The sequence below is a fragment of the Chenopodium quinoa genome, unplaced genomic scaffold (genome assembly GCF_001683475.1).
Source record: "Chenopodium quinoa cultivar QQ74 unplaced genomic scaffold, ASM168347v1, whole genome shotgun sequence".
Lineage (NCBI taxonomy): Eukaryota > Viridiplantae > Streptophyta > Magnoliopsida > Caryophyllales > Amaranthaceae > Chenopodium > Chenopodium quinoa.
Genome location: NW_018744066.1, coordinates 98,156 through 241,920, shown reverse-complemented (window position 1 = coordinate 241,920; position 143,765 = coordinate 98,156). Strand labels below are relative to the sequence as shown.

The 143,765-nt window shown below is 37.1% G+C and overlaps 10 protein-coding genes and 1 long non-coding RNA gene across 16 annotated transcripts; 6 read left to right on the top strand and 5 right to left on the bottom strand.

Moving 5' to 3' along the window:
* The first annotated feature begins 11,906 nt into the window (after window positions 1-11,906).
* LOC110690847 (formin-like protein 11) lies at window positions 11,907-15,982 on the top strand. Its single transcript, XM_021867732.1, has 4 exons — window positions 11,907-12,273; window positions 12,392-12,489; window positions 15,448-15,519; window positions 15,611-15,982. The coding sequence occupies exons 1-3, from the start codon at window positions 12,012-12,014 to the stop codon at window positions 15,499-15,501; spliced, it is 414 nt and encodes a 137-aa protein (XP_021723424.1). The 5' UTR covers window positions 11,907-12,011; the 3' UTR covers window positions 15,502-15,519; window positions 15,611-15,982.
* A 966-nt stretch (window positions 15,983-16,948) lies between these two features.
* LOC110690846 (zinc finger CCCH domain-containing protein 5-like) lies at window positions 16,949-26,144 on the bottom strand. Of its 2 annotated transcripts, XM_021867731.1 has the most exons (10): window positions 25,517-26,143; window positions 24,790-24,948; window positions 24,589-24,711; window positions 24,293-24,451; window positions 21,775-21,867; window positions 21,235-21,351; window positions 20,649-20,723; window positions 20,342-20,508; window positions 18,831-19,160; window positions 16,949-18,708 (listed from the first exon to the last, which is right to left on the bottom strand). In XM_021867731.1, the coding sequence occupies exons 1-10, from the start codon at window positions 25,919-25,921 to the stop codon at window positions 17,349-17,351; spliced, it is 2,988 nt and encodes a 995-aa protein (XP_021723423.1). In that variant the 5' UTR covers window positions 25,922-26,143; the 3' UTR covers window positions 16,949-17,348. The 2 variants fall into 2 exon arrangements, with proteins under 2 accessions (XP_021723423.1, XP_021723422.1); XM_021867730.1 differs by having other exon boundaries at window positions 24,589-24,948; window positions 25,517-26,144.
* Window positions 26,145-27,852: 1,708 nt separating this feature from the next.
* Window positions 27,853-36,325, bottom strand: LOC110690845 (DNA (cytosine-5)-methyltransferase 1A-like). The gene is made up of 11 exons (XM_021867729.1): window positions 35,901-36,325; window positions 32,918-34,418; window positions 30,797-32,465; window positions 30,466-30,652; window positions 30,214-30,325; window positions 29,932-30,079; window positions 29,644-29,841; window positions 29,171-29,449; window positions 28,917-29,078; window positions 28,507-28,725; window positions 27,853-28,282 (listed from the first exon to the last, which is right to left on the bottom strand). Exons 2-11 carry the CDS (start codon window positions 34,414-34,416, stop codon window positions 28,151-28,153), a joined length of 4,605 nt encoding a protein of 1,534 aa, XP_021723421.1. The 5' UTR covers window positions 34,417-34,418; window positions 35,901-36,325; the 3' UTR covers window positions 27,853-28,150.
* A 17,084-nt stretch (window positions 36,326-53,409) lies between these two features.
* On the top strand, window positions 53,410-56,621 carry LOC110690844. Of its 3 annotated transcripts, none has more exons than XR_002505174.1 (3): window positions 53,410-54,168; window positions 55,248-55,836; window positions 56,292-56,621. It is a non-coding gene; the product is annotated as an uncharacterized LOC110690844 (long non-coding RNA). The 3 variants fall into 3 exon arrangements; XR_002505173.1 differs by having other exon boundaries at window positions 53,421-55,690; window positions 55,791-55,836; XR_002505172.1 differs by having other exon boundaries at window positions 53,443-55,836.
* Window positions 56,622-64,353: 7,732 nt separating this feature from the next.
* On the bottom strand, window positions 64,354-68,540 carry LOC110690843 (probable receptor-like serine/threonine-protein kinase At5g57670). Its single transcript, XM_021867727.1, has 7 exons — window positions 67,850-68,540; window positions 67,489-67,743; window positions 67,055-67,212; window positions 66,864-66,943; window positions 66,529-66,664; window positions 66,140-66,289; window positions 64,354-64,936 (listed from the first exon to the last, which is right to left on the bottom strand). The coding sequence occupies exons 1-7, from the start codon at window positions 68,094-68,096 to the stop codon at window positions 64,760-64,762; spliced, it is 1,203 nt and encodes a 400-aa protein (XP_021723419.1). The 5' UTR covers window positions 68,097-68,540; the 3' UTR covers window positions 64,354-64,759.
* Window positions 68,541-73,970: 5,430 nt separating this feature from the next.
* On the top strand, window positions 73,971-82,575 carry LOC110690842 (U4/U6.U5 small nuclear ribonucleoprotein 27 kDa protein-like). 2 transcript variants are annotated; one of them, XR_002505171.1, is made up of 3 exons: window positions 73,971-74,697; window positions 81,171-81,289; window positions 82,021-82,575. XR_002505171.1 is itself a non-coding variant. In XM_021867726.1 (2 exons), the coding sequence occupies exon 1, from the start codon at window positions 74,061-74,063 to the stop codon at window positions 74,676-74,678; it is 618 nt and encodes a 205-aa protein (XP_021723418.1). In that variant the 5' UTR covers window positions 73,972-74,060; the 3' UTR covers window positions 74,679-74,697; window positions 82,021-82,575. The 2 variants fall into 2 exon arrangements, 1 of the variants encoding a protein (XP_021723418.1); XM_021867726.1 differs by lacking the exon at window positions 81,171-81,289 and having other exon boundaries at window positions 73,972-74,697.
* A 16,372-nt stretch (window positions 82,576-98,947) lies between these two features.
* LOC110690840 (VIN3-like protein 2) lies at window positions 98,948-105,038 on the top strand. Of its 2 annotated transcripts, none has more exons than XM_021867724.1 (4): window positions 98,948-99,551; window positions 100,534-101,209; window positions 103,207-103,505; window positions 103,687-105,038. In XM_021867724.1, the coding sequence occupies exons 1-4, from the start codon at window positions 99,530-99,532 to the stop codon at window positions 104,787-104,789; spliced, it is 2,100 nt and encodes a 699-aa protein (XP_021723416.1). In that variant the 5' UTR covers window positions 98,948-99,529; the 3' UTR covers window positions 104,790-105,038. The 2 variants fall into 2 exon arrangements, with proteins under 2 accessions (XP_021723416.1, XP_021723417.1); XM_021867725.1 differs by lacking the exon at window positions 98,948-99,551 and adding an exon at window positions 99,567-100,081.
* An 865-nt stretch (window positions 105,039-105,903) lies between these two features.
* On the bottom strand, window positions 105,904-112,625 carry LOC110690839 (AP2-like ethylene-responsive transcription factor AIL5). Its single transcript, XM_021867723.1, has 9 exons — window positions 111,526-112,625; window positions 110,942-111,284; window positions 110,363-110,445; window positions 108,831-108,839; window positions 107,981-108,069; window positions 107,641-107,714; window positions 107,502-107,552; window positions 106,994-107,070; window positions 105,904-106,805 (listed from the first exon to the last, which is right to left on the bottom strand). Exons 1-9 carry the CDS (start codon window positions 111,740-111,742, stop codon window positions 106,192-106,194), a joined length of 1,557 nt encoding a protein of 518 aa, XP_021723415.1. The 5' UTR covers window positions 111,743-112,625; the 3' UTR covers window positions 105,904-106,191.
* A 4,654-nt stretch (window positions 112,626-117,279) lies between these two features.
* On the bottom strand, window positions 117,280-126,156 carry LOC110690838 (replication protein A 32 kDa subunit B-like). Its single transcript, XM_021867722.1, has 10 exons — window positions 125,820-126,156; window positions 125,576-125,686; window positions 125,365-125,462; window positions 125,235-125,276; window positions 124,690-124,767; window positions 119,501-119,579; window positions 119,333-119,419; window positions 119,166-119,239; window positions 117,785-117,853; window positions 117,280-117,669 (listed from the first exon to the last, which is right to left on the bottom strand). The coding sequence occupies exons 1-10, from the start codon at window positions 125,919-125,921 to the stop codon at window positions 117,585-117,587; spliced, it is 825 nt and encodes a 274-aa protein (XP_021723414.1). The 5' UTR covers window positions 125,922-126,156; the 3' UTR covers window positions 117,280-117,584.
* A 2,478-nt stretch (window positions 126,157-128,634) lies between these two features.
* Window positions 128,635-131,387, top strand: LOC110691060. Its single transcript, XM_021867996.1, has 5 exons — window positions 128,635-128,959; window positions 129,058-129,360; window positions 129,448-130,280; window positions 130,425-130,610; window positions 130,725-131,387. The coding sequence occupies exons 1-5, from the start codon at window positions 128,635-128,637 to the stop codon at window positions 131,385-131,387; spliced, it is 2,310 nt and encodes a 769-aa protein (XP_021723688.1).
* Window positions 131,388-140,674: 9,287 nt separating this feature from the next.
* Window positions 140,675-141,841, top strand: LOC110691102. The gene has a single exon (XM_021868036.1). The coding sequence runs from the start codon at window positions 141,104-141,106 to the stop codon at window positions 141,716-141,718; it is 615 nt and encodes a 204-aa protein (XP_021723728.1). The 5' UTR covers window positions 140,675-141,103; the 3' UTR covers window positions 141,719-141,841.
* Window positions 141,842-143,765: the final 1,924 nt, after the last annotated feature.

Below are 143,765 nucleotides of genomic sequence, written 5' to 3'. Positions count from 1 at the left end.
TTGAATGTCTAATACGCGAGTAATCTCATTTCATGAGCTTTCAAGCCCCATAATTTTGAAAGAACTTCTCGTTGAATTGCCACGTGTAAGGCTCTAATTGGCCATGGGGGCCGAGTTGGATGTCATGTGGTAGTTCTCCTAAGGCCACTTGCTGGCATGTGATTAGTCCACATGGCAGGGTAATTTTACCCAAAACACCACACTTCATTCTTTATTTCCTCTATCTTTTTCCTATTTTTTACTTCCATTTCTTTTTTCTCCTTACATTTCCTTAAAATTAGATGTAGAAGGAAAAACACTTTTCAAATTATGCTTCCCATTAACGTAATAGGATCGAGTATCAAGGGTGAGTATAAGACGGGTACCCAAGCAAATTATTAACTTATTAGGATGGATGGGTATATTCGATCCCTACCTTGTTAAAAGTTTAACCAAACACTTATGAATAATTAAATAGTGTATGTGCGCGCATTAACCACCTTAGTAATAACCAAAAATAAAAATGACATACATGAATTGAATCAATGGTTTGGGTATATGTTTCTTCAAAAAAAAAAACACAAACTTATATATGTGGATGGCCACACCGTATGGCCAGACACATATTTTTTTGGGAAAGAATGGTCAAGGTTAGTTGATCGGAGCTTACTCGGTCGTTCAAGGGTTACTCACTTGGTCAGAGGTTATTCGGTCAGTCAGGGGTTACTAAGTCAGTCAAGGTTACTCAAACTTACGACATGATATAGACTAAACCAAAGTTAAAGTTCAATCAGTACTATAATATTCAACAATAGTTAGCAAAATTACGACATGATATAGACTAAATTAGTATTAATATAACTCTAAGCTATATTCAAATCATAGAGTAGTTTTGGAACAATTTGGGAGTTTAATTAGATTTTAGATAAACATAATAAGATGGACAAATAACGAAAATAGCTTATTGAATTTTATTAACTACTACCTTTTACTTTTAAAATGTTATCAGTGACCACATATACACCATAGCAAATCATTGGATCGAACATATATATAAGGGCTTGTTATAATTTACTGAACTGTTGAAATGAATTGTTTATGAGAGAAGGAAATTAGGAACTGAATTGAAGTAAATTGAACTTAACTGAATTGAACTTATTAGAGCTGAACTGAAATTAAGCTGAAGAGAATAGGCCCTTAGCTGTTATTGTTATCAAATTGGGTACTCTACTTTCAGATTAATTAGATGGACCGGTTTATAGGTTTTCAGGTAATGTCGACAAATTATAACATTTAAGAAAAATAGAGGGAGAATGATGTATGTCATATATCACACGCAAAATTGTCAAATCTTATCAATAACTATCATGATTTTGCCAAAGAAGTATCACTAATCCAATTTCACCGTCATAGCTAGATCTTATCTGATTCTAGTTCAGGATAAATTACCATCTCGATCTAGTCTATGCCCATGTACGTAAATTCCATGCAGCTCACCAATAACATTGCCTTTAAAATAAAAATAAAAATTTAAGCATCAATCCATTATGGGACTTTGCTGACAAAGCAATAGATTAGGGACTCCCAGCCATCAAATTAAATAAGTTCAGGGACATTGAGTAAGCATATGAGCAATTATTTCAGGGACGATGACTAAGAAAATAGTTTATGGACTTCAACCATTAATGTATCAGCAATTATACATCATTTGAGCAATCTTTTATGTTGAATAAAAAACTAACCATCAACAATTCAAAAACGGCTTATAAATGTTAGAATTTCATTTAAAAAAAAAAGTTGTTGATCATCCAAAAAAAATTTTGCTTCACAAGAGTGCTTCCATTGCATCAGGAACTCAACTTCAGATACCTAGAAACATTGAAATTCTGCAATTAGTAATCATTGTTATAGCTTTAAGTGCAGATTAACAATGTTTGTTTTTGTTTTGTTTTGCAGGATGTCTTTTTACAGCAGAGGTTCTAGTGGCAGTGGGGGGAGAAGGTGTCATTGTGGTTTACCACTGTAAAAAATAAGGTCATGGACAAGAGATAACCCCGGCATGAGATTCTTGGCATGCCCAGACTATGGTGATGAGACCAACATAAGGGGCTGCAAGTTTTTTAAGTGGATTGATGAAGAAGATCAGATTGAGTGGCAGAGGGATGTCATCTTAGGGCTACTTGAAGACAAAAAAATGTTGTCTAATGAAGTGAAAGAACTAAAGAAGAGGGTTAATGAGGCTAACACATATGCAAGAAAGATGACCTCATAGTGTGTTATGCTGAAAATGAAAAAACCTAGGGTTTATTTATGTTTTAAGTGAGAAGTGTGGATAGTTGTTTTCGCAGTTGCTACTTGTTTACTTGGTTGGTATGTTGTTAGGAAGCAGGGCAACTAAATGTAATTATATGACTTATGACCTATGATAGAATGTAATTGTATGACTTATTATTAATAATAATAGAAATTAGGTTACCTCAATTGCTCTTGTCTCTAATATGCACTTGCTTTGCCCTACCTAATTGTTGCAATGCCTGTGTTGTCATTGTTTGTGAAGATTGAGATGTTGCTCCTGGTTGTGTTTGTGATAGGGGATAGTCCTGAGAGAAGGAATATATGGTTTTCTCTCTTGCATAATCAGAGTAAAATGCAGCTCCTCTAGATGGTAGATCTTGGCATTGGTTGAGTAATTAGCTGAAAGTAATGGACCATAAAATTATAGCAATGTAAGGAAAGAATAAATACTTATAGCTGCTTGTCTTTGAAAGCCATTAGGGTAGGTGTATACACCTTTACACCTATGTTATGCATTGGGACTGCGGGAGTATGGTCATTTGGGGCTGCAGTAGTGGTGTTAGGACCAGTGTGGCTTTCCCTCGGTGCATTCCTACATGTCAACTTGTTGTGGTCAGGAACCCCACACAAGCTACATGTCATTTTGACTTCAGTCTTCCTTAGCTTGCCCTCTTTAGTAACCTTATCAGTTGAAGGCCTTCTCTTTGTTTTGGGTTTGTTATGCACCTTTTTCAACTCAAGAGAAATACCACTATACTCAGCCGTATGCCATTCCTTTGGACCATTTAGTGGGTCAAGTAGGTGATCATAAGCCTTATGTGTGTTTCCTAAAATAATCATTCACATATTGCTCTGGTTGGTCCACTTTATTCAAGATGGTCACCACAACATGTTTGCATGGTATGTCACTGACTTGTCATGCATTATAGGAGCAGGTTCTTTCTACCAAATTCACAACATATTTGGTCTGAGTTGCCCCATCCCTCATTCCATAGAAAAATCCACCATACCAATATGCATTCCAAACTCTGGCCTATAGTTTGTGTTTCTTTAGTTGCTATTGGATTCTAGGACATAAAGTGAGATCCCTCTCTTTGATCATGTCCCGTTTCTTGTGTAATATGTCCATTAGGCTCTCTCTAATGTATTCTAGCATACTGATAATAGGCTTGTGCCTCCATTTAAGTATATATGCATTAAAAATCTTCACTCATGTTGTTGTCTACACTGTCACAACATGACATAGGTGTGTAGAAAGTCTTGCACCATTTTTTTTAATTTCTCTTCAACAAATCCTCTACAGCATCATTAGAAAGCTCCCTCATGACTTGTAATTTTGCCAGAAAATCATTTTCAGTGGTGGACTTGGCAATTATCCAGAATTGCTTTCTAAATTCTAAGCTACCACCAAACACCCCCCTAAAGTTACAATATACATGTCTTGCACAAACCTTGCTCCAACCTATGGAAACACCTCTGCAATTGCAGCAACCAACCCCTTTTGCTGATCTGACATGAATGTATACCCTACTCCTTCATTTGTTCCCAAACCAGCAACAAGTAGGTAAAGGAACCAACTCCGAGTATCAATGCTCTCAACACCTACTATAGCCCATGCTAAGGGGAACAATTGGTTGTTCCCATCCCTACCAACTGCAACCAATAATTGCTCCCCGTAAGGACCCTTTAAAAATCACCCATCTAATGAGATAAAAGGCCTTCATCCACCTAAAAATCCTTTCCTCAAATGTCAAAACATATGTAAACCTGTAAAAAACAATCCAATTTAACTTAAGCTAGTCTGTATTTCCCCTGCTGCTTCTTAATATCTCTGTTGCATACCTAGGAAGCAATGCATATTGCTCCTTGTACTCATCAATAATAAGAGATTTCCCTCTTCTCCTAGCCCTATGAGCCAAGTACCTACTGATCCTAATGCCCCAGTCTAACCATATTGTCCCTATAAGGTCATGCAGCCTCATATAAGCGTTTAATTTGGGGATTCGTTAAACATCGCCCACAAATTACTACATAAAGCCCACAAAATTCACTTGGTTTGACAATATTGCCCTTGACCTAAAAAAAAAACACTCACACTCTCATCACTCACACTCTCATCGCTCATCTTCTTTCAACCTCTCTAAAAAAAAAAAAAATTCAAACAACGGCAATGTCGAGGCGGCAAGGCAAGGAATTGGCTGCGGCGGCGGAGGGAAGGAGGTCCCAAGGAGGCAAGGTACAATTTGTAAAAAAAAAAAAAAAAAAGGGAAAACCGCCGTGACGGAGGTGGGGCGCCCTGGCTGGACGCCCAGCCAGCGGTGGTGGCGCCAGCTGCAGACGCCGCCACCAGTAGGCTGGCGCCTGGGCTGGACGCCATAGCCACGGTTGTGGCGTTTATTCAAGGCGTCGCAGCCGTGGTTGTGGCGTCCAGCCCAGGCGCCAGCCCACTGGTGGCAGCGTCTGCAGCTGGCGCCACCACCGCTGGCTGGGCGTCCAGCCAAGGCGCCCCCCCCCCCCCTTTTTTTTTCTTTTTTTTTTTTATATTTGTTTTAAAATATTGTTTTGAATTTTTTTTTATTTTGTGTAATATCTTTTTGAATTGTTTTTATATTTTGTTGTTTATTTTTATAAATTTTTTCAATTTTGTTGTATTTTTTCTATGTTTATATTTTGTTTACAATTATTTGTTTGTTTTTTTTGTACATTTTTATTTTTATTCTCTATTTTGATTTGTTTTTATATTTTTTTTGTGACTTTGATATTGTTTTTGGTTAGTTAATTTATTTTAAATTTTATTATTGATATTGTTTTTGGTTAGTTAATTTATTTTAATTGGGAATGAATTATTTATGTTTATATATATTCTTCTGTGTTGGTTTTATTTCCTTTCTAAGTGTATTTTTTATTCTATTATTTTTATTTAAGTGTTTTGTTAATTTCTTTATTATGTTAATTTGTTAGTATGTTTTTAGTTTATTTGATTTGGGTAGTGGTAGCTATTTTTCGTATAAATTTTTGTATGTTTATATATTTTAAAATTTTGTTTAGAATTCACTGGGTCGTCATGGTGCGGGGAAGAATGTAGAGCTTCTTAGTAGAAGCTATTCAGTGGAGAGGTCGGGGCATAGACATGTCAGATCCCGTGGTATTTCGGCCTCAGCTCGTAGAGAACTGATCCACCGTCGGGATGAGGATGACGATGACGATGATGATGCTGAGGAGGGTGACCAGGAGGAGGAGCAGGAGGAGGGCGCAGATGAGGATGAGGATGAGGATGTGGACGATGGCAGTGGACCGTATGATGATTACGGTCCATTCAGTCAGAGGGTTGATGACATGTACGAGACACATATGGTGGAGGTGCGTAAGGGTAGGGGTGGTAGGTTTGTTAGTAGATCTGACACATCATCTGCGTCCACTGTATCTGGGGCAAGCAGGAAACGGTCGAGGGCCGGTAATGATTCTTGGGTTGTTAGGAGTGAGGTGCCCGGTGGGCCTGTTGACGGGAGTGTGATTCCTAGCTTTCTAGGACACATAGCTGCCCGTATTTGGGAGGACCAGGAGAGGCCTTCAGTTACGGGGTTGTTGAAATGTCATACCCGGGAAAAGACTTGTAGCTTTTTGCGTACATGGGCTGAGGCTTGGCCGGCGGAGAGCGAGATGTTCGAGCGACTGGAGGGCACTGGGGTGAATCACGTTCCTGCCACCATGCACGATAAGATTGACAGTACGCTGATCACGGCTTTCATTGAGCGATGGCAGCCGGATAAAAACTCTTTCCACCTTCCGTTCGGTGAGATGACGATCATGTTACATGACGTCGAGGCCATTCTGGGGATTCGTGTTGAGGGTAAACGACTTTGTGTTGTGGCTGATGCGGATCAGGCAGATTTGCTGGCGGAGTTGTTGGCGGTGGACAGGGCTGCACTATACACCGAGGCGCTAGGTGTTTGGGAACACGGAGGTGTGAAGATCGCATCCGTGTTGCAGCGGTGTTTGTACCCCAGTGCACGTAGGACGCACGACGCACAGCTGAGTGCTTATGTTTTTCTACTCCTTGGATGTACCTTGTTTCCGGATAAGAGCGGCAGAAACAAGCTCAGGCCACGCGACATAGTAGAGGCGTGTGACCCCGACAGTGTAGGCCAGTTTTCCTGGGGATCGGCTACGTTGGCGTATTTGTATCGCCAACTAGGATTTGCGAGTCGGGCTGACGCGACAGGTATCACTAGGTGTCTGACTCTATTGCAGACCTGGATATACGAGTACTTTCCTGCATTGCGACCACATCGTGACCCGGTTCCTATTGATGAGGGGATGCCGCGTGCTTGTGCGTGGAGTCCGCGCTCGGAGAAGAATTCTGTTGACCGCCTCCGATCGATACGGTTATTGCTGGACAGGCTGTCCCCCTTAGAGGTAACGTTTATAAATTGTTTCTACATTTTATTATTTGCACATATTATATTCATGTTATTAAATTTTAAAACTATGTGCAGGTGAACTGGATGCCTTTCGGCCCGAACCCTAGTGTTAGGGTACCCAGGACCCTGTACACGGGACTCATTCAGTATCGTGAGATCGTCGAGGCGTACATGCCCCAGCGTTGTCTTCACCAGCTTGGATTTGTCCAAGTTGTCCCTCCTCCCCCGGCATGCCCGATGAAGGCGGTCCGACCTGCATCGTCGAGGGACTACGTCGTGCAATGGCCGGATATCATGACCGGGACGTGGGACCAGTTTCCGATGGTGGCCCGCTTATGGACTGCGGAGTTGCAGCGGCCGCCCTCTGGGGTTCCTCCCATGTGTGACCATTACTACATGGAATGGTTCAACCGGTATTCGCACCTGAGGTTGATCGCAGATCTCGACCACAGCGATGATGATTATGTGCCACCGCCTACTGCCATGGAAGCGGTATGTCTCATATTATATTTATCGTTGTCTTTTAATTAAGTTTTATATGTTGTTATTGTATTTAATCTTTTGTTTTTTGTTGTATGCAGTGGATGGGAAAGATAATGCAGGATGTACAGAAACTCTCTCTTGAGAAGGACAGCATGAGTGCAACAGGGAGAGCTGTTGTTGATAGTCTGGAACAGACCCTTGCGCAGTGGGAGTCGTCGTCGAGGAGGGATTACTGATGGTTTTGTCATTTTATTTATAGAGCACTTTAAATATTATCGTTTTAATTTATTAAATTGGACATTATGTTGTAAGTTTGTAACATTTTAGATTGTTCTTTTAGCTTCCAACTTAAACATATTATCATTGTTGTTTTAAAATTTTGATATAACCGTTCGTGGATCCGCGCAACTTACCCATGCAACATATAGAATGCAGTAAGCAATACAATATAAAAGATTAATGTTCTCATTACAAGAGCAACGTACAAATAAGATTACATAGGAAGAATGTAAACATGAAAAACTAAAATGCAGCTAGGGTGTTCCATTCGTGGATCCGGTCATGATATAGCGCATCCCAACCCTCTACGCTCGCTGTGCGAATGTTGTACCACCGAGGTATAATCGGTGGCACTGGAAAATCGGATGACATGTCTAGTCGGATGAAATGTCTGTATGACGACCCAAGAAACGCAATAGCTAGCTCTCTGACCTGTGTGGTGACAGTCTCACGCGAACGCCAAGGGAGAACCGTGGTACAAGGATAATAAGCTTGACTATGCACTCCCAGGCCGAAATGCATGACTGCGCATTTGTAAATGTTTGCAACGGCAAACAGATCTAGGGGCGCGTCAAAATAATGATTTTGGCCGCAAGGTCCACCTCCCCACCGGAAAAACATTTCCAAGTCATCCTGGTACACATGACGATAAACATTTCGGTTAGAGGCAATTTCGCTGTACATCAACTGACGCACCAAACCGTAGTTGTCTTCGCCCATTTGAAAAACATCAGCCACGACCCGGAATCCGCAGTTACCATCTCCGACTACATCATTCCACCCTTCCAAGTACGGCATGATGATCGCAGGTATCCTTTCCTTGTACGGAAACTGATCAACATCGTTTCTTCCTATTCACCATATAATTATAGACAGTTAAGAAGGCAGGAGTAACACTTTAAAACTATGTGCAATGTAAACAACCAAAACGTACCAGTTCTCAGGGGCATATTCACAGACGATGAAGATTGACTACGACTAGATGACGATGTCCGACCACGACCACGACCACGACCAAGACCACGGATATACTCAAACGCACTCCTGTTCCGCCGTTGTCGACCTCGAGGACGGTCAACTTCTTCGGGTTCCTCATAATCTAAGGTAGACGTGTGGAACATGTCATGAAGTACATGAGTAGCGTCACGAATAATAGAAGGATGGCTGGAGGGCACTCGGTCGTACATCGAACGAAACTGCTCCAACTCCTCCTGTTCACGGTCGGCCGTTTGAGTGTCTGCATGCTCACCAATAACAAGCGTCCTCCAGAATGAATGGACCTGATCAACATGTAACGACGCCCTTTCTTCTGTAATAACGCGGTGAATGGTGCATGCGCAAGGTAATCCATGAGTTACTGAAATAGCACACCCACACCGAGCATACACTTCGTCAGCCAAGTCCCTCATCCTGTTCAGCTAAGTGAGAATCAACCCCAAGCAGTAGTGCGACACACGACCATGGAGAATCTTAAATATAAAATGGCTATACATCGTACCATGTCGTCGTCTGGAGTCCTCTAGAGAGTTCCTGATGCCGTTCTTCTGAGTTTCAATTGACTTGTTAAGTCTATCGAACAGTGTATCCAAAGCAGCGGTCGATGAATCAATCCAGTCCTTGGTAGCTCTATGAGCGCTCTCAACTCTACATGTTGTAGTGTTCCCAAAATGAAGTACCTGGTTTGTCCAATATTTGACCCATTGCTGCATCACATAGTCCACCAGTGCCGGACACCACTGGTACGAATCCCTGAAGTTAGCCAATGCTCGCTCATACGCTTCCTCTGTGGTAGCCTGTAGGATCTTCCGCCACTTACCATTCACCAATCTCTCTGCCATTTCCAAATTCTTGTAGAAAAGGTTGTAGGCTTTCACTTTCACGCAGTTGTTGATGTGCCATGTGCACAATAAGTGGTTCGATTTTGGAAACAGCTCTGCTATGGGGGCAAAGAGACCTCCCTCACAGTCGCTGACGATGGCTGCTGGATGAACATTAGGCCCGATGTAGTTTCTCAGCTTCTCCAACACCCAATAATAACTTGGAGCCGTCTCATCCTTGATGATTGCATGACCACTCAGAAAGTTCTGGTTCGTTGGAGTCATCCCCATGATCTCAACCAGTGGGAAATTGTACTTGTTTGTCTTGTACGTTGAGTCGATCAAAATCACAAATGGCCAAGACTTGATCATATCAGCACAATCAGGATGCACAAGGAAAAGATGAGTCACCTCCGCTGTATCTTCATCAGAATCAAACCAGAACATGTAACCACGTGATTGTGCCTGGTGTAGCAGCTGCTGTATAGGGTTCCTTCCCTCTGACCGTTCAAACTTGAGTTGCTGTCTGACGTTGTAGATGTGTCTTCGGTTTGGATGGTCTTCTGGAAATTTCTCTAACACAGATGCTAATATTTTAGCAGGCTTGACTTGAGCATCACTCATTTCTTTCACAACTAGTTTCGCAGCAGGACTTAAGCCGCTCAGCTGTCGATGAACCTCTTCATATACTATCATCTCATGGTTGTGATACCCCCATTTAGAGTAACCAATCACTTCCCAACCGTCACGACTCCGTAGTTGTCGAACCTTTACTCTGAACTCACACCCACAACCTTTCCGCTTTGTATCAAACCGAGTGGCTGTACGAAAATCTCTTTCTTCTCTTTTGCGATAACGGTCACATCTCAAAATGCGATCCATTCTACCATCCCGTTGAGATTTATGAGTTACTACTACCAAGCAAAATCCAGCTGCAATTGCAACCTGTTTTGCCCAATCAATCGCCTGTTGAGCTTCTTCGAATGGACCATCATGTCCAAATATCCCACTGTAATCATTTCCGTCTCCACCATAATCCTGCATCAATTATATATTACAATAAATACATTTAACGGATAATACATTTAATTTCTATATTTACACAGAATTAACACAAAAAAAAAAGCATAATTATGTATAATCAAACTTAATTTTTATAAAAACCCAATTCGAATTTTCAAACTAAATTTAAAAATATACCATTACGAATTTTCAAACTTAATTTTAAAGAAACCTATTTCGAATTTCAAAATTAATTTAAAAAAAACCCATTTCGAATTTTTTTAAAAAATCATTTTCGATTTTTTTTTTAAAAAATAAATAAATAAAAAACAACAACAAAATCAAAAAATAAAAAATAAAAAAATAATTTATAAGGGTGGCGTCTGCCAGGGCTGCCACAGCCACTGGCGCCTGGCAGGGCCGCCTCAGCCAGTAGAGTGGCGCCTGGCCAGGACGCCAGTCTGGTGGTCTGGGCGTCTGGGCTGGACGCCACTCTGGTGGTTCTGGCGTCTGGCTTGGACGTCCAGGCTACGGTTTGGGCGTCCATCCTAGGCGCCGGAGCCACTCCGACGGTAAACCGTGAATTTTAACGGTGACTTACCTCGTTTTCCGTCGACGACGACGTACCTCCGGCGTCCCCCGCATCTCCGGCCTGCCCTCCGGTCTCCCCCGGCGAGCCAGTACGGCTCCACATTTTTTAAATCGAGATTATTTCAATTTTAGAAAATGGGCATAATGGTCACACCAAGTCATATTTGTGGGCTTTATATGGTAATTTGCGGGCGATGTTTAGCGATTCACTTAATTTGAACTGGGTGTTGTACTGATTTGCAATCCAAGTTGCTGACATTTTTTAACCTTGCATGATATGCCACATGTATGCTCACTGAACTGTGATTTCACAGATTTTTTTTCCTGTTTATATCCTATGAAGCCCATATTCTCCATGGACACCCTTTTGTCCTAATGTTCACAAACTGCTCCCACCTTCATCTTATTATTCTAAAAAAAAAAGTGAAGTTTCTACCTTGTTCAATTGACATATTCCAAACAGCTTGTTTAAAAGTGGATTGCTTCTCAAAGTTCTGACCAGGATAAAAGAAGAGGGCTTTGTCATTATCGATGGTTTTCTTATGTCCCTTGTCATACCTATTGGTTGGTGGAGCAACTAAATACCCAAAGTCACTGTCATCATTATCTTTATCAGGGTTATTTAGCTCATTAAACCCCTTAATGTCACTCCCTATTTCACCCAACCCCTTGTTTGTAGCTACCCTCCTTAACATATATTACTCTCAATCCAAGCATGTCCTCGTAACGGGTTTCCTAATACTACTCCCTTTTGTTTATTTTTTTGGTACTTTCTACTTCATAGTTTTTTACCCTTTTCTTTACAAGTTACAACTAGTAGAGGTGTCAATTTAGATGTCTGAGTCGTGTTTGGTAAAATCGGGTTAGATTTGTTCTATCTATAAATTAGAATCATATTAAATTATTGTCTTCATACGAGTCAAAATCTAAATCAGAAATTTTTTAAATCGATTTCTAATTAGGTTGAGTTGGGTGTGGTCTAATGGTCTATAGTTAAAGTACAACCTTACAAAATCTACAATAACTTTCTTTTTTAAACTTGTTAAAAAGCCACCAAAAAAACCAAGTAAAGTTCATCTCTTACCCTCTTTCCTCTTCACACTACACCCTCACTCTCTCATTCTCTCTCCTCCCTCGCCGGAAAATGGCGAAATCAAACGACCCAACATCACCTCCGCCGCCAACTCCGCCTCCGGCAATCGGCAAGATCGGACCATACACCGTATTCCTGACTCCTCCTCCGACCCCTAAACCCACTTCCGAAGCTCCTCCCGCCGTTATTTCACAATCCCACCAAAAAATCGCCGTCAATTCTCCGCCGCCGGTTCAGCCGCCTCCGGCCAAGTTTGAACCTGCCGGTGACCGCTTCGCTTTCTTCTGGGAAGCCATTGCTAAAGCTCAAAACGGTACCCTTTTTACCCATTTTCCCCTTTTCTTGATTCTTTACTTGCTCACTTTATTGTTGCTTCTTTTGGGTATTTTTTTGTTCTTACTTTTTTTCTTTTTTTTTTTGTGAAAATTTAGTTCATGCGAGTGTAGATGAGTACGTGGCGAATTGGTTGGGGTTGGATCAATCGAGATATCAATGGGCATTGAATGATTATTATGAATCTAACGGAATGGTATGTTTTTTTTTTTTTTTCTTTGATTTATTTTTTTTTGAGATTTTATGTAATACACTGATGTTTTTATCTCAATGTTTGTAGAAATTTTCATGCATGCGTTACAAACTGTAGTGAATTTGAGGTGTTTTTGTGTTTTGAAGGAATGAACTTAGGTTGTAATCTATTGTCCCAGAATTGCCCAATTCTTAGCTTTACTTGTAGATTTAATCTTGTAGTATGAATGTGTGATTTGTTGTGGGTTTAGAATGTGTCACACAGAAGTAAAGTGATTCCTTTTTTGTTGGTTTTGAGTAAATTGGATATGTTTTCGATTGATAGTTGCTATTTCTTTGTGAGTGTTATGGAGATTGCCTGATTTCTAGTTCTTGACTGCTATTTTGTGTGGAATCAGACATGGACTCGGCCAGTATAGGTGTGATACGGACACATAAAAGAGTGAAATGTGAAATGAGATGACCATGTCCTGTCTCTATGCCTTTAAGAAATCGCACCCATTAATTAATACCAAGTCAAAGATCAAAGGTTTGTTATGCATATAAGACCTTGCATTTGATTGGATCGTGACAAGGTCATCTTTGTTTCTGCTAATTGTGAAAGGTTCTCTTCGTGACTTCATTGAGCTTTAGCAGGTTTGGCAGGGAAAGTAATCAAAGTATAGCATTCCTAGAAAATCATTAGAATGACGTGTGTTTGTACTTCAACCATAAGAAATTTGGAATTTGTATCTTGTACATAGTGTTTTTTTGGCCGTCAGTGAGAATTGATACTTATTTAAGCCCTATAGCTCAGCAATGTGGTATTATCTAAAGAGGCATATTTTTTGTGCATAGAGTACATCTAAGGATTTTCATAATTTCAGCCCCCTTGAAGCTAAGAAATGTTGACCTTTAAAGGGAATTAATATTTGAAATGTTGACTCTGAAAGGGAATTAATATCCTGTGTGCACAAATCTCTTTACTCAAATCCCGGATTCTTTAGTCAATGCCTTTTTTTGGCCTAATATAATTAGCCTTGAGAACTTCAATTTCTTTAGAAGCTGAAAGGATGACTAGTGATCAATATCCATGAGACTTGATGATTCCATCATTTCCATGTGTAAAACATTTCTTATGGAGTGACATTAGTGTTAAGGACTTCTCCTGCATTTTGCTCATATACTGTCCCTGCTACTAAAGTATGATAAGGATATTATTGTCTTGTGAATTAGCACTTCACTTCAATAAGTATTGGTGGCTTCAAGTGGACTGTAAAACATTAGGTGTAGGGCTAACTTTATAACGAGGAAGATATGTTGGACTTAAATTATATAGTTCATATCAATGCAATGCCCAACTTGACTTGCTTTTTTGACTGTTAATGTGGAACTCATTGCAACTGCTTCAAGCCTTGAAGGGTGGGCTCTAGATACAAGATGTTACGTTTGAGGCTCAGTTAAAGCTCGTTCTAGTCAATAATCCAGTTGTTTTGCCACCGTTATGTCATTGGCTTACAGAGTTTAATTTGGGAGGGAATGCACAGGGTGACTACGAGATGTAGATCTGAAATTGTGACACTTTTCTTGACTTTTGGTGTTAATTTTAAGCAATCATGTCGTAATTATAAAATATGATCACATTCTAATTGGATGAACATGAATCTTTCTAATTTCATTGTTAGCTTTTGTTAGTGAAGGTTTTTTAAAACGAAGTTCTGTATTTGTTTGTATTCTATTCCATTCATTATGCCACTGTTTATTTCTTTTTCTTTAATTACCCTCAATATATTTCAAATGAGCTATAAAAAGTAGTATAGTTAAAAACTTATATTTCAGTAAACAGTAATTTCTGTTTTTGCATTTGGTAAACTAGCAGTTCTCAAGTAGCTTCTAGCTTTTTGAATGTATCAAATGTCATATAGGCTAGATCTATGTTATTTGAATTGTAGCACATATTGGTGCTTGTATACTTGTTATTGAAATAAATTTGTTCTTGGATTTATTTCTCTAATTAGTTTACGGAAAAGAGTGGGCACACTCACACCTCATTCTACTCTATAGTCTATACCAACCACCACTTATTAGTAGATTGACTACTTACATCTACCATGGGTTAATTGTACTCTCTTTTTACTAATCTATTCTTTATCAAACACCTCATTGTATTTGACATGTTTTTTCCCCTTTAAAAAGATTTTTAGTTTTGGTTGCTGCAAATATTGATTTAGTGTTAGATACTTCTTTGGCCCCTTGTCACTTCCAGTGAAAGTTTTTCCCCTTAATCAATTGCGTTTCTTTTTTACACTTTTCATCATAAGCTTATTGAAGTGTGATTGTTGCATTTCTCAAATGCTGGTAGAGATTATCTCTGTGGTGCATTTCTCTACGGTTTGAAGATTTGAACTTGAAAGAAATTATCACATTACACAGTAGAATGTACCTAAATCTTGGTAAAGGCTTTTACATGTGGATTACAGAGAATGCATATTCTGAGAGAGAATGTTGTCTGATTTACTGGCTAGAAATATCTAAATTCTAAGATGCTGTGCTACATGGAAACGGTTATAGAATTATGTCCAAAGTATAGAGGTACCTGTTTTTGAAATGCGTGCAATTTTCTCATAGTTAAAATACCATGAACCATGACCCATAAGGTTACCTGGAGTAATATGTAATGTGAAGAGACCACGTAGCATAGTTAATATACTTGGGATTCAGTTGAAGAAAAACAAAGTTGTGCTTCACTGGTTTTCCGTCTATTTGACCACCAATCAACTTCAGTTAGTTGTATAATTAGCTTGTCAGAGGTATTAATTGCATTACTATGTCATGACTCATGAACTGTATTTTATGAATTGCTGCTACAGGGGTTAGCATCTAACTAATACAAAGTAGTAATTTGTGGTATCATTGGGCAGAACTTAACACTGTCACAAGCAACTGCTGTGTATAAACACTAAAATTTGGGAATTGTTTGTAGGAGAAGGGAGATGTTCTGACAAAAGAAGTTTCAAGCAAGAGACCAACTGTTTAAACTTGTGATGTATTGCAGGTATAAAATATTGATTATAAAAACCCCTTGTGTATTTCATTGCTCTGGTTTGTGAATCCCTGAGTCCCTCACTTGTTTACGGTTCTTGCAGGAATCATATATATACACCCTTTCAATTGTAATATATACTAAGTACAGATGGTATTGGTTGAATCTGACGGGAATTAGGGAGTCGTGTCTGATATGAAGGTTTACGGCTTTATCCTGCATAATATCTCATGTAAGCGCAGGGTGTGGTGATTCCTCAAGTGCCAAATCTGCCTGTTGATGTCTCTGGTCACCATGTATTCTTTTTGTATCATTTTGATTTGCTGTAACCATCATGTTCTCTCCAAGTTATTGCTTACATTCATATTATCATCTAAATATGTAACTGTTCCTTTAATATTCGAATGTTCTACTGATGCTTTTACATCCTGGTATTTAAAGCTCTTTCAATAATCTACTTATGCTTAGATGGAAATCAACGTGTACCAACTAACTTCAATTGGATTTCACAAATTGCAAGACATCTTACAAAACGCCCTATTTTCTGACCACAAAAAAATGTCCTATTTCCAATATAATAAATGTATATCGTTGGGAGAGGAAGCATACTGTTGACTTTGTGGAAATAAGTTGCTGCTTACAAATAAAGACGAGTATACTTATAATCTCTTTCGGAGTTATCCACATCATGAACGACTTGTTAATCAAGGAATGAGACTGCAATTAGTTTACACTTAGGTTGTGTTCTCTTCACCTTATATACTACATAAATTTATTGCAAGTACTAATTTACAATAGAATTAGACCAAATCAGATTCTCTAAGTTTTAAAAAGGAATACTACATAAATTTATTGCAAGGGTACTAATTTACAATAGAATTAGACCAAATCAGATTCTCTAAGTTTTAAAAAGGAAGAAGTGACTCGGATCTCGGGGTGATGTCAAAATCTGCTAAGGTTACAGTTGCTTTACCCAATCAATTGGGACTAATCTAGCAGTTAAGTAAGCCACAATATTCCCAGATCTTTTTACATGGTTGCATGGTTCAAAGTCATCTCCCATAAAGCAAAAACCTTCAAAGACTCCTTGTCACTGTGACACCAAGTCTAGCAGTAAGATCTTCCACCATATCATCAGAGCCCCCTTCTCTCTTCACATCGCCAGCACTAGCACCCTTCCAACATCATCCCTTATAATCATCTATAAACTTATATCTCCTAACCCTAGAAATATTCAATAATTTTTTCATGGACGTTTATGGTGATTTTTTTTTTTTAAAGCAGGACGTTTATGATGATATAAACATCTGATGCGCAAGGATTTGAATTTCAGTCTCACATCTCTTGCAACACCATATCAGGTCGTACAATTCAATTTCCTAGTAGGAGTAAGAAGCTGATCTTTGGCCGTTGCGACCAAAAACAAGTGGAATACCATATATGTGGGGAATGGGATGATGTAGGACAGACGCTCTCATTTAAGGTTTAATAAGAACCATTAACGAGACGCATTTTTTACCATATTGGAATGAACAAAATTTCTTCCATATTCTATCTCAAACAACCCTTAAAGTGTATGAAGTATATACAAGATAAACTTTAACTTTACACAAAAATGAAAACTTCACACAACCATCATCAATGGAGACATACACCTGAAGAATGCCGATACTTCGTTTCTGCAAAATACACGAGCATCTAGACATGCATCTGATGGCAATAGCATACCTTTCTTGCTCTACTTTACAGCATTATGTAGAATGTTTTACGATATTCAGATATTTGCCGGCAACAAAAGGGCGCAAATTATTAACCTGAAAATTTACTGACCTCATTGTAAACTAAATCCTTCTCCTCTTTATAGAAGTTTCACATAATTCCACTTTACTTGAATCAGCTTTCTCCAGGACTCTACCATGTGAATTTTCTTTTGTGCAAATTTTCAAACTTTCAATAGGCTCCATACTGTGTGAAGTCTGAGTATCTTTCTTCATTCTGATCTCTTCCAACTTCTTCAAAGCAGCAAGACGACAAGCCTTTTCAAGCTCAGCTTTCGCCTCATTATCAATGCCCTTAGAGCTGGTATGCCCCAAACTAGTTGCCACCATTCCAGGTGCAGTAGCTTCCTCATCACTTCTATAAACATGTAACATACGTTCTTCATCAGGCCTTTTGTGGTCTCTTTCAGGTGCTGACTCTTGTGACATATCTCTATTTGTATCTGCAAGATCCGACTCTTTCTTGGACTTGGACCTAGACCTTGTTCTCCGACTCTTGTAAGATCTTCTCTCATACCTGCCAAGCTTATCTCCATCTGATGATTCTACATCATTTATCACGTGTCTTGAATGTTGTCTACTATGTCTATAGTGTCTATCATCATCACCATCACTCTCTGTCTCTGTAGAGCCTGACTGTTTCTTTAGCCTTGAGCTTTTTCTTACATCCTTTTTGGCACATGTCTTATCCTTAAACCTCGAACTTTTCCTTCTTTTCTTTTGTTGCCTCTTTTCGACCTTTACAAGCCTACTATCATCAGAACATTGAGAAGCACTGCTGGATGATTCTGCTTCATCTTTCATTGTCCTTGATTTTTCCTTACTACGACTGTGTTCATCTTCCTCATTGTCCTGACTATCACCATGAGAGTTATAATTTAAGGAGGCTGCCTCATTTTTCGTTGCAGTGACATGTTTATCTTTATACCTATGAAATTCATCATGATTCTTTTCTCCATAAGGACTCTTTCCCACATCAGATTTGTCAACTTTATTGTGGCGACATTCACGAGCTGACTCTGCAACTCCGTTCTGCCTACTTGAGCTTCTACTCTTGTGTTTATGGTATCTGTCACTTACTCCTCCCTCTGCAGTCTCGCCTTTGGAAGAAGTAGCATCAACTTTTCTACTTTTGTTGTCTTGGTCTGTAAACAATCTCTCTCTTGCCCTCTTTTTTGAGCTTCTCTTTATGCTAGCAACATATCCCTGACCATCAGTGCTCCCCTCTGATTTATCAAAACGAGAATCTTGACAGGTTCTTCTTTCTTCTTGCATCTCCCTGTCAAGATTGTTGGTCTCTCTGTCATCTCCTCTGTGCGGACTGTACCTTCCGCGCCTTCTTTTGTAACCATCATCTTCATCAGAACAGCTTTTCCTATGAGGGCTGTCTAAACCCCTAGACCTTGGTCTCCTTGAATGGTACCTGACACAAAAGACTTAACATATATAACTTGCACTATTAAGCAGAAGCGTGGGTACATAAAGCATAAAAGTAGGTAAATAATCAAAATTAAAAGGATTGCTCATTGATGGTAAAACACAAACATTTTTATAGCTTCAATTTTTCTATTCTTGTTGTCTTGGTCTGCTGAGAGTCCTTCCCTTTCCCTCTTTTTCGAGCTTCTCTTCATGCCAACGACAGATCTATGACCATCAGTGCTCCCCTCTGATACATCAAAATTATCAGTACAACGATGATCTAGATAGGTTCTTCTTTCTTCTTGCATCTCCTTGTCAAGATTGCTGGTCTCTCTGCCATCTCTTCTGTGCGGACTGTGCCTTCTGCGCCTTCTCTTGTAACCATCATCTTCATCAGATAAGCTTTTCCTTTGAGGGCTGTCTAAACCTCTGGACCTTGAACTTCTTGAATGGTGCCTGATACAAAAGACAAAACATAAATAACATGAACTATTAGGCTAAGTGTGTGTACATAAAGGTGATAAAGCGTTATAACAGTATGAGAAATGAAACTTTTTATTAAAAAGGAATCCTCATTGATGGTAGAACGCAAACATTTACATACATGTGAAGGTGAGTGAGAAGGCTGAAGGGGAATTTTAAAAATAACAATAAAGCAAAGAACAAGACTCATCAAAACAACATAATACACTTGTACAAGTCAAAAGAACAGCAAAGGTAGAATCTAAAATTTGCTCCCTCACAGATCCTATCCAATTAATCTTATTCATTGTAGTGCAAATTAACAAAATACAAAATTTTCCCCACAAAAAATGGCTGTCAAAGGCCTGTTTGGGGATGGGGGGAGGGAAGGAGGGGAGGGGGGGTTGGGAATAAGCCACCTCAGACAATAGGGGCTTTTATTCCTCGTATAATAGATGTCAATTCATTTGATGTCAGAAAATTCATGCATTCCTCTTTCATGTTTCACAACAGTGACCACACTCAACCGTAGATTGCTCAGGGGCAATCCAGGGAAGTCAAGATTATAGAATATTCAAACTATTTTATACTACTGCAGACGCTATGGGCACTGTTACAGTCCAGAGGTATTATCTTAGTGAAGTTATTACAAGGCAGTTTATAGGAAAGAAAAAGAAATAAGTTTATACAAAATATATATAAACGGAAAGCTCAATCACTAGCAAATAGATGCCAACACAAAATTCTTCTGGTTTTTTAACCTAAAAACAGCATCACTATGTTTGCAAATCAAGCATAGACAGGAAAAGTTTAGGAAATAATAGAGCCGGGATAACCGTCTCAGCAACATCTATCAAGTAGGCTACTCTGTCATGATCCATATTAGTTGATCACTGCATCTGTAAAAGTCAATACATTTTCTGCTATATTTAGGTTCAATCATAATACTTTACTCACTATTTCACATAGCAATTTACCAGTTTGCCTCATACATTTGGTTCTTTATAAAAATTAAATAAATCCTCAATACATTTCCTAAGCAAAACAGTTGCTCACTTTTCAGAGAGAGAGAGCAATAAGCTAAAATTAAGGCAATATATACTTGAAAGAAAACATAGAAGATATGCAAATGGACATACATAGGCATATATTATCTTTTTAAACTTATCACACACCTCAGACCAACTTCATCCGTGAAATCGTCACCAGTGTATCCAAATAAAGCAGCCATCTTCTTAAGCCAGTACCTCGGGGCTGGTTTATCCCAGTCAGCCCATTCATAATCTCCACCAGGATTTTGGAAACAATGGATAAAGTTGCAAGCTGATCCCCGGGAACAACTCTGTTATAGAAAATGCAAACATTAAGATATAAAGATCACTGTTCATCATATTACTTGTCAAAACACTCTAAAAAGCATCCAAGGCGAAAGTAAATGGTGATCAAACCTGGGGAAATTCAATCCCAAGTTTGTGACCATACCTTGAACCTTGACTTCATATACTCCCCACAAATAGCAACCCTCCATCTTGTCACATTAATGAATTCACAGGTCAGCTGTCAAGAACAATTTGCAATTAGTAGTTTTAGTACATAAATCTTCACTTACACGTGCATCTGCTGCAGATATCAAACTAATTATTTGGGATTTCCCCTGCAATTTCATGCATACTAAATGTTTTACATGCAATTTTCTCATCCTATTTTTCAAGTTAATTCTAGAACATCACGTGAGAATTATAATACAACTAGGAATTTCAATTTACTGTCCTCTAATAATGAAATTGAATAAGGAACCTATCCATTGTGAGCCAATTCCACATGATATAGTTCTCAGAATGAAATGTATCCAACGCCTTAGTAAACTGTGTATTACTTAATGTGAAGTGGTACACTAACTGGTTATCTCTTCGACCAATGGTTTAATGTAGAAATTGAACGGGTAAGACAAAAAGAGCTCTGCGCAATTAATGTTGCCCTGACTTTCATATAAACACTAAAATCATATAAACACTACCAAAACTAGAATGTGAGTGCTAATATATACTTAAAAACATGACTACCTTACCAGTTTCCCAGCAAAATATCGACCATTGGTAGACTGGTATGCAAGCATAGCTGATTCCAATGACTTATAATGTACATATACATTACCCCGCAAATGGGAAGAACCATTTTTGCACACCTGTAAAAAGCAATTACCCATTGAACCAGGTCAGGCTTACAACAGTTCCTCAACAATGCATCATGGGGAAGTAGAAGTGAAAATACATAACTAGATATTCAATAGAACAACTGATACTAAAGCGCCAGGAAACTATTTACAGAGTACACAGCTTGTCTAAAGTTAGCTTACAATTATTTACTCTGTATGACATTAGCAAGTACAAGTGACATGCTTCATAGACAATGCCAAAAGGCAATAAGTCCTTCAACCCCCTAACAACAGGAGAAAATAGAGTGGGGCACCATGACAAACAACACAATAAAATTAGGCGCTCTTTTTGTGAACAAAGAACTGTCTTAAGTAACTGCGCCCAATTATGAATTGTGATTAAAGAGAGGTCAATAGAAGAAAACTGAGCACGTCCTTTAGCACTAAAATCACCTTGAAGTTCACAAGTTCTCCAAACTTCAAAAATTCTGTATGAACATCCTCGTAAAAGTCTTCAAAGCTCTGCTTTACCTCCTCATCCGTATGCTAACAAAGAAAGCAAAGCATTCAGCAATCACTTCTTAAAGTAAATGCGAGCAAGTAGATAAGATGTTTAAAATGAAAATAAATAAATAAATAAATAAAAACCTATAGAAATTTAGTGCGTTACTTTGATCATCATTCATCAGTCAAACATAACAGAATACATAAGGGATCAAATAAAAGGCCAAAGAAAAGGGAGAGCAATTTCATTTCCCTTTCGGACAAAAGAAAATGATACAAACAGCAACAGAAGACATGTAAAGTGAACAAGGAGGAAGAGTAATTCTATGATTTGTTTCATCTTCAAAACAATTTAATCTTGTCTGAAAGTTAAGCTGCATAGACATCAACAGACTTCGCCAGTATGAGCTTTCCCTTTACCACTTCATCATAAGCACATTCTGAAATAATACTTCCTACCAATTCATCTTAAGCACATTGTTAAATTGTACTTCCTCCGTTCCAAATTAGTTAACACGTATTCCTTTTTGACCCATTTCTATCTTGGGTAAGTTTTATATGTTAAAATATCAAATTTACCTCTCACTAATTTCACTAACTCTGTTTCAAAAAAAAAAAAAAACACACTAACTCCTCCTCTCTCCTACCATCACCATGATCAATTTTCCTTAGTGACCACAGCATCAATCTTCATCATATTTCCCTCTCTACCTCCACTTCCATCACCACTATTATCGAATCTCTGACAATGACACCACTCCAACAAATCACCTGCGAATCAGCCAACCCTATTCACCCTTTCTTTCTTTCTTTCCCTCTCCTTCAAAAACAAGAAGCCTTTTTTAATGGCTAAAATCTCAAAAGATACGAAGGCTCAAAGCAAAATTGTGTTACATAGTTTATCAACTTCATCACCGACAAAGCCTCCCACAAGTGTTATTGTGTGAGTCTCTGCCCTAACTCAATCCAATTTGAAACCCTAACTCGATTAGCCGCTCTCTATCTCCAATCTCTCTCCTTTGCTTCTATGGATATTTTTTGAAAGGGGATCCAGAAATCTCAACCACCCAAGATGATGATAAGGGAGTGGCTGGGCAGAAACAGGTACGGTCGTACGGGTTTTGTCTTGTGAGGTTGACGATAGTGACATTAAGATGGAAATAGTTGGGTTGTGACTCTTGTGATAGAAAAGGAAAAGGGATAAGTTTTATGGTGAAGAAGATGATGACAAAGATGGGGTTGGGATGGCAGAGAGTAGACGGATATTGGGGTGGTGGTGTGGTTCTATTAAATTGCCAAGCTGATAGGCCAAGCAGCCAGGGTGAAGGGTTGGTTAGTAAGGTTAGGGTAAACTGCACCTATATATGTATTCCAAAAAGAAAGGTGTCAACTAATTTCGAATGAATGAAATATAGTCTACCACAAATGATGTTCCTATCCACAATACGAAACTAGTTAAACATTACGCTGTTAAATTCATGACTTCTTAGAATGATAGTTTTTTTAAATAAGGCATAGCTTAACTTTCTTTCCTTTCTTGTACTAAACTTATCCGAAACATGCACCTGGTTTAATGTTGGGATATGCTATTTTTCCTAATTGTAAAGAATGACATAAAGATCAAATTAAAGATAAAAGAGTATTAATTGTTGCTTGTGCTGCCTTGTGTCTGCTTCCTTTAAAGTTCATTAGACAAAAATATGAGCACAAAAGGTATCAATACTCTCTTTCTAGCTTGTCACAAAATATAGTAATATTACATTATATACTAATATACCATTAGAACTAAAAGAACAGGCCAAAGGCAGAAGATTTCCAAGTCATTATAAAAAGCATGTGTTACCCAGAAATGTATATTGGATAATGTTGCCTATTAAATAAGTTGTCTTAGTTTATTTTTCTTCATAATAGAGGGTTAAGGTTCAAACCTTCAACTTCCTAAAAAACATTTTAAAGTTCCACCATTGCAGCATGTCAATTGAAAGCAATGAAAAGAAAACCGATCATGATAAAATGGGATGTAGCTCAGTTCTCCATCTCCAGCGCCTACAAAATTCCCCAGTAGACTATTGGCTGTTAAGGAAAGTACCACTCGTTTGAGCAGGACTCTGATGACATCAAAATAAGGACAGAATTCATTTGCTTAATGCAGTTATAAAGAAGCAGAATTATAACCCTAACATTCCATGAATAATGTTTCAGTGACCAAAAAAAGTTGAAAACAGGGAATAAACTTCCATTTTAATAATCTCCACCTCACACGTTTGAATTGTGAGCTTGATTAGAGATGTCTAGTCAGCAGAAAAAGGTTCAGCAAGAGTACATATTGTGCAAGTAAGCACACTCAACCACAAAAAACCGGCATCTAAAAACATGCAAAAGAATAAATATAAGGTGGGTGGGGGTTGAAAGCTAGATAAGACGACATTCAGGATACAAGGACCACCCAATGGCTTCAATAACAGACCTCAAGCCCTTCATCCTGCTCCCAAGCAAGACCAGGACCATTGTACATATTCTTAATAAGTATTGTACAAGCTTTATCTGGGTAGAAGTGAACTCTGCTACACCGTGCTCCAAAGCGACAAACCCCAGTTTTTAGATGGAAAGGGCAATGTGCTTTATCCTGCCATAAAGAAGTATCAAAAGGAGATCAGGTGAGGGAAACTGAAACATGTTTCTCCTTTCACATGGTTGAGAACATCACGCCTAGAAATAGAAAAAATAGAGATGATGTGTAACAGAACAAGTATTAACACAAACCTGCTCAGTTCCAAAGTTGGGAACTTGTTGTGCAACACTTTCTAGAACCTCTTTTGCACTCCTATAATCTTCAAAGGCTTCAGACTGGGGAGCAAGAGGGTTCGATATTGGTCTTTCACTTTCCTGAAAAGTTCTTAACACTTTAGGATTGATACTATTTGCCAAACCCAAAAGTGCCAACTTATTATCCACATCAATTACCTGATTTTCTTTTAGAATCTCAGGAGCTTTCTTGGGCACCCTGATTTTTTTCTTCTTAACAATTATCTCGTTTCCTTTCCATATTATTTCTGCTGGTCCTTCTTCTATATATTCCCAATCATCATCTTCATTCGCCTCACTAGCATTCTCATTATTAGCCTAGCAACAAACATTCCATAAAACATACATTTAGCAATACTGCAAAAGAACATGAATTATCTAGCACCTATGATAATATTACAAATTATATGTAACAATATAGAAGAGAGCAATTACACACAAGATGAAAATCAGTTGGTAATTTGGTATACATATGAAAACAAATATAATCAATCGCAATTAAATTGCTGAGAACATGGAAAATATTTTTAGCACACCAATTAAACCCCCACATTGTATATTGAACACATTTAGCTAATGCCTTAGACACGTTACATTCTTCGATTATTACAGTAATCAAAACACCGTTGATTAACAATCTCTCAAGTACTAGAAAAGGGATCAAAGCACCACCAACAGTACTGCTCACTCCAATAACAGAACTAAGATCATATATCATCAAACTACAGTCATAATACTAGTCATGCCGGCAATTCCAATCACTACAAAACACAGATTCTCGAAAACGAAATGCACATTCGAAAGCATTCGAATTTAACCTCTACACAATCTCAAATTCAAAGCAACTAAAACAATCAAACATAAGTAAAATTCAAAGAATACAAACCAGCTCTTTCTTTGAATCCTCATCGAGTTTACGCCGCTCCTCTTCTTCCTCCTCCTGCTTCTTCCTCTCCATCTCCAATGCTCGAAGAAACTGCCTCTCTCTCTCCTCAAACACCATGCGCTCCCTCGCCATTCTCTCCGCTTCCTCTTGCTCCAACCGCAGCAATCTCATCTGCTCTTCAGGATCATTCAATCGAGCTTCCTCCTCTTCTCTCTCCTTCTTCGCAATCTCCTTCCTCACTTGCTTCCTCTTCATCTTCTTCAATGCCTTCCTCTTCTCCTTCCGACTCATCGTCGCCATTGTTATACTGTTATCGTTGCCATTGTCGTTGTCGTCTTTGATCGTACTTTGATCGATTTCTCTCTCCTTCATCTCCTGCTGATTATCTTCCATAACTGCCATCATCTGAAGAGGAAATTGTTTCAGTGAATCGATTAAATTGGTCGTATCATTTCGTTGGAGATTGATTGAATTGTACACTGTCTGGATTGATTGCGAATCCCTAAATTTTGTAAATCCCCAAATTCTCGGAAGAACCCTAAACTGAAGTAGCACCTTTAATTCTACGTAGTATTTTTGTAGCTGATGGCCTTAAGCGGTTAAGCCCTTATTGATGCCAAAATTCGTCAGCCAGAATTTATATATATATTTTTTTTTTCTTTTTTTTCTTTTTTAGGAAAAAAGCGACCCAAACATACAAACTCCGAATTTACACCCGTATTCTACGAGTAAATTATAGGCCCATACCTGATATACCAAATACTTTAAGGGGTCGTTTGGTTGGGGGTTTTCATCAAAGGGAATGGGAATCAACTGAGCCGATTCCCTTTGTTGTTGTTTGTTAGACACTTTCTTTCATTCCATTTACCCCCTCCATTACCCCAAATCCTTCTAACTTCATTCCCCATCCCCCCTAGACTTTCCCTTTCCTTAGCCACCCATCCACCACCACACCCACACTAGCCACCACCCTTTTACCTTACCCTCACCACCCAACTGCCACCAGTCACACCTCCACCGCCATCGCTGCCCTTTCCCCGACCACCTCCACCCCTTCCCCGACCACCGCCGCCCACTGATAAGACCCAGATCTAACACCCTCACAATTTCACAAACCCAAATCCACCGGCTCACCATCGTCGACACCCCATATCGACTCACCATCCCCGAGACCCCCACAACCCAAACCCACCACTGCTAACACCCTCGCCGAGAGCAGCAGTGAGCAGCGGGGCGAGCAGCGGCGACAAGCAGCAGGGCAGCGTTTGGTGGGGGGCGAAGGGCGGTGAGTGGTGGTTGGGGATGTGCGGCGAGTTGGTGGGGGGCTGGGTGGTGGCTGGGAAATGTGGGAATTGAAGAAATAAGGTGGATGTGTGGTGGTTGTGTGGTGGTGAAGTTGGTGATAGTGTTTTCCTTTGTTTTTAAAACAAACAACTTACATAATTTTGGGTAATTTCATTCCATTCTCTTTCTTTCTCTTTGTTCATTCCATTCCGTTTACCCCGTGTAAACCAAACGACCCCTAAGTATTAAGAGTTTGGAGGCTTTTTTTTTTAATAATATTTTAGACGGGATTTAGGTTGTAAAATTGACTATGCAATTATATAAAAGATTTATTTAATTGTATAACTAAATAACTATTTCTTTAGCTCGTGTGACCTATAACGCTATTGATTTTAACGAAGAGTATGACATATGACAAATCGACAATATTGGTTTAATTATTATATATTCCTTACTACATAGTATGTATAGATTGTATACTGCATATTTCATGGACAATCCTTTGTGAAGTGTTGATTATTTAAACTGATCATAAAGATAATGTTGGATTTAAATTACTCTTAGCAAACGAGTTAAACTTGGACACTTAGGTGATAATGAGGTCTTATAGTTGATGCTTGGATTTTCATACTTGGTACGAACTAGACTATAATCCTTAAATTTGTTTTTGTAATTTTATTTTTCCCCTTCGAATATTAGCTACTACCTCCGTTTCATATTTTTGCAATTTTGGGGTATTATTTGACAGGTATAAAATATTTCAAAGATGCAAAAAATATAAAACGAAAGTAGTACATTAGTTACATAATCCTTACATAGTTACATTGAGATATTTAATATTTGTATAATTGTATTAAGTTTCTCATAAAACTATGAGCAATTTTCAATTCATTTTAATACTGCTTACAGAATTAGGCTATATAGATAATAGGCTAAACAAACATGACATGTCATTTTTTCCAGTTCACAATGTACCAGCTTTTTTTAAAAAAAAAAAAAGAAAGAAAAGTTTTTGGCATGCTAATAGAATGTAAGTTTAGAATACATGCAGCTATAATCACTCAAGGTTGAGTACGTCATGTTTAAGGATTGCGAAAATCGCCAACTTAAAATAATGCTGAGGACCTGAGGTTCATTTTTTCACTGCTCAATACTGTGCAGTTCATTATATCCTAGACAATGACAAGCTGAAGACAATCCATCTCATCAATTCATCACAAAGTTCTTAAATTGCTTCTACCTATACGGGTTACCCACACTAATTACAGTTTTTAGGGACTCTATCAATGGTGTAGATTAGATATTTATGCAGCCAGATCCAGTACTGGGTTTGACATTATATTGTCAGACTCAGCATTTCTTCTCCACAGCTTCTTTGAGTTTCCTACCCAATGCAAAGGCCAAGGGTGGTGGAACTGCATTACCGATTTGCCGGTGCCTATGTTGGATGTTGCCAGCAAATTTATAGCTGTCTGGAAAACCCTGCAGTTGTAAATTATAAATGTTAGAAAACTTTTTAACTCACCAATATTCGAAAAAAATGAACATTTTCATATTGATCAAAATCAAACGACTAGAAATGTGCTTTTAAGATGGTATAATGGTCTGTTCAAAGACATGGGACTCCCTCCTCTAAGAGACTTAAGAGGGTATTGGAATTATGGCCTATAAGCATCACGGATAATCAAAAGGCTGCAATGACTTACTTGAGATCGAGCACATTCACGAACTGTGACTATTCTATCTTGATCAGGATGAAAGCACATCCCAACCTTGCCCATAGGCTGTGGATCAGTAATAGAAGTCGGAAAGTTTCCTTCCCAATCCAATCTTCCAAATAGACCCTTCCACTGGTTGTGCCTTTCTGCAGTGTTTGGCAGGCACCAAGGAACTAAATCAACCATCTGTCCAGTAGACAGCTTGACCTGCAGACAGATGTGTTCGTCAGGACATATAGTTACACTAGTTGGGCCTTTTGGAGGCCAAAATCATAACTAACAATGACTACAACATTCAGTTACAAACAGTTCAATGAAAAACATTCAAAGAAAGACATCAGCTATGTAAATATTTAGCAATTAGCTCCCTGATCAGGAAGGTCTGATGGGAAAAGTACCTTCTCATCTGGCAGTTCTCGCCAGTCAGCACCAGGACGTTTGGGAATTCTTTGGCAGCGAATTACGTTTAACTCGTTCATTTCTTTTGATATATGATCAGTTAAAGCCCCCATATCACCTCGGATCATCTTTTGAAACCAAGATATAGGCTCATTTTTATACTGTGAAATAAAATAAATAAATTGTAAGGTGCAATTTCAAATTAGGGTAACTGATATGGGGCGGAAAATGAATGTCAAGCAAGGCATCTTACCTCCATAGTTGCTAGAGAAGCCCCATTTTCTACAGCAGGGAGATCTCCAATACTGTCTCTAACAGTAATCGAACGAAAGGGGGCACCAGTTGCTGTACTCCGCACTGCAGCATACTGGGTATTGCTATCTAGGGTGACCTTGAGCTCTGGACCAGCAAAAACATGCATTGGCTCAGGCCAATCAGGCAGTGTCTCCTCAGGAGATGCAGCCCAGATAAATGCACGTTTACGAGATTGGGAAACACCACAAGCTCCAGCTTCCAGAATACCAAATCTTACCTGAAATTGTTTTACCATAAATTCAGAACACCGGAAGAATATGGGCTATCAATTGACCTAAAAAAAAATTTACATATCCTGAGAAACACATTCTAATTTCTGCCAGTCATAAGTACGCTATTTCAGAGCAAATCTTCAAGGATGCAACCTAATACCAAAAAAAACAAATATAGAAAATTGACAAGATAGCCTACCTGGTAGCCCATCTCAAGAAGAGAAGCCAGGGTCAAACGAAATGTCTGGCCTTTGTTGAATGACACAAAATTCCTCACATTCTCCAAAAGAAAATATTTAGGACGGAAATAATCAGCAAACGATAGGAAAGCTAGGATCATTTCACATTGAACCTTACTCCAGGCACTTTTGTTAAACCTATTCATTCCAGAAAACCCCTGCAACATAGTTAAATTAAGATGATTAGTATTTCTCAATACATTGGAAACTGAAAGTAGGGTTGAGATAAATGAGAAATGTGCATATACCTGACATGGTGGCCCTCCATTTATAAAATCTACTTGCCCAGGTCTAGGTAAAGCATTTATTTCCTTCTCATCAAGCTTCTTTGCCTCCTCTGATGCTTCAGGAGTCGTTAAACAATCAGCTTCATCCCCACAAGCTGACATGATTGCACTGTACAAAACCATTGAGATGAGTACTGATAGAATATATTATATATATATATATATACACACACACACACACAAACACAGAATCCTAAAAAAAAAAAAAAAAAAAAAAAAAAAAAAAAAAAAAAAAAAGCATACCTAAGGATCACATTGCAATTGTTTATAAACACAGAAGCCTCTGGATGATTGAGCTTAAATGCTTCACCAGCAGGCTCTTCATACTCAATAGCCCATTTGGTTTGTGATACACCTGTGGGCAATAACCGGTGGAAATTATTAAGCAATAATAAACATACTCTAATCTTCTGTAAGAAAACATACAGTGAGATTCACATGTGCACTCAGGCAAGTAAGTATAAGCAATGACAGAAAACTGTGCAATCAAGCTACCTGATTTCTCTAAACCTTCAGACAGACCACCACAACCAGCAAAGATATCAAGAGTGGCCAACCGCTTCTTTGAAGATTCATCTTTTTGTTTGACAGGTTCATCATCCTCAGTTTCTATAGCCTTTCCCTTCTTCCTTCTTGACATGGATTCATCAACCATTGAGTTAAGCCTGACATTACTAGGCAGCTGCAATAGACAAATAAAAAGTTAGAAGGATGCTTGTTGCATAGCCTTATATAATATGTCGACACTAAGATTGATGAATTTATTATTATGTTCCAAAATTAATGCACTAAATAATTTTATCTATTTAAAATATGTAGATTGCACCTGTTTAATAGCTCCGCTAACAGGATCATAAAGATGTTCGCAGAAGAAGACATGCTCGTAAACAGCAGGGTAGTTAACTGATGACAGATCATTCTTTCTTCTGACTTGACACTTCCCATGGACAGCAGCTACTGCCAACGATTGTATTTGCTCACTGAAGTAAACCTCACGAATGTCAGAGCGATAGGCTTTCTCTGCTGAAATGTCTTCAGGTCTGAAATATCTCCTGACTTTAATTTTTACGGACTCAGGATCAACTTTTCGAGAAGCCTTAGGCATCACAATCTCTAAGAGCTGACAAATCACATAGGGTTTCAAGCCCACATTCCTGCTACTCTTAAATGTTTCGCTGTCTTTCTCATCTTCAGCAAAATATTGTGGGGCTACGTAGAAAAAGTCCTCAACATTGTACTCAGCTCCTTCGTAAACAAAGCAAGTTTTAGACGAATTAACCTTAAGGGATTTCTGCTCCTTCTCAGCCTCTTTAGTTTTGCAAGCAAAGCAGACACCAGTTCCACTTCCCATTGTGTCTTTTGGAAGACAAATAAATGCACCTTTATCCGGCTGATAATAGCTTTTGCAGTAATATTCCAATGGCAATCCTTTGCACTTTCTCTCCTCTGCATTTGTCTGGTCAATCTTGCCATTTACAGCATTATCCTTCCGGTGTTGATATCCCCATGGCACATGGCGAAACTCAATCTGCACACTTTGTTTAACATCCCCCAGCTCAAAGTCTAAGCAGTTATCAGTCAAGAACACCTCTCTCTCATTAGCAGCAATCCCAAGAACTGTTTGAGATCCTCTCAGCATCAGTCGTCCATGGACCATTTTCTTGCCACCTGATTTCTCAAACATATATTCAACAAAATACATAGGAGGCAGCTCTACTGATTCATCTGCTTCAATAAGGACACAACCCCCAACAACAACTAAATCTCCAAACACCTTAGCCTGTTTGTAGAAGGTCTCCCTGGCACTGGTTTTCAGAAGTGGCTCTCCTTCCCACTTAATGTCCTGAGATGAACAATTGAGCTTTCTATTCCCACTTGCTTTATGTGTTTTGTCAGGTTTCTCAACAGAGACACTCTCTTCTTGGTCCTCCTCAACAATTTCTTCCGATTCTTCTTCCTCCTCCAGAACTTCTTCCTCTTTCAGTTCAACAACTTCTTCCTTGGACTCTTCCGGTGAATAATTTGAATAGAATTGTCCCCATATTCTGTTGATCAATCTAGTGGTTGTGGCTGGCATTAATTTCCTTTTTGCAACAGGAACCATTTTAGCCACAGGATTCAAGTTTGCACCTCTCCTGGTCACAGCCTTTTTCTTCACAATCCATTTTGTGTGATGCCTTGTAACCATTTTATCATAAAGTCCAGTTACAAAAGGACAGTTCCGGATGGAATTATCAGGATACTCTACAAACTGTTGCAGTAATATCTGGCCATGGACCACCACATACCTTTCTACCATGCCTGGATTAGATGATATAAAGGCAGGGTGGTCCTTTCCAAATTCTGCCACTCTTTTGATAATTTCAGCAAAGGATAGACGTGCCACACGACTCTGCTCCTTTAACAGAGTAATGATGCTAACAGTAAGCCTTGCTGTTTTCATAACTGTTTCATACCATGGAGCATACAGCGGTGATGGCTTTCCAAGCCTATACCTGTAAAGACAAGTTACGAAACTCATAAGCACGATTATGACTCAACAGAAGTGAAGAGTTGCATAAAAACATCACCAAATAACTCTTTATGGCAGGGACAATAAGAACCAATTTTTTAACCATATTAGAAAATTTCATCCAAATAAATGCAACATTAAATTACCGGTGGTATTCAAGTAAATCTGACTTAGTAAGGTAACAAAAAGATAAGAGAAATTTGTTAAGACAAACAAGGATAGGTTTGTAGATGTGAAACTACAATAAACTGAAATTTATATTCAATGCCGGGTGAAGTTTTTCATCAAGCGATGACAGCATCCTAGTGAAAATGAAAATGTTAGCCTAAACTATTATAAAACTGGGCCCGGAAACATGATGCTAAGACAAATGAAAGGTAAAGCCTTAAGTCTCAACATTTAAAAAAATTTAAGCTTATAAGAAAAGAGGTATACCAGGCCATATCTGTTCTGATAGATATGAAGACCATGGAAGCTCCAATCTCGATCATCCATTCCTTTATCGAGCTCAAATAGATAGGAATTCCACCCACATCCTGAGCCTCAGAAGAAGCAGATGAAGATTGATCGTCAGCATCAAGACAAAAACCACTCCCATCATCATCTGTGACGATCCCTGACCCAAATATGGTAACATCAATATCGTCACATGGCTTCATTGGAAGAAGTTCCAAAGAAACTAATCTTGAGTCGGAGTTATAAAGTGACCAGTTATGAAGCATGCTTCTCGGTAGCTGATCTGGATCAGTGACATCCATGTCATTGTCAAAGATGATGTACTCATCAGTCTCTTCATTGTTAGGTTTGTAGTAAGCAGGGGGAGGATAGTCAATTGCAATCTCATCTTCATTAATCTTGATATAGTACTTGTTTGGACCAGTTTGGCGCCTTCCCTTCCTTTGATTCATAGACTTCCATTCCTCTTCTTCCTGTAACAATCTGGCCAATTTTGCATCCTCGTCCTCTTCAGAATCAGGCTTTTCAGACTCATTTTTCTTCTCTACATCCCCGATCTTCAAACTCCCACCAGAAGACAGGTTTACAGGAATCGCGGTTTCTTGTGCATATGCCATATTCTTTTTACACTCATCACGAAGGGTGAGAAGCACAGGTAGATCAGATAAATTCTGATCTTTCCTGTTGGATGTAATGTCTAATCCAATTAGCTGGTTGTAAATGAACTCACCCCGTGAAATAATGAATTCTTTGATGGAAGCACCTGGGGGAAAATTTTTACTGCCACTCATTGAGCGAACTAGAGAAGCAATCAATTCATCGAGTGCTATATCTGGGTTACCCCCTAGAGACTTGGACAGTTTCTTGTAGACTTCAATGCATGCACGTGCCTTCTCATAAAAGAGTCCATATATTTTCTTGTAGGAGGCAGCTGGCTTTCCACAATCATAATCACCTAACTCTGTGGATATCCAGATGGTTGGTTCACCATCTTCATAGCCAGAGATATCCCATGTTTCAATTCGACCAAAGCCTTCACATTTTACTCCCTTGTCTTTACTAGGGTCACCACTAGGCTCTAGTGGCAAGATTACACCAGTAATAAACAAGTCTGTAACTTCAAGAATCTCCACTGGTTGTGCTTTCCCATCCTCATCATGAAAAATGAAGTCTATGAGACGACGATTGGGTCTAGGATCATCATGGCCAGTGGTCAAGCCAACAGCAGCAATTTCATTTTCAACAATGGGCACCCTTTTTGTATCCACGAGGTGATCTTTCTCAGATAGACAAAGATTTTTTTCCTTAAAGTTTGAACATGCTGCAGCACGCTTTGGCATTCTCCGAGAAGCCAATGCATTGGTCTCATTTCTATCTCTTTTTTTCTGTTTTCCTTTTGAGGTTTTAATACTAGGCTCATTTTCTTTAGAATTATCAAAAGCCACATCTCCAGTACTTGCAGTCTCTTTCGCCCCCATTCCTGGATATGCAAAGAAAGTAAATCATTTGATGAGAAACTTGCTGAGATGATAACTTTACAGGCTACAATCTTTGACAAAAATGGGACCACACATTCTCAAAACTACTAATTAAATAAAGGTAACATTGAAAGCATGATAGTACAATCAACTTTTGAATCCATGTAGTTTTGCTGATGCATCCATTAGATATTAATGCATCATGCTTGAAAAATATGAATAAACAACTCTAATATAGCAAACCAATTGCATGATTAAAAAAAATAAAAAAAAATAAAAAAATAAAAAAAATTATACACATAAGTACATAACACATTTTCCTCAAAAAAAGTACATAACACATAGTTTAGGATGCTTCACTATTGGCGGTCTCTTTGTCTTACAATAGTTACATGCATGATTCATCACAACTCTTAACATTATACCAAATTCATTGACCGTTAGAGAATGGAAAAACACGCACGTACACGTACACAAGAATGACTGGCAAACAAGAAATTTAGAAATGAGTGTTAATACAAGATCATACATATCAAATAGAAAAAAATTAATGTTTAGCTAACAACTCAAATTACAAGCAATTTCTTCATTTCTACGTTCTAGCATTTCTCATATCACAATACTAAGTTAACAGCCATCATTTTCATAGAATCACCCTTTTTTTTTTGTATTTTAAGAATCCACCATTAAGAAAGGTGAATTCTTTTCATACCATGAAAACAAAATTCATAACAACCAAATAACCACATAGGTAAACCCCCCCTACACAATCATGAAGCCAATACTAGCATCACCCGTCGTGTCAAAACTCCGTACACTAAAAAAAAACCTTGGGTATGAAATTCCATTACTAAAAAAACTCAACCAAACAAAAAATTTGATGGAATGGATTCTAACTCCATTTCAACTCATTCCAAATTATCCAACCAAACAACCCTTAAGACAAAATCAAGTTACCACAATCATTGAATAAAAACTCATTAAACCCTTTATTTTGACCCAAAAACTCATCTCACTACCTCTTGAACAAAACAAAAAACTCAACTTTGAATAAATTAAGATAAATGGCTTATTAAAATTCATCTAAAAATCAATTAGAACAACCCCAATTCTCCATCTGTCTCCTCTCAAATTCCTTCCCGTTGTTCGAATGAAATACCCCAAATCAAAAGTAATACAACCACACAATTACAAAAACAAAACAACCCCACATTTTCATAACACAATCACAAAACAACCAATTCACCAAACACATTTTTACAAATTAGATCAAAATAAGAAAAACCCATAATCATAAAAACAATCCAAATGAAATAACGTAACAAAAAACCAAATCCAATCAATAAACAACAACAACAACAATCAAAGTCGGCTACACAAACCATGATTCTACCAAAAATTAAAATAAAGATCCCAATTTTATTTTTTTTAAACATTAATAATTGAAATGAATTCAAGGTTATTGAAGAAAAGGGTAAGACTACCTTATCATAAACAACAACCCCAGCAAATGGAACAATGATAAGTGTACGGTGACGGCGGCGACGGCAGGCTAAAGACCCACCAAGGAATGCTGGTGTGCGGCGGCGGGGGTGACGATTGCTAGGTCACAGAAGATTGGATTTGTTGATTCTTCGAATCTTCGGATAATTTGGATAGAATTACTGAGTGAGAAATGATGTGTATATGTAGTGAAGTGAAGTAACGCTTTCCCTAATTTTTCAAATTGCCGCCATTTTTTGTTGGGTGTTTGTGAAAAAGAGTTAATTTTCAAAATGGAGGGAAAGTTCCATTTTTCAGAATTATTGGTGTTTTTTCTTACAGGGATTGCTTTGACTATGGATGGCTAGGTAATCAAAAATAACCATGGAGCTTGTTTTAAGCTTAAATAGTTAGGGTTTCTGTAATTGCGACGTAAAAGTAACATAAAATAAGGTACGTAAACATATATACTATACGATTGTGAATTTATGATAAATACGTAGCTAGAATAGATACCAAGTAATAATCTAATTTAGGAAAAATTTAGTTGTCATAAAAACTACAATATTTTGTTTTGTCTTAATATATTTCTATATAGTACAAGCGTGTAAAATTTATCATTGAAATTATATCATATCTTAAATTGGGGTAAAACATGCAACTATTTCATAATGTTAAGTTCGAGTAAGGCTTCTATTTCAACATCACATATTCATTAATTTTAAGATTGATAAAAAGCTCCATTTCAACTTCAAATATCAATCTAAACTTCAATAATAGCTAACCCCCCATCCCAAACACACACACCAAAAAAAAATAAAAAAAAATAAAAGAGGGGGGAGGGGGTGTTAAAGATCCTTGGAACTTAGCTTTGAATTAAATACCATGTTGATAATGAGGATTCAAGGTGAATGGGTGACTAATAGTAATTCGAATTCACAGTCTCTACATTAGGTCATAAATTATGAATGCAGATATATTAAAATGATTGATAATATATCCGATCTTGTAATTTGTAAGTTGTAACCATTATTAACACGAAAATTCTTTAATGCAACTAAGGTTGTGAGCGTATCCAATACTTGTAAAGTAATTGGTTTAATAAAAGGCGAATATGGCCTAAACATCCTATTATTCCTAAATAACTAGAGCGATCTAAAGAGTGTCAATGAAGGTATTAATACAGGGACTCATAATCTTATACCGACTAATATAAAGTCGGATATGATATTAAATCCAATCTATTAAAGAGAGGTCTTTTATAGTTTTATGTATATGACAAGGCCTCCACCTCGCCTAAGCTTCCCTAGCTGGCAATATCCCAAATTCTTAAATGATGAAAAAGTCTTCAACTAGTGTGGTACAAAGATCGCTGAACAAATTCGGAATCGGAATGACTCGATGAGAAAACTCACTTTAAACTACTTAATCTTTTTTAACAACTTCCACAACAGTAGTTCCACATTGGTTGTATGTATGAAAGTAACAAAGAATTTCCCAAAAAATGTTGATGTTGAAAGACATTAAATTTTCTGGTAATGTTGTCATATAACAAAGCATACCCAATTTTAAACGATATTGCCCAATAACATAAGTCAACTTCAGTGACAGCCGGTGACTCCACAACAAAATTTATAAAAGCTACATGAGGTGGGAACAATCTAAGACTTTGTTAGAATCCCACATGTAGTGATTACGTAAAATCTCAAACTTAATATTTGAATTTATTTTTATTTTTTAAAAAAAAATAAATAATAAAAAAGAACTTTACGGATGAATGCATGTCCAACTGCTACGTCAACTAACCCAATCAAAGGTATCAGACTTTATTTTAACTTCAGTAACATATTGGTGGATTTGCGAGTTTAATAGAATCATACAATATTAATTCTTTCGCTGCGAATAAAGAAAATACCACAAAAGTATTTACAAAGAGTCTCATATATATCACTTGTGAACTAGGTCTACTAAACAAAGTTGTCTATTTCGATTAAAATGATGTTTCTAACATGAAAAATATATTTATTATCATAACATGATTTTAGTTTGGGTTGATATAACCCATAAAAATCAGATTTTTAACTTAATTGATATAAAAGATATAATAAAAAATACTTAATGAAACACTAAATAATAATAATAATAATAAATAATAATAATAATAATAATAATAATAATAATAATAATAATTCAAAATGCATCCATTTTATCCTTTAAAAAAAATGCATCCATTTTAACATTTTTGTTATTTCATAAATGTTTTTCTAATATTTTTGTTTAATGTAAAAGATACACTCACATAATATCTCGCAAATTGGTGATATTTTTGTTATTAATTACCTTATATAATACATTCAAAAAATTACCTTATATAAAAATAGAATCATATCAAGGATATGATATGGTTATCTCACAAATTGGTGATATTTTTTGTTATTAATTACCTTATATAAAATAGAATCATATCAAGGATTTAATATGATTATCTCACAAATTGGTGATTTTTTTGTTATTATTCACCTTATATAAAATAGAATCATATCAAGGATATGATATGATTATCTCACAAATTGGTGATATTTTTGTTATTAATTACCTTATATAAAATATTCATATCAAGGATACAATATGATTATCTCACAAACTGGCGATATTTTTGTTATTAATTACCTTATATAAAATAGATTCATATTAAGGATATGATATGATTATCTCACAAACTGGTGATATTTTTGTTATTAATTACCTTATATAAAATAGAATCATAACAAGGATATGATATGATTATCTCACACATTGGTGATATTTTTTATATTATTTACCTTATATAAAATAGAATCATATCAAATATATGATATGATAGTCTCACAAATTTGTCATACTTTTGTTATTAATTACTCCCTCCGTCCCAAATTACTCGCAACGGTTTGACTTTTTGCACTATTCCCACATCTCTCTTTGACCAACTTTTTAAACTATTATATGAAAGTCAATGTAATCATGTAAGTTATTGTTGGGTCTATTTTAATGTATATTTTCTTAATATGAACTCTGTATAACTTATTTAAATATATAATAAAAGATATCAATGGTCAAACATGTGCATCGACAAGCGTGTCTAGTCAAAATGTTGCAAGTAAACTGGGACTGAGGGAGTACCTTATATAAAATAGAATCATATCAGGGATATGATATGATTATCAATCTCACAAATTAGTGATATTTTCGTTATTAATTACCTTATATAAAATAGAATCTTATCAAAGATATTATATGATAATCTCACAAATTGGTGATAATATTGTCTTTAATCTTAAATGATATAAAATATTAATTGGCTGATATTACTTGTAGTAGCTGATGTACAGAGTATATACAAGTACAAAATAGTTTTATTTCATTTCCTCTCCACTTTCCTCTTTTTCCTCTCTTTCTTTCTAGCGGATTCACAAAATCATATCAGCCAAGAGCCCAAGATTAGCCAAGATTTCTTTCTCTCTCTTCTAATCCTATAACCACCAACACAACCACCACGACACCACCACACTCTCTCTCCTTCCTATTGTAGCCCCCACGCACCACCAACACAACCATGCACCACCACTCTCTCTTCTTCCTACCGCAGCCATGCCGAAGCCCAATACAACCACGCAAATTAGCAGCAATTCGCACCCAAGTGGAGTGCCCAACCACGAAAATAGCAGCGTTTTGCACTCGTTTCCACCACCAGCAAACGCCCCCACCACTAGGGAATGTCTCATCTCCTCCGCCATAACCTTGCATCAGTTATCTGCTTTCTAACCGAGCAAATCATCTTCGATTCAATAGCAAATCCTCTTGGATTAATTATGATTGTTTTATGCAGTAGTGAATATTTTATTTTGATTTTAATTGGAAAAAAAGGAGGAGTAGAGGAGAGAGAAAAAGAAGGGAAGAAAAGAAGGATAGAGAAAGAGAAGGGAAAAGAAAACGGCTTGTCGCACAAAACACTTGGGTGCGGGTGCCCGCACCCAATAATTTGTGAATTATAAATTCTACAAGCGTATAAGACTTTTAGCCTAAATGTTGATTGGACATTACATGAATGTTGTAGATTTTTTTTTAGTATGACTATATGTTATTTCAGTGAGTTTTTTTTTTTTTTTTTTTTTTTTTTTTTTTTTTTTTTTTTTGTAGATGGCTAACACACACCAAAAAACTTGTTTAGGGTAAAAATACCCTAGACACGTGGACCAATGAGAGGAAGCCACGTGTCGAGCTCAGGATGGCCCACGTGGCCTAACACCCTCTTGACACTTGGTGCCCTCAGATATACTTCTGAAATGGCGGCCTTCAAGGGCCCAAATTCCTAGAAGAGCCGTTTTACGGCGCAACCCACTAAAAGTTAGGTCAAGTGACCTAGATAGGGGCACGCTCTCCAAGGACCCTATAAATAGGGAGATATTCCCTCATTTTGGGGACACATTCAATCATTTATTACACCTGCATTCTCTCACATCAGAGAAAGACTTGAGCTTGGAATCCGAGCAGATACCCACCTAAATTTCCGCACTTTTTTCTCTCCCTTCAAGTTTCTAACTTGTGCGTCGGAGGCGGAGCACCACCCAACCGGTGTCTCCGTTTGTTTTGCAGGTACAGCTCAGCCGGATCAGACTTCGTGTTGTAACTCTCCCAAGGGACAAAAAACCCCCAAAACATTTGGCGCCGTCTGTGGGGAGAGTACCTCGAAGATGGTTCAAGAGTCTGTGCCACCCCCTAACCGTCTTGGCGAAGACCCAAAAGTCTTTACAGACCATGAGGATGAAGATCCTCAGGTCGAAACCTTTACAGCCGAAGACGGCTCTCTCATAATCAAGCGCATCCGGCCCAGAGACACTCTGGAGCGGGGTGCCTCCCAGGCGGGTACAAGCCGACCCTTTGGGCAGCCGGAAGGGGAAACCCAAACGGCCGCAGGATCAGCCCCTGTCACCCGAGACGAACTCATGAGATTCATGACAAGTTTCAAGGGTGAAATTAAAGAGTTGATCACCCAAAGCCGGGCTGGCCCAAGTAAAGGTTAGTCGGCGAAGAAAACTCCTCCGGAGAAGGGGAATTCAGTCAGAGAACGGCATCCCACTCCTCATCCAAAGGAGAAGGCAGCCGGGACCATTGATTGGTCAAAAATTCTCCTTCCTAAGAGGAACAACAACAACACCCGCCAGACTCATCAGCCGGTGGGAAGCAAAAAATCAATTCTCGATGCCCGGGAGATCATAAACCGGAAGAGAAATCAATCGCTGTCTGAGTCAGCTTCAACGTCGAACTTTCCAGATAGCTTCAACAACATTTCTGCAGGGAGTGCACCCTCTTTGCATGAGAGCTTCTGGCCCTCATATGATTGGAGTTGTACCGTACGTGCCTACTCAAGTTTACGGACAGTATCCCCCTCACTTCATGCAGCCGACTCTCTTTGGAGGTCAGGCGGCATATCAAAATGTCCAGCCACTGGATTGGCAGCTCCGTCTGTTACGCCTGGGTGAACAACCTTCTGCGTTCACCCGGGAGATAACCGAGGCGGCCCAGCCGGCCAAGGTTAAGAATGTATTGGTTGATACCTATGATGGTACCACCAATCCGGAAGACCACCTCATGGCTTACACTAACCTCATGTATCTGCAGGGGTTGGATGATGCCACTTGGTGTCGGTGCTTCCCGGATACATTGAAGGGCATTTCCCAACAATGGTTTGGTAATCTGCCAGCCGGGTCCATCGATAGTTTCAGGAAGCTCGTCTTCCTGTTTGCTTCCAACTTCTTAGTGAACATCCCTGCTAAGAAAACAAGCCTTGACTTGAGCACTGTTAAACAGGGAGAGAGAGAGAAGGGTTGCGCTCATATGTCAGGCGGTTCAATCTGATCAGAATTCAGATTCAAGGACTGTATGATGAGGTAGCTTTTACAGACTTTTTCAAGGGTCTGAGAGACGGATCGACCTTTAAGTTCGACCTAGTCAGAAAGGGGCTTTCACCCTACAGGCGGCCCTAAGGGAGGCGGAAAGCTACATTCAAGCTACCGACCTCTTCTTGCCTGATAGCCAGTCGGACTCAAAGAAGTCCGACAAGCAGAAAGACAGCCGACCTGCTCAGCCGGCTAAAATGAAAGAAGAGAGCAAGAAGAGAAAAGAAATCTGGGCGATTAGTGATTCTGACCAGCCGTCCCAGAAGAAGAAGAAAGAATTTAAACCGTACGTCCCAAAGTACGAGTTTAACAAGGATTGCAACTCCATCCTCATGGAGATTAAGGACCGGCTGTCCCTAGAGAAGCCGAATCCAATGAAAAGTTCCATTCAATCAAGGAACAAAAATAAATTTTGCCAATACCATGAGGAAGTTGGCCATGACACCAACGACTGCTTCAGCCTTCAACGGGCGTTGGACCTTCTGGCTGACAAGGGAATGTTGAAGTCCTATATTTCTAAGTCCCCAGCCGGGGCAAAGAAGAAGAATAAGGGTCAGTCCTCTAAGACTACTCCCCAGCCTGCTAGTAGCTCGGATACCGACAAGGAGCCGGTCTACACAATAGCAGGCGGGTTTTCATGTGGTGGCCCTACCATCCGGGGCACCAAGAGCCATCTTCGAAGATGGACAAAGATGATGATGGGCAGGCATCTGCAAGATCCTCCTTCCCGGATGTTCTGATCATTGAGAAGGATAGAGGCAGTGTTCGCCGCCCACATGATGACCCAGTCGTCATTGAATGTAAGGTTGCCAACCAGTTGGTTGGACGGATCCTTATTGATACTGGCAGTTCATCAGACATCATCAGCCTCCGATGCTTTCAGAAGCTGAAATACAATGACAGCAGCTTGCATCCGGTCACCCACCCCCTAGTTAGCTTTGGGGGAGGAATGGTTTACCCAGTCGGAAGAGTCGATCTACCCATCCGGCTGGGTGAGAAAGGAAAAGGGCGACATCTGGTCGTCAAGTTTTTGGTCGTTGAGGAGCTGACCGCCTACAACATTATCTTGGGCCGGCCAACCATCAACGAATACAAGGCTGTAATTATCCCTTCCCTCATGCTCATCAAGTATGAGAGGGATGACGGCTCTGTTGGTTCCTTGAATGGGGATCAAAAGACGGCCCAGAAGTGTTATCTCTCAGCTGTCAAAGATACCGTGGCCCCAGGCGCCCAGGAGCCAATAGACCTTGACAATGTTAAGGAGGCCGATCCAGCACCATCCCCACCAGCAGCCGGAAAGAAAAGAAAGGCACCTATGCTGGTGGAGGTGAAGAAAGAGAAAAAATAGCGATCACTGACCGGTGAACAGTCAGATGAGCTCCGTCCCCAACCGGCTGGTGAGCATATTGACATACCTCTGGACGATAGCCGTCCGGAGCGTACCGTGAAGGTTGGGACGGTTGCCTTTGCTAAGTTGGGTGCAGATTTGCACCTTGTGCTGAAAGAATTCAAAGACATTTTTGCCTTTGAAGTGGAAGAGGTGCCAGACGTCAACCCGGATCTTGCTGTCCACAAACTCGCCGTGGATCCTAAAAAGAAGCCCATCTGGCAAAAGAAAAGGAATCACGGCGAGGAAAGAAGTCAGGCGGCAGCTGCCGAAGTAAAAAAGCTGTTAGATGTTGGGTTCATTCGGCCATGTAATTTCCCCGACTGGGTGGCGAATGTTGTGCTTGTAAAGAAGTCGAATGGTACCTGGCGTATGTGTGTTGATTACACAGATCTCAACAAAGCATGTCCCAAGGACAGTTATCCGCTTCCTAAAATCGACAGTCTGGTCGATTCAACAGTCGGGCATGCCTTGATGAGTTTTATGGATGTCTACTCCGGTTTCCATCAGATACCCCTGTGAAAGAAAGATCAAGAAAAGACGGCCTTCGTCACTGATCAGGGGCTATTATGTTACACGGTGATGCCGTTTGGCTTGAAAAATGCGCCGGCTACGTTCCAACGGATGATTAATACGGTCTTTATTAATCAAATTGGGAGGAATGTAGAGGCATACATTGATGACATGATAGTCAAATCCAAACAGCAGGCAGATCACCTTGTTGATCTCCGAGAAACCTTCACCACACTCATGCGGCATAAGGTTATGTTAAACCCAAACAAATGCGTCTTTGGTGTTGAGTCTGGGAAGTTTCTCGGATTCCTGATTGATCAAAGGGGGATAGAGGCTAACCCTGAGAAGATACAGGCGGTGATTGACATGAAGTCACCCAACACTGTCAAGGAAGCGCAGAGACTCACCGGTTGCCTGGCCTCCCTGGGGAGATTCCTCAGCCGGTCAGGTGACAAATGCCTTTACTTCTTCCAAGCAATCAGGAAGAAGACCAGATTTGAGTGGGGGGATGATGCTGAGGCGGCTTTTCAACGGCTGAAAGAACACTTGCACTCTTTGCCAAGGCTTGTTAGCCCACTGCCTAGAGAGGTGTTATACATGTACCTAGCCGTCTCGGATCATGCCCTCAACGCCGTTCTCCTTGCTGAGAGAGACGGTGTTCAGCTTCCGGTCTATTTCATTAGCCATGTTCTAAAAAATGCTGAGCTCCGGTACCCCATGGTAGAAAATTTTGGCCTTGCCCTGTATATGGATTTCAAGAAATTGAAACCTTATTTTCTGGCTCATTCGGTGGTAATCTACACCGACCAGCCACTCAAGCGGCCAATGTCTACTTTGGAGTCATCCGGCAGAATGTTGAAATGGGCTATTGAAATGCAAAGTCTTGAAATCACTTTTGAACCTAGAAAGGCAGTGAAGGTCAGGCGTTTTCCGACTTCATTGTTGAAATGACCCGACCTATGCAACCGGATAATATTGACCAGGTTTGGAAAGTGTATGTAGACGGAAGCTCAACGAAGAACGGCTGTGGTGCAGGAATTATATATGAGTCTCTTGAGGGGGACAAATTTGAATATGCACTGCGTTTTAAGTTTCAAGCCTCAAACAACGAGGCGGAGTATGAAGCCCTGCTAGCCGGAATCCGCATGTGTAAGGCAGAAGGGGCAACTAAAATTGATGCCTATTCTGATTCACAATTGGTCGTCAGCCAGTATGAGGGAACATATGAGGCAACTCATCCGGCTATGATCAAATATCTTTAGGCAGTCAAAGAAGAGGCTGGGGCACTTGAGGAATTCCGTCTGAATCAAGTGCCTAGGTCAGATAACAACCAGGCGGATGCGTTGTCCAAATTAGCTTCATCCGCCTGCTGTGATACTCCTCAGTCGGTATTTTGGGAAGTTCTTGAAAAGAGAAGCATACATGAAGAACCCATTGGAATCTTAGACAGAAGCTCTACTTGGATGGATGGCATCCGGGAATACTTAGCAGACGGCAAGCTTCCTGATTCACCACAGGAGGCAGCCATCATGAAAAAGCGAGCAGCAAACTTCGAGTTGAGAAACGGAGAACTCTTCAAGGCGGGTTTCCTCAAACCTCTATTGAAGTGTGTTACCCCAGAGAAGGGGAAATAAGTTCTCGAAGAATTGCATGCTGGATACTGCGCCTCTCATATAGGCGGCAGGTCCCTAGCCGTTAGAGCCAAGCGGCATTACTTCTGGCCAACTCTTGAAGCAGACGCTAAAGAGTTGGTCAAAAGATGTGATAAATGCCAAAGGTTTGACCTTCTTATTCGCCGCCCGGCTACTGATTTGACGACAATTCACAGCCCAGTCCCATTCGCCAAATGGGGCATGGATATCTTAGGCCCTTATACGCCTGCTCCAGGAGAAAAGCGCTACATTTTGGTGGCTGTGGATTATTTTACCACATGGGTAGAAGCTGAGCCGGTTAAGAACATCAAGACAAAGTATGTCATCTCTTTCATCTGGAAGAACATCATCACCCGGTTTGGGGTACCTATGTCTATGGTGTTTGATAATGGCCCTCAGTTTGAGCCCCCACAGCTCAAGACTTGGTTGGGAGATCAGGGTATCTCACACTGTTTTGCATCAGTCGGCCGACCCCAAGCAAACGACCAGGTTGAAGTCTTCAACAAACTCATCTCAGACGGCTTAAAAAAGAAAATTGAAAGAGCCGGTGGTTTATGGGCAGAAGAGTTAATTCATGTCCTATGGACCATCCGGACTACTGCTAAAGGGGCAACCGGTGAAACCCCATTTCTCATGGTTTACGGTGCTGAAGCCGTCTTGCCCATCGAACATTACGAGCCGACTCTCAGAGTCATGTTATATGATGAAGAGGCAAATTGGGAGGCCATGCGGCTGGCATTGGACTCCCTCCCGGAACGCAGGGGCAACGCTGCCCTGCGCCATGAGATATACCGTCTGAGAATGACCAGAACTTATAACAAGAAAGTGCATAAGCGTTCTCTAAAAGTGGATGACTTTGTGTTACGAAAAATGGAGGCAACCGGTAGGGCCAATGAGGCTGGGAAACTAACCCCTACTTGGGAAGGCCCCTATCGGATTTATGAAGAAGTCAGGGACGGCACCTACCGTTTGGAAACCCAAGACGGTCGCCGCCTGCCTAGAGCTTGGAATGTAGATAATCTGAAAAAGTACTACTTCTGAGAATGTATATTTTTTGTAAACAATAAGTTAATTAATGGAAATCCAGGCTTTGTTTGCAAATTTATTTTGCCATTATTATTGTTCGTCCGCCTGGGCAATGCTCAGACGGACCCTGAGTTTAACTAATTAAGTTTGATACTTAGTTTAGTTGAACATTATAATTCCTAGTCCGCCTGGGTAAAACTCAGACAGACTCTCTGTTGGAATCACTAAGTTTGATACTTGGTGTGAATTATCAATCGCTTATCCGTCTGGGTAATACTCAGACGGATTAGTTCGTTCAACCAACTAAGTTCACGTAAAAAAAAAAAAAAAAAACTTGGCACAAAAACGCCTAGTGGCTATACAACCGGTCTCAAACAAGACCAAAGGCCAATATGGTTGAATGGTTGCTTATTTTACAAAACCGCCTGTCCCAACATGGACAAAGGCGTCTGGCGACACCCCTCCGGATGCAATCGTCGCAGCGAACAGACTATTTGTCGGTTCTACATACCTATGCAGACGGCAAAAATTGAACGACCGAATTGGTCAACTCATAGCCGTCTGACCAGAATAATCTATGAAGAACGATTAAGTTACCGAATACCGGATGCTCTGGGGCATCAGTCGGTCACCGGCTAAAGTTCTCACTTAGGTTATTTATTCCAAAGTTGCACTCACTCTCCCTATTGGGGCAAAAGATTGTGTAATGGTTATGTGTTAACCCCAAACGGAATATAACCGCCTGGGTAAGAAGCTCAAAGCACCCGTTTTAATGGCCGGCAGTGCATTTGGTTTGGGGCAATCACCATTGTGATTGATTGGCCTAAAAACACTCCATACTTCTCCTAGTATCAAGTGTTTTCAAGCCAATCAATCAAAGTGAAATAAAACCAACCACACAGCCACCCAGGGGCAAGAGCACCCGGATTGCAAACTGCCATATGCTTTTTAAGTTGGGAAAAATATTAAAGAATTGCAAACATACGCAAAATTCAAATCGAAAATTCGAAACACAAACAGGTATAAACAACCGACTGAGTCGGAATACTTCATTAATATTTAACATGGCGCAAAGGCCAGATCGAGTGTTAACCGGATACTTTCGGTGAAGAAAGAGAGAAATAAAATGTTAACCCAACCCCATGGTTGGTAAAAATACAACATAACACGGCATACAAGCCGGTATAGAAACAAGAATGGCATACTGTCGCAGAAGTTTGGGGAGGCCCGCCTAAGGCTGAGGTGGTTGATGCTTCTCCGGCTGAGTCTGGCTGGTTTGGCCCTCGATATGCTCATCCGCCGGCTCCTCGGTATCAGAGACATCATATCCCTGCTCAACAGCCCAATCCTTGAAGCGAGGCGGAGGAGCATCACCCAGTAGCTGGGCATCATACACCTCAGTGGCGTAATCATACCTCAGCTTATAGACCTCAAAGTCTATTTCTGGGTAAAGGAGGCTCCAGGTGATCTTCAGCCGGGCCAAGTTGTCCCGCTCATTCTCCCCTGTCAGTCGTTTCTGCTCTTGGGCCAGCTCGTCCGACTGCTTGTTGCGCAGATTGATAAGCTCAACCCTCAGGCGGTTAACGTTTGTTCGGAGTTGGGCATTCTCCTTGTCAGCATCTTCTAATGCCTTGAGATCCGATTTGGCATCTTTCAACTGCTTATCAAGGTCATCAGACCAGCTGTTAGCTTCGTCGTTTGCAGCCGTCAAACTCCGGATCAGCTCCTCCTGTTTCAACTCTACTGCTTTAATCTTTAAATTACACATATAATCAGAATATTCAGCAGAGTTGAGGTTTTCAAGGGCCCTCCGTTTGGCGTCATTTACCTCTTCCTGCTTCCGCCTGAAGGGGCCCCGGAGGCTGTCCACTCTCAGCATTGTCTGTGACAAGAACAGCCGGCTTATGAGTTACTTAGCAAAATTAAAGATAAAAGATGTTAAGGTTGTGGGATTCACTACCTCAGCCAGTTGGCCCATTATCCGGTCGAAGTCCACGACCTGCAGATCAGGTATGGAGTTCTTCTCAGACCGGGTGAGGGTCCTCACCATCCGTTTTGCGAAACCCGCAAGATCCGGCTGGTCAGAAGTCAGATCTGCATCAAAAGTAATATTATGTGAGATAGAGGCAACGTAGTCGGCATTCATCCGTTGCCGGCTGCAGACCGACCCTTTAGAAGGATCAACCTTGGTTTTGACTCTCATAAAATCAAGTGGCCAAGGTATTTTCAATCCGTCCCTTACCTTGGGCTTCCGGATGGTTCTCCGGATTCTGCTCCTCCCCAGGCGTTGCCGCACCGCCTGTAACATTAGGTGGCTCGCCACCCTTCGATGCCGTAGAGACATCCGACGCTTTCTGCTTCGAGCGTTCTGAGCTTTCGCTCAGTTTTTTCAGCACAGCAGGGGATTTGCCCCCGGTCGTTGGACGATCGGATTGGGTAGATGATTGTGTCTGGGGAGGAGGAGGGCCTTTCCTGGCGGCTTTAGCAGCCGGAGTCTTCTCCAGATCATCTCCTTGCCTTTTGAGCAGCTTAGAGAAAGATCGTGGGATCTTCTTGAAGGACTCCTGAGAAATAAACAAAGGGTAAGTATACCCAACCAGCAAAATTGTAAAAGAAAAGGAAATATGCAAACACATTAAATCAGGCGGTCTTACCCCGCCTTTCTTGGAATCTTTAGCCTCGACGGCTGCCTTCCTGGAAAGTGCCGCCTCTTTGCGCAGCAGCGCCGCGGACTTAGCCGGTGTCTTCGCCTGGTCTACCATTCTCAAGGCTTCGTCTGCAAGAATAAGAATTTATGGTTAGAAGGAATTATGGCAAGTTTGCAATTAAAGTAAAATAACAATCTTTCCGGATGAGAAATATTCTGCCCCTGGAAAACATGGTACTTAGCCCGCAGGCGGACAAGAAGCACTCGTCCTTGAAGAAGTCCGGATGGGGAATCTAGTTTTTGGGTACAATGAGGTGAGTCCCATCCCCCATGGGCTCAGTTGTTGTTTCAAAGAATCCCGACTCCATTATTTTCTCCCGGGCCTTAGTAGATAGCGCCGGGAGAGGGCATTTACGTCCCAGAAGAGCCGGTTCAGCATTGTACCGGCGCAGTGTCCGGTTGTGTCTTAGGGTGGGGGAAGAAACCAAATAAAACTAGTCCTTCCACCCGGACCATTTGGACACTTTGTCCAAAGTCATCAAGTATTGGGCAAGGTAGTCAGAGTATACCATGCCCCATGGCCGCCTGGGGCCTTGCTCAAGTAGTGCATATGAGCGAAGGCGGAGAAACTAGGGTTCAAGTTTTGAAACTCGTAGGCGACGATGTAACTTAGAATATTCACCCACGAATTGGGGGTGAGCTGCCAAACCCCTAGATCGTACCCCTTAAGGATTTTCCTAATCCCGGGGTGGAGGGGGAACCGGAGGCCGGCTTCGATAACCGCCTCGTAGCAGATAAAGTAGTCATCTGCGTGCTCAATATCATCACTCCAGGCCATTACGGCATCAGCCGGAGGAACGATAATCTCCCAACCCCTTACAAAGGGATGCTTTTCCTTGAAGGCCCTGAATCCACTATTAAGGAGGGAAATGTTACCCGGCAGCATCCGGGTCCTCTTAGGGTTAGGGTTATCAGCGACCTTAGGCGGCTGCTGATAGTCAGCCGCAAAATTGTCCTGGTCAGAGCCGGAAGATTCGGCCCTTGACCCTTGGCCGACCTCAGCATCGCCGGCTTCATTAGAGGAGGCGGCTCCCTCTTCGTCTACCTCTCGTACCCCAGAGCTCCCGGAAGTAGAGGGAGCCTCTTCGTCAGATCCGCTTTCCTCCCAATCCCTCTGTTCCCCGTCCGGGAAAACCTCATCGGCTGACACTCTCATAGTGCGCCGGCTCTTAGACCGTCTGGCCGTCTGTTTCGTTCTGGCCATTGTGTCCTGCACAGACACAGAGAGGGAGGAATTCGGGGATGAGCATATTGGTTCCGACAGTCCAGAAGAGGCACCCCCTGTTCTAGACTCAGCCGTTCCGGGGGATCGGCTGAGTGTCCTAGGCAGTGCCGAGTGAGTGGATTGGGAACTCATTTATATTCTCTAAAAAGCTAGGTATACAGGCGGAGAAAAAATGGTATATAAATTGAAAGGGAGGAAAGCTAAAATGGTACAGGCGGTTACCTCGCTTTTTCTCTGGAAAAATCTGAAAACCGCTACAGCCGGTAAACCGGGTGTTGAACTACTAGCACTCGGAAGCTTGAACTTGCTGTGACGTAGACGGAAGCAGAGCACTTCTCTCTAGAATCTCTCTCTTTCTCTCACTAAAAAGTCAAACGTGAACGTAAAAGTGTGAAAAGGGGGGGTAACTTTCTACTTATAGAAAGCGAAAGTGGGGGGAAATTTTTGATTTGAAATTAAAAAATTTTACCCGTTACTGTTCACCCATGAAAGGTGGACACGTGTCACAGGCCCCACGTGATATGCACGTGCAACCTGTGAGGGGCAAATGTTTAGGGTAAAAATACCCTAGACACGTGGACCAATGAGAGGAAGCCACGTGTCGAGCTCAGGATGGCCCACGTGGCCTAACACCCTCTTGACACTTGGTGCCCTTAGATATACTTCTGAAATGGCGGCCTTCAAGGGCCAAAATCCCTAGAAGCGCCGTTTTACGGCGCAGCCCACTAAAAGTTAGGTCAAATGACCTAGATAGGGGCACGCTCTCCAAGGATCCTATAAATAGGGAGATATTCCCCCATTTTGGGGACACATTCAATCATTTATTACACCTGCATTCTCTCACATCAGAGAAAGTCCCGAGCTTGGAATCCGAGCAGATACCCACCTAAATTTCCGCACTTTTTTCTCTCCCTTCAAGTTTCTAACTTGTGCGTCGGAGGCGGAGCACCACCCAACCGGTGTCTCCGTTTGTTTTGCAGGTACAGCTCAGCCGGATCAGACTTCGTGTTGTAACTCTCCCAAGGGACAAAAAACCCCCAAAACAACACTGATCGAGTAACCCCTTACCGACCAAGTAATCCTTGGCCGATCGAGTAACCCTTGACCGGCCTAGTAACCCCTTACAAAGTAACCCATGACTTTCCAAATAACCTCAACTCTGAAAAATAAAGTTACCCTTGTTCGACTAATTAACCCCTGAATAAGTAACCCCGGCCACACGATGTAAGCCATCCCGTGATCAGCCACATCTAAAACTTAGTGATGCTTTGCCAATTATTAGATTGTATTGCAATACGATCTTATTAATCTACGCTAAACTGAATAAAGAATTATATATATATATATATATATATATATATATATATATAATATATATATATATATATATATATATATATATATATATATATATATATATATATATATGAATTCAACATTTTTTTTTTAGAAAAGTAAACTTAAATTTTTAGGAACCTTTTAAACATCAATCATAATTCACAAATTTTCATATGTGGGGGTTACTTATTCAGAAGGTTAGGGCATGTTCTTATTGACTGAACTGAACTTATTAGACCTGAACTGAACTAAACTTATTAGAGCTAAACTGAACTGAATATTTTATAAGAGAAGGAAATTAGGAGCTGAACTGAACTAGACTTATTAGAGCTAAACTGAACTGAACTTATTAGAGCTGAACTAAAATGAAATGAAAATAATCGTATTAGAACAGGGCCTTAAATTACTCGGTCGGTTAGAGTTACTCGGTCATGAGTTATTTATTCAGAGGTTATTCGATCGGTTAGGGGTTACTTGGTCGGTCAAGAATTACTTGGTTAGGGTTTACTCTCACACTGAAAACGCGTTAACTGACTAATAAGTAAGCTTTGACCAATTGAGTAACCCCTAAGGGCCTGTTCTGATACGATTATTTTCAGTTTAGTTCAGCTTCTAATTTTCTTCTCTTATAAAATATTCATTTCTGTTCAGTTTAGTTCGTTCAACTCTAATAAGTTCAGTTTAGTTCAACTTAGTTAAGTCAATGAGAATAGACTCTAAATGAAGTTCATTATAATGCAGGAACGTTAGTTGTTATACACTTCATTATAATACAGGAACGTTAGTTCAGTTCAGCTCTAGTCAATTCAGTTCAGCTTAGTTTTAAACTATCGAATATAATTATATATACACATTTCACTATAATGAGGAACGTTAGTTTTTCTACATACTCCATTTGTTTTGATTTAGAACTAAATGAAGTGTATGTACTACAGTACATTAGCTTATTAATTCAAAGGATCTTTTTCCTCAATAATATTCTCATAATTAGTTATTGTAAATCCATCATCCCATGAGACAATACTAATACAAGAATAGGTAGAATTTGCTATATACACTTGGGTGTACCGTACACTCGGGGTCATTTGCTCATTTAATCAACAAATAACCAAATATGTAGTAATATTTTTACTCATTTGTTGATTGAATGAGTAAATGATCTCGGGTGTACGGTACACCAAGGTGTATATAATGAGCTTTCAAGAATAGGAAATCACCAATAATTTAGTCGTTGGTTTGGGCTACGTGGAGATTAGAGATCGGAATAGGAGCTGGGGTGTTGTTCAGCTCCTATTCAAACAAAAAAAAAAAAAAGGAGCTGAACAACACCCCAGCTGCTCAACTTTTGAACACATCTATGTAGTAAAATGTGAAGCTTAATTGCTACTTTAATTATAGCTTAATTATTTTCATCATATCATATCATATAGTTTAATTAGAGATTCTTCTGATTGTATTCTTATGCTACTTCACAAATAGCCAGATGGAAGCTGCAACAACGTACAAGGTTATCCATCCAAACTAATCTTGTTAAAAAGTCTTATTTTTTATTCTTGTGGTTGTTATTTAATGTGCTAATTATTTTTAGTCGGTGATATAGAGCGTATATGATCAAAGATTAAAAGTGCTCTTTTTTTTTGTTGTTGTTGTGTATTTCTAGCATTCTCATATATATAATTGTTTGGAGATTTAGTCAAAACACTACCACATTTTTTATCTAATGCAACGACTAAATTAGGGCTAAGGCAACGACTACAGATATAGCCGTTGCATGTGCATAGTCTAATGCAACGGAAGCTTTTAACATGGCAATAAATAGGCCTATTACAACGGCTATGAGAAAGCCGTGGCAATAGGGTGGTCTAACGCAACGGCCGAATTTGAGGTGGATGAAAAATTCACATAGGCGCGTATAATAATCCATTTAACTTCCCTCCTATTATTTTCCCTAAACCCTTCATTATTCCAAATGAATCGCCGTCATTTATCTCTCTTCTCCTCTGCCTCCAGTTTCTCCACCTCCGCCTCTCCTCCTTGACTTCTCTATGCCGATTTAGAAGCATAAGTCCCACTCCCTGTCTCTCGCTCCATGGATGCCCCTCACCATACTTCTCTATCGCCAATGTTGAAAATCCTGACCACACGATGGCTCTTTACTCATCTATCGATTATTAATGAGTATTGACAATCTCTGGCGGAGTTACCAAGAAGCTTGTCTGTTCTCATGAAGTTTGTTAAATGTTTCCCTCTTTTACCCTTCTTGATCTTGTTAACTCGGGTTGTTAAATTGTTAGGGTTTTTGAATTTGCAATTTTCTTCAAGTTTTGCTCTGATGATGGTTCAATTTAATTTTGGTAATTGTTTTTTTTTTTTTTTTTTTTGTATTAATTTGGAGCGTTTGTTGAAGGTATTTCTCTTCATTCTATTCAATGCACTAGAGGCGTGCCACTGTTTGCAAGAAGATTAGATTGGAAAAATAAGCGAAAGTAAGCTTTCTACTTGTTTTCGATTAATTTCAATTTATTCTTCTGGGTTTAGATAATATGAACATGTAAATTTTAAAGTTTGAAATTCTGGGCTAGATTATTTTTATTCTGTGTAATTGATTTTCTTATATTGTTTGGATAAGTTGATTGAATATGTTATTGCGAGATTTATGTTGGTGAAATTAGAATTAAGTAATATGCTAAAATACTTTGATTTATGGAGTTAAACCTCTTTTGATTAATAGTAAAGCTGTTTAGTTTTAGGGAAATTAGATTAGGGTGCTCCAAAGCTTTCAATTTCTGTAATCTACTTATCAATATATATGTCATGACTGTCATATATAGATTAGTAGTTTATCAATTTGAATTCTGCAAAATTAATGTGCTTATGAAACCGTCCATTGCCGATTAGTCATTCCCTTAACTCACAATATAATCATAAGCTACCTAAAAGACCAAGTGTGCTTAATAGAAGTTCTTTTTGCACACTAACTAACTGTATGTTGTCAAATTACTTGGTTGGTGATTGCATTTTTCAATTTTCAAGGAGTTTTTTTTCCAGTAAATATACAATCAAAATATAGTGCTGGATCCATTATTACCTATTGATACGTAGTAAAAAATTCTTATTGTTACGGAGTATAAAATAGAACATAGTCACCGTGAAATCTAGTAATAAAAGTATATAACCCACTTAGCTATGTTCAATTGATGAATTGCTATTATTTAATTAATTAACTAACCCCACAGATTTGTTGTGATGTTGTCATCAAAAAGTCAAGATTAGAAGAGTTTGCTTATTATTTATACTTGTATACTTGTAGCTAACAATAGCTTATATATACTTATAATCTAATAATATAAGCACTGAAAAGACAAGCTAAGAGAGTAAAAATATCCGTAGAAATAAAACGTGTTTTTGACCAACTCACTGAAGATGCCATGCGATTGATGGAAAATGGAGATTACAGTTGAGCACTTTGTTACTTGTGTCTCTGATTGTTAGCTTTTGATTAACTATTTTATGTTTCCATTTTGCAATAATTATAAGTAGCTTAATTCTTTACTTATCATTGCAGTATTTATCATGAAACCGAGAGGTTTTTGTACGTGACGCAGGTTTGTATTTTAAGTTGCCAGCCTGTGAATAAAATGAAATTTTTTATTATGTATTTTTTAAAATATTATAATTATCTGGCTGAGAACCCTTGAATGTGATTAAATTAATGTGATTTCTGTTGTATACATGGGATAGTTGAATAGCTGTTTTATGCATGATGAATTAAGGTCCTCTTTGTGTGAACATCTTTCAAATTGTTATAATTTTTTTTGAAGGTAAATGGTTAATTCATGTTTTCCTGTTTGCTTTTGTGCACTCCTTTTCCCTTTGCTTTTTAGTATTGTGTCTATACTCATCCATATGTCTAGTTTTAGTATTTTTGAGCCGAATAATGACACCTCTATGCCTAGCGTGGACACAAGCACTCAGATGGTGTGGAAAATGGTAACCAAGATTCAGAAAGTATGGTTAATGTCCATATGATCTATTTCTTTATGTTTACATTCTTTAATACGAATATAATAACATTTTTGGTGATATAATTCATTCTCATTTATTTTAGGTTCTTGGGCTGGGCAAAGTGATTATGTATACGATGAAACATCGGGGTACATTCTTACACCTTAATATAACCTGTGTATCTTCGTTTACAGTCCTTACTGTCAGAACTTGTTGAGATTTAATTTGAGTAGTTTTATGAAATGAATCTTCTGTTGACACAACTCTCAATGCACAATCACATTTTCGATTCCCATCTATGATTAGTTCTTTGGTGGTGGCTTGGTTGTGCTTATTATGCTTCTCAATCGATATCCCAGGTTTATACTTATTATCAACATGGTAGTAAGAGTAGGGCCAACCCTTCTGTTTCGATTTCAGAGAAAAAAGAACCATCTTTTTTTTTTGAGTGCTCGATTCTTCTTTTGTGATTCCAAATATTTTGGAGTTGGTAATTGATATAGAATTTTGGTACTTTATCCAATTGGAGCTTTACCTAAACTAGGCGTTAGCCATATTGGCCAATTTATTTTTGCTAAATTATTACCTTATGTTGCTATGATAGGAGATGGACTTGATTGAAGAAACTTTGAACACTAAGTTGCGAAGAACTCTACCAGCATCAAGTACTAGTAAAAGAGGTGGATACTAAAGCTAAAGAAGATGCTTCCTAAATTGCTTTACTTGAGAAATTGGAGAAGCAAAGAGAAAGAAATGATAATGTGGACCAAACAATTACTGAAAATATTGTTGGGGGACAAAATGATTAGTTTTAAATTTTAATTGTTTTTTTTTCTTAGTTTAACTAGTGATAATTTAGGTTTTGTAATTTTCCTTATAGATAACAATGTACAAACTTTCAATTACTGAAAATAAAATTCTATTTTTTTTGTTTTTTTTTTTAAATTCTGATTATAATTTTATTATTATTATTATTATTATTATTATTATTATTATTATTATTATTATTATTATTATTATTATTATTATTATTATTATTATTATTATTATTATTATTATCAGGTATAGGGAACCGTGGCATTAGGTGTAGGAAACCTTGGCATTAGGTATTATAGATAGTGCCACGGCAATAATGTTGCCGTTGCAGTAGTTATTGATCTAATGCAACGGATCATTGATGCCGTGGCATTAGGTGTCATATGTCGTTGCATTAGACCTATTGCAACGCCAGCAGATGCCACGGTATATGGCCGTTGCATTAGGCCTAATTCCACGGATATTGATGCCTAATGCCACGGATTTAGGGATTGCAATAGGTCAAAAATGTAGTAGTGAAAGTAAATTTTAATCAAATATGTACAGCTTGATTAAATTTAACGAAAGAAATAAGACCTTTAACTTACGTCGGTAGTTTTCTCTAAGGATGTGTTTGGTATATACGAAGTAGCTTATTTGAGCAAAATTAACTTATTAATCAATATTAATTTATTGACTATTACTAATTTTAAGTGTTTGATGGAAAATTGATTTAAAGAATATATTCCACTAAGCTCTATTACAAAAAGCTCATAAATCCTATCTCAATTACCTATCCCTACAATTACCTTAGTGGTCATTTCACGTACTCAAACAACTTTAAGCAAGCAACTATTTACCAAACACTTTTATACAATATAATTCGTTAATAAAATAAGTTAGTCAAATCAGTTAATTATACAATAAAGTTAATACAATTCGCTTCGACTTCAGCTTTCAGTTTCAGCTATATATTCACCAAACACGGTTTATTATTAGTTGGATTAGGGTCAATGAATATTCTTTTCCACCGAGTATAACATACGTAACCTATAAGATGCCTAATTTTGAAATGCATGTAACTTAATTAAATTAGTTGAAACTAGACTTTTAGACATTTTATCTACTAGACTAGATTCCTTCATAACGATAGCTTAATTAGGTATCAATTATCTTATTCGTTTGAGTTTGACAAAGAGCATACGTCCGTGACCAGAAGTTTGCTTAATTATAACTAACTTAAGAATGCAAGTTGTTAATTAGTTTATTTTCTAATTATAACATCATTATATATGCTTTCAAATCTTTAATGACTACTTTGCAATTCAAAAGGCAACAGTAGTCAAAATTCTTATGTAACTAATGACATATTTTAAACCAAAGCTAACAGATAAAAGAAATACAAATTCATGCATACCCTCGAGGGTATATATTTATTAATGTTTTTTTTTTTTTTTTTTTTTGGTGCATACGAGGGGCAAAGCCCCGGAAAAAAAAAACAAAAAAACAGAAATTAAGGGGGAACAAAACGTGACAAAGCCACACTTACGACATCATCATGTAAAATTCTCCCTAAAAAAAAACAAAAAAACAGAAATTTAGGACCATTTCTGCTTGCTCGGATCGTCCGCCATTCATTTTTTATGATTGAGTCTTCGATGACTTGGTTAAGTCTCTCCATACAAAGAACAAAAATGTATGGAGACAAGGGATCCCCTTGGCGAACACCTCTTCCCGGATTGAAAGATTGCGTGGGTTCCCCGTTCCATAAGACTTTCATTGACGAGGTAGTGATGCATTCCATTATTACTTCAATTATCACCGAAGGGAATTTGATTTCGAGTAGGGTATCATGAATAAACTCCCAACGCAGCCTGTCATACGCCTTCTCGAAATCTATTTTTATTGCAATTAAACCAGTAGCACCTTGTTTATTCTTCATTGTGTGCAAAACCTCTTGGACAATCACTATATTGTCCGTAATTTGTCTTCCGGGGACAAAGCTTGTTTGGGTACAGGAAGTAAGGTGAGGCATCATTGGTTTAATTCGGTTGACAATAGCCTTTGTAATGATTTTGTAAATAACATTGCATAGACTAATCGGCCGGAATTGAGAAGGAAGCTCCGGGGCATCCACCTTAGGAATAAGGACAATAAAGGTGTCGTTAATATTATCAGGAAGGCCTTTGCCTGCTAAGACTTTGAGTGCAACTTCATAAACATTATTTGCAACAAGATCCCAGAAAAGTACTTGAAAACCATCGGGTCCGGGGGCCTTGAGTGCCCCCATCTCTTCAATGACTTTGTCTATTTCACACCGAGTAAAAGGACGAGATAGAGCATTCCAGTCCCTAGTAGTAAACTCCGGGAAAATATCAGTTGGAAGAATACCATGTTCAAGTTCACCCTCGGCCTTAAACAAATGTTGGAAATAATTCACAATTGTATTTTGAATTTTATCCTTATCATGAATCTAGTCATCATCAGGTTTTTCCTTGATTGCATTGATCTTATTTCTCCATCTCCGAGTGATAGTACTTAGGTGGAAAAAGGTAGTATTTTTATCCCCTTCTCGCAGCCAGTCGACCCTTGATTTTTGGTACCATAACAGTTCCTCCTGCTCAAGAACCTCATCTAATTCTTTTCTCAGCTTTGCTTCCAGTTTGATCATATCTCTTGATTTCTGTTCAGAGAGGGATTTCTGTACCCCTGCTATTCGAGCAAGGAGGATGTGTTTCTTTCTGAATATGTTGTGGAAGACTGACTGATTCCAGTCTTGGAGCTCTGCTGCTATTTTTTGTAAATGGGGGATCAAAGGCGCATCCTTATCCCACTTCTCTTCGATAAATTCTCGAAATTTTTCGTGTGTCATCCAAGCAGCCTGGAATCTAAATGGTTTGTTTATATTCGAGATAGGAGCAAAACCATTAGGGGATATCAAAATCGGGCAGTGATCAGACCTTACAGCAGGAAGGTTCTTTGAGGCAGCATTTGCAAATTTAAGGCTCCATTCACCATTACACAAAGCCCTATCAAGCCTTGCACTTGTTCTAGTTGAAATAGAATTCCCCCTAGCCCACGTATGGGAAGGGCCGTTGAACTCCACTTCTAACAACTCCATATCTTGAACCCATTCATTGAAAAGAGCTATTCTACGTGTAGTCTCATGGCAGCTCGAGCTTCTCTCCCAAGCAAAACGGGTCTCATTAAAATCCCCTGCTAATAGCCAGGGTTTACTATGTTGATTAGCAAAATTTTGTAATTCTTGCCATAATTCATTACGTTTGGTTGGGTCCGGACTAGCATAAACCGCAGTGAAGTACCATGGGGTCTCACCCACTCTTTTAATATCCATTGTAATATATTATCTATGTTTAACTATAGGCTCAACTGATACTAGTTCTGATTTCCAGTATACCCATATTCCACCACTAAAACCATGAGCATCCACTCTCGTATGCCCTGTATAACCAAGAATTGAGGCTATTTTTTCCGCTTGTTGTCCCCCCATATGAGTTTCAACCAAAGCGAAAACATTAGGCTTATTAACCTTTACTACTTCTTTCAAAGCATAGATAAAATTCTTTACTACCCGCCCCTTGTACGTTCCATACCATACAAGTTATGGGAGAGCTATTAGGAGCTAGATTAGGAATGTTATCTTCTATAGACATAGGAATATTATTTAGGGAACTTACATAAGCACCTCGAATAAGGTTTAGAACCCTGTTAACTTCAACTGGCACCTTCAAGGTCCATACTTGTTCCATCGGTTCCGGGCTTGGTTCCTCCCAAGACTCGATGTTCACCTCCATCACATGTATCAGGGGGTTTGCTATGCCCAAATAGGGCATCTCCATTGGTTGTCAAACACATAGTGTCTTCTCCGGGGGAATTGATAATTTGATCACATTCGGAATTGGGGGAAGCATTAGTGGTGGACTTTGGTGCTGCATCATTAACAACTTCTTGTGGTTCTTCTTGGGTTGCTTCTTCAGGGATTTGTTTTTTGTAGGACGCGATACTAAGCTGTTGGTTTTCTTTGCCGAGGCTAATAGGCTTATGGGTTACTTGTTTATTCACCTTCAAGTTGGTAACAGGAGTCAAAGGGGAATAAGGAAGTTCTTTTGACTTGCTAGCATTCTGGGAATCTTTTTTGTTTTTATTTTTGTTAACCGAAGGATTTTTTTGTTGATTAAAATATCTTTTCCATAAGTAAAAGATAAATTATTTTGTATATTCTCTAGTGGATTTTGAGAATTATCCCCTAGATTGGTAGTTGCCATATACTTATCTTGCTGAGTTGGAGATCTTTTTTCAGAGAATTCATCATCCGGATTCTTAATCTCATTATTGTTAACAACTTCCTTATTATTTGCTCTTTCTATATCTTCTTGAGAGACCTCCACATTGAGCGCTGTAAACCGAGATCCTCCACTAATCTTGCCATTATTCTCGGTTGCAGTATCTTTGCGTTGACCTTGCTCCATTGAAATTCCATTGATACCCTTGCTAGTGTTTTGCCCTGCTTTATCCGGTTTGGAAATTTTTCTCCGGCCAGGCTTCTTGACTAACATCCAATCACCATACTCATCTTTTTCCTCCGGCCTAATCACTGGAGGGGGGGCAGGCACTTCACAGGCAGTATTGTCAAGCTGCTTGTTCCCCTCATCCACCACCATGTTGTCAATCGAAGTGGTAGGTGCACATTGGTCTGCATCATGACCCATTCTTCCACACTTGTAGCAAACCATCTTTATTCCTTCGTATTGAATTCTCCATATCTTTCCTTTTAGCCAGAACTTTGCTAGTAAAGGTTTGGCAAGGTCGATTTCTACACTCAACCGAGTGAATTGACCTCTCTCAGCAGAAGCTGTGGATTTATCCACTCGGACTACCTTCCCAATCTTAGAACCAATTTTTTTCAAAAATTCCTTGTCAAAATACTCAACACTCAGATTCGGTATTCTAACCCAAACAGTCAAAACACTGATAGATGCCTCCTCAGGGATGAAATTTGGCGTCCATTTCCTAATTGTGAGATATTTGTCATCAATTAGCCAAGGACCCTGGGTCAAGACATAATTGTAATCATCTGCATTGGAAAACCTTGCAATGAAATATTTAGAACCAATGTCAGTGAGGTTCATATCTCCTTTTAATTGCCATTTTCTCTTGAGTTTTTTCATCAAACCCATGTATCCAAGGCTTCCATCGAACATTCTTATTATAAGAGTGTTCCGCCAAGGCCTTCGCATTGCTTTCTTCTCCTCTTTTGTTAGCAGAATTACAGGGCATCGCTCAGAGTCCACTATACCTTCTGGTGCTTCATCATCATCCGAGACTTCTTCCTCATCATCCAACTCAATACAAACCTCATTAGCACAAACCTCATTAGCACTCTGGTTGGCTATTTGAGTGTCTCTTAATAAGTCCCGAAAGGACCTCGGAGTTGCAGCAGCGCCTTTAAGATTAGCTTGAAAATTCTGAAAGTTCTGACCCCCAGACACAGGGGAGTCATCAGATCCATTTCCTCCATTGACACATTCCATGGAGTTATCCCTATTAGCAGAGCCCTGACCAAAAATGTATTGTGTGATTTTTCTTTTTGGTTTTTTATTAGATCTGATCAATTGATCAACCATTTGAAGGGGGTTTGGAGGAGCTTGGTTCGCAGACATTGGAGATATGGGGTAATTAATTATGATGGGTAATTAAGTGCTTAGGATCAGCAGCGCCTTTAGGATTATATATTTATTAATGTGTGTGTAATTATGTACAATTCAAGGGTCAAGACCAAATTCTATGCTATATTTAATTAGAAGAGTTAATCAAATTCAAAGTGTTATTAACGTTGCAAGTTAGATTACTAGATGAGTATATAAAGAACCAATGATTTCACAATTGTAACGAACTCAAAATTACCATATACTTTGTAATAATGAAGCAAACACATATGAGCATGAGTCTACCTGTTAATGCGTCGATGTTTAAAATATCATCAAATAGAAGATTTTGACAGTGGTTGATACATAGATAAGCCGTAAATAATAAATACCTACATTAATTATCCAATTGGTTGCGTATGCCGTATGATAGGATACTATCTCATTTAATGTTATATATAGCCCTTATGACTACATATAAGCATTAAATTTACACTTGAATATCATAAAAAAGTTAAGAAATCATCAAAATATAATAACTAATAACACTGATTTACGCGTGTTTTTGTCATGAATTTCTAATTTTATACAATTTCCAAGAGTATATTTAATGCTTATATAACATTACCCTAATTTTAAATATTATGTATATGATGCGCAAATCTCTCTACTCCGTATTATTAGACTAAGGGTCTGTTTTCATAGTCTGAGCTCAGCTGAACTGAACCGAACTGAATATTTTATAAGAGAAGAAAATTAGGAGTTGAACTGAACTGATATGAAAATAAACGTATGAGAACAGACCCTTAAATCTGTTATTATTATAAGCCAAGGCGGCTCGGGTTGATTCTGCCGTTGAGTACTGCATTTTATTATTATTGTCAAAACTGCATGGCTTAAGCCACATCTAATGAAGTATAAGATATAACACATTGACCCTTGCCGTGGACTACTGTATATATTAATTTTCTTTAATTAAAATCATATTGTATGATTGATGATTTCATTAGGATCCACTGTTGGAATTTGAATAAACAAGAAGAATTAATAATAATCAAGTGCATTATATTAAACTCAAAATAATCATCATTGCTGAGCTGAAATCTCTGATATATAGTGTAAGTGAAATCACTCAATAGACTTGTTCCAAATTGATGAAATATTGTACTATATAAAGACAATGATATCATAAACAAAAGTTGAACTTGTGACTTTTCTACTTCATATAAGATTCGTATAATTAATAAAACTGTATCACCGTTTTATTATATTTCATTTTAACTTGCTTCATTTGACTGAATGATTAACTTCTACATAAATTCTTAAAAGAGACAATGCAATTAAAATAAACCGATCACCACACCTAGTACTCATATATATAAGTTCGTGAAAATTAAATCAAGAGATCCAAATTCCATAGAATTGAAACTTAGTTACCAAAAGAACAGTACTAGGTTGTTAAGCTTGATCAGTACAATAGTAGAGTACATAGCATTTAAGAGTTCTAGCTAATTTTATTGTGGTCCTTTAATTTGATGCAAAGTTTTTGGCCACACGATCGACAAATCTAATTGTGTTATTATTGTCCTTTTTTTTTTTTTTTGGGAAAGTGTTATTATTGTCCTTGATTCTGATTAATACGTACGAATACTTGGTATATCAATAATTCTATCCAACCTTTTATTTTGCAACAAATAGTAGCTTTTTAAACTTAGCTAAGCTTGTAATCTTGCACATATATATCTGTAGTTGGCAGGTTTTTATAAGTAGTCCTTTGAATCATATTGATATTTTGAATAACGAGGTAAAATATTGACTATGAGTAAGTACTTATTATCGACGTAAAAGGAAAAAAAATATATAAAATTGTATTAGATCGTCTTGATAAGTAATTTAAATTAGCTATCTTTTCATAAGTCTTGATATGGAGTAATAATACATAGTTAAATATTGATGCTCAAATATTTGTATGGTAGACTGATAAAACAATTAAGGAGCTAAAATAGTCATTTAATTTTGATTAAAGACCCTTGATAAGATTAGTGCTATATATCCAAGATTTATTTACAATAAATATATATATAAAAAAATTTAAAAAAGTTAAGGTTGTCCTAGCTGAATAAGGTTAAGTAAATTCAAATTAAATTAAACTAGAACATATTTAGCTAGATATGTTAAAAACAAATAATAAAACGCACCTTTAAATGTTTAAAACCTACTACTCGTAAAATGAATTAAGTGTTAACAAAACAAGAGGGACATTTACAATACTAATTATACTATTACAACTACTTTTACTACACGGGAGTACAAGAGCTTACTAACTTTTGATATAGCACTACAAACTAACAATAGGATACAGGACTAACGAACTTTTGACTCGTAATTTGTACGTACAAATCAATCGAGATTATTCTTAAATCCGAGTATGTAACATGTAACACTAGGAGCGCGCCCCACATAATTAAAATTAACCTCTCATAATTTTTGTCTAATAAACTCAATCATTTATAGTTTTATGTTACAACATTTAAATTCATGATCCTACAAAGTTTATGTTTTATTTACATGAAAACTATCGCAATTTTCAAATCTTCTCTCCCGCCATAATTCAATTCAAGCTTCCAGTATAAATTGAATCTTCATGTATTGATGTGGAGAATGAAGAATCACACTCAAATTCAAGGTCTTCAAAATCCCAAAACTCTTGATCATGATCTTGGGCTTCTTTCTCTGGCATTTCCCACCTTTCTTCATCTATCTCCCCTCCCATCAACATCTCAAGTACCTATTAATAATAATTGATAAGTAATAATATCAGCCAATGATGTGCTCGTGTAGTAAAAATAACCGACACATCATCTAGAAATCTAATAATTAAGATTAAGGGTATGTTTCATTGACTGAATTGAGCTAAATTGAACTGAAATGAATATTTTATAAGAGAAGAAAATTAGAATCTGAACTGAACTGAAAATAAACCCTAAGTTTTGCTAGATGTACTTGTACAATTATATTGTTCGTCTATGCTTGTTGAATTATATCTTCATTTTAGATAATGTCAAATAATCGTCAAATATTTACAAGCAATAGCATGTGTAGCTATTAAGAAGAGGCGAACTATTTAAGAAACATTTCCAATGCAAATTATGCAATAATAATTGGGGTCTACTATGTAGAAGAAAACAAACATGAATATATCATAATATCAAATCAAATAAATTATATAAAAATAGCCCCACAAAAAAGTAGTAATTAATTAAATAATAAGCTAGCTAGCAGAATTAGACAATCTAACAATAATAAAATAAAGTCACATATGATTAGACTAATCATAATCTAGTAACACTTGGGAGGTTGCACAAAATGTAAAACATTGCTCGTGTCAAATTTTTTTAGGTTAGGTAGAAGTAGAACATCAGTTGCCTAATTATTTTTTGCTTGAACAACTCTAAATTAAAATCATAGGCCACCAAACCATCTGGTAAGAATTTTTTTTTGCACTAATTAATAATTAGTCATTCACTAGTACACCAAAAATTCACTTATATTTTTTCAAACTCAATTCCTACAAGACAAAGTATCCCTTTAATTTGCATCTTCAATACTCGTACAATGTATATGACTGTCACTATATTATCTGCTTATTATTTGTATGAGCACCGATTTTTCAAGAAAAGTGATGAGTCGAAAACTCAAAACTCTAATAAGAGGTTATTTATATAACACCGATTTTAAAGAAAAGTGATGAGTCGAAAACTCAGAACTCTCATAAGAGGACAATATATGTAAACAAGGAATTATAAAAATCACTTATTTACTTATTTAGGACAGTGTAAACAAGCTAAGGGAGTATAACACATGACCAAATTAATTTTGTACTTTCTAAAATTTAAATGAACTAGCTAGCATAGTTTAGCATTAATTTTTAGACAACGCGTAAATGTATCATGAGATGGTATCGTACGAAGCTTTTTCGTTACGCAATTACCTCACTCATGGTAGGGCGCCAATTAGTTGATGAACGTATGCAAATAGAAGCGGCAAAAGCCATTCGTCTTAATTCAATTTCATTATAGGTATCTTCAAGTCTTGGGTCAACCAATTTCTCAATCTCCCCTCGTTTGAGGAAAGGTTTAGCCTGTCATAATCATACATTTGACATTAATTAGATAAACAACAAAGATTAAAGATTATATTATGTAATCACTATCTATATATTCCAAGAAGCTTAAACCCACAAGAAACCCTAAACATTAGTCAAACACAACGAAGTTATAATAAATGTGTAAAAATACAAACTTTTATATTTCTAGATGACATAAACATGTAACAGCATAATAATATATTAAGAATGGCAATATATATTTTTTTTCTTACCCAACTTCGTAAGCTTTGATGAGAGGCATCAACTGGTTTTTTCCCGGAAATTAGTTCTAGAAGGAAGACTCCAAATGCAAAAACATCTGTTTTTTCATCAACAATCCCATGGGAGAAATATTCAGGTGCCAAATATCTGCATAATTAAGCCCGAAATGAATCATTAGCATACTAATTGAGTCGATGACAAACCAAAGTTGATTAAAAGGGCCTAATACGACATGTATACCCCACTGAACTAGCACTTTTCATTAGCCAATTAGGCCAACTACACGGGGTCTGATACAAGAGTTTGTGTCAATGTAACGTGAATGGATAGGTAATAAAATACGTACCCGACCGTTCCTTCAATTGGGGCAATTGAGTGATGACTCCATTGGGTTGGAAGCCATTTGGCAAGGCCAAAATCAGAAATCTGTACTTAACCCCATGATGTAATGTTGTTAGTAAACATATCATCTTTTTTGTCAATGAAATATAGGGAACATAACAATAATTATACCAAGTACATAATTGTAAGGTGTACCTGTGGTTCAAAATCTTCACTTAACAAAATGTTTGTGGCCTTGATATCTCTATGAATAATTCTTCTTTGGCACCCTTTGTGCAAGTAATGTAACCCTTTGGCTGTTCCAATTGCTATCTTGTGCCTCACTTCCCACTCCATCGGTGGATTACTTTGATCTACATTATTCGGCCAAATTCGAGTTTAACATAATGTCAAAATACTAACACGAGAGTTTCTCAAAAAGATAACATTCTTAACTCGACTTTAACTTTTTTATTGACGAAATAATTAATGGCTAAGATTAAACCATCTATGACTTTTCTTTTCCCTAGATTCATTTTCATTTTCACAAAAAAGGTTTTAGATTCACTAACTATTTGCAAACGATAATGAAATATGTCGACTTGAACTAGTAATGTGACAACTAAATTCAGACAGGTGCCGTGACTTACCATGAAGAACAGAAGCAACAGAGCCTCTAGGAGAGAAGGGGAAAAGAAGATAAAGACCATTATCAATACAACACCCTAAAAGAGAAGAAACATTTGGATGAAAAACATGTCCAATTGTTCCAATCTCTGTTAAAAACTCTCTCTCTCTCTTCTCCTCATTGGTTGCTCTTGTTAGCTTCTTCACTGCTACCATTTCTCCATTTTTTAACTCTCCTTTGTATACCTCTGAATACCCTCCTTTTCCCACCAAATTATCTGTTCACCCACCAAAAAAAAAAAAATCAATAATATTCACAAATTACAACAACAAAAAAGAAAAACATAGACTATTAATCCCGAACATCCGGGTTTTTAAACTAACCTGAGGAGAAGCCATTGGTAGCAGCAAAGATTTCTTCAAAGGAGTAACATTTCCAAGTGGGTTTCTTAGGAAAAAGATGTGGTTCAATAAACTCAATCTCATTACTTTTATGCTTATTATTATTATTAATAACATTATTATTATTATCTTCTTCAATTCCAGAATCTTCTAAGCTGCTACTGCTGCTTGTACTACGCCTTCCAATAGAAAACAACCTCTTCAAACTTCCAGATCGAATGTACTTCATTTCTCTGTTTTTTCTTTCTCCCCTGTTTTTTAAAACAAAATCCCTCTGTTTTTTTTTAAATTATTTTTTTGGAATTTCTGAAAATGTAAGGATTTAAGGGAACAGCATTATATGAAGAACATCAGTACAATGAAATAAATAGCTGTTTTTTAATTTTTTGGGTGTGAAATTTTGGTTTAGAAGAGAGAGAGAGAAAGAAAGAAGAGGTGAATGGAGTAATTGAGATATGAAGAAATGTGAAGTTGGTAATGTTTAGTTGGTGTTTTTAAATGCAGGAGAGAAAGAAGGAGAATAAAAGGAGAAGTAGGAGGAACTATTCATGTCCAACAAAGGGGTTTGTGTGTGTCTCGTCTATAAAATTAATGCCGTTTTCATTTATCCATATAAAGTAGTAACATGTACCAGTGTAATAGCTAATAGGTACAGTATTGTACAACGTTACGAGTAGTGATAAATCAATCTTTAAGACGTCTTGTAGTAAGTGGAGTACGCTTATATTACTCCGCCATTTTCATGGTTGGATTTCTCTTAATTCCATAGTATTATTGTAGTAGTGTAATAATGAGCTTTGTTGATAGGGTAAATTAGATATAAGTAATTGAGGTGAATAATAACTCGCAAAAAGAGGCGGTTGTTGGGCTAATTCAGGTGAATTCGAGCCAAATTGACGCAAATCAGCTGTTACAAGACAAGTACAGTACATGTGAGTCGCCTCATGAGCCAATTTACAGGCTAATCTATGCTTAGAATACGGTTTGAATATAGTAGTTAATAATTTGGTAGTTCAACTATCGTCAAATGCAAATAATTTGAACCACTTTTTAATCATCGTAAAATTACTCTATCAATTGACGACATTTTATAAGTTTATTTTTTGTGCATTCACCTAGTCATTTTCCTAAATAATGAAACAATAGGCAATAAGGCCAATAACACTAGCCATATAGATTTAGTACTTGATACAATAACCCTAATTCTCCTTTTATGAAAGGGTAAAGAGAGAGAAAGACAACACATTAATCTGGAAAAAAATTAAATGATTGAAGGGGACTTTGCTTTAAGGAGCTGGCAGTGGACCATCTTATGTACATTAGAGCTCCAAGGTCAGGCGCTCCAACTGAAATGAATTAATACAAACCTTTTTGTTTATTTTTTAGAGTTGTTTTAGTAGTTGGTTTATGTCTTGTTCCCTAGTGTTTTTACAACGTTTTGGACGATTGTTATTATTAGTAAACAAACAAACCAACTGAATAGTTGTTACGTTTTTATAGAGTTGAAAGTTGGAGCAGTAGTTTGGAGTTTTCGGGTTGTGTTTCGGAGATTTTATTGATTGTGATTCATTCATATTATAAACGAGTGAGACGTCGCGTTATTAAGAAATATCGTTCTCAACAATGTTTTACTTGTGCTTTTTAAAGTTTTACCGTTGTTGGGTTCAATTGTTTCATATTGTACTTAAATTGAGTGTCTATTCGTGATTGTTTTTACTGCTGTTTTAGAAATAAAGCCATGATTAAGTAAATTAGATATAAAAAAAAATAATACTTAAATAAAAAGTTTTATCCCATCCCATGCTTGTCACATACATATATTATGTGTCTTTAAAATTAAAAAGTGAAAGTTGTTAATATTATCTAGCATGCATGCCTAAGTATTTTTGGGGAAAGGAAGGGGAGTTGTTAGTGTCGGCATAATACTATTGATTAGTGTTTTAATTATAGGTTTGATATGTAGTATTTGCTTACAAGTTTATTCTCTTTTACAATTGATGCTTTAGGTTGAAATTTTTTTCATAATGAACTAAATAGCTAATTAAATTAATGAGGTAATAAATTATATAATGAATCTTTAATTATGGATGTGATGTGAATATGTGATGACAGAAGAAAATGGGCAAATTGTCAATTATATATCTAAAATCAAAGTTAATATCATTAAAGACAGTAAATTAAACATGGTCATTGCATGGTAGATGATGTACAAGTATACAACCATGCATGAAATCAAAGATACATGTCGTGATCTTTACCGACTAATTAACAATTGGATTATTGACAAATTGAAATCAATATATATTTTGTCATTATGAAGGGGTGGAAATTTTGAATTTCTAATAAATAATCCTTATATAAGATGCATTAATAGTAGCATTATTATAATAAGTCATTGTCAATTAAAAGATAATTATCCTTAAATGATGAATTGGTGCCATATTGCATTCAAATGAAAGATTCATAAATAGTGATTTAATTAATTACTTTGCCAATAGGTGAGAAACTATTAAAAATCATAATAAGTTTTTATAATGATAATCTTGTTTTACCAATATCATAATTAAGATATATAGTGAACTATCGTCATAGTTGCAACTTGAAGCAAATATGTGCATGTATTGACAAGATTGCTAATGTATGAAAACTATGTTAATATAAACAATATATTTAGCGCCCGCCAGTTTAGATATCCGATCTATATACATAATATGCATGAGTTATGTTGTATTATTTTTCAAACTTGTATAACCTATTTCACACGATGAGTTGATGATTTTTTTTTTCTTTTTTTCTTTTCAATGAGCGGGTGAACTTATTTCTTCTTAATATTGTATATTATATTTCTAACACTATACTTTATCATGCATTACACTATATAAGAGAGTAACCATGGTTACTCGCTGATTAGATAGAAGGGAGCCTTTAATTCAAATAAATTATACAACCATGTTTTGTTTTTTCTTTAAATTAATAGAATATCACATGAATTGCAAGGAGCCAGGTAAAACAAGAATAGCTTGATCTTGATAAAAGACCTAACATTAAAGAGCTTTCCATGTCTCTATTAAATTGACAACGAACTTTAAAATCGATTTTGATGCAAGCTTTGACCTAGCTATATGAATCCTTGACCTTGAACGAGTAGCTCATTTCCTTTGGGCAGTTTTGTAATTTTACATCCATGCATTTTGCATCAATATTAATAAGTTAGAGTAATTTTATTGTTTATTTTTTTACTATTGTTATTTTCTTAACTATTGTGTTAATATAAACATCAAAAGACTCAAAAGGAGTGGAGCGTGAGGTACGTGACGAGAGTCTCAAAACAGTGTAATGTTTTGCTTTAATTGCTAACATTAGACTTAAAATATGTTTAATTCATGAATTGATGTTTTTAATACGAAGTTAAGGTCTTATGATGATAAGGATTAAGAATGTCATTCTTTATATAGCTTGTAGGGCTATGAGCTTATCACGCTTCCGTAACAAGCCTTTTTACTAATCGCGGGCTCATTGGGAGTCGTAACTACTTAGAGCATGTTTAGTACGTAGGAGTGTTTCTTTTTTTTTTAATAAGTAACGGATTCAATCAAACTATTATTACCATTATCAAGTGTTTGGTTAAAGCTAATAATAATTATGATTTCCAACTTTCATTTTGATTTGTTACTTTTTTAATTGAAACCTAAAGTAACAATTATCCTTACTCTCCTCAAACAAAAATTAAATAAACGAATGAAGATACTAGGTTTTAGTTGTTATTTTCCATGGTTTAACTAAGTAAATGAAAATATAAGAATTAGATGATTCATCTATTTCCTCTTATTTGTTTTCTTTTTGCTTCATTTCCATTGTTCATATCAAACATTCCCTTATTTCCTTCATTATTAGTTTATTACTACATCTACATGTTTTGATTTTTGATATATAATACTCCCCTCGTCCCTAAATGATGTGCATGTTTTTAATATTTCACAAAACTTAAGAAAAGTGAAAAAAGTATAAAATCACGTGTGAATTACATTGGGAACTAGGTTAGGTCCCGTGCCATGCACGGTTATTTTTAAGAATTGTTTCATATTAATACTACATTTAGTTATAAAATAATAATTTGTTTAAAATATTATGCTTAATTTATGAAAGAGCCTATTAGCTAGTATATTTTCTTTAAAACTACTTTTGCCTACACATATCTCTATGTGCACCCGGGGGTATGTAAAAGGTGATAATTAGCCACTGCCCATTGGCAAGACATGATTTTAAAAATATGCATTTGTTAATATGCATATATTTTTGTATATATTTGATTTCACTAAATGAATTTATTAAAACGTAGGACATTAAAAATTATGTTAATAATTTTTTTTTCTTTTCTTTTTTGCTTAAATTTAAAGTTGTTATTTTTTTCTTGGAAGGATAAATCAAATATTTTATTTGAAGTAATTTTTTAATATTTGATATTCGAATTACTTTCTTGGAGCTTTTAATATATAATTAAATTAAAATAAAAATAAAAATAGAATCCTTCTAGTAATATTTGACACAAATTCTATAAAAAAAATCTATTTTTTTTTATATAGTTGATAATATATTATGGAAATATACATCAAATCTTTTAATTGTGTATAAATTTGTTATCTTTTATTTATGTATTGTATAAGATTTTTTTCCAAAATATTTTTTTAATAAAAAAAAAACTAAGGACACACCAGAAAATGACATTGATATATTTGATTTCACTAAATGAATTTATTAAAACGTAGGACATTAAAAATTATGTTAAGCTTTTTTTTTCTTTTTTTTTTGCTTAAATTTAAAGTTGTTAATTTTTTTTGGAAGGATAAATCAAATATTTTATTTTAAGTAATTTTTTAATATTTGATATTCAAATTACTTTCTTGGAGCTTTTAATATATAGTTAAATTAAAATAAAAATAAAAATAAAAATAGAATCCTTCTAATAATATTGACACAAATTCTATAAAAAAATCTAATTTTTTTTTTTTATTTTTTTTTTACTTATGTTTATATAGTTGATAATATATTATGGAAATATACATCAAATCTTTTAATTGTGTATAAATTTGTTATCTTTTATTTATGTATTGTATAAGATTTGTTTCCAAAATATTTTTTTAATAAAAAAAAAACTAAGGACACACCAGAAAATGACACGTGTCATTGCTGGTGTGTCTTTTAGTATATAGTTATTGATTGATTGATTGTTAGTTACAAAGAGTTATTTTGTTATAGAAAAATTGTCAAGAATAAAACAATCTTTCAGCGGTTTCCCAAAAATAAAACGACCTTTTGATTATTCTAAAATAAAACAACCTTTGACCTAAATATGCTCAAAATAGGGGCGTCGGTGTAGGTGGCCAAAGTGGGTGGTACAGGGTCTTCAAGGTGTCCAAAAACAGAGAAAGAAACTTGAAGAGGTGGTCGTGTAGTAATTCCATGATGGCTCTTATTCCCTTCGTTATTTATTTAAAATAAGGAAATTTTAACTTTTACCACAAAAAAAATAAAAAAAAAATTTTTTTTTTACTACCAAAACTTCTAAAACTTTTATTTTACCACAAAATATATTTTTTTTTACCACCTGTCGTCAAAAACCTAACGGAATTTTTAAAATACTTCGAATTTCGTGTCAAACACATGCTCTTTAAAGGTTTTCGGGGGCATTTTAGTTCTACGGGTCCAATTTGAAGTCAGAATTGACAAAAAATGATCGAAAATGCCTCGTTTTGCGTGTTTAAAAAACCTCGATTTGCGTGATTACGCAAAACGAGGCATTTTCGATCATTTTTTTGTCAATTCTGACCTCAAATTGGTTCACGAAGAATCAAAATGGCCCCCTAAATGTATGAAGAGCATGGTTTGCGCACAAAATTCGATTTTTTTTTAAACCGTTAGATTTAATGGTTTTCTCGTTAGGTGGTAAAAAACAATTTTTAGAATTTTTTTTTTGGCAAAATAAAAGGTTTAGAAGTTTTGATGATAAAAATTATTTTTTTATTTTATTTTTTATTATGGAAAAAGTCAAAATTTCAATTTTCATTACTCCGTACAAATCAATTCTAATTTTCTCCTTTCCCTTGAATCAAACGGCCCTAAAAGCCCTAAAATCAATTCTAATTTTCAACTCTTTTTCACTTCACTCTACTCTCAACCTTCTCTTTACACATCAATGGGCGACCGTGGCCGAGATGAAAGAGACCGCGACCGAGACCGTGACCGCGGCCGCGATGAGAGGGACCGCGACCACCGCGATCGTGACCGTCGGAGAGATGTAGACGACCGTGACCGACACCGAGACCGAGACCGACGCTCCCGCCACGCCCGCTCGCGCTCACGCTCGCCAGATCGGCGCCGCCGCTCCCGGTCACAATCCGAAGCACGGTCCCGTTCCAGGTCCCGCTCCGTCGACCGCTCCCGCCGTCACCACCACCATTCACGGAGGAGAGAGAATGACGACTACGATGACACCGACCGCAATGTCGTCTCCGAATTCGTCGAAGGAATTGCTAAGGAGCAGAAGAAGAAGAAATCGGAACGAAGAGAAGACAGAGAGAAGAGTCAGAACAATGATAATGGTGGTATTAATGGTGAAGAAGGTGGTGAAGATGATGAAATTGAGATGATGAAGAAATTAGGGATTCCGGTAGGGTTTGATAGTACGAAAGGGAAGCCTGTTCCTGGTGCTGATGTTAGTGGTGTTCGTGCTGTTACGAAGCGTCAGCCTCGACAGTATATGAATCGTAGAGGTGGATTCAATCGTCCTTTGCCTGCTGAGCGCAATCGCTAGGGTTTCTTCACTTCTCAAGGTTAGGGTTTACAATTGATTTTGTTGAATTTGTAATTTTATTTTGTTTAGTTATGTTTTTGCTTTGAATTTGTTTTGATTGCACTATGAATTTTGTGAATATATGATTATTGAGTAAGACATTATTGTGTAGTGAAAATCTTTGTCATCGGATTACTAGATTTGGCCTATGTATTGAATTTACGTGTATTCGAATCATGGATGGAAAATTTGTCCTTCCACCTGGTTTGGGAATGTGGGAGTGAGTTGTTATGTAATGTCTTTGTTTTTTTTGGAGAATAATTGCATATGTAGTGAAACTTGATTTGAAAGTCAAATAAATTTACCAATAATGCTAGTTAAATGAGGCAGAGGCACCATGGAGTAATAGGATTCTGAGCGTGCATAGCCATATACCGTCTCATATTCTGTTTGTTGGACCTTAATAACCTATAGGTGGGTGCTTCGGACAAATCACTACTTACCTAGGCTGCATCTTAGCTGTACAAAATGAAGTAATCTGTATAATGTCTGGCTTAAGAGTTGCCTCTTCGCTGCTGGTTAAAAATAGGGGCAAATGTCCCAAAAACTTCTAGGTGTTACATGTATTTGGATTATGCAAAAGCTAATGTGTGGTTTAACAATTTTAACGCAAATTCATTGGGGCTTCAGCATCAAGGTTCAGTACACATGCTCACCTTGCATGTTGTGCCTTAATTATAAGCCATAAATCGTGTGTTGCACCTTGCATGTTGTGCCTTAATTATAAGCCATAAATCGTGTGTTGCACCTTGCATGTGCATTAAGTTCAGAACATAGGTATGGGCTCTCTTTTAGAAGTGAGGTTTTTCTGTAAGTATGCTGATTTTAGCTATTGAATTGGACTTATCTCATCGTGCTTTATTATGGGTTCATTTTTTGGAGAAATAGTGTCAGAAGTTTCTTCAATTCTCATACTAGTACTAAAGTGACACTCCTTTTGTTATCTTAATGCTCTTAATAAGCTTGTCATTCATCCTCTTCCTAAGCATTTTTTAAATCGTGAGGAATCCATGAAATTCTGTAAGTTAGGTGTACATTGCATCCGTTTTTCTTGACACTTAGCGTTTCAGTTTTTGGTTCTCCTTATCTAGTGTGGACTTTGTAACAAAGGATTTTCTAACATATTATTGTCTGTATTAGCATGTCAATTTGAGAAGTTAATAATGGCTTAGATGAGAATTTGGTATCAAATTTGCAGATTTTTTAAGATGGATAAAAATAAGGCCAACATTATTAGACATAGTATGATTGCAACATCTGTGTTGGTGAGATATAAAAGATTGAAAGAAGAGGCTTAGGTGGTTATAGGGTGTAATGAAGAAGGCTTTTAAATGCTGAGTAGCTGAGGTGAGCAAGTGTAAGGTAACAAGTTGTTACAAGAGATTAAGAAACTCCTACTACAAAATAATTTGGGATGGAGGAAGTGTAAGAAATTTGGCATGAGTGGGATCATCCTCATTGATGGATGTCCTTTTTCCTTTTGGTGTATGTCTTGGATTGCCTGATTATGAGGAGTATTGTAGATTGTGTCGGTGATTTAAAACTAAGTGGAGGGAGGTAGTTAATTTCTCAGTTTTCGATTCGGATATTTCTTTCTTTTCAATGACCCCAGAGAAATTTAGGGATGCTTTTTTTTAGTCTCTCCTTTCTATTAACTCTTGACTTGAATATAGTGGTTGTAAAATTTTAGGCGGGCATTGGTCAATGCTGATGTTTGTACTTTAGATTGTTGTGCTGAGGTGTATTCCCTTTTTGTTTTGGAGGAAAAATGGAACAAGTGCTTGGTGGGTCCTTTTCGAGATTCTATCATAATTGGGTGAAGGGGTTTAGTCTTCATCAGAGGGTTGTATATGCTTACCAAACTATATTCGCCAAGTATTCTTCTGCTGCTATTTTCTTCCATGTTAAGTCTTTGTGAGCATGGCTGAGAAGTTAATAAAACTCAGTGAGAAATTTTTAGCGGTGGTTTGACACATGTTTAGAGACTATAGAAGAGATAGGTGGGTCGGGATTCATTGTGGCTATAGAAGAAGGGGCTCCCGGTTTATGGAATTTTGTGTTTGGTAATAAAAATAGCCATGGTGTTTTTCTATGTAGCATAACTACTTGTTTCTTGTAATGGACTAGCCTAGGGGGAAGGGGCACTCATGGTAAAGCAAATTAGTTTGTCATGACTAGCTTGGACAAGGCTACCAATTGGTTAGAGGTTTGAGAAGAAAGGAAGTGAGAAAAGCTATATACAGATCTCTTCATGAGAAAATAAGAACATTTTTGTGAGTTTTGTTTACTTTGATTATCTTGTAGTGGGAGAGACTACAAATGGTCTAGGATTGTAAGCCACCGTTTGATGATTTATTCACATTTAACTACAATCAACTATCAAACTTTTCCTAAATTTTCTTCTTCTTCCCATTTGATTTGTTTCTGATTTAGTCTATAACATTCTTGTAGCCTAATGAGTAGGACCAGAGTTGGTTATAATTAGTGGGATGCGTTTTCCGGAACTTGTGGCTTTGACACTAGCATGTAAGTTTACCTCGCAAGTGTCTCATTCTCCCTTCTCCTGTGTTTTGGTGGATAAAATCAGTTACTTTGCTTTAGGAAGCTACTCTTTTTCTGTTTCCTTTAGCTATCCTTTTTATCTTCCTTTGATTCTTAATCCTCTTATTGCATCTTTTATGGCGCTAGAAGGCAAGATTTATATATGGAACTTTCAATGGTGGTCTTGAGGGATACCAACAAAATGCACTGTCTAAGATATGTGACTTCTGCATTTTGTGGAAATTTGTTTATTGACTAATTCTTTTGCTTCTGCGATATCAGACAACTTAGGCAATGCAAGTTTAATCAGTTTTTCCTTCCGCATGAGCTGCCTTCTTAGCCTGGCATCTCTATCTATATCATGTACTTATCACTTCCTTTTTCAGTGTGAGAAGGCGACACTGATTCATAGTATATCCTTATAAAATAGAGGAAATAAAGTATGGAACTTGCATTATACTTGGCTGTTTAAAGTCTCATTATTTTATGGGTTGCCTAAGACTTCGTAGAGTTTGATGGGTGTATATTCATGTGCTATTGCTGGAAAATCTTTTGTTGCATAGTATATTCTAATACAATAGAGAAAACTAGGGAGCTCACACTATGTTTGGCTGTTCAATGTTCTTAAGTCTCTTTTTTATGGGATGCTTAAGACTTCCTAGAGTTTGATGGGTGTATATTCATGTGCTACTGCTGGAAAATCTTTTGTTGCATAGTATATTCTTATTAAACAAGAGGAAACTAGGGAGCTCAAACTATGTATTTGGCTGTGGAATGTTCTAAAGTCTCATTATATAATGGGATGCCTAAGACTTTGTAGAGTTAGATGGGTGTATATTCATGTTCTATTGCAAGGAAATCTTTTTTTGCATAGTATATTCTTATAAAATAGAGGAAATTTGGGAGCTCGCAATATATTTGGTTGTTTGATGTTCTATCATTAGCTTATCTATTGAATTTCTGAAATTTATAATAACTTTTCGATTTTTCTAAATTCATTTTATGAAATTCCACACTATTAATCCGGCAAATTTAATCACACTTCCATTTTGTTACCTTTAAGGATTGAACCATCCCATATGGTATCTTCATCTTTTGGCAAGTTGAAACACTTTGCCTCAAATTCTGCCACCAACAAAAGATCTTCATGTCCTTATACAAGTTATCCCCTCCATGATGCATTGAATAAGGAGAACTATGAACTTCTTCCATCAATCTTTGTTTGATGTCTCCACGAAGTTGTGGAACACCCTATCTTCCCTTAAAGCGAATACTTGGGTGTACTGGGTAAGTGAATTAAGGCTAAAAGGATAATCCACAGTTCTTTAGTCATAAAATTCATATTTCTTTGCCTTTTTATATCCATGGCATGCCAAATGATGTCTGTAATAAAATCACGCACAAGTATAGCATCTGTTTGAACTAATCTTTAATCATAGAAGTTTTCCATCATCATCTGTGATAACATAAACTATTAAGTAAACATATACTATGAGAATATTCCAATTTCCACAAGATTAAATCTAAATCTCATCACCAATGGGATTAAAATTCCATAAATACACAAAATACATGGACCTATACTTAGACTAATGCACATAATTTGTTTTTAAAAAACCAAATAATTTCAAATCATTTTAGTGATGAGTTTTTGGATTTATTCTTATGGAAATTGGAATTTTCTCATTGTATATTTTACTTAATAGTTTATGTTAAGAAGACATTTATATGATGAAAGACTAGTTGAGATAGATGTTATACTTGTGTGTGATTTTATTACAAATATTATTTTGCATGCCATGGATATAAAAGGCAAAAGAAATATAAAATTTATGACTGAAGAACCGTGGACCATCCTTTAAGCCTTAATTTAGTTACCTAATACACCGAAGTATTCGATTTAAGGCAAGATGATGTGCTCCACGACATCGTGTAGACATCAAATAGAGATTGGCAATCCATCCCGGAGGGGATAGTTGTATAAGGACATGAAAAAACCTTTGGTGCCCGAATATGAAGAAAAAAGTGGCACAATTTGTGGCAAAGTGTTTAACTTGCCAAAATATGAAGATAGAACACCAAAGACCATAGGGGAAGTTTCAATCCTTAGAGGTGTCGAAATAAAAGTGGGATTCAATTTCCATGGATTTTGCTAGATGAGTTGTGTTTGGAATTTCAAAAAATGAATTTGGTGGTATCAGGAGAGATGAAATGTAGAAAGTATTAGTAGAATTTAGGAGTAGGATAAAGAGTGAGGAATAATGTGTTGGTGTTTGTGGTTTTTTTTGAAGCCATGGGTGGAGTTATGGAGTACGGTAGAGGAGATATAAAATTGGTTTAGATGGGCGAGATGGGGATTTTGTATTGTGGTTCTGAAGAGATAAAATAGAAGAAGTTGAAGCATTTCTTTATTTATTTTTATTGAAATTTTCTCCATTGGAGCTCTACAAGATGCTGTGAAGAAGATTATGAGTTTAGGAGAAAGAAAGGGGAAGGTGGGATTCTGCAAAAAAAAAAACAGGAGAAAGATTGAGGAGAACTCTGGAGGTGGTAGTGTGGTATTATACCCCAAGGTGAAGGTGTGATGTGGTGGTGTGGACTATGGTAGAGGAGAAGAGAGTAATTTGGTTTTAAGAGATGGTGGAGAAGGCATAGGGGAAAGAAAGGTGGATTGTGGGTAGGTGTAGGAGATGATCAGGAAAATCGTGCTTTTGAGGGTGGGTCACTTTTGTGTTGTTTCTCTTTTTTCTCATTAGATACTTCACTTGCATAGATTTTCAAAAAGGAGGGTGTATGATTCCACTTGCATTGGTTTTAAGAAAGGAGGGAGTGTTTGCTAACAACTTTAACTGTTAGTAACTTTACACGTTTATACTCTCGGATTATATATTCAGGAACTAAAGGTTCTGCCCCTTGAAAAGAAAAAGAAATTAAAGTTTCTTAGAGTAAGTGTAGACCAAACAAAGCCCCTTTCACAGTGTGTTTATGTAATAGCTATTGGAGAAACTGTACAACCCTTTTGAATAAAGCTTTTTTAGATTGTGGAAAAAAAGGTGGATCCCTCTATTCTTGCATTTGATATATTTCTATCTCCTACAGCTTTTGGTCTAGAGCCTATGTTTGTTTGCTTGTTTTTTCAAAATAGTTTGTGTGCCTGTGTCGATCTATGGCTTTAAGTTTCTCTTAATGGAAATTTGTGTATTAAAAGCTTGAGGAATGGAAGAGGAATGGTGGCACGTGAAAATGTATGTGATAGTGCTACAGTCTATACATGTCAATTGCTGGATGTGATTGTACCTAATGGTGCAGTGATGCGCAATATATTACATTTAAAGAAACTTGAATATAATTTGTTCTAGAAATCGTGTTGGACTGGAGGCTGACTGAGACTTCACCTAGTATAATCTCTACAAGCATACTTCCATATGCAATGCAGTTACGAAGGTGGTACATTTAAATAAGAAAAATTCATATTTGCTGCGGGTAGGGGGGTAAACCCAAATAATTTTTTAAACTTGCTGAACTGGATATTCATGTTATATCCACTTGTGCACCTTGTGTCATTCATACTCCATGGAAGTATATGCTCAAGGGACGATTCTTTTTTCTACATAGGATTGAAGGATTGTGGAATAGAGGTTGTGGAACATTTTTTTATATAGGAAATGGGGTTTCTGGAAGTTAAACAACCAGAACTGTCTTTGTACTCATGCTAGTTTAAGCTGGAGCAGTGTATCTTTGACTGTTGATGCCAGTATGCTTTGTCTTCTTATTTCTTTCCAGTTATTAGGGACATGTTATCTTTAATCATTAAATAGTACAACTACTAAACTAGAAGCTGATGCGATTCTTGTTTATTATATTAGTAATTTGTGACGCTTCTGCGTTCCTGAAATTGTCTGTTTGATACAGAATTTGCAGTTACATTCTGACTGAATGAAGCCTATGTAGCTTGTTTTGTGCATTTGGTAGAGTTTAAATATTTTGAAGATTGCAACTGCACAATGAACGAACTTTCAAAAACTTGCAAGGTAAACAGTCTTCTGAAGGGTTGATAACATAAACTTTGTGAAAAATTATTTACTTCCAAGTGGATTGTTTTGTTGTGAAGTTGTATGCTGGTTCTTAAGTGAATGATTATAATTGTTGTGTTCATTGCCCATTTTGTTTGCGCTAATTGTCCATTAATTAACTATGGAGATGTCTTTTTAGGATGATTTTTTTTAAAATTTTTATATATATATTTATGGGACGGGCAGGGGATTTGGAACAGTTGCAAGTTAAATAGAGCCTGTCCTTGTTTCAACATATCCCTCCATCCCAAAATAATTGTCTGCCTTTCTATTTTAGCTTGTTCTTTCCTCGTTTCTTTACAAAATTACGTATGAATCAATTATCATTCCTTGCAATTTACGACCGCTTATCAAAGGTGAGTATGCATCAGCAATTAAAAAGGTAGTCATGGGTAGTCCTTGTTTCTTAAATGATGTTGAAAAAGGTTTTGGTGTTGAAAGGTCTTTTCATCTAGCAAGTAATGTTGGAGAAAGTAGTTGGGCTTGGGCCACAATTAATTTGTGATACAAAAAAGAGTGTAATGAGTCTATTAATTATATATCGATATTGATTACACTTTAATATTGTTAAAAGTCAACACATCATCATTTAGATGAAAAAAAAGTCTTTGATAAGGTTTAGGAGGATTTTATGTACGACGTGATAATCCTTGATCGATCTTGTTGATGTGTGAAACTTCTTATTCCAGGTTCTTGAAACGTGTTTATCTTTGGAGATTATTGACTTCAGCAACTAGTAGCAAAAGCCAGGATCAGATGGAAATTTACCAAAACTGTTGTAATTCATTCGTTAGATACCAAGAGAAATCATCATCAAGGATTCAAGGGACTGGAGTTCTTGAATATGTTGTGACAATAGAAGTTAATGCTGCTGTAAATTTCAGCCTTGTTGCTTGATCATGCAGCGCCCCAACACTCAGCTCGATCTATAACCCGTATGTCATTTAATCCCTATTGAAGTAGTTGGTTCAAGAAAACCCCTCATTCAGTAACATTGTTTTGTTAGTTTAGTCGGCTGAAATGATCCGGCCGTATCCAAATATGCTAATGACAATATTAATTAGAAGAGAATTTTGTTTTCCAGTCATTTGTGTTAAAAGGATCATCTCAACTAAAAACTTAAGTTGATGGTTGAGACCAATTAATATGTTTAATTCTCTATTAGTTTGCGGTTTTGCACTAGGGCTACGGCAAACAATGAGCAAAGACCCTTCACCTTTATTCGATTTATGTGGTTATCACTATGAAGGTTACTTTGAGAACAATTGTATAACCAAGATAAGTCTGGGGATAAGATTGTAATGATACAGAAACTTTTGCTCAATTAATGTAACCTTAAAAATGTGATTAAAATGACAAGTAATTTATTATACAGTTATACATTTTAGTGGGTATACAAATTCGGTGAGACTGTCAATTAAAGAAAATGTTAGCATGTTGGCAACAAGAACATAATGATGGGTTTAAATCTGCTCAGATATTTCTAATTTAATCAAAAAATTCAAAATGATTATTCGATGCTAATATAATCTAGGCATGAGCGAGTTGACGGAGAGAGCTCAATAATCATGCGTTGGAACTCGAATGATAATACCCATGCATGTGAAAGTTACGTATATGGACTCATTGCGTCGAACCAATTTTTAAAAGTCAATAATAAATCATCTACCATAAAACTAGGTGTAGCTTTATTCAATAACTTCAACCTAAATTATCCTTAGCTTAATACCACATATTGGCATCTACATATAATGGATGACTTTTCCTTAGTAATAAGTTTATTACGATATGGTTTCAAAAAAAAAAAAAAAAAAAAATAAATTTATGACCATATAAAACATACTTCGTATGTCATTTTTATGTGCTTTCTTGTCTAGACCAATTTTGAAATGACATCTTGAGCCTAATGGAATGTGTTATGTTTATGAACTTATTAGACCAATTCTAATTGTGTCTTGTCATACTTTTCCGATAAAAATGTGGCCAAATTATTTAACCCATAAGCCATAACTTGATGCACATAGTAAAAATAATTTTCGTGTTAGGTGGTACACCTTATGCTTTCCTTATTGCATGGCAAGATGCATAGTATGAGAGACCTGAGAGTGAGAGTAATCAAGCATTAAGAAGTAGAGTGGCTTTCACGTAGGATAATGCATTAATGATGCAGCACATAAGCTTATAATCTGATTTTTAAAGTGATACTAATTTAAAAATATATGATAAAATAACTACATAGAATATTAATCCCATTTTTATTTTTCCCTTCAGACTTTATACATCATTTTTTTTTAATTATTATCTTTATAATCAACCATGAACCGACTTTTAGGCCTAAAATCTACCAACTTACTACGTATCATCTTTTCCACATAGACTATAAGAACTTTTAGAAGGGGACAAACTTTCATGGTTTACCCAATTATATAAAATTTGATCTGTTTAACAGTTAAAAATTCACTTATTAGACAGCACATTCGGTGCATTTGATTACTCTTTTGTCTATATCTCAAGAAAAGATTTCCATACCTTCTAAACCAAACACCTTATTAAGTGTGATTGGTTGTACATATATTCTTTGTTTAACATTGCTCAATAACATATGTATATTCGGGTGTATTTTAGGAAAAACGATCTCGAGGCGTAGTATTGGTTGAAATGGTATTAAGTTAGGAATTCATGACAAAATTATGTGTCGTTCGGTGTAATTAATGTTAATTTTACTCTAATATTCGCACTTTAATTCTTTTATCTAACGCCTCGGGGGCACTCATTAGCTTTTACCTAGGAAAAATTAATATACTCGGTCGTAATCTTTTGTAAATTTACCATGTAAATATCGTATTGCATTTATAACAGATGTAAAACTTTAATTTATATGGTGTATTCGAGACATTCGAGTGTATAATTCACATCTTGGAAAAAAAATTAAAGTGATGCTGTCCGTCCTTCCCCCACAACACCATTATGAATGGAGTATAATTTATTGACGTATAAAAATGGGAAGAATTGGGTGCTTTGAATGGAGAGCATCTTAGCATCATGTGATTGGAGGGGTGTGTCATGTTTCGTTGGGTAGTTACATGTTATCGGTGAGTCCGTGAATATAAATGCGAAAGAACCTGATTCATAGCTCTCTTCAACTCAAAGCGATAAAAAGGGAAACTAAAAAATATTTTCCCCTTTCCAAAAAAACAAAACATGTATTTCTTTTGTTTTTTATACTTATAATTGTTTGACTTTTATATTATTTATTTACTTTATTTTGATTAATATTGATGATTTATAGTTAAGAAAAAAATATAGTCACGTGGAATTGAGTTAGATTCGTCTCAATTTGTACCATTTTTACATCAAATGTTTATAATTTAACATTAACAATAGCACATAAGACACGATTTATGATTTTTGTTTTGAACAAAATATTAATAGATGATCAAAGGTTTTTTTTTTAAGTATATATATTGACAACAACAATTTATATCAGGGAATTAATTAAACAATTTTACAAAATCTTTTTGAGGGAGCTAATTTAACGGCATTATATTTGATACAAGTAATGTGGAGTATTTAATTTCCCAAATTATATAAGTATTTGATCAAACGGAGTACAACATTTGTTTCTAAAAATTTATAATAAAATAATTTTTATCTCTCACAAATAATACTCTTTTATTATGAATAATACGGAGTAAAAAATAGGGAAAATATATTCCAGTAAAAAAAAGTGTTAAACCAAGAAGAAAATGTTCCTTCTATCAAGTATATCTGTATATTCAATTGACAAGTGGAACTTGTTTAAGAGAATGGCAAACGTTGATTGGGAGTATTTATATACTGTTGACCCAAATCCTAAGCAATTAAGCTACATGTGACTACATTTTTTCATTAATGGTGGTAAATCTCATGTCGAAAGTTGTAACTTCTCAAGTTTCATGGTTATAACAATAGATAACTTGACTAATTCAACCAATTCTTTTGCATGTCCTAATTTTCATGGGAATTCAAAATTTCTAGGAAATACATTTTAACTACGAAATACAAAGTAGGTGAAAGTACGTTGTTTTTTTTGACCAAAAAGATGCATAGTTAAGGAATATGGAATTCTCACATAATGTAGGAATCACCATCTCCATTAGGTCATTCATAATTCATAAGAATTACAATTTCTCTAGTCCCAGTCAAACACATTAAAACCTTGTCAGTTATTACTTGGTTTGATTGGTTTCAATTTCGATTTCAACTAATTTCATATCTCATTCTTAATATTTTGATCGGATATCTGATTGTGTTCACCTCTACGACTCTACATAAGATATAAATCATACAGTTATACAAATAAAAGAATCTCATTTAAGGCATGTTCTCTTCGGATTATTTTCAATTCAACTTTAATAAGTTCAGTTCAGTTCTTAATTTCTTTCTCTCATAAAATATTTAGTTTAGATCAGCTCAGTTTAGTCAATCAAAACAGACTTTAGTGAAAGCATTACTAGCATGAAAAAAAGGAAGGTTTATATTAGTAATGGGAATTAGCTATTCTTGGATTTTGTATAAAGTCCCTATCTCCACCTGCCCATTAAGACATTGGAAAGAACAAAAGAATAGAGCACAGCTATTTGTTTCCCTTCCAATGAAGAACCTACCAACCACTTTTTTCCACACAACAACTAGTGCATACTATTAAATATTTATTCCATGATTTTATATTACATGATCAACTAATAATATTATTGCAACTAATTAAGGCAATACTTGGCATGTTAAGCAACTATGGAATATAATTTATACTCATATAACATAAGTAACCATCATTCATCTTTTTTGAAGGTGATCATACAAAGCTTACTTTTCTCACCAAATCAAAAAAATTAAAATAAAATATAATTAATGAAATAAAAATAAAAGCTTTATTTATTTATTTACTTCGATGTCTCTCTTGTGGACTTGTGGTAGTTATTTGTGGGGTATGTAGTTGGAATGACAAAAATGCCCCTCTCTGAGTTTTATTGTGCCAATCTACTAGTTCTTCTTAGAGGAATTGTCGTCCTCTGATTGGAGGACAAATTACCAATCAATATATGTGATTTTAGAGGTGCAAAAGAAAGTTTGATAAAATAGTTGAAAGCAAAAGGTGGTGTATAATGATAGGTTAATATAGTATCTTTAATAGACAGTTATATATAAGCTTAACGCCAGCCATTTTCATGAATTTAGATGTGCCCTCGTTTCAACAAAGGAAATTAGGGATATGGAAAAAAGTGCATGCAACTGTTTATACTTTGCATGCTCTTTGACATGATACCAATAAAATCTTTAGAATTGTATTACTACACTAGCGGACATCATATGAGGATCCAGGAGTGGAAGGATGGTTAATCCTTCTATCCCTCAAGGGCTCCACCCCACCCCAACCCAAGTGACGGGAGTTCGATCCTCATCCTTCCCTCCTATGATAGGAGGAGGCTTCCTCCTGTAAAAAAAAAAAAAATTAACATAATTTTAGGTACGTGAATTTATTGACCACAAAATAAATAATTTAATATTAATAAAAAAGGGATTTTATCACTGGTACCCTCAAATATTTGACTTTTATGAATGATGCACCTTATTAAGTTTTCATTATCAGCGGTGCCCCTAATATTTTCACCTAATTGCTACAGTGATCATATTTGATTAAAACGTTTAGTAAATGTTAAGTGTAGGTATTTTGTGTGGAATATGTCAGCAAGTGAGTTTACGATAATGCCCCCCCCCCCCAATCATTAACTCTCCCTCCAAGCCCAACTAACATCATTTATCACAAAAAAGGCAAAAAAATTTGATCGTCCAACTTCCATACTCTCTCCCCTGTTCTTAAGCTTGCAATAAAGCCCTAATTGAAGCAAAATTTGTGGAGAATCGCTTTGACAAATTGCGGATTAAGGTTAGTACTCAACTTCGATCTTGATTTTGTGAATTATTTTGTATAAATTCTAGTGGTCATACTTTCTTTGAAATTTTTACAACATTGTCAAGCAATCAGATAGGAAAGACTGGACCATAATTTATGACCAGAAGAAGACATTGAAATGCATGAGATTATAAGAGGAATGAAGAGAAGAGAAGAGAAGAGGGGAATTCTAAAGCAACAGAGAGAATAAATAGGAGACAGAGGAAAGAGGGAAAAATCGAAAAAAAGGAGGGAAAAGGAGAACTAGTTTTTGGGGGGAGTTTTAAGGGTAGGGACATTAGAGTATTTACACTTTCCTAACCCATTAAACCAGCCAAAAACCCCCAGTTAACGTTTAATTAACGTTTTAATAACATATGATCACTGTAGCAATTAGGTGAAAATATTAGGGACACCGCTGATAATGAAAACTTAATGAGTTGCACCATTGATAAAAGTCAAATCTTTTCATAGATCGAAAAATATATTAATACCAATCTAACAATATATTACTCCGTACATGATAACATTTGTTTTTAGTACATTAATATTATTTTTTTTATACTCCGTATTTCATGACCTACATTAGTACTCCGTATATAGATATCACTCACAAAATGATACATAGTACGGAGTACAAAAATAAGTTATGAATTTATGATAAGAAAATGTATGGTTTAATGTATACTTGTATATGTTATCAAGTATTTATAATATATACAATTAATCTAATAAGGAGTATTTTTATTCTTCATTATTGGAAGCTAACAATGAGTAAAAACTTTGTACTCTTTCATAAATGTATGCATCATGAATTCATAAGGCTTCTAATTTTGGAATGATGAATAAAATTAATAATTCATCAAGATTCACTACTAACTACTCTTAAATTTGATTAAAAGTAAGTTTTGTTTATTACTCTTAAAATTGATGGAGTACATAAATAGTATGTGGCAATATGTATGTGATTTTACTTCTTATGATGGAACAATGAATTTATAATGTAGCTATGAACTCAGAATAAAAAGTTGCTAGCTAATTATGAATTGAAAGATTGAATTAAATACCAATATTCATTTTACATTATATATACTAGTACTAAAAATTATACCTTTGTCATCATTATAGTTGTCGACTTGTATGTGGTCCAATTAGTGTAACACAATTTGGTTTGTGGTGACATATTTAAGCTAGTACGAGTACAAATTTATAATTAAACACACATTATATATTGCATTGTACGATTTTCATTACTGCACACTATTATTTTAATAACTTCAGAATGTCATTTACAACAAATTTATTTATTTATTTATTTAGGTATGTAGGAAAAATGTTTACTTCGTATTTATTTTATATTTTTATGTTGCAAGGTTCCAAGTTTCTTATTCGTTTGTGTTTTGTTTGATGAAAAATTTGCATCTCATATTATACAGGTTTTCAAAAAAAAAAATAAAAAATAAAATAAAAATTATACAATCCCAATACTCTTTAGAAATCTCAAATTGATATCTATTGGGCGTATTTTTCTTGAGATAAGCATAGCAACCATGATTTAATTTGCAATACAACCTCTAAAAAGTTTCTCATACCTCCGTCCTACAATAACACCTTGAGTTTTTTTTTTTTTTTTCTTCCCTCTCAGCAATGTATTAAAATTAAATATTATATTTGTGAACTATTGTCAAACATGTTTTAATATAAAGTTTTGTAACATCAACTCTACAATTTGTAAAAAGAAAAAAAAAACAATAATTTGACAATTATATCACATTTATTTGTATAAGCTATTTTAGAGCATGGAGAACGCATTGTATAAATAAAATAAAATAAAATAAAATTAATTTTTATATTACTTAAAATAGTATTAAGTTCATAATGCATATTAAAGTTCACACTAAGTTTTGTATACGGCCGGTCGTATCGTGCGGCCAGCCATAATTTTTTTTTCCATTTTTTTCATTCTCTCTCTCCTCTCCTCCATTTTCACTTTCTAACTTTCTCTCTCTAACCATCAATGGCGAGCTCGGTTTTTCCACCACCGTCGTGTTCGTCATCATCGTCCTGATCTCCTCGAAGCTCCAATCTAGATCGACGTCGCTGTCTTCGATTCGAAGCTCCAAACCAACCCATTCCTCTTTCGTCTTCGTCTAATCTTCGTCTTCATCCTTACTGGCGAAATTAGTCAAATCAACCTCCACCTCAACCATCGTCTTTATCTACTTTAGGAATTGCAACCAGAAACGCGCTGAATTTCGAATTTCCAAACCCTAACATTTTCCCCAAATTTCAAGAGATTTAGGTACAATTACAAATTCATCAATTCATTCCAATTAAACAAGTTTTTGCGGCTGAACGGGGCTCCACTACAAGAATCAGGTCTAATAACGACGGACCAGTTCCGACGGACCTGAAAATCCGTCGGAAAAATCGATATTTCCGACGGATTTAATTTCCGTCGGACAATTCCGACAAATTAAAAAAATCCGTCGGAAATCCGTCGGAAATTTCCGACGGAAAATAAATCCGTCGGAATAATTGGACATTCCGACGAAATATTCCGTCGGAGAAGGTAATTTCCGACGGAAAAATCCGTCGGAACATATACTATAAAAAAAAGGAAAAAAAATTTGGAGTATTTAACCTCTAACCCTAAACAGCTAACCTTCTTTCCGCCCCCTTTTTTTTTCCCCTCACTTCTCTTTCCTCTTCTTTCTCTCTCCTTAACCCTCCTCCTTTCCTTCTCTTTCTCTCTCTTCATCCCCTCCGTCCGCCCTTCTCCGATTCTCTCGTCTTCTCTTTCCTCTCTTTCTCTCTCATCCCTCCTCCTTTCCTCTCCTCTTTCACCCCCTACCACCACCACCAACAACAACACCAAACAACAACAACGAAGACGAGAGACAACTAGAACGACGAAGGCAACGGCAACAAGAACGACAACAAGAACGGCGACCACGTAATGCACATATATCTAGTTAATTTTTTATGAAATTGTAATGTTAATTTATAAATTTTATTAGATGATTGTATAATTATATATTTCCTTTTATTTTGTGGTTTAATTAACGTTTTTTTTTTTAATTTTCTTTATGAAATTCTGGCTAAATATGTAGATCTATTGGTTTTGATTTATTTATGTGGTGTTTTTCGATTTTTTTTGTCTCAATTTTCGTATTTTTGGGTTGATTTTCGATTATTGGGGTTATTTTCATTTTTTTTGCTAAGTTTTGTGTTTTTTGGGGTTTATTTTTGGTGTGGTGGTGTTTGGGGTTTAATTTTGGGGTTGATTTTCAATTATTGGGGTTATTTTCAGTTTTTTTTTGCTAAGTTTTGTGTTTTTTGGGGTTTATTTTGGTGTGGTGGTGTTTAAATGTGGGAGAGGGCTAGTGTGGGTGTCGGTGGCAGTGTTTGAAGGTGGATTAGTGGCTGCTGTGGGTGTTTTTGGTGTCAGTGGTGTCGATGGTGGTGTTTAATGGTGGAATTGAAGGTGGGATCGGGGTCTAGTGGTGCGGGGTGGTTGCTGGTGATGTGGGGTGGTGGGGGGCGTTTTTTTTTTGTTTTTTTTAAAATAAGTTTCCGACGGAATTTCCGTCGCAACATACCGATAGAACTCAGTCCGTCGAAAACTTGCGACGGACTTTGTCGGGCCTGAAAATATTTTCCGGCGGACTGAATTCCGTCGAAATAGTGTTTTCAACGGAAATTCCGTTGGAAAAAGCCCATTTTCCTACAAAACGTTTTCCGACAACTAGTTCCGACGGAAACGAGTTTTCCGACGGAAAATACGGTGTTTCCGACGAAAATTTTCCGTCGTTATTTGGCTGTTTTCTAGTAGTGCTCCATCGTCGCCGTTGTCTTCGTTCATCTTCTATGTGGTAAATTTCGACGTAGGTGAGTTGTGTGAGATAGGTGGTTGTTGCGTTGGTCTAGTGGCCTAAGTTTAACGCGGGTTGTGAGGAATGTGAGGTGGTCAAGTGCGGTGGTCAGGTGGCCCGAGATTGATGCAGGTTGTGAGGAAGGTAAGGTAGTTAGGTGCGGTGGAGGAGCAGGTGCGAAGGTGGGGGCTGCTACAACTTGGGTTAGTTGGTTAGGGTTACTAGGACTGGTAGGGGTTACTAGGTCGAAGGGGTTACTAAGTCGGAGGGGTTACTCGAGGGGTTACTTGGTCCGATCAAGGGTTACTAAGTCGGAGGGGTTAACTAAGGGGTTACTAGAGGGATTACTAGATGGGTTAATTAAGGGGTTACTTGGTCCGATCAGGGGTTACTTGGTCATCCAGGTGTTATTAGGTCTGGTCAGGGATTACTTGGTTGGGTTATTAGGTCTGATCAGGGGTTACCACGTGAGTCAGGGGTTACTTGGTTGGAGGGGTTACTAGGTTGGTGGGGTTACTTTGTCATTTGCTGATTTGGCACCCTGCCGCATGGTGCGGCCAGCCGCACAGAAACACACTGTTAAGTTTTGAATGCATGACAAAATCACGCATCAATGGGTGTAATTAATGTTAATTTTACTTAATTTAGGTTTTTTATCTAGCACCTTGAGACGATCTTTAGCGTTGCTTCTTATATGCTTAAAAATGCTAAGTAGTGGATTGAGACAAATGACAAAGACAAATTGTTTGGGGTGTGGGATGGTGCAAGGGGGTGTGTGGCATGTGCACCCAAGGACAAGGCATACAAATAACTAGTTTTGTCGTTTGAGGGTATGTCATCGTTGCCTTAAGACATGGTGATTAAGGATGAACGAGATGGTTCTGGGCATCATCCATGACTCCCAAGGCCCTTTGGGAACCCATGGAAGTACTTGGATGCATAATCTTGCCGAGTGAAAAAATGATGTACGGGAGCCAAATTAAAAGGCTATAATACACGAAATTAGAGCAATTTAGTAGTTGTCCGGACCCGGTGTCAGAAATTCACGGAATTTTACGGGATGCATCCCGAGGTCATAGGATGTTGTTTGGACCCATATACAACCATAAATCAGCTACATAAAGGCCCCGTGGAAGCTTATAGTCAATACAAGTGGCGTGTACGAAAACTGGTAAATTGGATGCTTAAAGGCAAATTGGATGGTTTCACCCACCCAATTGGACTCCCATAGGGTATTAAGGTCTATAGGTAGATTTTCGACAATTTTTGTTTCTGGGTCAAAAAAGAGTAAAAAAAAAATGGCAAAATTGAAGGCTATAATACACGCTTTTTGGCCAATTTCGGAGGTTTCGGGACTCGATGTCGAAAAGTCTCGAGATACCAGGAGATACATCCCAGGGTCATATAATGTCGTTTGGAACCATATATGATCATTATATGTTGCCATAAATGTCCGTGGTAGCCTCGAGATTATGAAATCGGTGCAAGTTGTGAACGGGTAAATTGACAGTTTGAGAGTATATTGGATGGTTTTATCCACCCAAATGGACTCCCGGGATGTATTAGGGTCCATGGGAAGCATCTCGACAATTTTATTTTTGGATCTATAAAAGTGAAAAATTGTCCAAAATTGAAGGCTATAATACACGATTTCGGGTTATTTTTTGACATTTTTTCAAAAACTGAACAGAATACGTGGGGTGAATCCTGGGGTCATATAAGTTGTTTTGAAACCATAATACACCTATAAAGATGTCTATAAAGTACCAAAAATAAGTTATGTTTCTATTTTTAAATTTTGGAATATAATGATGTCACAAAAGTATATTGAAGTGGTATTACTTGACAATAATGATGTCATATGAATATAATTATGTCATAAAAGCATATTATGATGTCAAAAAAGTATATTGAAGTGATGTGACTTAACAATAATGATGTCATATAATAATGATGGAAGTGATATTACTTGACAATAATGATGTCATTTGAATATAATGATGTCATATAAGTATACTGAAGTGATGTGACTTGACAAATAATGATGTCATATGAATCTAATGATGTCATATTATGTAATTATATTTATAATGATGTGCTGTCATAATATGACGGGACTAGACAATAGTGATGTGATGTGACTTCACACTATGGTTTAGAATTGGAAAAGAACACGTTATATATGATGCAACTATGGATAATCATACTACTATTCACATGCGTGTTGATTAATGTGTCGATTGATAGACTATGGATAGTAATAATACTTTTATGGAATCATCATACTAGTATTATTCATATTTGTAATCTAAGTATCACATCTCATCTCATATTCCATCATCAATTACACACAAACTGTCCCTCAATCACCATGTCTCGAGGTCAATTGGCACATTCCTGGCATAAAACAACCTCGAAAAAGAGCAAGAATGGTAATATGGGATGTACCAAAGTGTCATTTTCAAGTCGGATCATTCTCGGGTTCAAGTCGGGTTCGGTTCAAGTCAATAATTTGCGAATTATAATCAGGTTGGGTCATTTCCAAGTCAGATCATTCTCGGAGTCAAGTCGGGTTATGTTCAAGTCAATAATTTGCATGTTACAATCAGGTCGGGTCATTTCCAAGTCATGTCATATTCGGGTTTAACTAACTATAAATAGATAATTATCATTTTTATCAAGCTAATTATTTCCTTTGACTATAATATATAGGGCAATATACAAGGGAACTATAGTTTATAATTTAGGAAGATAATTATCTCTTTTAACCATACAACAAATATATTTTATATTTAACGCTTAAATTTGAGGATGATGCTCCTTTCTTTTGCTGACCTGGACCGACTTGGTCTCCCTAGACAAAATGCTTTGTTCAACAATAATAAGGTGGTCTAAATTGAATTTAAGGTGATTTGAAATCGGGTCAGGAACAATTTAGGTTAAATTTAGGTCGGGTCAATAACAAGTCGTGTTGATTTCGAGTCTGGTTAGTAACAAATCGGGTTAATTTTTTAGGTCGGGCTAGTAACAGGTCTAGTAAAATTCGGGTCGAGTCAATAATAAGTCGGGTTGAATTTGGGCCAGGTCAATAACAAGTCGGGTTGATTTCGGGTCGAGTTTGTAACAGGTTGGGTTAAATTTGGGTCGGGTTAGGAACGGTCGGGTTGAATTCAGGTCAGGCTAGTAACAAGTCGGGTTAAATTCGGGTTATGACGATTAAAACGGGTTTGAGTCAATTTCGATTCAAGTCAGGTTTGGTGCAAGTTAATTAAATTGGCCGTTGTAAACTGGTAAATAAGTGAAAGTTGTAAATCGGTAAATTGGTTGTTTAAAAGCAAATTGAAAGGTTCAACACACCCAATTGGAATCCCAGAAGGTATTAGGGACCATGGTAACATTTCGACAATTTTTAATTCCGGGTGAAAAAAGTCAAAAAATTCCAAAATTGAAGGCTAATCCATGTTTTTTGAGAAATTTTGGAGGTTTCGAGGCCCGGTGTCGAAAATTTCTTGAAATTATATGGGATACATCTCGGGGTCATATAATGCCGTTTGGAACCATATATGGTCATTATTTGTTGTCATAAATGTATGTGGTAGGCTTGAATTAATGAAATCGGTGCAAGTTGTAAACCGGTAAAGCCGTTTAAAGGCAAATTGGATGGTTCCACCCACCCAATTGGACTCCTGGAGGAAATTAGGGACCATGGTAAATATTTCGGTAATTTCTATTTTCGGGCGAAAAAAAAATCAAAAAAATTCAAAATTTAAGGCTAATATTCACGCTTTTGAGAAATTTGGGAGGTTTTGGGGCCAAGTGTAGAAAAGTATTAATTTTTAGGGGATACATCTAGAGGTCATATAATGCTGTTTGGAACCATATATGATCATTATATGTTGTCATAAATGTTCGTAGTAAGCTTGAGTTAATGAAATCTGTGCAATTTGTAATCTGGTAATTAAATTAGTTGTTTAAAGGCAAATTGGATTGTTCCACCAACCCAATTGGACTCCCAGAGGGTATTAGGGACCATGGTAAACATTTCGACAATTTATATTTTCGGGCGAAAAAAAGTCAAAAAAATCCAAAATTGAAGACTAATATCCACACTTTTTGAGAAATTTTGGAGGTTTCGGGCCCGGTGTCGAAAAGTCTTGAAATTTTAGGAAATACATTTCGGGGTCATATAATGTCATTTGGAACCATATATAATCATTATTTGTTGTCATAAATGTATGTGGTAGCTTGAGTTAATGAAATCGGTGCAAGTTGTAAACCGGTAAATCGGTTGTTTAAAGGCAAATTGAATGGTTCCACCCAGTCAGATGTACTCTCGAAGGGAATTAGGGACCATTGTAAACATTACGGCAATTTTTATTTCCGGGCGAATAAAAGTAAAAAAAAAAAATCCAATTTGGAAGTCTAATATCCACGCATTTTGCGAAATTTTAGAGATTTCGTGGCCCGGTGTCGAAAAGTATTAATATTTTAGAGGATACATCTTGGGGTCGTATAATGCCGTTTGGAACCATATATGCTCATTATATGTTGTCATAAATGTTTGTAGTAGGCTTGAGTTAATGAAATCTGTGCAAGTTGTAAACCGATAATTAAATTGGCCGTTTAAAGGCAAATTGGATGGTTTCACCAACCCAATTGGACTCCCGGAGGGTATTAGGGACCATTGTAAACATTTTGGCCATTTTTATTTCCGAGCGTAAAAAAGTCAAAAAAAAATCCAAAATTGAAGACTCATCCACGCTTTTTGAGAATTTTTTCAGGTTTCGGGCCCGGTGTCGAAAAGTCTTGAAATTTTGGGGAATACATTTCGGGGTCATATAATGTCTTTTGGAACTATATATAATCATTAATTGTTGTCATAATTGTACGTGGTAGGCTTGAGTTAATGAAATCGGTGCAAGTTTAAACCCGTAAATCGGTTGTTTAAAGTCAAATTGGATGGTTTCACCCAGCCAGGTGTACTCCCAAAGGATATTAGTGACCAATGTAAACATTACGTCAATTTTTATTACCGGGCGAATAAAAGTCAAAAAATTCCAAATCTAATATCCACGCCTTTTGCGAAATTTTAGAGGTTTCATGGCCCGGTGTCAAAAAGTGTTAATATTTAAGGGGATACATGTCGAGGTCATATAATGTCGTTTGGAACCATAAGTGATCAATATATGTTGTCATAAATTTTCGTAGTAGGCTTGAGTTAATGAAATATGTGCAATTTTTAATCCGGTAATTAAATTAGTCGTTTAAAGGCAAATTAGATGGTTCATCAACAAAATCCAAAATTGAAGACAATATCCACGCTTTTTGAGAAATTTTGGAGGTTTTGGGCCCGGTGTCGAAAAGTCCTTAAATTTTAGGGAATATATTTCGGGGTCATATAATGTCGTTTGGAACCATATATAATCATTATTTGTTGTCATAAATGTATGTGGTAGCTTGAGTTAATGAAATCGGTGCAAGTTGTAAACCGGTAAATCGATTGTTTAAAGGAAAATTGGATGGTTCCACCCAGCCAGGTGTACTCTCTAAGGGTATTAGGGACCATTGTAAACATTGCGGCAATTTTTATTTCTGAGTGAATAAAAGTCAAAAAATTCTTAACTTGAAGTCTAATATCCACGCATTTTGCGAAATTTTAGAAGTTTCGTGGCCCGGTGTCGAAAAGTATTAATATTTTAGGGGATACATCCCGGGGTCATATAATGTCATTTGGAACCATATATAATCATTATATGTTGTCATAAATGTTCGTAGTAGGATTGAGTTAATGAAATCTGTCCAAGTTGTAAACCGGTAATTAAATTAGTCGTTTAAAGGCAAATTGGATGGTTCCACCAACCTAATTGGACTCCTGGAGGGTATTTGGGACCATGGTAAACATTTCGGCAATTTTTTATTTCCGGGCGAAAAAAGTAAAAAAAAATCATAAATTGAAGGCTAATATCTATGCTTTTTGAGAAATTTTGGAGGTTTCGGGCCTGGTGTCGAAAAGTCTTAAAATTTTAGGGAATACATTTTGGGGTCATATAATGTCGTTTGGAACCATATATGATTAAATGTTCGTTGTAGGCTTGAGTTAATGAAATCAGTGCAAGTTGTAAACCGGTAAATTGGTCGTTTAAAGGCAAATTGGATAGTTGCACCACCAAATTGGACGCTCAGAGGGTATTAGGGACCATGGTAAACATTTCGGAAATTTTTTATTTTTGAGCGAAAATAAGTTCAAAAATTCCAAAATTGAAGGCTAATATCCACGCTTTTGAGTAATTTTGGAGGTTTCGGGACCCGGTGTCGAAAAGAATTAAGAATTAGGGTATACATCTCGGGGGTCAAATAATGCTGTTTGGAACCGTATGTGATCATTATGTGTTGTCATAAATATTCATGGTAGGCTTGAGTTAATGAAATCGTTGCAAGTTGTAAACCGGTAAATTGGTCATTTAAAGGCAAATTAAATGGTTCCACCCATCTAATTGGCCTCCAAAGGATATTAGGGACCATAGTAAACATGATAGCGCCATCCATTTTCTCGGCTAGTTGATTCGGCCGGTGAGTTGTTACACACTCCTTAACGGATTTCGAATTCCACGAGCATTGTTCTGCTGTCTGAATCGACCAACACCCTTTTTTGGGATCTAGGTTAGTGCGTAGTTGGGCACCGTAACCTAGCTTCCGGATTATCCTGCATCGTCAGTTCTGCTTACCAAAAATGGCCCACTTGGAGCTCTTAATTCCATGGCACGACTCAACAAAGTAGTCGCGTCGTCCTACCTATTAAAAGTTTGAGAATAGGTCGAGGGTGTTGCGCCTCCGAGGGTACGCTGCAGAGGACGCTTCTCCAGACTACAATTTGGACGACGAAGCTGCCCGATTTTAAAGCTGGGCTGTTCCCGGTTCGCTTGCCGTTACTAGGGGAATCCTTGTAAGTTTCTTTTCCTCCGCTTATTGATATGCTTAAAGTCAGCTGGTAGCCCCGCCTGTCCTAGGGTCGCAACGGTTTTCCGCCCCTATGGGCTAACAAATTAAGGGTCCTGCGAGTCCTCAATAGCTACAAAGTGCTCGACTCCGATGCATCCTAGGCTAGGCCTTGTCTACCACCTATCGCAGCGGCACTTCGTAACCGGGGGCTCCGTATTTAGGCCATCCACACCCGGTAAGGCATGGGAGGCCATCATCCTCCGGCACTCCCACTCAAGGTGGGTGGGGGGAGACACGGTGCGTGACGCTGAGGCAGACGTGCCCTCGACCTAAAGGCTTCGGGTGCAACTTACGTTCAAAGACTCGATTGTTCACGGGATTCTGCAATTCACACCAAGTTTTGCATTTCGCTACGTTCCATCGATGCGAGAATCGAGATATTCGTTGATGAGAGCCGAAATACTTATTTAAAAAAAAGGAGAGTACCTTGTATAAATAAAATACTTAAGCTAATACTTATTCCCTCTGCCCCCAATTGTTTGCCCTAAACCATAAATCTACTTTATTAAGGCTTTGGGCTAAAAATGAGCACATGGGTTGACACAAATATCAATGAGGAGAGAGATAGAGAGAGTGTAAGTGAAAAAACATGCCAAAAGTATTTTGAATCAATCTTTTAGGGACACCTTAAAAAGGAAAGTGGATTAAACAATTAGGGACAGAGGAAGTAATTTAAAATAGATAATACTCCTGGTATAATTTGTACTCTATTATCTCATTTAATTTTTGAAAGGACAGGACTATCACTTAATTTTTATTGAAATGAACTATTCAAATTTCTACTATTATTAAAAAAAAAAAAAAAAGTACAAACAACAGAAGAAATTAGTAAATAAACAACGTTGAAAAAATAAAAAATAAACAAGAAAAGAAAAAACCAAAAACAAAAACAAAAAAAAAGAAGATGACATGCAGCCGCTTTTATTTGGAGGCAACTCTTTTTCCTCTTCGCACCCCATTCTCTCTCTCTCTCTCTCTCTCCTTCTTCACGAGAATTGTTTCTTAATACTTTCTCTATACAATTCCATAATTTCCCATAATTTTTCTATTTTTATTTGTATTTTTACATAAAAAAAAAAAAAACCAAACCCCAAGATTAATTTATCAATTTATTCGTATTATTTTTTTATTATTATGTTTATTCAATCCATGGAGAATCCATATTTATGACCTTTCTTTTCTCAAAATTTATGGGATTAATTTATTTCTCTAAATTTTTTTTTTGGGTTGTGTAAAGATTTGATTTTTATGTCATTATCTTATTGTTATTAACATTTTTATTAATTTTTATTTATATAATATGATTAGATCCCTGTTCAGAAAAGGAAATTAATAAATGTTGGTTTGGTGAGGTGACCTGCTACCTAGCTGTTGATTGCAAACTTTGTTATTATGAATTCTTCAGCTTTTGATGGTAAGTATTCTAATTCTTTCTACTTTCATTAAATTTTCTTCAATTTTCGTATTTTTTACCTTTGTTGTTAAGATTATAATGCTGTGTTCTTTTAATCGTAGTGATTATTTGATGATGGGGTTTTAGTGTAATGTTTTTATACGATTTTTAATTGATCTATTTAGTTTTGGTTTTTAGTTTCCTGATGAATCTAGCTGTTGAGTTTTCTGGGTTTGTTTTGTTGGGTAATTCTTTGTTTTATAAATATGGTTGGTTTTACTGAAATATTTTTCAACCCTTTTCCCCAAACCACAAACCCCACAAAAAAATAAAGCCAAAAAAAAAAAAAAATAAGAAAAAAAAAAATTCTCATATCAATAATGATGTTGCTGTAAGTTGCATTTTAATTGCCTTTTGGGTTATGTTTGTATGTTGATAAAGATGGTGAATCATTCTGGCATCCAGGATGTTCATGGCCCACTTTAAATTAGTCTACAAGTTGTTACATGGCTATGTAACTGCCTAACCATTGGTATCTTGAGGTCAACGAGGTTAGGCCTGGTTGCTAGATTGATTGACCTTTTCTGTACTATTTTGTCATGCCATCTTGTTTGGATGTTCTTTTGCCTTTTCTTATGTTGTGCTAATTTGCAGCTGGTACAGCTATGGCGTCGTCTGATGTTAATTCGATGTCGTGTTACTAGTCAAGTTTTTAATTGACTCCCAGTAAGGGTTTAAGGATTTTCATGGATTAATCAACGGAAAGTCCTCATGACTATTCTAATTGTAGTTGGTTAATTGCCACTATGCCCGGTCAATCTTCCTATATTTAGATGACTAGTCTTTGATTGAAAAGTTATTTGTCAAAATGTAAAGGTTCTTTGTTGTTGCTGTGGCATTTACTTTTGCTGTATGTTATGATCATGACCCTACGACTTATTTTTTATGCTTAATAATCTTATTGTAAATTATGCTGCCTTTGTTTGATATGTTTTTTATTTAGGGGATGTGCTTGATCCAGTGAAATGCAGTAAGTTGAGTATGGAGGAGAGAAGAGAAATAGTGTACGAATTAGCAAAGTGGCCGAATGGTGCTGCTGAAGTGCTTCAATCTTGGAGTCGTCAAGACATTTTACAAATATTGTGCTCTGAGATGGGGAAGGAGAGAAAGTATACTGGTTTGACTAAGTTAAAAATCGTAGAGCACCTCCTAAAAGTAGTTTCTGAAAAGAGTTTAGTAAATCACGACAGTGGAGTTCATGGACAATTGTCTTCACCTCCAATCGTCAATAAGGGTTTAAAGAAGCCAAGGAAGTCTGATAATCCTTCTCATCTTCTTGTCTCTGCTACCAATATCTCAACATGCAACAGTGACAGTGATTTAGGTACTGCTAAGTACTGCAAAAATTCTGCTTGCAAGGCTAGACTGAGCAAGGAGGACAAATTTTGCAAGAGGTGCACGTGCTGTATCTGTCACAAGTATGATGATAACAAGGATCCTAGTTTATGGTTGACGTGTAGCTCAGAGCCCCCTTTTCCAGGAGATTCATGTAACATGTCATGTCATCTAGAATGCGCTATCAAACATGACAGGTCCGGCATTGCAAGAAATGGGCTTGTTTCTCAATTGGATGGGAGTTTTTACTGCATTTCTTGCGGGAAGATGAATGATCTGATGAGGTAAATGCTTACTATCTGTTTTGTCTTCACCATCTTTTTATAAAGGTTCTTATCTTCATACATTGTAGTATAGTAGACACTTCATCATTATCTGCCCCTCATTAGAAACATTATTTCTATTTTTAATTGATTTGCTGTTGTATGTGAACAATTTGATAGCCAGACTGAGGCATGCTTTTCCTATCTGATGGAAAAGTCATGCTTTCTGACGTTTGATATAAATTTTTAGGTCTTGATAGTTTTCATTGGGTAAGGCAGTAAAGCTTTTCATCATTAGGCTTAGTGCACTCCTGTTATGGCCATCTCTGGGTTGTTGATCATGGATTTATGGAATGTCACAGTTTTTTGTGGTGGATGATCTGAGCATGGATAGGTTTAAAAAGATCTAATATGCTGTCCTCAACTTTATTTGTTTCTGTCTTCCACCAATTTTGTATCTCACGTAATTCCAAGTTCCATCTGGTCTACCCCGCTTACAGAGTATAAAGATATTGGACCAACTTTACCTCTTATTAGATTACTTACCCAATATTCATTGTTTGACCACTATATATCACGGTATTTGGAATTTTTCATGGATGATACTTGATCTTTAGTTTTAAATGCTGAGTCAATGAACTTCTTTGTTATCTCCTTGGTGCTATAGACGTCAGTTCATTTCTGCCATACCTTTATTTGGATGATAAAGGGGCATTTTTGAACATGAACAACCAGGAGAAAGAATGCTTCAGAAGAAAGTCAAAGTAGGCTGCTAGAAAGACACAGACTAGGCGAAAATGTAAATACTGCCTGTTGGTGGAGCCGTGGAGGTTCATTGAAAGAATGTAGGTTATGACTCAAGGTGGTGTTTGATGGCTATAGTAAATTTGTTTTTGCATTATTCATGAAAACTACAAACTGGTGAAATAATAAGGAACAAGAATGTTATGCTTTGAAGGCATCACTTAATCCAGTCGAGCAATTAATCCAGGAGTTTTTTGAAGGATTTTGTGAAAGGAATTAGCTTGCACTTCTGCTAGTTCTGTAGCACCGCCCACAAAAGGAAGGTTAGATTGAGATGTTTGGTGATTTCATTTGTTGAGGAGTTGGGTAAACAGCAAACTGTGTTAGTTGGCAACAACTATATTTCAATTTATGGCTTGAGTTTTAGTTTTAAGCTCCATTTTCATATATTTATTTTTCTTACTTTTATAAGAAGAGAGACTAATATGTTAACAACCAATGAAAGATTGAGCAACAAATGTGACTCTTGTGCCAAAATGATGCACTCCTGCTGGGCTGCTACAGATGTTGAACTTGCTGTAGTAGCTTTCCTTGCTACGATTAGTGGGTTAACTCAAACTTGATAAGGTTGAATGCAACTTTGCTGGCTTCTCTATGATGAATTTTCTATCCATCATCTTGCTAGGTGCTCTTATGAAGTGACAAGTCTTGCTTGTATGCCTGTAGTTCTGATGAATTCAGGTCTCTTTGATTCTCATCTGAATCTTGTGGACTGTAATTTTTTGTATGGCTGCCTTGTGTTTTAATTTGGAAATTAAGATCTTAGGATCTCATGATTGGACTAAAAACTAAAAGCACCATGGATTTCTTCTGATTATATTCTTGATAATATTTTCAAATTTGCAATAGATTGGCATTTAGTTATGGGGATAAATGATGTAAATTTCTGTGTTCACCATTTGTTATTAGGTGAATAGTATTCTTTGCAATTTGGCCTTAACATGGTAAGAAATCGGCTTATTGTTGCTGCATCTCGGTAGCCTTTGGGCTGATAGATGATCACATTTAAATGTTTGCCTAACTGCTGAAAAGGGATCAGATTTGTCATAATCATCCTGAAGGACTTAATGTCATTGACTTTTTGACAAATAATTTTTCATTTAGAATGTATTGGTTTCAATTGTTATTGTTATTTGCTTGTCATTGTTATTTTCTCAACAACTGAACAATATTCTGTGAAAGTTGAGGTGTCTAATTGTTATTGTTATATCTAGCTGTTGGAGAAAACAATTAACAATTGCAAAGGACACTAGACGAGTGGACATATTATGTTATCGTATCTCCCTGAGCCAGAAATTGCTGGCTGGAACAAAGAAATATTTTAAGCCTTCTGATATCATTGATGACGCCATAAAACTACTTGAAGCAGAAGTAGGTGCCTTAACTGGTGTTCCTGTTAAGATGGGTAGAGGTATTGTTAACCGACTTTCATCAGGTCAAGAAGTTCAGAGACTCTGTGCTTCTGCTGTGGAGCTGTTTGATTCAATGTATCATCAAACACCATTGCACCTAGGTAATCCAATATGTTTTACAGTTTTTTTTTTTTTTTTTTTTTTCCTTTGAAGAAGAATCCAATATGTTATACTCTGTTATTCTTTTGATGGGTGATGATGTGAATTCCTAAGCTTATCTGCTGTTGAATTCTGATGAAATAGATTTCATAATAGGCAATGACGTCTTTCTTCCATTGGCAGGTTCAAGAAAAATAGCTTCTAGTATGATCAGAGTTGAAGCTGTTAATGCGACATCTGTCATTGTGGTCTTGGGTCCTGATAGTTTATCTGAAAAGAATGTGGGTTACACATTGTGGCATCGGAAGGCTAATGACAGGAAAGGACCAGAACAGCCAACTTGTACATTGTTTCCTCCACAAACAAGGTTCATAGTCTCAGGCCTTTCCCCAGTGACAGAATATGTTTTTAGGGCTATCTGCTTTGATAACACCAAAGAGTTGAGCTCATCAGAAGTAAGACTAACTACTAGTATTTCTACCGATGAGGTTGCCAAGTGTTCAACTATGGAAAGAATTCAGAGCCCAGCAACCAACTGCAGCACTCTTTCTAATCCGTCTTCTGTGGAAGATGAAACAAACAATACTGCACCCTGCAGTAATTTGAACGAGAACAAAAACGAGAACTATTTTAATTGCAGTAATGATCAAAATCCTTCTTCTGCATCAGTTGAGGATAATGCAACGGGGAAATTTGACTCTTCTGATCAATATGATGCTGTGAAAGTTGATATTAAACACTCACCTGATGGTCAAGTAGGTGAAGCCATGAGCATTGACATTGGATTTAGTGGTCCTGAGAAGACCAATACACCTTGTGTGAGGCCAGAAACTAGCTTGCCGATAACTCCTTGCAGGCAAGAAAGCTCGAAAGAAGGCAGTGGGAAAAAGTGCCCCCTGAAATCCCATAACAAGGATCAAGATGGCAGGCTGAATAAGGAAGAGGCAAATGAAAGACGTTCATCCAAGAAAAGGAAGGTGGAACGGGAAAAGGAGGAATGTGTTGGAGACGACTCTTCTGAGAGTAACTTAGAGTACTACATTAAAATGATACGTTGGCTCGAATGTGAGGGCCATATTGACAAAAGCTTCAGGCAGAAATTTTTAACATGGTACAGCATTAGGGCTACCCCACAGGAAATTAGGATTGTTAAGGCCTTTGTCGATACCCTCAATGATGACCCTGCCTCCCTCGCAGAGCAGCTTCAAGATACGTTTGAGGAAATCATCTCGAGCAAGAAGTTGCCTGTTGTTCCCCCAGGATTCTGCTTGAAGCTTTGGCATTGATCTGCACCGTGCAAATAGGTAACTCGGGATGAAGGGTCCTAATTTTAGGGTTACCCATTATTTTTGACCTTGAGCCCAAACGGAAAGTCTCGGGTCATACTAATTCTTTTGGACCTCTAGGAAGCATGCTAGCATGCTGCATCCCCTGTCCCTTCATTATTATTGTTATTATTAACAGCCATTCTTCCATTGATAAATTATTTAACAACATTTGTCTCTCATTTATAAAATTATTAGCATTTCTGATTCCATTATGTAAATTTCCCTTTATAGAAAATTGTACAATTTGTGATGATTCTGTAAAATTCTGTACTTTCAAACGTCAACCTACTCAGAAAACCTGATATTCTTGATTTTCAAAGGCTTTTACTTGCCTTTCTTCCTATTTCTCTCTTCAAATCCCCCTTATCTTTTTACAATAGATAACCTGAGAGCTGCTATGCAGTGCAATGCATGTCTCGAACACCCAGGTGCGCTGGTGTTGGTCCTTCTATAGTCCCACGCCACAGCATGAGTGGCGTGAGTGTAAAGGGGCTCTTTATCTTATACACGCCGGTGTTTGATGTCATGTGCATGAGACGGAACATGAAGACATGAGTTGGATTCGCGCACTGCCCCTCATTGTGCATGCAATAACTATCAATATTCCATCTTCATGAGGCGTAAAATGTTCATTTGCATTAAGTTGGCAAGTTGTAAATCAAGCCATTATTATCATGTTGAAAAGTAAGCATTAGTCAGTTTATACTGTCATAAAAACTACACAACCTTGGCCATATTATGTGCTCAATAAGTTCTTCCTTTCAAAGTTTCAAGTCATTTGATAACGGATTAACAGGTTATCTGTGAGGGTGCTTTGAAATATTTCATGACGCGAATTACTCAACTTTTTATTCCTCAGCAACACACTCGAATGCATATTAACTTTACTGTTATTTAAGCAAACTGAATACTTAATGTAAATTCAGATACCTGTATATATAAATATAATTTGAAGTAATACCAAACTAATGTAATTATTTCAAAGGCAAATACCTACTCACAACATATATTATCTAATTTATATACATAAAACAAGATATCTACTAAAATCATAATGTAATTCATATCCATATCTATATTTATATATAAACCAACAATATCCTAGAATGAAAATCCAAGAACAAGCACAAGAGAAAGACGCTAAAACACTAGTAGTGAAAATGTTTATGTCCTATTGTAAAATAACAGACAAAAAACACTAAAATGTCAGCTTCCTGTCAAAAGCAATATTGTCAGTCTTACCAAAATATTCATATTCAAACTTTCAAAGATACCCATAATTTAACCCAAATTCACCTGCTTTTTTTTGCACTGATTCCCTCACATAACATCTCTTCTTTTTTCTCTCTCCTGAAATCATTCATTCTATGCCAAAAATTGGTGTCTGCATCACTGATACATTTTGTTTGGGGTTTTGCATTGTATGCATATTTGGTGCAACAATGTTCCAACTATTATTATTATTATTGCTAATAATATTACTACCACTAACATCACCATTATTGTCATCATTATTGTTGCTAATGTTACTTATACCTTCGTACCCGTCATACCCATTAGTCGCGGGGCTAACACCGTCGTTGCCATTGGTTTGTTGCTGAACATAACCGTAGTTTGTGTACCCTAGTGCACCCTCATTGTTCTCTACTTGCCCAAGGGCGGGCCAATTGTAATTTTGCGACAATGAGTCCGGCTTTAAAGGTATTCCTATAAAGTTGTGGTTGTAGGTGGTTGACAGTTGATGGTGAGGGAGGGCCGGTATTAGTGGCAACTCTGGCTTGATGCCTTCGAGGGTTTTGATTTCTTCGTGATCAGGTAACGATTTTGATTTGTTCGACAAACCGCCCACCGGAAGGTTGCTCGAAATTATGCTCTTCACGTCGTACCGGCTTATGTCGAAATTTGTCACGGCATTTAGGCCCCGGAATTTTATGGCTGCTATGTCATAGGCTTCAGCAGCCTCCTCTTGAGTACCTAGCAATGACAAAGAACACAATCACATAAAAACGTGTACTCTGTATCATGTATGTACAAAAAAAAAATATCGTAAAATTGATTAGAGGGCGTATCATGTATGTATAAAAAAATTTGTAATTTAATTAGAGGGCCTATCATTTATGTACAAAAAAAAATTTGTAAGTAAATTAGTTTCGCGAGCTTACTAAAGGTTCCAAGGTACAAGTCCTTGTTTCCGGCTACCCTTCCGATTCTTGCTTGCCATCTTCCATGCTGATGATGCCTAGTACATACACGCATGTTACAAGGAGAAAATACGTACAAATAAATAAACACAACAAATTGTACGTATCCAAATAATCCAATTACATATATCATATATGTATGGTGAACGCGAGTGCTCTAATGCGTAACCATATTTATAATACTACGTTTTTTCCTAAATGATGTCACATTTTTTGTAGTAGACCATCCAAAAACAGAGTTTAAATTCTAGATTGAGGAAAATTTGAACTTTCTCATATAACGTATTTGATGACACCTTCAACAATATCTTATTACGCATAAATAAAATTATAGTTTTAAAAACATAAAGGTTATTATAGTTGTAATTAGTTGAATGTAGCGTATTATTTAGAAACAAACGAAGATGGAAGAATGATTGGCTAATAGCCTAATGCAGAGACAAACAAAAGATGCTAAAAATGGTCATACCTTGTGACTCCTCTGTACATTGATGCTCCTCTAGAGAATCCACTACTTTTCCTGTAAACAAAATCACTATTGGTAAAAATGACAAAAATCATATGAATTCCTCAATAATCCTAAAACATATAGAATGCTAAATTATCACCTTCTCAGTGAAGCCACAAATTCCTGCCTGCTCATATCCTTCATTTGCTCTAGCTCTTTCTCATAATCCGATATCTAAATTCAAATTTGATAAAAAAAAAAAAAAAAAACGCAAATTCTTGTATCAGACGGCTGGTTTATTTGATGGACACATACACTCATACACCAAGTATTCGTACATTTAGTTAAGCAAAATACGTATAAAGTTACCAAGTATAAAAAGAAAAAGGCAACTTCTTGTGTAATTCGCCTTATTTATAATAATTTTTTAGTGGAAAATGATGGGGAAAAAAAATAATGCTATAACATAGTACAATAATTTAAAAACAAAATGTGCATACTGGAAAATTTGTGGTTGTAGTTGGACCCCAATATTTAAGGGCAGCTAAATCATATGCTCTTGCAGCTTTCTCTTCCTTATCATACCCACCTAATAAAATAGGAAGATAAAAGATCAGATAATTGAAAATCATAAGTTGTTAATAAGATCTTATATATTCATTATTCAATTAAAATAACAGAGATTTCATAAAGATTTTGCGCAACTTCTTTTGCAGGAAGAACACGTAAAGATTGACTGATCCATGCAAAATTATAATAACTAATTGCAAGCTAAGATACACTTGAATAATTGATTGATGAATTATTTCTAAGCTAAATTATTGAGATGATACAGATTTACATAAGTACATAACATGCCTTGACATGATCTCTTTTCTTCTTAGGAGAATACATAACTCTTAACGTTAACATTAAAACATGTAGAGATAATATGGAACAAAAATGCCCTAGTAATAATCCATAATACAGAGTTTTTACAATAAAACCGTATATTAGAAGGGAAAAAAATATGATTAGAGACGGAAAAAAATTTAATTTATTGTATAGTACTCCGTAATTTAATTTTCATTCGAGGCAAGTCAAGTTCATGATGTGTCATATCTTCTACACAGTATCATTCTGAAGGATGTGTTAGGCCAACTTATACTCGAATTAGTAATAGAATTCAAACATTGTACTTCGTAATATAGTAGATGATTCCGTAATTGAAAGTAAATATTGATATTAACACTATTATTACTGAATACAATTCAAGTTAATAATAAAATAGGGTATGCATGTATTTTTAAATTAGTCTATAAATGGCAAGAATTAATTAGAACAAATATAAAGTAAAGAGAATAAACTCACCTAAGTAGACTGTAGATAGGAAGAAATGATGAAACATGTTCGCCCATATCAGCAATCATTTGGCACGTAAACCACGGCCCCATAAATAGAGAAGCAACCAACAGAAATTAAATAAATATCAGGAATTAAATTAAATAATTAATTGAAAGATAATTAGAGATATTTGATTCACATTTAACACAATTGGATCATGTATAGGATAGCTAGCCATTTAATTATTAGAGGTACCACAAATTCTAGCCTGAAAAAGGCAAAAAAGATGAAGCCTTTTATTTCCACAAATCTTTAATTTATTTATTGTATCAATCAAATTAATTTAGCATGTGTTATGTACTTTGTATATAGTCCATATGATTTTTTTAGTACTTGTAAGTTGTAACCAAGTCATCAAATGGATTGCAAATAATTTTTCATTAAGAGTATCTTCATTAAATTATATCAACCTTTTATGTATTTAATTACTACTGAATATGGTCAAAGTTTTGTAGTCAAACTTTTGTGATTATTATGAAACGGAAAAAGTAATATTTACATAGTACAAATTATTTATGAGCAAATTAAAACCAGTTTTTATATTCAATTGTGAATAGGTTAAAACTGGTAAAAACTACACATACAATAGTTGTATTGCGATCCCTACATACAATTCTCAATTGTCATGTTTCTATTGGCTAAAATAATAAGCACAAGTTCCATTAAATTCAATGCATATTTGACTCTTAATTTTCTCTCATTTTCTGTTGAAGTATCAAATTCCTAATGGTGTTGTATGTAGGGACAACATACAATGGTTGTATGTGTATCAGCACTAAAGTGATCTTGAGTGAAAATAGGGTTTGGGTTCCAATGAATCGACTATAATGACCTTTGCTACACTTGTTCATGACTCAATAGTCATTAGTTCATTAATCAATACTCATTATCTTACACAAGTTCATGATTTAGATATAACTCGTACTCCATACAAGTCGATTTACACGGTGTAAGTTAAAGTATGAAGTTCTCATGTTCACATAAAATGATAAAAGAGTGTGGTGTATTTCGTGATTATGTCACCTTGTTGATTGTTAATGGCCTAATGAAGAAATTTGAATAACTGAGTAATTGGGATTTCTATAACTGGAAATTAAAATGTTTGGTCAAAATACAAACAGGATATAAGCCTAAAAACAACATGGTAAAAAAAGTACATGCAGAAAATACCCGCTTTTATGCACACAATTTCCGACACATGAAACATAGATTCGGGCTTATTCACCACTTTCATGTTACTCGTACTTTTTTTAAGTGCCTTTGTAACAATTATTTATAAATTATAGTCACTTACATATAGTTAGGAAATCATCGAGTTTCCTAATATAATGTTGATAATTGAATGATTTTATCGTAACAAAAATAAAAAGGAAATGACTCAACTATTACGATACAAGGAGTTTAGAATAAAATAGTACTTCATACAATATACGTACAGAGTAATATTTAACGAAATGCGATAAATTATTTTGGAAAGGATAAAGGAGGAATGAAATTACCTTGACGGCCTTTCCTGCTTTGGCCTTCTCTTCTGCAGCTATTATCCCACAAATGAGCTTCATATCTCCCTGTCCACCTATGCCTATAACAAAATATCCAAATATTATCCCAACTCTAATTTAACTACATCTAATTTAATTTTAGTTGTCACGTTACTAGTTCAAATAAACTACACCATCAAATAGATGATATACCGTGATTACGAGTACTACATCTAATTTAATTTTAGTTGTCGCGTTACTAGTTCAAATAAACTACACCATCAAATAGATGATATACCGTGATTACGAGTACTACAGCTAATTTAATTTTAGTTGTCGCGTTACTAGTTCAAATACCATCAAACAGATGATATACCGTGATTACGAGTACTACAGCGCAAGAATTAAGCCGACATGACTACGTGTTCACATAAGACACGTACTTAAACGTTTTGGTCCAATAAAACAATTTTGTACACTTATTAAAAAATGTCATACTTATTAAAATTCAAGATAATGCACCCTCTCTACCCAAAAAAATAACCCACTTAGGTAAATTGTAACACATAATTTTAGACTTTTAGTAGAAATAGTTACCGAGTTACACCACGGTAAATGGAAGTTCTTTGGCCAAACCCTTCAACAGCTTTCCTATTACTTGAGCTTGTAGGAGGTGCAGCAGCAGCAACTACAGCAACTTGTTTATTGCTAATATTATTGTTAACTAGGCTATGATCAACTTCATGCACTTGTTGTTGCTGTTGTTGTTGTTGTTGTTGCTCGTAACCGCCTCCGCCACCGCTACCGTTACTAGCAACTGTAACCGCTTCCGTAGTCGGAAACAACCCCACTTGCAACAATCCGCCACCCACGCCAAGGAAGGATAACTCGTGGTGATTTTCATTTTCATTCGTACGAGCACCACTTGCACCATCACCAACTAACAAAAAAAAAATTAGTTAGTAAAAAATTAGATGTAGTAGTCTAGAGTTACAGTAGCACCACGTGATACCGGAACAAAGTTGTACCACGTTACACGGTGTTACTGTAACACTAGATAAGATAATAATCCCTCGTTTATCAGTCTCATTTTACTTGCCCCATTTGATGACACCGTAAAATGAGTAATAGACGAGGGATTAAAGTTGTTCCGAAAAGTAAATATATTAGTAAGTACTAACCAGATTGAGGAGGTGGGATAAAAAGATGAGGGTGTTGTTGAAAAAGAGAAAGATGTTGCTGTTGTTGTTGATGATGATGTTGTTGTTGGTGTTGTTGATGTTGTTGTTGAGATTGAGGGTGATGAGAAGAAGTGGAAGGAGGAGGATGATAATATTGGTTGGAGAGAGAAAATGCAAGCCAACTATGATCTGGGGATGGTGTGCCAGAAGAATCCATTTTTTTTTTTCTTGGGTTGATGTAAAAGTGTTTGTCTTCCCAAAATCTAAATTGTTTTCAAAGTAGTACAACAAATTTTTATAAGCCCTTTTTTAGGTGATTTTTTTTTTTTTTTTTTTGAAAATATATAAAATGGTTTTTGTTTATTTATTTAATTGTATATTGTTGGAAAATGAAGTTGAAAAATGAGGAGAGAGAGAAAGGGGTGAGGTTGAAATAGAACACAGATATTGAGGCGGTGGACTGGGAAGAAGACTGAGTGTTTTTTTTTTTTTTTTTAAATGAAACTTTGCAAATGTATGTAATCAGCTCATGCTTCGAGATTATTTCTTCTTCTGCCTTTAGCTTGTTTTTGTATTGTTGTCACTCATACGGAGTATATGTTTATCATTCATAGGCTATACAGCATATATTTGGGGTCCATTTTATTTGAGTAGTTTTTTAATGGAATAATTTGTTTGACACATAGTTAAGGTCTACTGTATTCGAGATATTAGCCATTACACCGTAGTTGTTTGTATGAGCTGGTTTGACTAATTGGTTAGTTGTATGAATCAGTTTAACTAATGGCTAATTGTTTGTATTTATTGTCAAGTATAATTTACTACTCTCACTTTTACAATAGCAAAAATTTGTTATTATATAAGTAAGTGTATTTATTTACTCGTAATAAAGTAAGTCATAGGTTTATAATCTTCAAAGAAATCAAGTTAAATACGGATTTGGTTTTTGAAGAATTTGAAATTTTTAGATTGTTTAGTATTCTTCCCGTCTCTAAATTACAAACCTATTTCACTTTATTATGTGAGTAATAAATAGAGTATTAGAAATAGACTTCTAATAAAGGGATAGAAGAGAGTAATAATATAATTTCAATTCTTTCCGCACCACCATTATTTTCCCACTATTTACATACTAACTTTGACTTCATTAAATGTCATTATATTAATTGTTTTTGAGTTACTATATTACGGAGTATTATGTTTAAATATTGATTTTATAAATATAGAGTAACAAAATTAAACTTATTGTGTTTAAATATCGATTTTATTAAATACGGAGTAACAAAATTAAACTTATTATGTTTAAATATCGATTTTATTAAATACGGAGTAACAAAATTAAACTTATTATGTTTAAATATCGATTTTATTAAATACGGAGTAACAAATTTAAACTTATAAAGGGTCAAAGATATTTCGTTGGAAATTGTCACGGTCAAATTAAGGCTTGTATTGTGAAACAGAGTAAGTATGAAGTACTTCATAACTAAATCATTTAGATTTAATTTTTTTTTTTAGGAAATCATTTAGAATTTTTTTTATTTGAAACAATTTAGAATTATTTAAGTACACTACATGCACATCATCTACTCATTATTCAATAAATTAAGCTTTAAATATACTAATCATATACTCCTAAAATTTTTGCTTTTTACTCCCGTAAGAATTAGTTTAGTTAATACTCGTAGCTTCATATATATATAGACCATTTTTGCATGGTTCGAATACACAAGTACACAACTATATATTCTAAACAGTTGTATTACGTGGCTCCTTAGAATGTTAAAACTATATTTGAATTAAACCTTATGTTTGCTCTTTGCACTACATTATACATGCATGATCTCACTTGTTCAACGATTGACCGTGTTAGAAATTGGGTGTGTATTCTCACTTAACTGACTACATTTAATTAATAATTTATACACGCTGTATATATTAATCATCCACACAATAATATAATTAAACAGCCAACAATAATTAATACTAAAATGAAGTTTTTGTTTTTTTTTTTTTTTTTTTAATTTTTTTTTATAAGACTAAAATGAAGATTATATATTGTTTTACATATGTGCTTTTAGCATGACATAAGGACATAAGGAGAGCAAATCCGATCTATTGTACAAGTAGTATTTATTTTTAAGTGAAAACTGATAAACCATTAACATTTAGATTTTATAATATTAGGACGAGTTTATTAGCAAGTAACAAGTGTGTATAAATAAACTTATTTTGGAAGTTGAAAATGGCTTGAAACATAGAGTAGCATTTCAAAACCAGAAGCTGAATTTTTTTATCAAATAAAATGATTAGTAAGCAATTTGTATAGCTTATTACAAGAGTAAATAATTTAGCTCAATTAAAACATTTGATCATAAACTATTTCATGTTAATTTTAGCTGCTACGTTTTCATATGGTAATGCATCCATTGACTCGCCCCTATATATAGCAAGAACTAGACTTGGTATTCAATTTGATGACCTCTCTATTTAATCTGTCTGACCTTTCTAGAATTGCAATTTTCATGTCCACAATTAAGTATTTATCTCAATAACTTTGTTATCCTTTTAATTTTTTTTTTCTTTTAATCCTTTTTAACTTAGAGGTTAAAAAAATAATACTCCGTAATAAGTAAATAAAAGAACATTGTCTTGCATGCCGCATATACCTATATACTCCATTTCTTCCTCATGCATGTTCGAGTAAGCTTTGACTTGAAAGGATTCACTTTGATACTCTCGAGATTAGCTAAAAAATGCCTAATTAATACATATGTTATATTTCTAAACATTACTTATTCGAACTAATCTAATTTTATTTTTCCTAATTACAGAGTACTAAACATAGATATACTTATTTAGTTTATTAGTTGCGAATTGATTTTGATTAGCCATTATCTTTCTAAAACTAATTGTAACTAAACTTACCTTATACATTATACTTGTATAAGCTTATTTTTCCTTAAATAAGTGAAGAGGCAAAGTCGTACAATGGCTTATCTTAGGGTCGAGGCAAAGTAGGGCTAGACCAGACCAATAAACAAGGCGATCAAGGCAATTAAGCTAAGGCATTTTAAGACATGATTGTGAGAGAAAGACATGAATGTGATGCTTCAATTCGCAGTTCCAAGCACCAAGAAAGCCTCTCGAATCCCTTTGGGAACCCAACGAAGAACCTCAAAGCAAAAGAAATTTCAAACTCAAAATGTTCTCTAGAGGCTTAAAAAAGTTGAAGACTATATATGTAATTGGACTATTTATAGAGATTTCAAGATCTGGTGTCGAAAGCTCAAGTGATGGTTGAAAATGTATCCAACTATCAATCTAAGGGTCTTTAATGTTGTTTAAAACCATATTCCATCACTATTCAGTCACATAAAAGCCCGAATTCTAGGCTAAACCAGTGGAAAATTTTGGTGGCCTTGAATTAATAAAGATAGGTGTTTGTGTAATTAACTGGCTAATTGAATTTAAAGGCAAATAGGAAGGTTTTAACATACTCAAATGGCCTTCCAAGGTCTCATGAGATTTATGGGAAACACCTTGTCTCTTTTTTTTTAGACTAAAAAGGTCAGAAATTGTCTTAAAATTGAAGTGAATGGGGGGTGTCCCCTTACAAGTTCATAAAAGTTTATTTAAAATCATAATAGGCCCACCAATAGGTCTATAAAGTCTCAAGAATGAGTTTGGTTCAATTATCTGATTATTTCTGTTGTATTAATAGGCAAGAGAAGCACGAGATTGTTCCAATTACCAATTTGGCATCCCGAGACCATATTAAAATGTATTGAATCCTCCGTTAAATCACCACACGATCAATTAACATTGTTGATGTATGCATGAGGTATTTATAATTATATTGGTATAACACACACCATTATAATCAACCTATGACTTAGAGCCTGTTCTCATACGTTTATTTTTAATTCAGTTCAGTTCAGCTCCGCTCCTAATTTTTTTCTCTTATAAAATATTCAGTTCAGCTGATTTCAGTCTATTAGAACAGACCCTTAAACACCTTATTTTTGAATAAAAGTTTTGACTTCAATATAGTTATACATTGATTGGAGTCAAAAGTGAAGAATCTACTCAATATAGGACTCAATTGATGATTAACAAGTACATTAAACAAACAACTTACAAGTGCTTGATATAATACTCTAAGATTTAGTTTCTACTAATTACACTTTTTGGTCAAAAAATTGGTTGAAAGACAACATAATTGATTGACAAAGAAATTACAAAACTTTCTGCTGCATGGGTATTGTGGGCACATGAACTCTGTTACATCCATACGATTTAGCGGCCAATATGTTTGACGACTCTCGACTATATAAGCAATTGGATAATCTTATTAGACCCTTTTAGGGGACCAATAAATCAATCATAGTTTCCTTATTTTGTTTTCTTTTTTTAGGAAGCACCACCAATAATCATTGAACATTTAATTTATACACTTCTTAAACTTTTTGTTTGATTTAATTTGTACTATTGGGCCGCTAGCCTACATGTAGACGGGGTTTTGTTAGACTTTTAATTTTAATGTTCACCAAAAAAAAAAAAACACCACAAAAAGAAAATGTTTAATTAATTAACATGACATAAGTTTAATTTATAACTAAAATAAATTTTGACTAGTTCAACTAAGATGAGGTAAGATAAGTAAAAATTAAATGAATAAATCATACTCCAACACACTAAATTTGTGTTAGATATGTAAGATGTTCTCCGTATTGTCCAAGGGATAGAGGTGTTCAAATAAGATAAGGTAAAATAAGTAAATATTAGATGAACAAATCGTACTCCAACACACTAAAAATCGCGTTAGATATGTAAGATGTATTGCCCAAGGGCTGGAAGTTGTTAAAATCAAGCCTGGATAAGGAGTTGATGAGGTAAAGACGTGTATATTGTAGGCCTTAGTATGTATATAGGGATAATATTTTCGCATGGTTTTGTATATTTACTTTTCACATGTCAAAACTTATTCAAAGTTAAACTTTACTTATTAATAGAACTTACAACTTTATGATAACTTATCTAATCTAAATTTGATTTTCCTTCAAATAAGAAGATTATGGTGAACAGAACAAAACCTTAGTATGACGACGACTATATCTTTAAGTATCTCACACACACATTGGAGGATTGGCTTAGACTTTTCTGAAACTGGCTTCACCTGGTCCAACAAAGAGAAGGCAGAAAAGAGGAATTAAGGGCAAATTGACAAATGCAAGTGGGCTACTAAATAATGAAGGTTGATCCCATGCATATAACACCCAATATACTGGTCTATTGCAGCGGTGGCATGCTGTATTGCACGTGACGCCCACAATTTCATTCATATCACAATTTCACAATATTATCACACGTATTACCTCTTTTATTTGCCATTACCTCCCAACTCTTTTCTTTCATACAATTATTTGGACCATTCAACCTTAACCTACCTAATAAGTTGACTAAAATCTGGTATGTCTTACAACTCTCTTATACTATTGACTCAATATAACGGTCTTAATCTTGACATAGTTTGTGATACATATCTGTATTAGATAGAGAGTGTTAATTATTTCTTGAAGAAGGAAAAATACACAAAAAATTAGGACAATCTTCTCTTAAACTAGAAGTGTCGAAATTATAATGGGCATAGAGTAGTAATGTCACAAGAATGATTAATACATTCCTACTCTGCTACTCCGTGAATGGAAAACTATTGTACGCAGTATAAGCCTATTCTCACTTAACATCATGAACAAGTATCAAGCATCAACATTCAGAAACAACCTTGCAGAATGCAGATATACCAACTGTTAGGGAGAAACATGTATAGGTGAATAATATAGAACTAGCAGTACTTGGCATCATACTCAAAGCTCGACTAAGTACACTTTTTCCCATATCCATTTTTACAACTAGCTAACCTTGAACTAAAATAGGTAAAAAAAGATATCTCTGATCAATGACAAAAATTTACAAGGCGATATGTAGATAAAAAAGGATATAAGCAAACCCTTCAGACTATTAGAACCCCCTTCCTGTGTGAGCATTCGGGGATATCAAGCATTTCCAGTTGATTTGTAGTGTTCATCATCAACAGTTGAGTAGACAAAACCTTCAACCTCGAGAGCCTTTATTGATCCCCTGTCAGTTGCCCATTATGCAAGATGTTTATGTTAGAAATTTTACAGGGGCGGCAAATCACATTCTGTACATAGCAAAAAAACAAAAGCATAGAAACAGAAAAAGAACACAATACATGATCTTATCAAGTGGAAGATTTAGTCGCTGCATGAGCTCTTTAACATGCACCCCTTTTTCCTGTGCCCTGAAAGGAGAAAAGTATCAATGGATCAGCCATAGACAAGTCAAATACAAACATGAATATCGACAAGGCAGGTTAAAACCTACCGGCTGCCAATATTATATCACACAGAAAAAATAGTAAAGAAGCACATATTAGATAACAAGATGTAGCTTAGACTCTACTGCACCTTCCAGATACAAACTTAAATGGCAGGAGAACCATCCAAAAGTTCAGATAACATGATGTTCTTATGCCATATTATAAATTACCAATCAAGCACTAATTGGAGCACAAATTCTCTAAATACACATGTAAACTAAGACTCCACTGAAGAAATAACAACTTGAAAGTCAATTTTGGTATCACATCCAAAATTCCTCTATAATTATCAACAAACCACACTGTGAAGGACTACATTACTTCGATAAACATGGCAATATTTCTTCTGATCATCTTCTCCAGACATTAAAAATAATCTTATGAGGATAGCTTTATAGGGCAAGCTAAGCATTAATAAAACTTCTCATAAAGTTCTGTTCCTTCTGTAACAATTAATATAAAGACAACCTAATCATTCTGCAGCCATCTTGCACTCATATAGCTGATTCTAACAGATTGGGATGTCCAAACCACCTTGGCAAAAGTATGGTTGCTAAAATATGCTTTGCAAGTGTAATAGACTAAGTGTTGCTGAAAACAAACAAAATAGTATTTCGGCAGTGAATGATGGCTGTATGCATTGCAAATGAAGAGGCAAAGTCCACTCAGAGACAAATTTTCAGATTACAGGAAGTTACATAGATGCATTTCTATTCCAAAATGATGTATATTCCTTAGTTTGCTTGTCATGTAGTCACTGGTGTGTTTGATTTATGTGTTATACATATTGCTTATTGGTGTGTTCATGGACATGTAAGCAATACCAGTAGTCCAGTAGAACATGATGTTAAGCTTGGGAGAACATCCTTCCTAGAAAGCCAGTCTCCCAAGCCTATAATACTATTTAACTGGAATACTTGTGAATACTTATGATTGCGTAGGGCTACTGTCAATGCCCTTTGTCCAAAATGTCCATTTAAAGACTGACAGTACATAAAACAATATTGGTATGTACTTTTTTCCATTACTCCCCATGCTTGCTTTTTAAATCTTAGTCAGGCCATTCTGTCCCTTTCAGTTACACTTAAGATACGATATTACACATCAACACAGACAGAATAAAAGGGTGAAAAGCAGCATATAATGGAACAGAATAGGTGAAGTAAGCAATAGATGACATTATGACCATATGGAAGGATAAAGAAAAGATAGCTAAATTCCAAGTTGAACTCACAGGCAAGCAGGTTGCTGCAGATACTCCATCACCATTTGGTCAACATCCTTTAATTCGGAAAACTGTCCAGGAAACTGTAGCACGGCAAATCGAAGAAACTTAGAAGTAACCCAAAAAAAAAAAAAAATATCACAAAGATCAGACTATGCAGTGACCCTGAATTATACTTGATTTTGCTGGGTACCCTGGTATCCTCTGATGGGAGTTCCATTTACCGAAGACATCATTTGAGCATCAGCAGGAACACCAGTTGCCTGCAATGAGAGCATAGAAATGAGCAAAAATACAACTGTACTAATACAACCTTAGAAACAATGTATATAATACGTCATTACCTGCAATTTGGTACTGTACGTGTGAACATACATGCACTCTAGGTAGTGATAAGTAAGTTCATTAAAGTCAGTAACAGGTCTGCAATTACAGAAACACCACAGTTCAATCAAGGAATCAGACTTCAGAGAGCATGATGAGATAAAACAGAAATCATAAAACCCTTAAGAAAGATGAGGACATTGTTGTGTACAAATGGAAGTCTTCAAAAACCTGGTGCTTGAGACTTGCCATGCACCTTTTAACATCAAGAATCAATCGCACAATCCACCCACCCACTCCTCACCCAATGAAAAAAGTACTAAATAAAGAGGTACTAACAGAGTCAAACAAAGTAAAATGCAAATTTTAAAAAAAAATTCATAATTTTTAAGGCACCTTACAAAAGCAGCAAAGCATAATGAGTTGGGAGGCAATTTAGAGCACAGAAGCAGAAGAAATGCTACAGCTCAAATGAAAAGACATACATACAATCTGTTCTTCAATATATGAGAGCAAAGCCCCAAATGTGGCAATTGTTCAAATTGGAAATTGTTCAAATCAAGGCTAGAAGTTAAGTGACGGTATCAAAAAGGATAAATGCTATGGGCCCTATGTAATCCCTGGCCTCTTCTTTATCTCTCTCCAGCCTTTTTAACTTTAACACTAATTAAAAAGGACATAAGTTAAAGTCAGCTTGCCCTAAAATTTATTTCCTACTCGTTGACTAAAATACATCCAGGATTTCCCAAATAAATCCTTGATCTGAAGATCTATATGGGAGTTAGAAATGACTGAATATCAAATAGGGTATTTCATGGCATCAGTTATAAATTTTTTTTTCTTTTCATTCTTGAGGCCTGTAAATCTATAATTTGCAGAAATGTTCTGCAAATCTCAGTCATTTACACTATGTTTTGTACCAATATTTTTGGCATTTTTGTATTTATGTTCCATGAATCATAGACATAAATCACCAACTTACCACAGACCTATGTGAAAGAACCAAATTTAAAGATAAACATGTCAAATAGGTCACTTAGGTATAATCTAGCTGTTCCAACAAAACTATATAATAGAGTATAAAAAACATATTCTTGGGCTTCAACCATTAGCTTAAGCTTTTGGTTGTTGAGTTGGTCCACTAACATGGTACAAGAGCTAGAGTAACACAAAGGTCATGGATTCATATCTCATCCTATAACAGTATAGTATTTTTTTATTTCTAGAAATAGAAACATACCTTGTCATGGTTTCAAGTTAATTTAGAGTAGAGATGGCAATATAATCCGTATCCAACCCTAGGGTGATCCGATCCAAAGAAAAAAATCCAAGCCTAATATGAGAAAAAAAAAAAAAAAATCCGAATCCAACTCTGTTTTTTTAAAAAAAGACCTACTTAGAATCCAATTTATCAGATTCGACTGCATTATTAAAACATTTTTATGTACTTTGCATATTTTTTATCATATAATTAAGGTTTTATAGGTATTTAGCATTAGCTAATGATAATTGGGTCAGAATAATATTACAAGTCGGGATAGGAGTTAGATGCTTGGAATTTTGGTCGGATATATTCGAGTCAGATATCAGCGTTAGAGGCACATCAGAAATCTAACAGCTTATAGGATAGAAGTTGGATTATACATAATCCTTAATCCGAACTGTTGTCATCCTGGTTCAAAGTCTTCACCTTTCAAATCAACCCAAATAATCAACAACTCAAAAGTTTCATTACCTACAACTCTAAATGAATCAAAAATAAAAATAAAATACAATTATGCAGCAATAATGCAATATTAAGCTACATAAACAAAGGTGTCATCCCCATATGTCCATGAGTACCTCACATAGATCATTCACCCTTTCTAGTCCAATACAATACAATCCAAAGACTCAATGCTTCCATCTCAATTATCTTCACTTTCCTATATTTAAATAAGGGTCATGTTATTGTTGGATACAATATCATACACCACAATCTATTTGCTTTCACCTAATTTTAGACAACTACTCCCTCCGTCCCAAAAAGTTCGACCCTTTTGGCCTAATTTTAGTCCCAAAATGATCAACCCATTTGCATTAAAATACCCACCAATTACAACAATATTTGTGCAAAATTAGCTTCCCTATATAAAATTTTGTTTTTTTCATGTATTTTTAATACTCTATCTCTACTATTTTACAAACCCTGTGTAAATTTATCCTTCTAATATATAATTACTTCTTTTTATTTAACTTTCTTAATACCCGCAAAATCAACCCAAAAGGGTAGTTCTTTCAGGGACGGAGGAAGTATCATTCAACTCTAAATAGAATAATTCCATCATAGAGTCTAACTCTTCTTGTATTACCAGTATTAACTACACATCCACCTCTCAAAATTTTATTTTCGTCACATTTATCTTCCAAAAATGATCTTCCTAAAGAGCCCAACTCTAGCAAAGTTGGCTGATTGTGGTCAAATTTTATTCTAAATGCTCCTTTCTAATTTAGTTGAGAAAAAACATCTAGGTAAACCACTGATAAGCAGTTCTCCACCACCTTGTTTCACAATATTCAAATCAAAATCCTCATCTATACTAAAATCACACCCTAAATATACCATTTACGTCATCTCAAGTCTCCCTTAGGTCACTAGTCATGAGCTTCCAACCCTACTCCCCACAATACCAAGAATACTTCTCAATAGTACTAGCTCTAGATCCTTCCATTAGAACAATTTCATCTACAAAAACATATGACAAGGATCTTATAATGTAAAAACTGTCAACTCATCCATCATTGTGCAAAGATAGAAATAGAACTTAATGCAAATTGATGCAACCTAATGGTAATTAAAAATTCTTTAACACTTTTGCACCAAATTAACATTCCTCTCACACATCTATATATCCTTTCATCATAATTGCATCATACACCCTCTTTTGTTAATGCCTACCAAAGTACTTAGCCTTTAGTTACAAAGCAATGACTAGATTTAAGGAATTAACTTCCTAATTCCAACAATTTTTGGAGCACTAAGTTAGTGTTAATCACATTGCTTTCATCAACCAATACCTAATATATTAAAAAATTCTTCAATCATAAAGGGCTAACCCAAAAGAGCTTGAATTTGACTACGACAGCAATTTGCACCTAGATTACAAACATCAATACCTCCTGCGCTGCTGTGCTTACCCCACAAGATATATCATTCAGAAAAACAATTGCAGGCACATTGACAAACTGCAGCCTCAGTCAGTGCTTAAAACTGTCAGCAACTAAATTATTATAGGTCTATGATCAATATGTTTCTGTGATGGCAGTACCTTTATGAACAAGCTAAAAGATCAGCCTAAGGACTGAGAATTTAATAATCTCTTGTACTAATCTTAACTGAAATCTGATACCAACAGCATGACTTCAACCATTCCAAGCCTCAATTCTCTCAAGCTTTGTGCAGTTGTGTGACTTGTGTCTTTTAATTTGAAACTGAGCTAGGCAATTGAACCAAATAATGCAAGAAGCACAGCCCAAAATGATCAGAACCTAGACAAAAAGACTTAAATTTCGAGTTGTTGACACTAGGGAAGCTCTAAAAACTTTAATTTTAAAACATACTGATTTTCAGACTAATTTGCTGCAAAGTGTGAAGTTAGCATCCCTTAGCATTAAAAATAATTAGGCTGAATCCATTTATGTAAGAAGTCAAAAAAAGAGAAGCTAAACCAAATTACCATTGGATTAAGATGCTTGAACGCAGAAAAATGAGACATGGACACATGGGGAAGTATAGTTAAGGACGGACTTGTATTTATTTAATTAATTATCAAATACATAGTTTCACATTGTAATAATTCATATTTTCAAGTGTATCAGAAAGTCAAGCTGATGGAAAGAGGCCCAGTAATACAGGATTACAAGGGCAGGGGTATACAGCATGGAGGCAAAGAATTAATCCAGAAAACAAACATCGTCATATACCATCTTAGTCAAGCATCATTTGTACCTCCAGCCTAAATTTGAAAACTCTCTAGTCCTGTAACCTTACGAGAGGAGATAACTGATCCATGAGAATCCATCTCTCAATACTATGTCTATGACAATATGAGATCCACGGTGCAGCAATGAATCATTAAATCCACTTCTTGTACTATACGGAGTATGTTGTAAGAGCAGGAAAAAAAAAAAAAAAAAAAAAAAAAAAAAAAAAAAAAAAAAAAAAAAAAAAAACAAAAACAAAAAGGCAGCACACCAGTACCTCTGTGCAGTAACCTTACTCTACATGAACCAATTTCATCAAAATAGCTTTATTTTTCTATTTTTCCAAATAAAAAGTGCACATGCCTCGCTGAAAGCTTCAAAGAATAGACAATGTAATGCAAAAGTAGAATTGATCACTTCCAAAACCTAAAACTATATCCAAAACATCTCAGAACTTGTCCAAATGCTACTTCCACTCAATATCAATGCTGAAAGTACATGATTCCAAATTTCTAGAGGAAATCAGTCAAAAAGGTGAATTACACTCTCATTTCCACTAATTTCAGTGTAAGGTTAGCATCAATAACCTAAATACTTAACTTGTCCAAATAATTTTGACACAAAAAACAAGATTCATTATGTCTCACTCTTCCACCAAAGTATCAAACCATGAATATATCCCTTTCAGCTAAGACTAGAGGGAAAACTAACATACACAATATCTCATTAGCTAAATTCATTTTTCATCATTTACAACTTCATCTGTCAATTACGTGTTAACAGTCCCCGAGATGACTCAAGGTTCACCACAATATACCGTATATAAACATCACAGAATTGAATTAACATAACTTTCCAGCAAACACTAAGGAGTTCCACTAGAAACCTGACCACTATACTCCCTCCACCATTTTATCTTTTCATCTATCTCTATAGCCTTTACCTCATCCACTACTACTACCCCATGAAAAACCAGAGAACCCTTTCAAGCTGTCACAAAGATGAGCAGAAATGAGAACTGCAAGTCAAAAATGTGTCTTGAATATTGTAGACATCGATGCAATGTTTATGGAAGACAAAAGCAATCATACAATATATGAAGTATCAAGTAATCAAGCTAACTCAAACCAGGATGACAAAAAACTAAGTATCCAGATTACAGATTCTTTGCATACAACATACAAGTTCCAGATCTTATTTCATATTTAATGAAAAAAGAAACAATAAGAATTTTATACAAGCATACCTGACAGAAAAGGCCATCAATTGCTTTTTACCTTGAAACCCTTTCAAGTTTGCATAAATTCGTACATACATGCCATCCCTGTTATAAAAAAGAAAAAAGTGAACAACTACCTATTGTGTTACAGCAACCAATGTCATTATCAGAAAACACCAATCAGGAAGCTAAATCCAAAACCATTTTCCAAAATAAATATTCCTACAAAGTTGGTAACACTATACAATCATACCTCCACAGAGAATGGTTTCAGCTTTAGTAACACTTTGAAAATAGAACAGCATAAGGGAACATGTAGATTGTCTTGACTATCAAAATAACTTCTCACATGTATACAGCATATATCTATATATGCATAACTCAAATGCATAAAACAAAATTTCAGGACACCAAAATTAGGAAAAAAGTTTCATGCTTCATGAAATGGAGGGAGTGCTACACAAATTACAAGCAGTCAAGCAGTGCTTGTCATTAAAAAAACGCATATGACCTCTCATAATCTAGAATCCTAACGAAAAATACCGCAAGACTTAAAAGTTCAAGTAACTCACGCAATCTTTTCCATTTCCTTCGTGTCGTAACTATCATTAACCCTGTAAAGCCACAGATACAAATCCATAAAATTAAAATCATACTGTCATACATGTCAAAACTCACAAAGCTTATGAATCAAAATCTCACCATCTATGAACATTAATTCTCCCAGTTCCATCATCGAGGACAAAACCGACATCAGTAACCCTTTCAGTCTTGTTAAACACCAGCCCAATAAGCGTCACCTAAATCAGCCAATTGTCCCAACTTAACAGTCATTATTGAACTCAAAATTGCAACAAAAGCACCAAAATTTTAAAAACTTATAACAAAATAATCAACAAAAAGAACAACATACATTGTTAACATCAACACCATCAACAACAAAATTGTTAATATCATTTGAAGCTAAAAGTGCTTCGTTTATCTGCTTCACCGTTAACGGCACTAATGCCTGAGCATCACGAGTCTGTAACAAACATCAATTGATTCAAACAAAAACCCTAATTAGTCAAAAATCCCAATTTAACATCAAAATTAAAGACAAAAATCAGCTTAAAATTGAAATCAACAAAATAAAGGAAATGAAAGAGAAAGAGTACTTTGGAAGTAGTATAAGATGGGTCGGCGGACTGAGTAGCTTGACTAGGCATGAAACCACCGCCGGAAAAAGCGGCGTTGCCGTCGAATTGGCCGGAATACATTATTGCTGTAATCGTAGAAATTGAATTCTGGAAATGATGCAAGAATTAAAACCCTAGAAAATTGATTTGATGAATTGGGGAGAGAGAAAATGAGAGGTTTTAGCAACTGTATCGTCTGTAACTCTGTATGTGTGAGTGAGTGAGAGTGAAATTAGCATTTCCCGCCTTCTTTGAAGAGGGAAGTTTTGGCCTTTTGGGCTTGCCTAACACTACAAAACCCTTCTACTCGTGTTACGCAAGTTTTGTAAAAGATGGTTGACAAAAAAATTTGTGCAAAACATGTAATATCTTTGTTGATATTTACTTGCAATTTTGAAATATTTTTTGTCTCTCAAATAATACCCCAAAGTTGCAAGTAAATGTTAACGGAGGTAGTATTTCCTCTTTTTTTTTTTAAGACTCGTATTTTTAGCACTTTGACATTATTCACAAAGTTCATTTTGATTGGCTTTAGTGATTTTTACTTATTGATAACTCAAGATATTTGTAATTGAAATTTTACATTGACAAGCGTGAAATGAGAAGTGTTGCTAATAGAGGCGAAGCCAATAATAGAAATCTAAGGGGGGCAAGACTAGATGAAGTTTTAAAAAAAAAATTTAAAACCAAAAAAATAAAAAAAATGTGTTCAATTGGCGACTGGGAGTCTTACCATGCAAAACTCAAGCAACCAATTCGGCTATCATTGGCAACATAGTGTATACTGTATAAGCTAAATATTTGCTACAGTATTTATTAGTTTCTTTTGAGGGTCAGACTAGAAAATGCACATATCACCGGTTGGCCCATAAGGGGGTCGGGCCTCCACTAGCCCCCTTGGCTTTGCCCCTGGTTGCAAATTTTTTTAAAAAAAAAAAATAGAGGAAGTATATGTTCTTATACCAAACAAATGACACATTGATGCCCTATAGTCCTACATATGAGTAGTATGGGATAAGATTTACGACCTTAAACTTAGCATTCTCAACAGGTTGCCAAAGTGTTGGTCATGAGGAAAGAGACGTGCATAGAGGCGGGGCTACAAATACTAAAACTAAAAGTAGCCCAGTGCAACATTTTTAAATTGGGCTCTGTTTCGGGTGAAAACAATGGGACCTTGCCGAAGGTTCGAGGAAGTGGATGAAGACTTGTCCGGTCCAAGTGATGCTGGGCCGAAGGTTTCCTGCACAGCAAATACACGTAAAACTGGTCTCGGGTGTGGATCCGAGGAAGACCCCTCCGATGCCGAAGTCAAACAGTGTTTAGAGAGAAAAGCTATGCAAGAGAGTTAATGCTTGAGGCTTTTATTGTGAATGAATGATAAATGGTGCAAGTGAAGGCTTCTATACCTTAACATGACAAAGAGATGGGGATGGATGGGCCAGACCTAGTCGTGGGCTGACCATGACAATTTGGGCCGCTTGACTTCATGTTGACTTGGCTTAATGGAGACTTGGGCCTTGACCTTGGAATATTGAATCATTTAATGACTAGGCCCAATTGGCTTAATTGGACCCAAACAACTTGCCCCCCAGACCCGATTTGGAAGGATGACGGGTCGGGTATAGATCCAATAAAAGTGGAGGGAAGTAAATTATTTAATTAAATCAAAAGATTTAAAATTTAAACAGTCATTAACGAAATAACTGTAATTAGGATAATTAGTGGGAAGTTGAACGGATAATGAGCAGTTAATTGGAAGGAAATGTGTTTAACGGTTACTTAAGGAGGTTTTTAAGAGGAATTAATCATTTCGACCTTTGAAATTCCTTTTTCTGGAACTATAAGGCCGAATTTGTTCTCTCTCTCCTCATTTCTTCACCAATTCACACTCGAATTTCCACAGAAACACCATATTTCGCTTTAAAAACTTCGCGCAATATCCCCGAACTAAAGATCGGCATTTGAATATGTTGCTTCGACTGAATTATTCGGCGCATTTTGACCCATTTAAAGGTAAATTTCTTTGAATTTTCCTTGATTTTCTTGAATTTTTGAAAGAACTCCCCTTTTCCCCACTTTTCTCTTTCGAATTATACTATGGCTCGAGGAAGAGGGCGTCAACCTGGACGGCGGGGTCAAGCTAGGGACCCCCGGGACCGTGCCGATGTTTGGAATGGGGAACGAGTCGAGGAAGACCCGGAAAGGGGGATTCCGGCCGTCCCTCTGAACGCCGCGCCACCCCAGCAAGACGCCGGGGCCGATGATGCAGAGCAAGTAGAAGATTTGCATGCTATGCTCTGGGACTTGATCCTAGGGCATGCTGAGTGGCATAATGCCGAGGCCCAGCGGGCTATGGTAAAAAAATGCCCCTTACTCTTGGTGGGTTAGGCATGTCGAAGCCTATCGGTTTGCCGAACAAATAGAACTGCACTACGGCATTTTCGAGGAGGATGGGTACTGATGTCGAATGCCTTCGCCGACTGACAGAATTCATCGTCCCCCACCTGGGTACGTAGGGGTATATACTCGGCAGCTGCAGTATGGGCTTCGGTTCCCTCTATATCCCTTCGTCAGGGACATTCTAATCAAGTACAGGATCTCCCTGTGCCAGTTAACGTCTGTCAGTATTCGGCGGGTGATGACCTATCTCTGGGTATGTCGGTTTTTTGCCGTTGAACCGAACTTGCACTGTTTCCGAAGGATGCACCAGCAGGTGCAGAACACCCAGAGCGTATACGGTCACCATGGGCCAGGCTGGTGGCGAATCAAGAGCCATCCACAATATTTGACTATGTGGCCGAACGATTCTTCGGATAAGGATTGGAGAGGCCAGTGGATCTGGGTAAGGGTTCCCGCTGATCCGGAGCACCCCCATTTTTTCGGGGCTCCCCGTTATCTCTCCCGGCCTGATCCGAACATGCAGGATTTGGGCCCCGAAGACCCTGATGCCGCTCGTCATCCCAGCTATGAGCAGATGAGCTTCTTCGGGAAGCAGAAAAATCCTGGGGGGACCGGCCGAATGAAGTTCATCCCAACCAGATGGCTTCTAGATAACCATTACGTCTTCCAAGAGAAGATGTTAGCTGTTGTCGGCCTCAGCCGAAAGCACATAGGTGGTAAGTATCTTCAGCTGGGGCCGAGGACTTGTTTTAATTATTTTTTGCTTATTTTTGGTGTCCATTCCCTCAGTCTAACCTTCGTTTTGCCCTTTTAGAGCTGAGCGAGGCTACCTCGGGTATCGACTACAATCGGGTGGGGGTGAACGCTAAATGGGTCATCTTAGACCGAGCTCCAGCGATCACAGCTCCGAAGGACCGTCCGTTGTATTTGCATTCAACGGGCCTTCAGATCGAGGCTGCTGCGGATTATACCAAACAGAAGCCTTGGTGGGAGAAGCGAGATCCCCTGAGGCCCCTATTACCCGAGGAAGCACAGGCTGCTCAGACAGCCGAAGACGTGTCCAGGGCGATTAGTTCCTTGGAAGGAGGTGTCAGAACGTCTAGTGCTGCCGAGCAGGGTACTTCTGCATCCGAAGCTCGGCTGAGGGTTTCGGTAAGCTCCTTAGCTTTTGTTTTGCTTTTATTGTTTGCTTGTTTTTACTCAGGCCTTTGCTGCCCCCCATTTCTGCAGTCTGAGGAAGGAAGCGTAAGGAGAGAAGGGAAAGCTCCTGCTCGTCCTGAAGATTCATCTTCGTCTGAATTTGAAGAAATGGACGAACAACCCTTGGCCAAGAGGAGGAGGAGGATAGCAGTGCTGGGTCCTCGTCAATTTCAGACGGGGCTGATGCCTACTGGAGGCATACACATAAGGGAGCCTGATGAAGGCAGAGGCTCGCCGAGGGCTCCCCCTCCGCCAAAAAACCCGCCTCCTCGAACCCCTCCTCCACCTCCCGAAACTCAAGAAATGGAGGTGGACCAGAAAACTCCTGATCCGAAAGGGGGGGTTCAAGGAGAAGATCTGAATCAAGGGAGTGCCATAGGGCACTTTGCTGAAGCTGCTGAGAAACCCACTGCCGAAGGTTTCTCAGGTGACATTGAGAGGGAGGTTGACGCCTTCATTCGTCAACCCGAGGCAAGGGAGGAGGAAGAGGTCATTGCTGTTGACCCTGGTAGAGACCAGCTGGGCTCCGCCGAAGGGGAAAAGAGTGTTGAGCCGGATAAGGCTCAGGATGCTCCCTCGTCTTCCTTTCCCTCTTTCCAGTCGTTGAACTCTGGAGACCTGGGTTTCTCGGCCCCCCGCATCACAATCCCCGAACCAGTTTGGGAACGTATTTGGGGCCAGAACCGAGAAGGAGCTGCGGGCTACTTCAGCGACCTTACTGGTATGTCCGAGGTAGATCGAGCTCGGGTGTGGTCGCTGAAGGCCACTGCTGGAATGGGTGAGTCCAGCCGAAGGGTCCCTGACCCTGCCAGAGACAACCAGCGCTTGCTGATGCAGGTACTTAACCGTTTATGCTTTTTCTCTTCTTTCTTTCTCTCTCTTTTTTTTTTTTTTTTTTTTTTTTTTTTTTTTTTTTTTTTTTACTGACGTGCTCCTGTAACCAGGTTGTGCACAATCAAACTCTCACTGTAGAGCTGATAGACACCCTCCATGACAAGCTGGAGCATGCCTGGGAAGATGCCAAGATCGCCAAGGAAGAGGCAGGAAAAGGCAAAGTTGGCGGCGCTGAAACAGCAAGCTGCTAAAGAGAAACAAGCTGTTGCCGAAGAGTATGAAAGGCAGGATGCCCAAGCCCTTCAGACCTTCTGCCATGCCATGGAGACTGAGGTCTTCCCTACTCTAATGGCCGGGGAGAAAGTCATCAATAAGTTTGGGGCCTTCGACATTCCTAGCTTCAGGGCAGCCATTTCACGCTGAGTGGCTGCCGAAGCTGCCGGGCAGGTCCAGGAGGTGGAGCAGAGGCTGGAAGCCCTTGAATCCAGCAGGATGGCTGCTGAAGAAGCTCATCAGGCCAGGGACACTCAACTGTCTGCTGCCCAAGCTGATGCTGAGGACCAGGACCAGAAGCTGAAAGGTCTGGAAGATCAGCTGAAGGCCAAGGAAGACGAGCTGGCCCAAGCCAAGGTCGAAACTTCAAATGTCCAGCTACAGCTTGACGAGCAGAAGACTTCTTCCTCCAAACTCTCAGAAGAATTAGAAAAATCTAAAAAAGATTTAGAGGAGAGTCAAAAGAAGCTGGATGATGCTGAAGCCCTGCTCCGGGTTCGCCTCTACACCCAAGAAGAGTATGAGATGGGTTACATGAACGGGTTTAAGGTGGCCCGGAGGCTGGCTCTCCATGCTGAGCCCTCGCTGGACTGGGCTAAGTGCACGTTCTGGGTTCAGGATCCCGAAGATCCACACATGAAATACCCTACTCCTGCTGAGCATGAGATCCTACAGGCTGAAGCAGCCGAGGAAGAAGCTGAGCGAAGGGAGCTGAAAGCTGAACAGAGAGCCGATGATGCCCAGACAAGAACCCAACCTGCCTCCTCTACTGCTGGAACTGAGACTGCCCGGGGACCAGGCACTGCTGACCAGCCTTACCCTCCGGCTGAAGCATAGGAAATCGGGCAGTCGTCTTCAGAGTCTTGCGGATCGACATGTGCTTAACTTCAAACTTGCCGCTTTTTAAATCTCTTTTTGCCTTGTTTTTTGCTTTAGCTTACCTTGATGTACAAACAGTTTATTTTTGTCTTTGTACGTATTTCGGCAGCTGTTATTTTTCGCTTGTGGGCGGCTGCCGATATTATCTTTCTCTTTGTTTAAACACTTATGTTTGTGGCTCGTTATCCGAGCATAACTTTCATCTATGAATTTGACATTTTCCTCTTATTGCCTTGCTTTGAGTCAATTTTTTTTTGCTAAGTACAAAGCTTCGACTTAGAGGTTTCAGCTGAGGCAATCTGCACTTATTGTGCTTCCTGCCCCCTCAGAAATTTGAAGGCTTGATCTTCAGATTTTTGAGATCATTTTTGTTTTCCTTGTCTATTTTCTCAGTTTATGCTTTTGCTCTTGATTTTCTGTCTATCTAAAAATGGACATCTCAAACACAGGGCCAACCGAAGGCAGTGTTTCAAATAATGGCTATCTGGGATAAAAGGCTCAGTTAAGGCAATATCCCAGATTTGTCCATGGACTCATTGCCTTATATAACAAGTCTTACTGAGGTTTTCACCCTAGCTGAAAGACCAGAGTTCTTTAAAAATGCGAGTTTATCGGCAATCCGAAACCCGATGCTCTGAGGGCGAAGGTTTCGGACAGGGCCGAAGGAAACCCTTAAAGTGTAGATAGCATAAAGAAAAAATGGAAGAGTAAAGATTGCAAATGTTTGTAGAAAATAGTGGCTCGGAGGCCTTTCATTAATAATTCAAAATGTACTTACAAGGATTGTTCTGCCTCGAAGGGTTTACACATGATATTTTGTAAGTACATCAGCATTCCAGTGGTTTTTTAGCTCAGTTCCATCCAACTGCCGAAGTCGGTATGTTCCCGGCTGAAGCTCATCATAGATTTCATAGGGTCCCTCCCAAGCAGCTGAGAGCTTCCCATGAATTCGGCTTTTCTTTACCGCAACAGCATTCCGAAGGACGAGGTCTCCAATTTTGAGAGGCCTTGCCTGAACTCTTCGGTTGTAAAATTTGCTGATTCTCTGCTTATATGCAGCCATTCTGACTCGGGCCGAGTCTCTTACTTCGTCAAGGAAATCGAGAGATTCCTTCATAAGTTGCTCATTCTCGGCTGAGAAGTGGTGCACTCGCAGGCTTTCAGTGCCAATTTCCACTGGGATAACATCTTCGGCGTCGTACACCAATTCAAAGGGTGAATGACCCGTTGCTTCTTTTTCGGTTGTCCGAAGGGACCAGAGAGTTCCTGGGAGCTTCTCCAGCCACTTGGACTTTTGATCCTCCACCTTCTTTTTGAGGGCATTCAGAATCTGTTTATTTGCAGCTTCGGCTTGTCCGTTACTTTGCGGGTGGCATACTGCTGAATATGCCAGTTTGATGCCGAACTGATCTGTGTACCGCTTCAGCGGCAGATTATTAAATTGCCTTCCGTGATCAAAGACAAACACTTTCGGGATGCCAAAACGAGTGATGATATTCTGCCAGATAAATTTCCCGACAGTTTGCTCTGTAATGTTTGAGGCTGCTTCGGCCTCAATCCATTTACTGAAATAGTCGACACCAACTATCAGCCACATTTTCTGGTATGCGGCATCCGAAAATGGGCCCAGGATATCCAACCCCCATTGGGAAAATGGAAGCGGACTCAGCACGGGCTGAAGCTCCTGGGCTGGCCGATGGATGACTGGTGCGAATTTTTGACATTTTTCGCATTTTCTAACCAGCTCCTTGGCGTCTGAGATCATGGTGGGCCAATAGTACCCTACCATTAATGCTTTGTGGGCTAGGGTCCTTCCCCCAATGTGGTTCCCACAGATGCCGAGTTGGATTTCCCAAAGGATATAATTTGCATCTGTCGGCCCCACGCATTTCAGCAGCGGGCTTGAGAAGGATTTCTTTAGCAGTTCCCCCTTGAAGACAATGAACCTTGAACCGGTTCGCTTCAACTTGGAGGCCAGAATTTTGTCTTCGGGAATTTCTCCCCGGAACTTGAAAGCTAGGATGGGATCCATCCAGCTTGGTTCTTGGTCAACGCAGCACACTTCAGGTGCTTCGTCGACACTTCTTTCTCGGTGCACCTCCACATAAACAGATCGGTTAAGCTCAGTGAGAGTTAAACTAGCAAGTTTGGAGAGTGCATCGGCTTGTGCATTCTGACCCCTTGGGATCAGCTGAACTTCAAAAGTTCTCAGCTTTGCAATAAATGATTTGATCTTGGCAAGGTATGATATCATCGAGGGCTCTTTGGCCTCGTAACTGCCACCAATCTGATATGCAACTAGCTGAGAGTCTGTCTTCAGACAAACATGTTCGGCTTCCAACGAGATGCACAATTCCAGACCGACAATGGCTGCCTCATATTCAGCTTCGTTGTTCGAAGCCTTGAAGGAAAATTTTAGTGCATACTCGAAGGACTTGCCTTCAGGAGAGGTTATAACCACCCCTACCCTCGAACCATTCACAGTGGAGGATCCATCCGTGAAAACGGTCCAGGTTTTCTTTTCATTGTCTAGCCTCTCCTGGTACAAGCATTCGACCAGGAAGTCCGCCAGAGCTTGAGCCATAATGGCTGCTCTCGGCTGGTAGCTGATGCTGAACTCAATGAGCTCGAAAGCCCATTTGGCCAGCCTACCAGATTTTTCAACTTTACCGAGAAATTTTTCCAGCGGCTGATCAGTCAAGACCACTATCTGATGATAATCAAAATAGGGTCTCAACTTCCGAGCGGCTACCACCACTACATAAGCAACTTTTTTGAGTAAGGGGTAGCGGGTCTTGGCGTCGTCAGAGTGTGGCTGACGAAGTAGATCGGTTGATGTGCTTTATTTTCTTCCCTCAGCAGCACTGCACTGATGGTGGCTGGGCTGACATCCACGTACAAGTACAGGGACTCTCCCTCTACCGGGCTAACCAGCGTTGGAAGTTGAGCTAAATGCTCCCGAAGTTGCTTGAAGGCTTCTCTTTGCTCGTCCTCCCAGACAAGCTCTTTTGTTTTCGAGAGTTTCATGGCTTTGAAGAAAGGTAACCCCTTATCCGAGGCCCTTGAGATGAACCTCGAGAAGGCTGCCATTCTTCCGGTGAGCCGCTGAACATCCCTTTTTGTTTTCGGCTCAGGAAGGTCGAGCGCTACATGCACCTTAGCGAGATTGGCGTCAATCCCTCTTTTGCTGACCATGAACCCAAGGAATTTCCCTGACTTCACGCCGAAGACACACTTCTTCGGATTCAGCTTCATCTGGTGCTTTCTTAGAGTGGCGAAAGTTTCCGCCAGGTCCTTAACATGGTCTTCATCTTTTTTGCTTTTGACGATTGAATCGTCAACGTAGAGTTCCATGTTTCGGCCCTTTTTCTCGGCGAAAACTTGGTCCACCAGCCTTTGATATGTTGCCCCCACATTTTTCAATCCGAAGGGCATCATTCTGTAATTGTACACCCCGACGCTCGTGACGAATGTCGTCTTTGCTCGGTCGTCGGGGTGCATGAAGATCTGATGATACCCAGAAAATGCGTCCATGAAACTAAGCAAGGCATGGCCACTTGTCGAGTTGACTAACTGATCGATCCTCGGCAAGGGATAGAAATCCTTCGGACATGCGTTATTTAGGTCCGTGAAGTCAACGCACATTCTCCAGGTGCCATTTGCCTTCTGAACCATCACCACATTGGCCAGCCATTCTGGATACTGGCAGGGTTCGATGAAGCCTGCATCCAGCAATTTTTTGACCTCGGCTGCGATGTCTCGGTTCTTATTTGCGGAGTAATTTCGCTTCTTTTACTTTACTGGTCGACACGTTGGGTTGACGTTAAGCTTATGAGATATGAGGTCTGGGCTTATCCCGAGCATGTCAGCTGCCAAGAAAGCAAACACATCTCGGTTGTCCCGAAGGAGTTGGATGAGTTCAACACGGACTTTCGGATCAAGACCCAGCCCGATTGTAACGCATTTTTCGGCGTCTCCTTCGGTCAACTTGACCGTTTCGGTCTGCTGGTCCAGCTCCATTGCCGTGGGGCTGGACTCTTCGTTTTTTGGCCTGCTGTCTATGTCAGCAGGGGTCCCGGATTTTTTCTTCTTCGGCTGGCTCTCTGAGTCTTTCGGCTCAGATGATGAGCTAGCCTTTTCTTTTACTGGCCCTTTTCCTTTGGCCAGGTCTCCTTGGGCCGAAGCACTTAGGCCTTTCGGCTTTTTCGCGCTCGGCTGCCTGTCTTTGTCCTCCTCATCCTCGTCGTCCTCCTTTGTATGACTAGTGGATGGCTTGAGGTAGTTGCACCTTCGGGCCTCCTTTTGGCTGCCCTCAATCCTTTCGGCATCCGAGACATAGATCATCATCTGATGGTATGTCGAGACTACCCCTTGGATCTCGTGAATAATGGGTCTCCCCATGATCACGTTGTACACTGAAGGAGCATCAATGACCAGAAATTCGGTCATGACGTTCCTGGCTGCTTCGTCACAGCCGATGGTGACAGGAAGTGTTAACTTCCCGTCTAGATAAGTTGAAGTCCCATTAAATCCGGATACCGGGTAGGCTACCGGTGTGAGGTGCTTGGGGTTCAACTTGATTTGGTTGTAGGCCTTTCGAAACAAAATGTTTGCTCCGCTGCCACCATCAACAAGAACCTTGCTGACGTCGTGGTTGGCCACCGTGGCTATAATCACCAACGGATCCTCGTGAGGGTACGTCACCCCCCGACAGTCGGCGGATGTGAACGTCATGTTCGGCACCGGCGACTAGGGAGGCTGAATGCTAGCATTGTTCACCTGGTGGGTCAAAGCCGTAAGGTGACGTTTGTGCTCCCTTCGAGAACATATTCCTCCCGATATAACGTTAATTGGAGGAAATTTTCCCTTCGCATTTTTGTTGTTCTTTCGGGGGAAGTCGAGTTCTTGCCGAGAGTCCTTTTCGGATTTCTCAGCCTCTTTTTTCTCGCGGTGATCCGCGATGTATTTTTTCAAATATCCTCTCCGGACCATATCCTCGATTTGGTCCTTCAGCTGGATACATTCCTCAGTGTTGTGTCCCGGTGATTCGTGGAACTTACACCACTGATTTTTATTTTTGCGCTGATACCACTCTGGGAGCGGTTTCGGCTTCCTGTAACTCTGCTCTTCCTTCGTCACGCTGTAAATCTTAGCGCGCGGAAGGGCCAGCGGAGTGTAGGATTCATATCTCCCCGTGAAGGGAGCAGATTTTTCCTTCTTCGGCTCGTTGGCCGAAGATTGTTCGGAGGATTTCGCCTTCCCTTTCGCCTTCTGGCCTTGGCCTTCGGACGATTGTTTTTGCTTCCCACCCCCAGACTAGGGTTGGGATTTTGTTTTTTTTCCACTCTTCGGCTCGGATGAATTTATCCGAGGTGTTTAGAGCCTCCTCCAAGGCCATTCTGCATTGCAAAAACGGCCAGCCCTTGGTCCAACTGAGACACGCTGGATGACTCGTTGCTGAAACGAGTCAAGTAGTCTCGGAGACTCTCGATCTCCCCTTGCTGCAAGCCCATGATCTCTGTAGTGGTTATCTCTTGGCGGTTTGCCGTGGAGAATTTTCTCTTGAATTTGGTGGACAGGTCGTCCCACCCCATTATAGAGCCTTCCTTTACTCCCTTGGAGATCCACGCTTGCGCGACCCCCTTGAGAGTGGTGGGAAAATATTTGCACCAGGTCGCTTCGGACCTGGAACAGAGATGCATGTGCCCCTCGTAAAAGGCAATATGGTCCTTCGGATCCGAAAACCTATCATATGTAATGTGCGACGGTATTTTTAACCGTCGGCACATGCTCTTCCAGAATCCATTGCTCGAATGGAGAACTGGTAGGAAGCATTATGGCCTTGCCCTTATTCCTGGCCGAAGTGACCGCGCTCTGCCCTCTTAGAGAGGTAGGAGTGGTTTTCGTCCCTGGCTGGGAAGTTCGGGCCTCGGCTACAGGGAATGAGAGGCAGCTATGCACACTCGGCTCCCTGCCGCCGAGTCGGTCGAGGACGCTTCGGCTGACAGTCTCTGGCCGCTCTCGACGAGCAGTTTCTGGCCGAGAGGCAGAGCTGCTGCTTTTGTGAGTTTTTGGCCGAGAGGTAGAGGATCCTTTGAAAAAATGAGGGTTCTTTTTCCTCTCTTTTACAGTCCTCCAAGTGTCCTCTTCCCACTCTTCCAGTTCCCTAAAGGAGGGAGGTTTCCCCCCCTCATGGTCGAGCTTCCTCCGCTGATGCCTGGTATGCGGAGGAGTTCGGTCACGAGGTGGAGGCATATTTTGTGCCCTCGTTGCTTCCATTAGCACCGCCAACGCTCTTGCCACCTCTTCCGAGCTGGGCCCCGTTAAAGGGGTCCTCGGCTGAGTGTGAGAGTGAGAGTGGACGGTCAAAGGTCTGCTTTGAGGCGCTGACTGAGTCCTACGATCGGACTGACTTTTGTTAGACCGAGGGGGACTCGGTCTATGATGAGATTGGTGAATTATGGGAGAAAGGGAATCCTCCCGGTATGCTCCTCCCGAACTGGCACCCTTAGAAGAGTTTCGGTCCGGAGAAGGTGATGGTGTAGGAGTCTTAGGCCTTTCGCCTGGTCCTTGACTTAGTCGCTTGTTCTTGCGGTTCTTAGCCATTGCTACTAAGGTTTTTGCAAGATGATTTTAATTGGCTTAAAGATTTTTTGAAAGTCTTCCCCATAGACGACGCCAAATTGTTTCGGGTGAAAACAATGGGACCTTGCCGAAGGTCCGAGGAAGTGGATGAAGATTTGTCCGGTCCAAGTGATGTTGGGCCGAAGGTTTCCTGCACAACAAATACACGTAAAACTGGCCTCGGGGGTGGATCTGAGGAAGACCCCCCCGATGCCGAAGTCAAACAGTGTTTAGAGAGAAAAGCTATGCAAGAGAGTTAATGCTTGAGGCTTTTATTGTGAATGAATGATAAATGGTGCAAGTGAAGGCTTTTATACCTTAGCATGACAAAGAGAGGGGGATGGATGGGCCAGACCTAGTCGTGGGCTGACCATGACAATTTGGGCCGCTTGACTTCATGTTGACTTGGCTTAATGGAGGTTTGAGCCTTGACCTTGGAATATTGAATCATTTAATGACTAGGCCCAATTGGCTTAATTGGACCCAAACAGGCTCTAAAGTATAAAACCGAAAAATAGATTATTGATTAACAAGTTTTCTCTTTATTTTGTATAAATAAATTTCAAAAATCCAAGAGCCCTCTTATAATAGTTTCACTTAAGAGGCCCTGTGCGATTGACCACTCTACACATGCTCAGAACCATCTTCGCTCGTGCATATTAGCATATATTGAAAAGAAATTAAAAATGCCGAAATTGGGCGATGACTAGGGCTTGGCCATGACCAAAACCAAGTTGTTGGGCAAGTTTTCTAGACCGCTACGTGGATGTAGAATGGCTTGCATCACCAAGCTGTCAAGGGACTTTGTTGCTAAAGACAAAATGACAATAAAATGCATGAGGAAAAGTAGGAGAGAGAAAATTCATAACCAAACTTTCTTGAGTAACCATTGGGGATATTAAAATGAGAGTAATCATAAAGTTTGTATTAACTTATCATACAAAACCAAGCAGTATTAGTATTAACATGCATGAAAGGAATATATAAATCAACATAATACTTATTCTAAATAAACATACATGGTTTATAAGGAGAATATACTACATCAATAATATAAAGAAAAGAATATGTAAATCAACATAAGCTTGATGGGTGTAAATTCATTCTTCATATAGTTCAACATAATTATCCAATGTATGTTTCAAGTTTGTGAATATTCTCTTGAGCTAAATGACATCTATCAATATAATGTTATTTAAACTATTGTATTCTCTTACATATCATGTTCTTACTTCTTACTAATCACTATTTACAGATTCTAAAATTTAATTAGTGATCTTGATTGGTATAAAAGATAGCTTATACATTATATATTATCAAGATCCTTATCATAAGACCAATAACGCGTAAGGGCACACTCATATGTAGGGTGTCAATGTGTCATTTGCTTCTTTGCATAAATAAATTATAGAATTAGGTTTCAACAAAGTGATGTCTAAGAGACCAAATTCGTTAATTCCACATCTAAAAGTATACTTTTAATATTTTCAATTCGCTTAATTAAACTAAATTCTTAATTAGATCTTGGTTTGTTTTAGCTAATGGTGGAAGTACGTATGTTGATTTTTATAAATTAAACCTTTGTCTTTTTTTTATATGTGGTGTAGTAGTTATGTTTAGACAATATTTTCTATTAATAAATAATTGGATGTATTAGGTTAATTACTTTTATCACTATGTTTTCGTTGAAGTTTCAAAGCGTGCGTTAAGTACAAAAAAGGTGATGAAATGTCAATAAACTTTATGAATAACCTTTTTGATAGGATGAAGAATTTTCTCAAACAATTTCCCTTGTGTATTATTTATGTTATATTAAAAAAAAAGTCTCAGAGTGAGCTAATCAAGGTTGATTAGGTCCAATCAACTAATCAAGTGTACATTTAACATGAAAATCAAGGATACTCAGGTCTAATCAAGCCTGAGTTCAAGTGAAATGAGCACAACCTCTTGCTTGTTCAGTTTCATTGAAAATTAAAGTTGGCCTAATGATTAGAGGAATAAGAATTCCCAGCCCTCCCCTCTAATTTCTAGGATATCTAGCTATACTACAATACACGACTCTAAAAGACTAGCTAAAAGTACATTTTGACGTACATGCTACATTATGTGCAATCCACGGGAATTAGTCGTTCATTTTATTAAAAGTGAAATATGGAAAATGTATCCATTATCCACAAACACATAATGAAATAAATTCTGAGTTGTGTACAAGATTGAAAAAGGAAATAAAGATGTATGTCAGCATTTGAAGCATTAGTGAACATGATTATATTGCTTGTTTTAAGCACATAAATTTGATTATAGCTTGTTATATGTATTTTATACAAAATACTACAAATTTCTAACCACAAAAATCAAGATTACTTTTCTTATTTAAAAGCAAGAATACATTAAGTTTTCCCATAGTTGACTTTATTATTAATTATACATTTATACATACCTCCCCCTTTGGCTTGGTTAGGTAATTAATGACACTTTTAAGTCGTTAGTCAACTCAATAAACAAGGTGATTAGATAGAAATTACATTAGCATATAGTGTATGCAAAGGAAAGTTAACCTTACTTTGTCTTAGAATTATAGCATGCTAACACATGGCCCCACCATTAGCCAATCGTTGCATAGTAATATAGTATTAATCTACGTCTAATAGTCCAAGTAGCTAGCAAATCGTAATCTTAACAAAAAAGATAATTTTTTTTTTCTTTTCTTTCCCTATATTTTCCTTACTTGCTTGCTTCAATATATAAAAAAGGTAACACACCTATTCAAGAATATCAAGAGTAAATTGCAATATACTAAAAATAAATATCTCAAAAAAAAAAATCAACGCAATCTCTTGAAAAAATGCATGCTAGCATCATGTGCTCATATTAAATTATCAACATTTCCCTTCACTTTAGCTTGTTATTGTATATAATTTCTTGCTTACATATATACATATTCTCAATCTATATATATGTATGTACTTTACAATATATACACCTTAATTATATTCCTTATATTTACAAAGAAGTTTATCATAAAGTACTAAAGTTTATTTCAAAGAAAAATGGATTATGACTTATCTTCTTCTAGCAAAATCCTAGGAAGGCAATCAACGGTAGGCTCATGCTCTTCTAGGCTCTACTACGGGCGGCCCCCGGAAGGGAAGGCGTTCGTATGGGAGGCACAGCCAGGGAAGCCCATCACACCACCACCGGATGATATCTTACCACCCCTAAGCCCACCACCCGCGGTGCTATCAATGAACCTTCCAAAACCCTACTTTGATGTCGAAGATGATGAGCCTAAGGCAAAAAAGTGGACTAGTGCATGGCTAGTGAAGAAACTCAAGAAAACAATGCAAGGTCATTATAACTACAAAGTTGTAGGAATTATTCCTAGAAAGATCATCTTTTATAATGAAAGGAAACATCATCATCATGAACATGAGCAACGAATTTTCGAGTCACAAAGGTATGATCATAGCGAATCAGCCCGTTATTCGAGCTCTTCGTTTGCATCAACGTTGACATCTTCATCGGCTAATTCGTTTAGAGATGATAGAAGTTCAAGCAACGTTAATAATAGTCTAAGTACTAAGGCTTTGTTTCGTGGGAAGGCGTTTACTTGTAACCCTAAGGGGTTGAGTGATATAGTTGTATTTTTAGGTAAAAAGTCTTGATAAATTGAACCTCCTTTTTTATGTTTTGAGATGTATTTTTTTAGCTTGAAATTTGTGTCATGCAATATGATATTTGACTTAGAGTTTCTAATTAATTTAAATATTTAGTAATATTTGTGTTTGCTTCTTTGATTCGATCATGTAATTTGTGATTATGAGATTAATTTATTTTCTAGAATTCATTCTTGATTCTTCAGTTTAACCTTTTTCAATTCAATTTTATGAGTTATATTATGGAGAGTGAGATTAGGTGCAATCAAGATTATTTGGAGTGATTTTTGGATCTTTCAAATATATATGCATATTGTAAATTTTGATCATGATACTATTGATCAAGTATTTTGTCTCCCATGGAAGTATGGAATTAACCTCTAATTAACTTTAATTTGTCCCTAAATAATGCTATATATGGTGAATTTGTGATCGGTCAAATTATATTGACTATGTCTGATAGTGATCACAAATTCACAATGTATAAATCTTAATCAAGTTTATTTTTGATCGAATTGTGTTTGGTTAAAATTTTCATAAACAACTTCAATTTTTTTTTAATACGTATTCAAACTTTCTTATAAATAAAATTAATTAGTCCACGTCTTGTTTAAATGACACGATCAACCATTTTTTTCATGAATAGAGAGGAACACAGAGGTAGTGATGTAGATGAAAGTCAATCTTGAATCTTATTAGATTCCACCCTCTCGGAGTTTATTACAGTATTATCAACCAACATACTCTACTTATCATCCATTTGGAAATGAGAAAATTGTGATGAGTCCACTACTTATCAGACATTAAAGATGACGAGACAATCAATTTGATCAATTACATATCCTAAGCATTGGAAGGGTGAAATTAAAAACAACCTATCCTACAATACCTCATAGCCGTTGCATATACCTAGCTTAGATCAACAGATTTTCAAATTTTCAAAAATTCAAACACACTAATCCTGTAATCTTACCTTGAACCAAAAACTTTACAAGTATATATGTCATTTTCTTATTAATCAAAATTAACACCCCAAAAAAATCGTCTTTAAAGATCAATAACAATGCAAAGCAAAAAGAAGAAGCCTAATTCAAAGTTTAAATCATTTTACTTATCATGTCGAAATCATATACCATGTTCAAACTCGTCATCAATATCTACTAAGGTAGTTGTAAGTCCAATTCCGAATTCGAAAAAAGTATCATATGTGAACTATCCCTCTTCACTCGGAGATGAACATTGTAATGCATTATTGGTTGAAATGCAATGGCAACGAATGCACAAATTGGAGAAAGAATTAGTGGAGTTAGAGGATTGGCTTAGCACTGAATTATCGCGATTAAAGAGACATTTAAGGAGTAACAACACCAACTATGAACGAAATTGTGTTCATAAATTTGATGGTGATCAAAGGGATATTAGGTTTGGAAGATTAGAAAGCGATGGAGGTTATATTTACTCGTTGAAGGGTTATAAGAAGGCGCTTCATGGGGCTTGCAAAGATTTGGTTATCCAATTTTCTTCTCCATCACTCGTGCCACACGATATTGGATCCAATATTCCAGAGGTAAAAAATTAAGGGCATGTTCGTTATTCGTTATTGTTAATCTATCTATTTATTTTTGTTTACTTGATGGTTCGAATTTCATATTCTTGCTAATCAATAATCTTGTTAATTTTCAAAACTATCACTTCTAACAAGAAATAGCAGCTTATTCTATTTTCCAAATAATATGGAAATGATATTGAATAGTTTGATCAGTTCTACTTAAGATAGTTTGCATTCTACTGCATACAAAATTAGTCAACATATAGTGAGCAGTATTTTATTGATCTCTTGTAACCAAATGTTTAGCATAACTTAGCTTGTGCATAAGATAAAGGAATCTCTTAATAAAAACAAAATGGTTTTCTTAAAGCATATTAGATGAGCTAAATTAAGCTTAAATCCTACTTTGTTACAGGTATTAAATCAAATGGCTGCAATGGGAAAAGAAAATCTAATGACTTGGTTACTTAACTCGATGCCAATGACCGACATTTCAATAAAGAACAC

Coding starts and splice junctions, on each gene's coding strand:
- LOC110690846 (XM_021867730.1), bottom strand. CDS start 25,921: ATGATGGCAGTTATGGAAGATAATCAGCAGGAGATGAAGGAGAGAGAA. Junction 24,452..24,588: donor CCAACTTTGGAACTGAGCAG/GTTTGTGTTAAT, acceptor TCTTTATGGCAG/GATAAAGCACATTGCCCTTT. Junction 18,709..18,830: donor AAAATTGAAGCTATAAAAAT/GTTTGTGTTTTA, acceptor CTTTTGTGTCAG/GTACCATTCAAGGAGACCAA.
- LOC110690838 (XM_021867722.1), bottom strand. CDS start 125,921: ATGTATTCCGGCCAATTCGACGGCAACGCCGCTTTTTCCGGCGGTGGT. Junction 125,463..125,575: donor ATGGTGTTGATGTTAACAAT/GTATGTTGTTCT, acceptor TGGCTGATTTAG/GTGACGCTTATTGGGCTGGT. Junction 124,768..125,234: donor AAGGAAATGGAAAAGATTGC/GTGAGTTACTTG, acceptor TTTTTATAACAG/GGATGGCATGTATGTACGAA.
- LOC110691060 (XM_021867996.1), top strand. CDS start 128,635: ATGTGGCCGAACGATTCTTCGGATAAGGATTGGAGAGGCCAGTGGATC. Junction 128,960..129,057: donor CAGCCGAAAGCACATAGGTG/GTAAGTATCTTC, acceptor TTGCCCTTTTAG/AGCTGAGCGAGGCTACCTCG. Junction 130,281..130,424: donor ACCAGCGCTTGCTGATGCAG/GTACTTAACCGT, acceptor TAGAGCTGATAG/ACACCCTCCATGACAAGCTG.
- LOC110691102 (XM_021868036.1), top strand. CDS start 141,104: ATGGATTATGACTTATCTTCTTCTAGCAAAATCCTAGGAAGGCAATCA.
- LOC110690845 (XM_021867729.1), bottom strand. CDS start 34,416: ATGGGGGCGAAAGAGACTGCAAGTACTGGAGATGTGGCTTTTGATAAT. Junction 29,450..29,643: donor TTCTTGAGATGGGCTACCAG/GTAGGCTATCTT, acceptor AAACAATTTCAG/GTAAGATTTGGTATTCTGGA. Junction 28,283..28,506: donor GTGAATGTGCTCGATCTCAA/GTAAGTCATTGC, acceptor TTACAACTGCAG/GGTTTTCCAGACAGCTATAA.
- LOC110690842 (XM_021867726.1), top strand. CDS start 74,061: ATGGGCGACCGTGGCCGAGATGAAAGAGACCGCGACCGAGACCGTGAC.
- LOC110690843 (XM_021867727.1), bottom strand. CDS start 68,096: ATGAAGTACATTCGATCTGGAAGTTTGAAGAGGTTGTTTTCTATTGGA. Junction 67,213..67,488: donor TGTTGCTTCTGTTCTTCATG/GTAAGTCACGGC, acceptor CGAATAATGTAG/ATCAAAGTAATCCACCGATG. Junction 66,290..66,528: donor ATCAAAGCTTACGAAGTTGG/GTAAGAAAAAAA, acceptor TGATTATGACAG/GCTAAACCTTTCCTCAAACG.
- LOC110690847 (XM_021867732.1), top strand. CDS start 12,012: ATGGCGAAATCAAACGACCCAACATCACCTCCGCCGCCAACTCCGCCT. Junction 12,274..12,391: donor CATTGCTAAAGCTCAAAACG/GTACCCTTTTTA, acceptor GTGAAAATTTAG/TTCATGCGAGTGTAGATGAG. Junction 12,490..15,447: donor ATTATGAATCTAACGGAATG/GTATGTTTTTTT, acceptor AATTGTTTGTAG/GAGAAGGGAGATGTTCTGAC.
- LOC110690840 (XM_021867724.1), top strand. CDS start 99,530: ATGAATTCTTCAGCTTTTGATG. Junction 99,552..100,533: donor GAATTCTTCAGCTTTTGATG/GTAAGTATTCTA, acceptor TTTTTTATTTAG/GGGATGTGCTTGATCCAGTG. Junction 101,210..103,206: donor AAGATGAATGATCTGATGAG/GTAAATGCTTAC, acceptor TGTTATATCTAG/CTGTTGGAGAAAACAATTAA.
- LOC110690839 (XM_021867723.1), bottom strand. CDS start 111,742: ATGGATTCTTCTGGCACACCATCCCCAGATCATAGTTGGCTTGCATTT. Junction 107,715..107,980: donor CTACAACCACAAATTTTCCA/GTATGCACATTT, acceptor ATTTGAATTTAG/ATATCGGATTATGAGAAAGA. Junction 107,553..107,640: donor TTTGTGGCTTCACTGAGAAG/GTGATAATTTAG, acceptor TTTTGTTTACAG/GAAAAGTAGTGGATTCTCTA.